The sequence below is a fragment of the Alexandromys fortis genome, unplaced genomic scaffold (assembly GCF_014885135.2).
Source record: "Alexandromys fortis isolate MF-2015 unplaced genomic scaffold, M_Fortis_MF-2015_v1.1 scaffold_9, whole genome shotgun sequence".
In the NCBI taxonomy this organism is placed as follows: domain Eukaryota; kingdom Metazoa; phylum Chordata; class Mammalia; order Rodentia; family Cricetidae; genus Alexandromys; species Alexandromys fortis.
In genome coordinates, this window is record NW_026067892.1 from 18,868,121 (window position 1) to 18,994,736 (window position 126,616).

General features: G+C 46.6%; 5 protein-coding genes and 1 long non-coding RNA gene across 10 annotated transcripts; 1 reads left to right on the forward strand and 5 right to left on the reverse strand.

Annotated features, from left to right (window-relative positions):
- Positions 1–13,770: 13,770 nt before the first annotated feature.
- Positions 13,771–18,361, reverse strand: LOC126501508 (uncharacterized). Its single transcript, XR_007591703.1, has 3 exons — positions 17,360–18,361; positions 14,837–14,986; positions 13,771–13,909 (listed from the first exon to the last, which is right to left on the reverse strand). It is a non-coding gene; the product is annotated as an uncharacterized lncRNA (long non-coding RNA).
- Positions 13,817–32,370, forward strand: Macroh2a2 (macroH2A.2 histone). The gene is made up of 8 exons (XM_050142187.1): positions 13,817–13,988; positions 16,936–17,042; positions 18,321–18,518; positions 19,685–19,795; positions 21,282–21,381; positions 24,924–25,013; positions 27,380–27,554; positions 29,998–32,370. The coding sequence occupies exons 1-8, from the start codon at positions 13,817–13,819 to the stop codon at positions 30,161–30,163; spliced, it is 1,119 nt and encodes a 372-aa protein (XP_049998144.1). The 3' UTR covers positions 30,164–32,370.
- Positions 32,371–32,511: 141 nt separating this feature from the next.
- Positions 32,512–49,352, reverse strand: Aifm2 (AIF family member 2). Of its 2 annotated transcripts, none has more exons than XM_050142170.1 (9): positions 49,197–49,352; positions 42,589–42,787; positions 42,133–42,248; positions 40,904–41,023; positions 40,436–40,528; positions 36,821–36,929; positions 34,985–35,137; positions 33,985–34,185; positions 32,512–33,154 (listed from the first exon to the last, which is right to left on the reverse strand). In XM_050142170.1, exons 1-9 carry the CDS (start codon positions 49,293–49,295, stop codon positions 33,003–33,005), a joined length of 1,242 nt encoding a protein of 413 aa, XP_049998127.1. In that variant the 5' UTR covers positions 49,296–49,352; the 3' UTR covers positions 32,512–33,002. The 2 variants fall into 2 exon arrangements, with proteins under 2 accessions (XP_049998127.1, XP_049998138.1); XM_050142181.1 differs by lacking the exon at positions 49,197–49,352 and adding an exon at positions 43,045–43,213.
- Positions 49,353–56,870: 7,518 nt separating this feature from the next.
- On the reverse strand, positions 56,871–65,611 carry Tysnd1 (trypsin like peroxisomal matrix peptidase 1). Of its 3 annotated transcripts, XM_050141800.1 has the most exons (4): positions 64,333–65,578; positions 62,694–62,824; positions 61,421–61,606; positions 56,871–57,634 (listed from the first exon to the last, which is right to left on the reverse strand). In XM_050141800.1, the coding sequence occupies exons 1-4, from the start codon at positions 65,499–65,501 to the stop codon at positions 57,417–57,419; spliced, it is 1,704 nt and encodes a 567-aa protein (XP_049997757.1). In that variant the 5' UTR covers positions 65,502–65,578; the 3' UTR covers positions 56,871–57,416. The 3 variants fall into 3 exon arrangements, with proteins under 3 accessions (XP_049997757.1, XP_049997763.1, XP_049997765.1); XM_050141806.1 differs by lacking the exon at positions 61,421–61,606 and having other exon boundaries at positions 64,333–65,589; XM_050141808.1 differs by lacking the exons at positions 56,871–57,634; positions 61,421–61,606 and having other exon boundaries at positions 62,735–62,873; positions 64,333–65,611.
- A 2,254-nt stretch (positions 65,612–67,865) lies between these two features.
- Positions 67,866–83,927, reverse strand: Sar1a (secretion associated Ras related GTPase 1A). 2 transcript variants are annotated; one of them, XM_050140821.1, is made up of 7 exons: positions 83,780–83,927; positions 79,773–79,846; positions 79,545–79,664; positions 79,064–79,129; positions 75,452–75,555; positions 72,402–72,533; positions 67,866–69,928 (listed from the first exon to the last, which is right to left on the reverse strand). In XM_050140821.1, the coding sequence occupies exons 2-7, from the start codon at positions 79,828–79,830 to the stop codon at positions 69,812–69,814; spliced, it is 597 nt and encodes a 198-aa protein (XP_049996778.1). In that variant the 5' UTR covers positions 79,831–79,846; positions 83,780–83,927; the 3' UTR covers positions 67,866–69,811. The 2 variants fall into 2 exon arrangements, with proteins under 2 accessions (XP_049996778.1, XP_049996783.1); XM_050140826.1 differs by lacking the exon at positions 79,064–79,129.
- Positions 83,928–89,758: 5,831 nt separating this feature from the next.
- Positions 89,759–119,302, reverse strand: Ppa1 (inorganic pyrophosphatase 1). Its single transcript, XM_050140808.1, has 11 exons — positions 119,116–119,302; positions 116,214–116,272; positions 108,963–109,016; positions 104,858–104,977; positions 101,948–102,034; positions 99,937–100,063; positions 95,915–96,042; positions 95,463–95,548; positions 92,497–92,566; positions 90,198–90,240; positions 89,759–90,090 (listed from the first exon to the last, which is right to left on the reverse strand). Exons 1-11 carry the CDS (start codon positions 119,177–119,179, stop codon positions 90,059–90,061), a joined length of 870 nt encoding a protein of 289 aa, XP_049996765.1. The 5' UTR covers positions 119,180–119,302; the 3' UTR covers positions 89,759–90,058.
- Positions 119,303–126,616: the final 7,314 nt, after the last annotated feature.

A 126,616-nucleotide genomic window follows, 5' to 3' on the forward strand; every position in this document is an offset into this window, starting at 1 on the left:
TCACTTAAGGAATACTTACTGTCGCCTATGTCTCTAGCACACCACAAGGAGTTGTCAGGGCTACAACCGAGTGAAACAGAAAGGAACCCACGAACTGGAGGGTATAGCTGTGGCAGGACTTCCTAACTCCCGAAAGCTGTCGTCTGACTGCCACACAAAGACTGATGCACACACACACCACCACCACCAACAACAACACACATACACACTCATGGATGAATAAATATAATTTAAATATTTCTGTAATTTTTGCTTCTTTTGGGGAAACAAATCAAAGAGTTCATGTTGAGGGCCAATGAGTAGACTCGGTGGCCAAGGAGCTTGCTGCCAAGTCTGATGGCCTGACTGATCCCGTGGTGGAAGGGGAGTTCCGGGTCTTGCAGATTATCCTTTGGACTCCACATGCACGTCATGGTACATGCATGAATACACACACGCATGCACACGTACATGCAAACATATAGTGTGATAATTAAAAAGCAGGAATTTAGAAGTTCGTGTTTGATGGCGTATGCACTGCCAGCCCGGCTCTATTCTGAGCACTTGATATGAATGAACTTACTTAGTTCTGACCACGACGCCACAGATCGTTGATGTTACGATCCCAGCCCTTCAGAAAAGAAAGCAAAGGCTGAGGATGCGCCAAGGGACTCCAGCTCAGGAAACCTGCCAGCACGCTCTATCTGTGTATTAAAAAAGAAAAAGGGAAAAAAAAAAGTGCTTGTAGTTCAGTGATTCCGCGCTGATTTATGCAGACTTTTTTTGAAGTATGAACATTTTTATTTATAAAACTTACTTGCATCCCTGCCGGGAAACCCCTCCCATGCTGTGACAAAATGAAAGATAAAGAGAATCCGAGGGAGCCACCGAGCGCTCGGCTCTCCACTGTCGTGTCACGGAGTATTGTCACGGAGTGAGATGAATCTGGTGGTGTCTCTGAAGCCCTCGCTGTTCGTTTATCCGTCTCGGCATCCGTCATACTTTGCCTGATTTATTTGACCGGCATTGCCAATTTGGGCCTTGGGTGGAGTAAGTAATTCAAGTCAAAACTCCCGTGCTGTGACACGAATGGGTGCTAGACGCGCACACAGACACCAGCCTGGGGGGACGCCACTTCTGTCACAGAGTCACTAAACTGGTCTTTAATGTTGGCGTTTATTTCTTGTGGGCGTTTATGTGTGTGGGTGTGCACATGCTACTGCATACATGTGTCACATGGTTGCAGAGGACATGGTTGCGGAGGACTGAAGAGGCTGAAGAGAACTGGTGTGCAGGAGACGTTCCCCTCCTCCCCCATGTATGCATCACACTCGGGTGGTCAGACTTGGCAACAAGTACCCTTACCTGCCTAGCCATCTTGCCAGCCTTAGCCATATTCTTTTAACCTAAAATTATAATACTTAGTCTGCCTCAAAATTTGAGGGTTGTTTCTGGATATAAGACGTGATTCTAGGGGCGTAGCTCAGATGCCTAAATATGGTTGTTTCCGTAAGAATTGGGCAAAAGCCTAGTAAGTTCAAATCCGAATCTTCTGTGCCCCAGGCCTATGCATGCAGGGCAGTACTATAAGTGGTGTATGTACAGAATATTGTAACTTATAATTTCCACAACCCTTGCTGCTCAATAAAGCATAAAATTAAATAGTGGTGTGGCCCACAGAAAGGTCAAGGCAAATAGCTTCTGCAATAGACGCCATAAATGTTTAGGTCAGAGGATAATTCAGCGCCTTCCCCGTCAGCACCGGAAAGTTACAAATTGACTATTCCCACGGAATTTCAATCAAGAGATAATCCATTCATATATTCCTCTGCGTACCATCAGCTGGATTCTGTGTATGTGTGTGTGTGTGTGTGCACATGTGGTGTCTGTATAACTACATGTTTGTAGGTGTGTATGTGTGAGTGTATATGTGAGGCCAAAGGGGTGTGTGTGTGTGTGTGTGTGTGTGTGTGTGTGTGTGTGTGGTGTAAATAGAGGCCAACTTGCAGGAGTTGATTCTCTCCTCCCACGCCATGTAGGCTCCAGAGATGGAACTCAGGTCATCAGGATTGGCACCAAGTGCCTCGACCAGCCCCAACCCCATGACTCTTGTTTTGTTTTTGTTTTCTGAGACAGGATCTCTCTACTTAGTCCTGCCTGACCTGTCGCTCACTTTGTGGACCAGGCTGTTCTTGAACTCAGAGAGCTCCGATTGTGTCTGCCTTCCCTGCTGTTGAGGTTAAAGATGTGTAACCATGCCCAGCACACCACCTGATTCTCTTAAGAAAATGCTAGGCTGGGTGGCCAGTGAGCCCCAGGGAGCATCCCATCTCTACCTCCCCGTGCCATATCGCCTCTGACTTTTTACATGGGCTCTGGGAATACAAACTCTGGTCCTCATGCTTGCAGACTGAGCCATCGCCTTAAACAGAATGTGTCCTTTAGCTGTTGTCTGATTGACAAGGTGTATCATTGTCCTGGTGGGTGGGGACCAAACCGTGCTGGTGCTCAGTGAAGTCGACTTTTCAAGCTGGTTTTTCTTTTCTGTGGCTATAAACGAGAAACAGTGACTTTGAAAAAAAGCTCCCCGGGTGCGGCCAGCCTTTTCTGGTGTCAGTGGTTGTATCAGGTGATGCTCACGTAGGCTCCTGGGTCCAGTTCTGTGGAACATCTTTTCTGGGGAAAGCCTCAGAGGTCAGCAGGTGCAACGTTCTCTGTTAGAACTCTGCAGAGTTCTCAAGCACCTCGCTCCCCTTCCAGCTAGGACAGCCCCCTCCCATCTTGTTCTCTTATGAGAGTTCCTGTAAGCTTTCGCTCAAGCCAAAGAAAAGTTTTAAAGAATCTATTGATTTGGTCCACAGCTCTCCCACCATTGGGTCTCTGTGGGCAGCAGAGGGAACGATGTGGCAAAACCCATGGGAGTTTCCCTGGTGCCAGCATTTGGGGACTGGGGGGGGGGCAGGGGCACACACTTTAATCTGTCACCTGCCAACAGCCCAGAATGCTGCAACAGAAAGAAAAGCCCCAGTGCTGGAGAGATGGCTCAGAGGTTAAGAGCACCAGCTGCTCTTCCAGAGGTCCTGAGTTCAATTCTCAGCAACCACATGGTGACTCACAACTGTCTGTAGTGAGATCTGGCGCCCTCTTCTGGCCTGCAAGCATGCATGCCAGCAAAGCACTGTATACATAGTAAATAAATAAATCCTGTATTAAAAAGGAAGGAAGGGAGGAGAAGAAGGGAGGAAGGGAGGGAGGAAGGAAGGAAAGGAGAGAGAGAATGAAGGAAGGAAGGACATCCCCAGCCACTTCTAAGGGAAGGGAAAGAGAGTAGGGAGGTGTGGGTGGAAAGGAGTGGGTGAGGGGTCTCCACAGCTGCTGCCTGTGTTCAGTCAAACTGTTGGCATGAGGGCAGATGTCAGGTGTCTGTGTCTGCCTTGGTGGATCAGGTAGTACCAGCAACCTGTGACCCTCATCCCAAGCACTGAGCGGCTAGCTGATCTTGAATCAGACGACGCCAGTCCCCTTCCTAGAGAAGCCCAAAGGAATGCTGCTTGTAAGAAACTCCGTTACTAGTTGGAATTGATCAGATTTTGAGGAAACGACAGTTAACTCAGACAAATCCCATTAGTGGCTAGGCTAAACACACTGAGGGTTTTTTGGTTGGTTGGTTGGTTGGTTGGTTGGTTGGTTGGTTGGTTGGTTGGTTAGTTGGTTTTTGTTTCCCATCAATAAGTAGATTCAAGGCTAGGGAGGTGTCTCCATGAATAAAGGTGCTTACCCTTTGGAAGCTTCATGACCTGAGCCTCAGGAACCCATGTGAAAGTGGAAGGAGAAAACAGGCTCTGTAGAGCTTCCCTCTTGGCTTCCTAGGGCATATACCCCCTGGAACACACACTAATAAATAGACAGACCTAAAAGGCAAACTCGCTCGTCTTCTGGGTGACTTTCATCTGAGGTGCATGTTTAGCTCAGATTCAAACAAAATAAAATTACTAGCCATCTTTCATCCAACTAATACCATTAAGGGCCAAATGTATTTATATTAAAACAGCATATGGACAGCTGGGAAGAAATAAACACAGCCACAACTTCTGCTTTTCTCTTTTTAAAAAAAATATTTATTTATTTTTTATATATACAATATCCTGTCTGTGTGTATGCCTGCAGGCCAGAAGATGGTTGTGAGCCACCATATGGGTGCTTGGAACTGAACTCGGGACCTTTGGAAGAGCAGGCAATGCTCTTAACTTCTGAGCCATCTCTCCATCCTTGCTTTTCTCTTGTTAAAAAAAAAAAACCATAGCTTGGGTTCAACAAAGACAAGATAAACGTGTTAAAAGTCACCATGTGCAACTAGGGAGATGGCTCAGAGAGTGAAGTATTTACCATGCAGGCACAAGGACCTGAGCTTAATCCCCAGAACCCCGCCCCCCCCCCCAAAAAAAAGCCAGAATCTGTACTGGAGAGATGGCTCAGAGGTTAAGAGCACTCGTTGCTCTTCCAGAGGACCTGGGCTTGATTCTCAGCCTCTGCAAGACAGCTCACAACTGCCTGTGATCTGGCCTCCATGGCCACTGCTGCAGACCAAATGCCCATACACATAAAATAAAAATAAATACCTCTGCTGGGCGGTGGTGGCTCGCGCCTTTAATCCCAGCACTTGGGAGGCAGAGGCAGGTGGATCGCGGTGAGTTTGAGGCCAGTCTGGTTTACAAAGCAAGTTCCAGGACAGCCAGGACTATTGCACAGAGAAACCCTGTCTCGAAATACATTCACACATACATATATCTTTAAAAAAAAGACAGTGGCTTGGTGGTGCATGGTTGTTATCCGTGTCCTGGGGAGGTAGAGACAGTGGATCCCTGGGGCTTGCTGGCCAACCAGCATCAACAAATAAATGAGTGCTGGGCAAGGGTCTCAAAAAACAAGATAGGCAGCTCCTGATAAGAGTCTCTGAAGTTAACTTCGGGCTTCCACATGCATTTGTGCACACACACCCACACACTTGCATGCATGCGTGCACACACACGTGCCCCCCCACACACACACACACAAATTCACCCACAGGAGGCCTCATCTCTCCCGATGTTCTCTGGCTCTGAGTGACAGAGCGCACACGAGCCTCCCCCTCCATAGCACGAATGGAAATGCATTTTTTAAGAAGGGAGCGATTTGTCTTCCGATAGTATAATTAAAATCAATTGGATTAATGCTGGCTTTTTATGTTTATGGTTGGTTAATTTGGTTAATTTGATCCTCCTGTCATTTTGATAAAGCCGCATTTAGTGTTGCTTTTTACATGATAAATTGGTGCTGTACTTTAATGTATGTGACAATGAAATTATTGACTGTTCTCAGTCACTCAAAGATGGCCCTGGAAGAGAATGGCGTGGAAAGTATTACTTGTGCAGTAATGGCTTGCCCTCAGAGCTCCTAAATGGACGTGTAATAGAGCTGGTGATGTAGCTAGTATCCCTGAAAATGGGTTTTACAGCTACACAGTAATGCTAACAAACTGTTATTGTCTTAATACAATACTCAGGATAAGACACCAAACTATGTTAGACTTCTACTAGGTGGGAGCTGTCAAGAGGCTCTGCTTCCTGTTTCATCCCCTCTGAAACGCAGTTCTGCATAGAGTTAGTATATTTATATTGAATTCCTTTATGTCCTATTTTATCTCATTTGATTCTCCCAGAGGACATTTTTGAACTGACAGAAAAAACCTACTGCATGGTGGCGTCTGCTTCATGTTTTTTTCATAAATATTTACAATCTACAATATTCTGGAGCACAATACCACAGAGGAGGAAAATGCCACAGGTACTAAAGGAATTGTAACACCGCCGGGGACAATGCTGGGAGTTTCGTGTTTGACAGTGTCTCAAAAAAACAGTATTTAAAAGGTTTTTAGGAATTTGTTTTTATCATTAAAAGGCAGTACGACGTGTTATTTCTTGCTTCCAGATAACAGAGGTGAATGTTTAACTTGTATAGTTTTGAAGCAAAGAATTTCAAAAGAGAATTTTAACAGTATCAGGATTCTGGGTCCTTTGGCAAGATGATGTAGTATATGTGCTGCCGAAGCGAGCACATGCAAGATGATGTAGACACATGAACAGACATCACCTGGGACATGATGGTTGCAGTGACTGTATCCAGCCCCCACCCTTCCCCTCTCCTGCCGCCAGTCTTCTCCAAAGCCCTCAGCTGAGGATACTGAGGACATAGTTCATTGGTGGAGCAGTTGCCTAGCATTGCCAGTTGTCTGAGTCTACACACACACACACACACACACACACACACACACACACCCTAAAACCCTATCTCAGGAAGAAGCAAAATAAAGGGTCTGGAGAGATGGCTCAGTGGTTAAGAGCACTGGCTGCTCTTCCAAGGGACCTGGGTTCAATTTCCAGCACCTACATGGCTGCTTACTAATGTTGTCTGTAACGCCAGTCCCAGGGGATCTGACACCCTCTTCTGGCCTTTCTGGGTACTGCATACACATGGTGCACAAACACACATGTAGACAAAACACCCATACACCTAGAAAAATTTCGTTTGAAAAAGTAACAGAGAAGAAATGATAAATGTCTTTTGGAAGAAGTGTAACTTTTCTTCTTCCTCCTCCTCCTCTTCTGTTTATCACATGCCTATTTGTGTGCTGGAAATGACAGAGGTTAAACCTAGGTTGTCAAGCTTTGTAGCACGCACTTCCAGTCGCTGAGCCATCTCTCAGGTGCCCAGTTTTTTTAGCGGCACACTGTTAGGTAGCCCAGGCTGGCCCAGAACTCACTATGGGGCCAACAACAATGATGAATTCCTGATCCTCCTGCCTCCACCTCCTAATGCTGGCATAACAGTATTTCTGGTTGGTGAACCCAGCTTGGAAGTGTCATTGTCGTTTAAGAATTTCGCAGATCTCATGAGCAAATCAGCTTTAGAAATGAATGTGTTGGTGAAGAAGCTGAGCTCAGCTGTCTTCCGAGTGGACGGTGACTTCATGTGAAAAGAGTGAGATTATTTTTATTTATTTGTTTGTTTGTTGGTTGGTTGGTTGTTTTTTCGAGACATGGCTTCACTGCATAGCCCTGGCTGTACTGAAACTTGGTCTGTAGATCAGACTAGCCACGAACTCACAGAGAGCCATTTCTCTGCCTTCCGAGTGCTGGGACTAAAGGTGTGTGCCAACTCTACCCTGCTTAATTTTTTTATTTTATACGATTATAATTAATTATGTCATTTCCGCCCTTCCCTTTCCTCCCTCCCAACCCTTCCAATTACTCCTCACCTTGTTCTCTTCCAAATTCATGGCCTCATTTTCTTTAACTATTGTGGATATATGTATGTGCTTGCGTGCATATTCCTAAATGCATAAAGGCTCAGTCTATATAATGTCTCTTATGTGTATGTTTTCAAGGCCGACCATTTAGTATTGGATAACCAATTGTTGGACTCTTCCCTGGGGAGCCCCATTTCTTCTGCTCTAACGATCCCTGAGTTGCCTGTGGTTTTTTTATGTAGGGTTGAGGCCTCATGAGCTTTCCCCTTCTGTTTTGGGATGTCTGTTGGTGTTGTCCTTGTTTAGGTCACGTTAGTTAGTCATGCTGATGAGACTTCATAGGCATAATGTTTATAGGAGACACACACCCTGATCCTCTGACTCCCACACTCCTTCCACCCCCTCCTCCACAATAATCCCTTAGCCTTAGATGCAGGAATCGTTTGGTTGGTTGGTTGGTTTTGGTTTTTGAGACAGGGTTTATCTGTGGGTAGCCTGGAATTCGATGTGTAGACCAGGCTGGTCTTGAACTCACAGAGATTCGCCTGCCTCTGACTGGGAGTGCTGGGATTAAAGGTGTGCACCACCACCTGCCAGGTGCAGGAACTGTAGTTCTGTAGTTAGAGATGTGTCCATTGGAACTCAGATCCACAGCTTTCACTTTCATTGGCTGGAATGATTCTTGTTTGTTGCTCCTTGGTGAAGTTTTTTTTTTTTTCTTTTTTCTTTTCTTTCCTTTTTTTTTTTTTTTTTTTTTTTTTTTTTTTTTTTTTTTTTTTTTTTTTTTTTTTTTTTTTTTTTGAGGATTTTCACACTGACTACACAAGGTTTACTGAGGTCCAAGTTACAGTACTGCAGACAGTGAGGGCAACGTTAACGCCATAGTTTGTGTATTAAATAAGGTGTCTTTAGAACAGAAACCCACATATAACAAAGCCGTGGAGCTGGGGTGCTGTTCAGTGGGCTGGTGCTCACTTAGCACATCTGGAACCCTGGCTTCTAGCCTTAGCACACTGAACAAGACATAACAACAGGTGTTCGTCATCTTACAGATGGGATATGCTCCAATGGCCCTACAGTAAGTTGAAGATAGCCCAAGTAGGTGTTTGTTATCTCACAGTTGGCTTATGTTCCAGTAGCTCTATAATAAGCTGAAGATACGGAAGTCCTTGAATTCACCTACACTCTCCAGAACGCCATTTCAGCAGCATGGAATCAGAACAGTGCTGCTTCCTCCTCCCCTGTGACCACGGGGCAAGCTGGGAACCGTAGTACGCTACAGTCCAGCAACACAAGCAAACATCCAACTGCGTCATCGCTTGCCTGTAAGATTAAAATGCCAAGTTGAAGGTACGATTCCTACCAAATGCATCTGTCTAGCTGTCATACCTCTGTCAAGTCAAAAATCAAACAAACAAACAAAAAAAAAAAAAACCAGACAAGGCATGTCTATACATGTTTAAGCTGGTAGGCAGTGAGACAGACACAGAAATCCAAGACTTCCATAACTTCCAGAGGTCCCAGTGAGGCCACTATTGCAGGAGAAATGCCTGATGGGTCTATTTATTGAGTGGTTGAATCAGCCTGTGTGCCCTAGCCACAGTGAGTGACTGAGAAGACACGTGCAGCTGTTGGGTGCTGCACAAGCGCTCGAGAGGTGGAATGGGACTGGACACGGTCAGCCTCGTTTGCTTTATGTGTTGACTTTCATCTGGCAGTTCTATTTACAGCAGTGGTTCCTAACCGTCCTAATGATGTGACCCTTTAATAAAAGTTCCTCACGTTGTGGTGATTCCCCAATCATAAAATTATTTTCATTGCTACTTCATAACTGTAATGTTGCTGCTATTATCAATCCTAATGTAAATGTCTGATATGCAGAAAATCTGATATGCAAGCCCTGTGGGGGTCGAGACCCACGGGTTGAGAAACTTTGGTTTACAGCAACCATCAAGAACCCCACTTGGCCACAATCAAGTGTCATCAGAAGGAAGACATTTGGGGCCCGCATGAGGACTATTAGTAGTATCCTTGCTGCCCAAGCATAAGGACCTGAGTTACGACTCTAGCACTTGAAAAGCCAGGCATAGTGGTATATGCTGATAATCCCAGCCCTGGGGCAGTGGAGACAGGTGGACCCCTGGGGCTCATCCACCAGCTAGTCTGACTTTATCAGTGAGCTCCAGGTTCAGTGAGAGACCCTGTCTCAAAAAATGCTGTGGGGAGTAATGAAGGAAGATGACCAGTGTACACAGTTACACACAGCTGCACACCCTTACACACAAAAGAGAAGGGAAGAGAGAGACAGAGAAAGAGCGAGAGGAGAGAGTCTGAAGACCCCAGCCATCATGAGCTGGTAGTGATTGGGCCCAACAGAGATCAAACGCTCCCCTGCTTTCCCAGAATGCTGCAGTGAAAGAGGGGGAAGCTCACTGAGGGCCCCAGAGCGAGTTCTTGGCGTAGTTACTACCTTTACTATGGTTCCTTTACAGACAGGGACATAGAAATGCCACAATATCTGTATGGTTTCCTGCTCAATAACAACCCGTAAGACCGTGTCTCACTGATGCCCTGACGACACAGATTGTACCACAAATGCCAATTCTAGACATCACAAAAAATGTCTTAAAACAAAGGTTCGCCGTAAAGTCCCTGAAATATGGCAGTTAGTGGACCACGCCAGCGAGAGTCTATCGCCTGTATTCGAGGGAGGGCTGCAATTTATTATCTGTCCTTAATTGTCTGCAAAATCTAATTGCCCTTCTGGGCCCCAGACCAGACCCTAGAACAGCAGACTCCCAGCTCCCCTTCCCAGCATGCCCCAGTGATGATCTTCAAGAGTCTGAGGAGGTATTTCCTGGTTCCTTATGGGTACACTTAGAGCTAGCCTGGTCAACGGGCCATTGTGATGAGATCATACGCCCCCGGGTCCTTCAGCTGCGGACCAACTAGATGAACTGCAGGTCAGGGCTTTCTTGAAGTTCGTTAAGGGATGCCATGTGCAGCCTGGAATATGGGACCCCCGGGGGGACCCTGGGAGGTCCATATCATCGCACAGTGAGCTCCAGCCAGCCAGGGTTTTCCTCTCAAACTTGTAAATAAACAGCATAGATTGTCATCCAGGAGCTCTGCCTGATGGGAGCCAAACTGCGAGCAGGCGGTAAGCAAGGGTAAACATTAACTAGTACTCAGATGGGCTTGGACCTTCCCACGGAGGGGGTCTTTCTTCCTAGACCAGAGATTCTCAACCCTCCTAAAGCTGCGATCCTTTAACGTAGTCTTTGTCTTGTGTTGATTCCCCAACCATAACATTATTTTCATCGCTTATGTCATAACTGTAACGTCGCTACTGCTAGGAGTCATAGTGTGAATATCTGTGTTTTCCCAGTGGTCTTTTGGGGGGCAGTCACATCCTACAGGGTGAGAACAGCTGCTGTATACAGTAGACCCACCCCAGACTCAAGTTCATAAGCTGTGGATACAAAACTCATTCAAACTTTGAACTCCTCCCTCTTCCAAGACAGAGTGGAGTGAAGAAACCTGAGGAAGGAGGAATCTAGGGTGATTTCTCTGTAGAGTACACAGAGCACAGATACACCTAGGTGGTCCCAGGGTTTAGGGGCTCTCCAGTGGTAGGGAGGTGAGAGGCTTCCTTTCCTGGTGGACTTGGGACCCTTTCAGCTCCCAGCAGCCCTCCTCACTTCACCCATGGGTTCTAGCAATGGGCAGGGTGTCTCAGCCCTAGAAAATTCCAGGGACCCTGCAGGTGAGCACCTGGCTGCTTGAAGGCCAGGCTGGCCTCAAACTCACAGAGATCCACCTCCCTCTATCTCCCTAAGTACTGGGATTAAAGGCGTGTGATGCCATCACCCCATGAAGTGGTCATTTCCCAGATAGACCTCACCTGGCCCTGCTTCCCCAGCTCTGGGCCAGGCTGTCAGCAACAGGAAGCCTGAAGCTGCAGAAGGAAGTCTTGCATTTAGAGCCTTTAGAAACCCACAGCCAGTGTCCCTGGGCCATCTCACCTTGATTTTCCTTACCCAGCTAATTTGTCTTCGTGAGTATTTTAAGCACCCCTAAAGTCACTCGCTGCTATTACCGTCCTAATTTCTAATTTTAGGTAATTTTCGGGCAGGGTCTGACTTGTCTTAATTCATCCTGGGGAGTCCCAGGGTAGCGTTATTTCGCAAGCCTAACTGTCCTGGTTTGTGTTAGAAATGGGTGTGTGTGTGTGTTTGTGTGTGTGTGTATGGTGTGTTTTATGTATGAGGGAGGGGGTGTTCCTGTCTGTTTGGCACACAACATATCCACAGGATGTATTTACCCTGTGGTGGGCCTTTCAGGTGGTTTCCTTGGCAACCACATTTACTAACTCTTGGGGGCGGGGCAGGGGGCTCCTGTAACAGTGACTAAAAAGCGTGTAATTGGCTTAGTGGGCTCACTGTGCATCTTTGTAAACCTGAACTGACCCTGAACTGATTGGAAGGGTTTAGTTCTGTTTAGTGGTTTGTGTGTTTGTTGTGTGGAGGGCTGGTTTTTTTATTTTATTTTATTTTACTTTATTTTATTGAGACAGGGTCCCATGGAGCCCAGACCAACTTTGAATTCCATAATATTTATATGTGTGTGTATGTATACATATATACATACACACAGGCACTCACGCACGCACACACAGGAATGAAGCTGGGCTTAAATTCCTAATCCTCCTGCTTTCTCTCCAGAGAGCTGGCGGTACATGTACGCACTTCCACCATCAACCTCTCCGAACCCTTTAGAGCTGACCTCATCTAGAGGTTAAGCTTCTTGAGCAAAAACAATTTGAAGGTGTATTTTAGAAAACTTAGAAGGTGTGAAAGAAAGACCCTGAGGCTCGTGAGACACCTTCCCTGCTGGACAAAGAAGCCCCAGCGGCTGGAGCTGATGGCCCAGGGTTACACAAAGCCTCCTGCTCCCCCTCCGGGCTCTTTCCTCTCCACTGCGAGGCGTGTGCAGTTGAGCACCACCCGCTGACTTAACACGTGCTCAGTGAGATGACAGGGACATTTGACATTGCTGGGAGCCCCTCAGCTCCTAGGACAGTGCTAGTGATAGCGCGTGCTCCCTGCATTTCCCGGCTCCTGACCCCTCCTTCTCAACTCGTTTGATGTTGGGATTTCCTGTCTGCAGTTCTGGCTTCCCTGGGGACAGAGGGCATTCACAAGACAGGTGTGAGGGCAGCAGCTTCAGACAGCACGAACACAGAAGTCATGGGCATTTTCAACACTCCACATGGACCTATCCCTGTGGCCTACCTTCAGAGATAATATCCTAGGGCCATTAATGCTTGCATTCCACTGAGGAAGGAATAGTGACATCTTTTGGTGGCAAAATGACACAGAAAACAGGAAATCAGTACCGACACATAAACATTTAAAGATAATGCAGGTGAATTACGTAATATATCACCCCCAACCCACTTCATTCACTTCAGGGATGACGTGTGCTAAGAACGATGCTTGAGTTGAGCGTTACGGCACGTGCCTATACCTCCATGGGGAGGCAGAAGCAGGAGGATCGTGAGTTTGAGGTTAGCTTGGACTCTATAGAAAACCCCAGGCCAGCCTGTGATATCTATGGAGTGTATTACTCGCATGTATGTCTGTGTATCATGGTATCATGTGCATACACAGTACCCACAGAGGCTAGAAGAGGATGTTGGATCCTCTGGAATTGGAATTACATACAGCTGTTTGCTACCCTAACAGCTGGAAATTGAACCTAGGTCCTAGGAGAGAGAGCAGCCAAGTGCTCTTAACCACTGATACATTGCGTAGGTGTGGTGGATCACACCTATAATCCTAGCATTTGGAAAGCTAAGGCAGGAGGATTACCTCAAGGCCAGCCTGAGCTACTTAGTGAGTTCTAGGTCAGCCTAGACTTCATGGTAAGACCTGTTCTACAAAATAAAGGCCTAACTCTATAAATCTTTAAAATGTTTTTGACAATCTTACACATGTATTGGATGGATTGTGATCATATTTGCTCCATTTCTTAAACCCGTTCTCCTTCCCCACTAACCTCCTGTCATCTCCACATTTAGGAGGTGGAGGCAATAAAATGAGGAATTCACAGCCAATCTTGAATATTTGAGCATCTGTATTTAATAAGAAGAACTTAATCGTGCCTGCAAAATCCCTTTTTTATTCTGAGCAACCTCCACAGGTTCTGGGGACAAGGAAATGACATCTTGCCCACAGCCCTGCACGACTGGACAAAGGAGCATGACTTCCGCCTCTAACGACAGCGTTTGGCCTCTGCAGCTCAGGGCTGCCCTGTGGGGAGGGATGCCTGTGTGGGGACTGCAGATGCCCTTCAGAGGCCCTGTCCAACTCATGCCTTCAGCTTGTTCTGCTGGAAGCCAGGGTGACTAGTCACAAAGTGTCCTAAGGTCCCACTGATATGCCCCCGATGTACCCAGCCACCCTCAATCCCTGCCTTCTTTCCTTTCTAGGATTGTGTAAGTGCCAGGAAGCCAGTGTGTCAGCAAGCTGAGAGGGAAACTGAGGCAAGATGTCAGGCCGGAGTGGGAAGAAGAAAATGTCCAAGCTGTCCCGGTCAGCCAGGGCCGGTGTCATCTTTCCAGTAGGTCGGTTGATGCGTTACCTGAAAAAGGGGACATTCAAGTACCGGATCAGCGTTGGTGCTCCTGTCTACATGGCCGCCGTCATTGAGTACCTGGCAGGTAATTCCAGCCTGTAGGGGGCCTCACACTCGGGTCCCCACCCTGTGGGGACCTTCACATTTGGGTAGGATGCTGTGGATCACCCAATGCCTGACTCAAAGATACTGAGGGTGATGGTGGGACTTTTTCTGGTCTCTGCTTGGCCGAGGTCAACTTCTGAAGGCTTTGGGGAAGGAGACAGGGCTTTGGAGTGTCGGTCCATATAGGACAGAGAGCCCACATTTAAACCGCTCTTCTATACCTGCCAAGCAAAGTGTGGCTTACATTAGCAAATGCTATAGGTGACTATCTAAACTACCAAAGAAAAGTGCAGAGAGGATTCTGGGAAAAGGAGGGAGAGGGGGCTCTTCACTTTGCAACTGTTTGCTCGTTAGATCCTGGAGGGCAAGGGTTGCTTGTTTGGTTAGTTGGTTTTTGGTTGATTGGTTTGGTATATTTAAAGTTGAAGAGTTGGAGAGACGGCTCTGTTGTAACTGCTTGCCATACATTCATGAGTGCCTGAGTTTGTTCCCAGAACTTACGTAAAAACTGGCACAGTGCCACACACTTGAAATCCTGGCACTGGAGAGGTGTAAACAGGTGTATCCTTGGGGCTTGCTGGCTAGCCAACCTTGCCAGTCAGTAAGCTCCAGGTCCCAGTGAGAGAACCTGTCCCAAAAATGAGGTGGCCAGCCCCTGAGGAATGACATTTGAGACTGACCTTTGACCCTGCACACACACACACACACACACACACACACACACACACACACACACAGGAACACAATCTCCCCAGCCCTAAGAAGAGAGGCTTCGGTTTTGAACCAGGGTCTCTCTTGCTCAGGCTGGCCTGTACTTCACTAACTCACCAAGCTGGCTTCACATTTCCATTCAATTCTCCTGCCCCAGATTCCTCAGTGCTGGTGTCACAGGTGTGCGCCGCTCCATCTGGCAGGTGACCTGATTGATGCACTTCTTACTTAATCCCACTCGACATTTACGTTGTCCTTGTATTAAACCTAAACAAAATTTAACAACGGCACAGTTGCTTTTTAAGAAATATATATGGGACTGGAGAGATGGCTCAGTGGTTAAGAGCTGTTCATCCAGAGGTCCTGAGTTCAATTCCCAGCAACTACATGGTGGCTCACAGCCATCTGTAATGAGATCTGGTGCCCTTTTCTGGCCTGCAGGTATATATGTATACTGTATACATAATAAATAAATTTAAAAAAATAAAATATAAAAATTTTTTTTAAAAAAAGAAAGCCGAGTGTCACCTGAAGCCTCATACCAGATAATCTAATATGGCATTAATTTCAAAATATCTCTCCCCTCTGCCCCATGGGTGTGTTCATATTTCTTACACTACACTGCCCCAATCTTTAATTCAGCAAATGACATAATGGGGCTGAAGAGATAAATGGCTCACACTTTGCAAGCGTAAGGATCTGAGTTAGTATCCCAATGCCTGTGCAAAACCCATGCATGGCTTGTCACTCCAGCACTGGGAGGAAGAGAGGCAGGGAGAACCCCAAGGCTCACTAGCCAGTCAGTCTAGCCAAAAGAGCAAGCTCTCTTTTTAGTGAGAGACTCTCAAAGCATATGGTGTAAAAAAAAAAAAAAAAAAAAAAAAAAAAAAAAAAAAAAAAAAAAAAGAGAGAGAGAGAGAGAGAGAGAGAGAGAGAGAGAGAGGATGACCCTGATGTCAGCCTCTGGCCTCCACACACGTGCATGCATGTGTGCACACATGCGCACGCACACATACACACTACGGTCACTGTGTCAGTGAACTGTGAGTAAACTTGCTAGCCATTGCTGAGTATTCCGGGAAAGGCATGAGAAGAATGTGCAGCTCGTTAGTGCTTCCCATTCTGGAAATGCCATATAAATATTTAACTCTGGCGTTTGCTTTATTCTAATGGTTTTGTTAATCACCTCTGCCTGGCAGATATGGCGTACTTGCGCCAAGTTTCCACTGTTGCCGTCGATTGTTTTGGATGCTGGCAACTTTGTGGGCTACTCTGTTTGGCATTAGGTTGATTGTGAAGGCACGTGAGGAATCCCCTGTTCGTGGCAGGCCTGAGTATTTACGCCGTTATACCAGCAGAATTCTTCAAACCACAGAGGCTCATCTGCACACCTCCACACAGAACATTTGTGCAAACGCATGCGCCCTTCCCTTGTCAGTGAGATGTGATGGCCCACTGGCCCCATATTTCTAGTAAATAACTTTCTCATTACAATTCACTCTTTCATTTTTCGTTTTCTCTGTTTGTTTGTTTGTTTGTTTGTTTGTTTGTTGAGTCTCACTGTGTAACCCAGGCTGACCAGGAATTTGGGCTCCTTCTGCATAGTCACCCAAGGGCTGGGATTTGTAAACAGGCACACAAAACTTATTCATACTTAAAAAAAAAAACGATTGGGTTTTCTGTTTTTATTCATGTATGCATCTGTGACTATACCGCATATATGAGTGTATCCCACAGGGAGGCCAGAAGAGGGTGCTAGATCCTGGAGTTATAGGAGATTGTGAGCCACCCTACCAGACAGGGATTCTAGGAACTGAACGCAGGTCCTCTGGAAAAGCAGCCAGGGCTCTTAACTTCTGAGCCATCTTGCCAGCCCCTCAGAAACACTTTTTAAAGCAAATGAATCATCTCTCCACAACTGAAGAGAAAGTCTAATAAAACTCTAATTAAAAATAAAATAAATCGTTACAGTAACAGTGATACTATAATGGTAAAGGTGACGAAGAAAGAAAAGTTGCAAAATGAGATGTAAAGTCAGGCATGATAGTGCACACCTTTAATCCCAGCACCCAGGAGGCAGAAGCAGGCAGATCTCTGTGAGTTCGAGGCCAGCATGGTCTACAAGAGCTAGTTCTAGAACAGCCAAGGCTACACAGAGAAACCCTCTCGGAAAAAAAAAATAATAATTTTTTTTAAAGTTTCCCTTGTAATTTCAGCGGAAATCCTAGAGTTGGCTGGCAATGCTGCAAGGGACAACAAGAAGGCCCGGATAGCCCCCAGACACATCCTGCTGGCCGTCGCCAACGACGAGGAGCTCAACCAGGTAGGACTGCGCCCTCGGCTCAGCTGGGTGGGGCATGAGTTGCCAGGTACGTTCCTGGGTGGACCTAGTCAGCCTTCAATCATTCCTGTGATAGTTCCTAGCCCCACCTGTGCACTCGTGCGTGCACATACACACACACACACACAAACACACACACACAAACACACACACACACCAGAACGAGGTAAAAAAAAGAATAAAATTTTGATGGCTGTGCATTCATAGTCAAGATGAAATCCACTCTCGAACACACTCTGCCGTGCTTTCAAGACCTTGTCTCATCATTAAATACAAGTTGTTACATACACGTACTATACCTGGCCATTTCTTGACTCCAACCCTGTGGATTTTCATTGGGATCTGAGCAGGAGACTCCTTATTTATGCAGTAGAACTGATTGCCTTCGCAGTCAAGTGAATGCCTTCCTCCTCAACAGCAGGCAAGCAGGTGGGTAAATAGCACGAGAATTTTTATCTATGTTCTGAGAAAAATGGGAAACAAAGTCATGCTCACGAAAACCCACAAGCCCTTGTTGGCCGAATCAATAGTGCTGTAGCAACTGCCTGTTTGCTGTAGACATTTCTAGACTCTCAAAGTGCCAGTGCTCTGGTCACATATGGGTGACTAGTGGTCCAGAGATGAGCTGTGGCTTCACACCACCCTCTCGTTTAAAATACGCAGATTATTCCAGATCTTATTCTGTGACTTGCTGTGTAGCTGGGTAGCTGGCCCCTGATAGCCTCCTCTCCTTCTCCTTTTCTTGATCCTCTCTCTTTTTCTCCTTCTATTTAGACTCTCTACCTGTCAGCCCTACCTATCCTTCTGCTGCCTGGCTATTGGCCATTCAGCTCTTTATTAGACCACTCTGGTGTTTTAGACAGACAAAGGAACACAGCTTCACAGAGCTAAACAAATTCAACATAAAGAACGCAGTACGTCTTTGTATCGTTAAACAAACATTCCCCGGCATAAACAGATGTAACCCATCTAAACTAATCTTCCACAAGGGTTGCCATCTGAGATTCCAGAGCCCTGGGCCTCGTCCCAGTTTCAGCTTCTCTGAACCTTTCATTTTGCCTTGTTTGCTTTCTGTGCAACAACGCAGACCACCTGAGACCTACTGAGAAACGCTTTGCACGTGCAGGACGAGAAAGCCGTAGCTGCGTGGTAATTGGCTTTATTGGTTAAGCAGAAGCCAGTCTCAAGTCTTGTCTGGCCAGTGCTGAGACCCCCGTTAGCCAGCACAGACCTGACCAGCCCTTTGCACCTCTCTCTCAGCTGTTGAAAGGAGTGACCATCGCCAGTGGGGGTGTCCTGCCGAGGATTCACCCTGAACTGCTGGCCAAAAAACGAGGCACCAAAGGAAAGTCAGAAACTATCCTCTCCCCACCCCCAGAGAAAAGAGGAAGGAAGGCCGCGTCGGGCAAGAAGGGGGGTAAGAAATCCAAGGCCGCCAAGCCACGGACGTCCAAAAAGGTGAGTCACGGAGTAATTCAGCTGCCAGGTATTACCACTACCGTAGGTATGCTGCTTCTCCATGGAAATCTAACCCCTAAGGGTCGAGATTAGGAGGTGGGGCCTTTGAGCAGTGGTGACATCTTGGAGACCCATCCTTCTCGTTCAAGATTAATGTCTGTCTTAGTTCCCTTTCCCACTGCTGAGATAAAATACCCCCACCAAAGCAACTTTAGGGAGAAGTTTATTCTGGCTGATAGTTCAAGATATAATCCATTAAGGGGTGGGATGAGTCAAGGTGGCAGGAGTTTGGAGCTTGGCACATACCTTTAATCCCAGCACTGGAGAGGCAGAGGCAGGTGGATCTCTGAGTTCGAAGACAGCCTGGAAAGAGGGAGTTCTAGGACAGCCGGGGCTATGCAGGAGTTTGAAGCCACTAGTCCACATCCACAGACAGGCAACAGAGACCATAAATGAATACTCAGCTCCCTTTTTCTATTTGATGCAGTCCAGGATCCCTGCTAGGGAATGGTGCTGCCCACAGTGGGCAGTATTAATGACAATTAAAATATCCCTCATAGACATGCAGAGTCCCGTAGGATTAAAGGTGTGCACCACCACCGCCCAGTTCCTCGGATCCCTCTTCCTGCCTGCACCAGTCAGTTGTTATTGCTATGACAAAATAGCTGAGCTACTCAACTTCTGGGGAAGAAAGGTTCGCTCTGACTCGTGGTGTCACAGGCATCAAGTTCATATTTACTTGGCCCCGATACTCTGGACCTAGATCCAGACAGAACATCTTGGCAATGGCGTATGGAGGAACAGAACTGCTCATTGCACGATAGCCAGGAAGTTGTAAGAGGAGAAACTGGGGCCCCAGCATCTGTTTCCAGGGCACCCAGTAGACGGCCTGACTTCCTTCCACCATGCCCTATCACCTCCCAGTGGTACCACAGGGAAGGTAAGAGATGGGAGATGGGGAGGGGGCAGAGAGGGACCAGGAGTATAGCTCAGTAGCAGAGAACACAGGATACCCACAGTCATTGCAAAACAAATCATCCAGAATTTACCTCCTGACCACTTCCCTCCACACCCAAGTGGATGGCCACCACGGAAATACCGTCCTGCAGTAGCCAAGAGGCCTCTCCAGACTGTTTCTCATCTTTCCCTCTGGTTTTTACCCACAGTCCAAACCAAAGGACAGCGATAAGGAAGGAACATCAAATTCCACTTCAGAAGATGGACCGGGGGACGGTTTCACCATCCTGTCTTCCAAGAGCCTCGTTCTGGGGCAGAAGGTAATAGCTGCAGTGAGCCTTTCTGTATACCCCACTGTTTACGGGCCGGCATGCCTCCTTTGTCCTTCCTCCCTTCCACCCTGCTCTTGAATTATCCATTTTTAAAGGGAAATCCAAGTGACGTAGGCTTTTCTAGAGCAAACTAGGCCTTTGGTGCCGAGAACTTGTGCTGGTCAACCCAAGGTCAACTAAAGTCATCCTAGAGAATCTGGATAGGATGGCATTCCTGGTTCTGCTGGGAAATCCCCAAGCCCTAATTATGTCTGCCCCCAATGAGAAAAATCCATTGCTAACTCCCAGCCAGGATCGAAGAGGCCCAGCTTCCATGATTAAATGTCATTTGACAGAGGGAGAGAATAGCAATACATGTTTCTTGAATATGCTGGGTGCTAGGAATGAGTTATTTGTCAATAATTCAGTCTGCCTGCCTTCCTGAGCTGCAGAAAAAAAAAATAAAATAAAATAAAAACCTAACAGGATGGGTTCCAGCAACATCTCAGCATCATAATTCATCTCTATGTGCGACAAATTCACTGAGCAGACAGTTTATCTCCCGAGTCAGCCGGGGCTGGAATAAGACACACAGGAAAGTAGCCAGTGAGTCGGCGAGCTGGCTCTCCGGTTGCTGCCTGTTCTCAGCCTGCCGAACAAGTGTATCTCCATCCAGACAGTCGGGGATCACAAGGTCTCTGGTGCAAAGAAAACTGAGATGCAAGGAGGTGGGATGTATGTCCCCTCCAGAGCCCTGAACTTTCCCCCAACCGTATTTAGAGAATCAGAAAGTTCCCACTCATGCGAGGAAAACAATGAGAAACACTCTTCCTCCTGCTCTGCCAGAACCACACAAGGATGTGGTACTCGGGCAGAGGATGTAGTTGGGATAGAGCGCTCACCTGGCATACACAAGGCCTTGAGTGCATCCATAGCACCAAAAGATTGGGGAGGAGGCATTGTCACAGATGAGGGCAGGGTGGGAACCCAGAGTCTACTCACCCCATTCCACATGACCTCCCCAAATGTTCTATACTCTCTCAGGGGTGAGAAGAAAACAGGCCTCAGGCTGCTTCCCACACACAGCCTCTGGGAGGATGTGTCCATGGAGACCAAGGCCACAGGATTAGGAACAAAAGACACATAAGTGATGAGGGAAAGAGAGAGGAAGGGGGAGCCCATTTCTGTTCCTGACAGTGGAGGCTGGCTATTTGCACTCTGCTAGTCTCAAGAGCTCCCAAACTCAAACGGATCTGCCCAAAAGCAAACACCCGGATGCCTGGCATGGCAGCTCAGGCCTTCAATCCCAGCAGTAGGAGGTGGGGGCAAGAATCGACTTGAACTCAAGACCAGCCTAAGATACCTAAGGCCCTGTCTCAAAAACAAACAAGTATCTGGGAATTTGAGCCCCTGTGCTGAGCGTCAGCCTGAATAGTTGAGGAAAATAAAATGATTTTCAGTGGGAGTTGATCTCTGTCTTCTCTTCCTGTTGCAGCTATCCCTGACCCAAAGTGACATCAGCCATATTGGCTCTATGAGGGTGGAGGGCATCGTCCACCCAACCACAGCCGAAATCGACCTCAAGGAAGAGATAGGTAAGGTCCGGGGTTTAGAGAGGGGTCATGGCATAGCCCACTGTCCAGTTCTCATGGACTGTGTCATCCTCTGTCTGAGATCCCATGTGGAAATGTCTCTCTCTCTGTGGGATAAAATGGTCTCACCAGAGAGGAGCAGGCTTTGCTTGGAATCTACACAAATTTTGTCAAGTTTTTCTTAGGGTGCTGTATGGAGACAGACAGTTTGTGTACAACTTGACGACATTTTCTCTAAGTTACCGAACTCAGCAGGTTCGAGTCCTTGCCTAGCGTGCACAGAGTTCTGGGCTCAGTCCTTAGCACACCATGAACCAGGTGTTCTGTATCACATGTGTAGTAGCGGCATTCAGAAGGCGGAGGCAGATGCAGCAGAAATTCAAGATTGTTCTTGACCCCATAGGGAGTTTGAGGCTAGCCTAAGCTATGTCGAGACCTTGTCTCAAAGCGCCAGGTGAAGACCCCTGTGCAACCAGCACATAGGTAAGTGGACCCTTCCGGCCCCACCCCGGATCCTGATTTCCTCTAGAAGAAAAAGGTCTTCTAACAGCGCAGAAGTGCTTGGTTTGGTTTGGGTTTTGTTTAAATGGCCCTACATGCTCTTTGTGCCTGGCTCCCTTAGCGCAACTTAGCGTCTGCAAAATCCACCCGAGCTACTGAGCGTGTTTGTTTATTGTCTTGGCTGTGTGGTATTTCACGGCATGAGTGTGCCACAGCGTGGGTTTCATTCTGCACTGATGAAAGCACCTGGGTCATTTTCACGCGGGGCCATCCTGAGCGCTGCTGCTCGAAACATGGTTGCACAAGCTTTGGATTGAACTTGACATGCGTTTTAAGTTCACATGTCGAGAATGCTATTGGTGAAGAGGAAAGAGACAGAGACATGGGAACTAGCGGGTACACCGCTGTAATTTCTGCCCTCAGAAAGCAGACAGAAGGGTTATGATCTCCCCCCGAAAAAGATAAAGGGCATGTAGAAAGGACTAAGCAAAGCAGAGGCAGGTGGATCTCTGTGAATTCAAGGCCAGCCTGGTTTACAAAGTGAGTTCCAGGACAGGCTCCAAAGCTACAGAGAAACCCTGTCTCAAAGAAGGGGGAGGGGGGAACTAAGCAATCATAAGGCTGCATTTATTGTGCCAACCCCAGGAGTTGAGGAGGAAGCTGTAAGCAGTGAGGTAAAGGGGCTGAGAAGGGGGGCTGACAAACTGTCCAAGGCATGAGAAACAACAGCACACATCGTGGCCACTCTCCGGTTCATTTGTTGCCACATTGCCCATTTTCAAATACAAAACTGTTTTAAACACTCCACTGAAAGGCTAAATGGGGTGGGAAAAAAAAGGCCTCGACCCTGGGATCCAGGGCTGGGCCTGGGGTGAGTGGTTCGAAGCCATTGCTAGCAGCTCAGCCCGAGGTGGTGGCCCCAGACTGCTGGGCTCACTGTGTCTCTGGCACCAGAGGCCACTTGCTATGCTTGAAAGTCAGTGGGGTGGCATTGGGCGATAACAGAACTACAAAAACAGTCCTGTTTCTTCCCCTGTGTACATGCCACAGACCCTCACGTTGCCTTCCCCCTTAAGAAGGCTCTCCCCAGTGTGGAAGAGCTCCCCCTAGTGGCCGAATCTCAGGCTCTGATTTTGGGAACGCTCTCCCCGCTGTGGAAGGGTTTTCCCTAGTGGCCGAATCTTCAGCTCTGTTTAGCTTGATGTCCTTTCTGTGCACACAAAGCAAGTTCCTGTTTCAGACAATCCTCATAATTCTGCATCTTTATGTCCAAAACATCAAAAGAGATGCTTCTCTGTTTTGAAGTAGGGTGGGGTGAAGTGCACTGTTGCGGAAGCAAAAAGTCAAGTTTGGACCCCACTGGTGGCCCCTATGGCTGACCTCTTGGCCGTCAGAGGAGGTGAGATGGACTGAGAGCAGACAGGCAAGAGAACAACCTCTGAGTCACCTTGGTCTCTCTCCAGGCACTTACAGATTGTTCTAGCTGTGTGACTTCGGGTGTGTTTCCTAACCTCCCTGAACCTCAGTTTCCTCATCCGTAAGTGAGGATACAGTCTGAAGACCAGATGGCACAGGGCTAGATAAAAGACCGGCTCACGCCCACTCTGGAACAGACAGATCTTTATCGTTGCTTCATCACTAGGAGGCACGCCGTCACATGCCCACCCTGTACCACCAGCAATGCAAGCCAGTTATCCTGTCCAGCCCAGGCCCTGATTTGTTTATTTTTCTTTTTAATCTTGTGCTAGGGGATTCAAGTGTAGCTTGGTGGTAGAACCTGTGCTTAATTTGCACGAAGCCCTAGAGTCAGCCTGCAGCACAAAAATTAAAATGTAAAGACATTCACTACCAAGCCTAATGACCCGAGTTGATCCCTGGGAGCCACCTGGTAGAAGAAGAGAACTAACTCACCCAAGTTGTCCTTTGACCTATACACACACGTGCACCCATGCGCGCGCGCACACACACACACACATACACACACACACACACTAAATGAAAGGAGAGAGCAAGTCTCTTAACCCATGGCCTCTCCTACTCCCGTACCTTTTTGCAGTTTATTTGCTGAGAAGCAAGACCAGTTTTCTCCTAGTCTGGATTCTGTTGTCTGCAGTATCGCTAAACACGTTTCTGCCTGTTTATCTGTTTAAATCAATGGTAGATCTGGAGACTTCAAGATATTCAGGCTCAAGAAATAGGGTCTTGGGCAGTTCTCAACCTGTGGGTAGAGACCCTTTTGGGGGTAGAATGACCCTTTCACAGGGGTCGCCTGAGACCATCGGAAAAACACGGATACTTACATTATGATTAATAACAGTAGCAAAATGACAGTTATGAAATAGCCATGAAAATAATGTTATGGTTGGGAGTCACCACGACATGAGGAACCATATTAAAGGGTCGCAATGTTAGGAAGATTGAGAATTGCTGTATAGGGGCATGACCCTATCGCAGTGTTTGCTGGGTTCAGTGCCCAGCACTAAAAGACAACTGGACGAGAGTCCATGGCCAGTGATACACCAGTGTTTCCTTAGATTTCCTTTCATGAGGACCCAGCTCTCATGATGCCCCTTCAACTTACACACTCGGCAGTGGTTGAGAATTGGTGTAATTCTTACACAGATGTGAGCCACCATGGCCTGTTTATTCTGTGAATCTAGCACGAGCCGTGTTGGGTTGGCATGTGAAAGGTTTGGATTTGGGATTTTCCGCATTGGGGTGTTCTGCCTTGCTGGGGCGTGGTTCAGTGGCAGATTATTTGCTCAGGTTGTTGGGGAGGGGGTTGGAGAGGGGGAGTGTCTTAGATTGCATGCTGGGCAACACAAGAAAAAAGAGACGTGTGTGTGAGTGTGTGTGTGTGTCCTTTAACAAGGATTGTCATCCTTTAGTCTGACCTCTGCGTGGTGCCTCCAGTGACCACTGGCAAACCAGGGTAACAAATGGGACATGGCACCTTTGGTTAAGACTTTCCTGACATACTAACAAGCCCAGCAATATGACTCTGTTGAAAAGTCGTTCACCACAGCCCCCATTGTTCTTTGTAGGTAAAGCCTTGGAAAAGGCAGGGGGTAAAGAGTTCTTGGAAACAGTAAAGGAGCTTCGCAAATCCCAAGGCCCTTTGGAAGTGGCGGAAGGTAAGTGTTAGACTGGCTACGTCTCAGCCTGACTCAACCCTTACAGTCTCCAGCCTCCCACACCCATACATGGTCACTGCATACAACAGAAAATGTCATCCCTAAAACCCACGTTAAAAAGCCAGGCACTGTATAGTGTTCTGCCTGCATGTATCCCTGCAGGCCAGAAGAGGGCACCAGATCTCATTACAGATGGTTGTGTGTGAACCTTTTCAAAGATACTAAAACGAGTGGAAAATGTTTACCTCTTAGAATTGGTAAAAGGACCAATTACAGTCCAGGCCCTTATACAGCTGCCCCTGCCAGACCCTGCTGGGGGCCCATGTGCCCCATGCATGTTCTCCAAGCCAGACCAGTCCATGCTGAGCCTCTCCACGTGCACTGTGATGTAGATATCAGTGTGGCCTTGAAAGAAGAGATTTATAGCCAAGCCAAGAGCCCAGGGTCACACTGTGCATCTCTTACCAGGCTGCCCAGATACATGGCAGAGGCTCAGAAAAGATGGTCAAAGGAACTGGGAGTGAAGGACACAACCAAGCATGGGGACAGAAAAGTCACTTCTGATGATTGATGGCCACAGGGACTTCCCTCAAATTCCTCAGTAGCCATGGTTTTCACCAGGCCTGTCAATAACAGGGGCCATGTTTAGGGGAATAAAAATTCTTTTAAAAGAGAGAGGGAAAGGATGTGGTAGTTTACAACACCCCCCCACACACATAAAATCACGGGGAGTAGCTATTAGGATACATGACTTGGTTGGAGAAGGTATGACCTTGCTGAAGGAAGTGTGTCACTGTGGACATGGGCTTTGATATCTCATATATGCTCAAGCCACACTCAGTGTCTCAGACCACCTCCTGTTGCCTGCTAGATCAAGATGTAGCTCCTTCTCCACTCTCAGCTCCAGCACCATTTCCGCCTGCACGCTGCCATGTCCCACCATGATAATGGACTGAATCTCTGAAACTGTAAGCCAGCTAATTAAATGTTTTCTTTATAAGAGTTGCTGTGGTCATGGTGTCTGTCTCTTCACAGCAATAGAAACTCTAAGGGTGGGAGGGAAGGAGGGAGCGAGGGAGGGAAGGAAGGAAAGGAAGGAAGGAGCTAGAGAGATGGCTTGGTGGTTAAGAGCACTGATTGCTCTTGCAGAGGAATTGTTCAATTCCCAGCACCCACATGGCAAATCACAACTGTCTATAACTTCAGATCCAGGGGATCTGATGCCATCTTCTGGTCTCTAAAGGCAGTGCAGACATAGATGTAGGCAAAACATCCTTACACATAAAATAAAATAATATTTTAAAGAGAAAGAAAGGCCTTTAATCCCAGCACTCGGGAGGCAGAGGCAGGCGGATCTCTGTGAGTTCGAGACCAGCCTGGTCTACAAAGCTAGTTCCAGGACAGGCTCCAAAGCCGCAGAGAAACCCTGTCTCGAAAAACAAAAAAAAAAAAAACAAAAACAAAAAAAAAAAAGAGAGAAAGAAAGATAGGAGGGCCTAGAGAGATGACTCTGCAGTTAAATGCACTGGCTGCTCTTCCAGAAGACCTGGGTTTAGTTCCCAGCACCCACATGGTGGCTCACAGCCATATTTAACTCCAGGCCCAGGGATTTGCCCTTTTCTGGTCTAATTGGGCACTGTATACATACAATACACAGACATGCAGACAGGCAAATACCCATCCCTATAAAAACATTTTTTAATTAAACCTTGTCAGGTGGTAGTGGTGCACGCTTTTAATCCCAGCACTTGGGTGGCAGAGGCAGGCAAATCTCTGAGTTGTAGGACAGCCTGGTCTACAGAGTGAGTTCCAAGACAGCCCGGGCTACACAGAGAAACACTGTCTTGAAAAACTTAAAAAAAAAAAAAAAAAAAAAAGCCAGGCACTATGGCACACACCTTTAACCCTGGTGTCATGGCAAGTCAACAAAACTAACCAGTATGGCAACCTTGGCAGTCCATCTCCAGTATCCTTAACTGCAGTCACAAAGTACCCTCGGCCATGTCAGGGAACCCTGGGATTCAGACATTTGGAATGGCCGTTACTCAACCTCCCACAGCCCCAGATGTGATTCTGATATGTTCCTGTCGCTAGGATCCACTGAGGTGGTTCCTGACCCGGGGCCTGGGGACGGGTCACCAGCTATGATAAACTTGTCTCATCAACACCCAGACTAGGGTTTCTGACCAGAGCTCACATCCTGCCACACTCTCCTCACGGTGGCAGGGAGGGGTCCAGCCACCCCCACTTTCACTTCCTCGTCCTCCAGGATCTCACAGGATTACCTGTGAGGCCCAGGATCGTCACCCAGCTTTAAGGTGGGACTCGGGAAATAACCTTCTGCCTTTCCCTTTCCTGTGTCCCAGCTGCCGTCAGCCAATCCAGTGGACTCGCAGCCAAATTTGTCATCCACTGTCACATCCCCCAGTGGGGCTCCGACAAATGTGAAGAGCAGCTGGAAGAGACCATCAAAAACTGCCTGTCCGCCGCCGAGGACAAGAAGCTCAAGTCCGTCGCCTTCCCGCCTTTCCCCAGTGGCAGGTAGGACACCATTTCTTAGTTGACGTCCTCAGCCTTTCTGGTCCAACAAACCAGCTACTCGCTAACATGGCCACATTCCATCAGCCCATTCTAGAAGACACAGCCAGGGCCTGTCTGCACAGCCAGCAGGTTCGGTAGACAACAGAGAAAGAAGCCCAATTTCCTACCTTTTGAACAGAGACAAGCCCCTGGCCTGGGATGGCAAATCTCCATAGCCTAGGGCCAGCCCTCCTGCCCAGAACAGAAAGATACTATGGGTGAAGCCAGGTAGCATTTTAGTTTTATGTGTGTGTGTGGGTACACATGTGTGTCATATGTGTACGTGTGTGTGGAGACCAATGTCATTCCTCAGGCGATTAACACTCTTGTTGCTGTGATAACACATTCTATCCTGAAGTAATTTAGGGGAGCAAAGCATTTGTTTGCATTACACTTCCCGGTCACAGTCCATCGTCAAAGTCAGGCAGGAACTAAAGGCAAGAGTTTGATAAAGAAACCTTGGGCAAATCAATTGGGAACTAATTACAAGTTCTTCCATAACAATTGATAAATAACTTCCTTAATTTTAGTAGACTTATCAATGTTATACATGTTAACCATAAAAAGTTCACCACCATCTTGTCATGAAAGATAGCCATAATGAAAATGTATATTATTTAGACAAACAAATTTCTGTTTAGTGATTACAGCAAAGATTACATAAAAATTGCCAGTAAGTGACATTTGTTGTTACTGTTCAGTTGCAAGTGGATTCAAGAAAAGTATGTTCCCATCCAAAAATAAAATAACATTCATCTAAAAAAAAAAAAAAAAAGAAAGAAAGAAACCTTGGGCAAATGCTGCTTGCTGGCTCACTCCCTGGCTTCTACTTAGATAGCTCTTTTCATACAACCCAAGATCATCTGTCTAAGAAACGGTGTTGCCCACAGTGGGCTGGGCCCTTCCATGTCAATCATCAATCAAGACAATCCCTCCCAGACATGGCCACAGGCCAATCTGATCTGGGAAATTCATCAACTGAGGTTTCTCCTCTTGAATGACTAAGATACCCATCTTGTTTTTGTTTTGAGAAAGGGCCTTACTATGTCTCTTGGCTAGCCTGGAACTCACAATGTAAATTAGGCTAGTCTTAAACTCAGAGAGATCTGCCTACAGTCTCCTGAGTGCTGACTGTATTACCACACCCCACCACCTTGAGTTTTTGTTGCTGTTGTTTTGGTTTGAGGATTTTTTTTTTTTTTTTGCTTCTTTGTTTGAGATAGCGTCTGGCCTGGAGGTCAGTGGCCCAGGCCTTTAATTCCAGCAGAGGCAGGCAGATCTCTGAGTTTGAAGTCAGCCTAGTCTACAGAGTAAGTTCTAGGACAGCCAGGACCACACAGAGAAACCCTGTCTTGAAAAACCAAAACCAAAAAGAAAAAAGGGGGGTGGAGGGAGTCTCATTATGTAACCTTGACTGCCCTGGAACTCACTATGTAGATCAGGCTAGCCTTGAACTCAGAGAGATCTGCCTGCCTCTGCCTCTCACAGTAAAAGTACATGCTGCCTTGGTGGGCTTACCACCTTTTTTTAAAAATACTCTCTCATTGGTTTTGAGTTAACCAATCAGGTTAGGCTGACTGGCCAGCCAGTCTCAGGGATCTACCTGTCTTTGGGGTTACAGACATTATCACCATGCCCAGCCTCATTGTATTTGCTCTGAGAAACTCAGGTCACAAGCTTGTGTGGCAAGCCCTTTCCCCACCAAGCCATTCCCGCATCATGCCCTATGTTTGTTTCAGACATCTGCCTGCTTCATGTGATACTGGGGGACCTAACCCAGAATGTTAGGCACAAACATTGACCAACTGAGCCCCAGCCCCAGCAATTATGAAAGGCCCTTGTCGGATAATCTGGTTTGAAGGAGAAAAAAAAAGTTTGCTTTTTGGAAGACATGGTCTTATAAATGTGAAATCAGTAGAGTTTATCCTTGAGCCGGCTGACACAGATTCAAATTTGGGACATCCTTTATGTACCAGCTCTGTGACCTTGACTGAAAGTATGTAGCATTCTTTCCTATGTGGTTAGTGTGTAGCAGGGACGTCTCCACCAACCTGTGTCCTCCCCTGGACTCGTGCCAGTGACTTGTGAACTGGCCCTGTGCTTGGTGAGCTCCACACCATACAAACAAGGGTCCAGGGCCGGAATGAGAAGAAACTGTTAGCAGGGTGTGGTGGTACATCCTTTTAATCCGTGCACTCTGGAAGTTAGAAGCAGGCAGGTCACCGAGTTCATGGGCAGCCTGGTCTGCACAGTGAGTTCCAGGCTAGCCAGGGCTACCTAGTGAGACCCTTTTTCAAAACAAAAACAAAAAGAAACCAATCTCCCTCTCCCCAAGCTAAGAAAGAATTACAGCAGTGGGTACAGGAACTGAAATGACGCGGGCTCTTCTTTCGTTTGGTCATAGAAACTGCTTTCCCAAACAGACGGCCGCCCAGGTGACCCTCAAGGCCATCTCAGCCCACTTCGACGACTCGAGCACGTCCTCGCTGAAGAATGTGTACTTTCTGCTGTTTGACAGCGAGAGCATCGGCATCTACGTACAGGAGATGGCCAAACTGGACACCAAGTAGCTCTCCAGTGGGGAGAGTCAGGGTCACGTCTCCAGAGTGGGGGTTTTATTTTTTAAAAGGATTGAGGACGGGTGACGTGGCAGGGGAGCGGAGGGCGGCTGAGAGGGGAGCAGAGGCAGCGGAACAGGGCCTGACTGCCTGGGGAAGGGGCCCAGCGCATTTTTTTATATTCTCTTTACAAAAAGGCCTCTTCCGAAATTAACCAGGTCTCCACCAAGGGTTTTTTTCCCATGTGTTTTCTTCCTGTTGTTTTAGAACTTTTTTTTTAAAAAAACAAACAAACATAAAAATAGACCTTGTTTAGATTTATAGCATTGACTTTTACTCTCTCTCTCTCTCTCTCTCTCTCTCTCTCTCTCTCTCTCTCTCACACACACACACACACACACACACACAAGTCTTTTCAAAGTTCTTAAGTGTTTGGTTCCTCCTTTTTCCAAGTCAGGAGGGCATGACAGCCACTTGGGTGTACTGGCTGTCTCCCTCAGTGGAGAGAAGATGGGAAAGACGTCCTAGGGTGCTTTTCTCTTCTGTAATAGGTCCCCTCCCTGACCCCCTAAAATATTTGTAACTACACCTAAAAGGGTTTTGCCTTGGGATTTTTGTTTGTTCGGTTTTGTTTTTTTTTTAAAGAAAAAGAAAAATGAAAGGAAAAAAAAATAAAAGATCCAGTGTCTTTCTTATAACATATCCCTTTATTGCCATATTTCCTCCTCTTGACTGTCTCCACGGGTAGATTCTTCCAGGGTGTTGTAAAGAAACTGCACAAGGCCTGTCACCCTAGCATCCCACTATGCTTTCTAAGGCTCCTGGTCAGCCCGCATCATGACGGGCTTTCTGCGGGTGTTCGGTCCTGCCTTCAGCGAGGGTGAGCCTGCTGGCTAGCATCCACAACAGCAGAGCTGGGGACAAAACTGCCCGTGGGTCATGATTCCCTGGGGAGAGACTTAAGTCTTAGCCCCAGCCTGTGCAACTGAACAGAACAGACCTTAGCAACAGCCCAAATGGACTGGAAGTGCCAGGGAGGCTGGGCAAGGACTCTGCCACCTGTAAGCAGAGGCCAAGGCCAAAAGCAAACAGGAAGAGGCAGAGCAGAGAGAGCCAAGCCTGAATCTACTGGAGTGGCTTCCCGGTCTCTTCTGGTATAGGCACTCAATTTAGGCCATGCACCAGCAGCTCTTCCCTCCTGGGCGAGCTCACTTGGATAGAGAAGTCATTCGTGTACCTTAGCCTTCTGTAGTAGACATGATGGCCAGTGAGGACCCAAGTGACAAGAGCTGGCGGGGAAATCAGCAGCATAGCTCCCCACCCCCGCTCCCTATCTCCCAGCCCCAGCAGCAGCCTGTGAGGGTAACCTGGAAATCACTAGGAATCGTCCACAGTTGTCCCTCCAGTCTCTGAAGATCAAGCATCCAGTACCCTCCCCGAGTCACGGATCACCGTCCTGGGATTCCTACAGCAGTGGCAAGCCAGGCTTCTGTCTTAGCACCTCCAGCCTTATAAACCTCACCCTGCTAGCATGGTGTTGGAGTGGCTGTTCTCAGAGCCAAGCAACCGCCATCAACGGGCTCAGCTGCTCCCCCCTTTAAAAGGACTGTCCCAGCTGGCCTTATTGATGGTTTTTATCCCCTCGTGGAACGGTGGGGAGGCAGGAGACCCTTGCCTGTGAATTCCCTACCACCTGTTGTATGCAACGCTGCCTTAATTGCATGTGGACCCAACGAGTGGATTGAGCATATAGGCCAGGAAAGGCTAGGAGAAAGGTGGTCCACTTATGCTGCCCCGTAGCTATGGAACCCTCATGCCTGCTGGTTAAAGTTTTCCAGGCTTGGCCTGTTGTGGGGAGAAGCACTCACACCCCTCAGATACTATATAAGGAACCCCAATAAACTCACTGGTTCCCCAGAGTAAAGTGTGACAGAATCGTGCCTCGGTTTGTCATTGGAACCTTCCTTAGGAGATGCGGATAGATGTTGTTTATATGCCCCCACCCCCACGCCGGGAAGAGATTTCAGCAACAGATGGACTAGCTAGAGGGGAACTTTGTCTCTCTGTAAATGTACCTGTGACTTACAGTCAGATAAATATGGAGATAAAGGTTCATGAAGGTTAAAGAGGGTTTCAGGAACATTACCTGAGCTCAGGAGTTCAAGGCCAACACTGGAGAGAGAGGGAGAGAGAGAGGGAAAGAGTGTTGGGGGGGGGGGGAAGAAAGGGAGAGAAGGGGGAGAAGAAAGAGAGAGCAGAGTGCAGATACTAGTTTGGGAGAATAAAATGAGGCCCCTATTAATGAGGCCCCTACTTAACCTACTTCCTGTGGGACCTATGAGCTTCCCCACCCCAAGTGAGGAGGGACTCAAGGTACAGGCCATCTCCCCACGCCAACACTCTTTCTTTAGTTGGTCTCACGCCGTGGGCTTTACTTACTATACTACAGACAGGACACTAGCTAGAGGAGCCCAGGTCTGCCCTACAGGAGCTCTGCACACTAAGCCTAAAGCCCTATGCATCCGTGTGCACACATGGACACACAGACAGAAGCCTATAGCACAGAAAGCCGCCTCTGCCTCCCCAAGACCCTTTAGCTAGCCCAGCTGCAAGCAGACCTTCCAAATTCAGAAAGAATCTTCTAGGGCTTTTTTTTTTTTCTTTTTTAATGTCTCCCCCTTTACTCTCCGTCTCTCATTTCGGGCTTTATACAAGTTGTATTTCCAGCCAGCACACGACTGACACCATGATCCAAAGAGCTTTTGCTCTTGGCAACTGTCAGGAGGATGTCCTTGGTCGGTCAGTCTGTCACCCCTCTGAGTAGTACCTCAGCTCCCACGCAGCCTCCCTGTCATGGTGGTGACTGACGCATGGTTTTCCAGCTCGTGGAGATGAAGAGGTCCCTGCTCTTGGCCAGTCGCACCATGAGGCGGCCTACATAGTAGCCACTGATCTGGCCCACGCCGTCATTTCTGCCCAAGGACAGGAGGAATGTCAGTGCACCTGGGGGGCAAACACACAAAGCAAGGGGACACCTGAGAGATGCAGCCACGAATGAAGCTTTCAGAGTCCACGAGCAACAGTGCGTGTTTAAGAAAGCAAATCAGATGTCTGGGTATGTGGGTGCGCCTATGTGCGCCTATGTTCATGTCTTGTGTGGCATATGATGTGTACATGTGTGTGGAAACATGTTGAGACCAGAGGATGACAATCCGGGCTGTCATTCCTCAGGAAACAGTCACTTTTTTTATTTTTATTTTTTAAGACTGGATCTTTTACTAACCATGATGCCCAGGTTTTTTTTTTTAGTTTGTTTCTTTGTTTGGTTTTTTTGGCTTTTTGTTTTTAAAACCTGTGTTCTAGAACCGAGTGGAGGTGGCACACGCCTATGATCCCAGCACTCAGAAGGCAGAAGCAGGCAGATCTCTGTGAGTTTGAGGGTAGCCTGGTCTACAAAGCAAGTGCCAGGACAGGCTCCAAAGCTACACAGAGAAACCCTGTCTTGAAAACAATCAAACAAACAAAAAAATGTGTTCTAGGCATCAAACTAGGGTCCTTGATAGCGCATCTGAGCCATCTCTTCACCTCTGTTAGCAATGCTGAAGATGAAACCCAGGGCCTCAGTTCATGCCAGGCAAGAATTCTACCACTGAGCTACAGCCCAATAACACATTTGCTTTTAAAGAGACTGTGAAGTGACCCGCAGTCTAGCGGCCATTCATCTTACAGCTCCCAAAGCCTTCCGTATATCTAATCCCAAGCTTAACAGTTGTAAAATGCCTAAGCTTTCCATCCCAAACTTAACAACTGCCAAATGCCCAAGCTTTCAGTACCTGGCTTGTAGGCTTTGAGGGGCCTCTGCTTCATGGAGTTGACGATGTTGGCCACGGCAATGTTGGCGTGCAGGCCAGCGTGATAGGCCATCTTGGGCTCCTTGATATCAGCACAGTCGCCGATGGCGTAGATGTTGCTGTACCCTTCCACCTGGAGGAACTCGTTCACCTTGAGAGCACCGTTGCTGGCCAGTCTATTCTCTGTTGGGCAAGAGGACACCCCCGAGCAGCCTTGTTAAGTTGCCTCCGGAACAGTGGGACGAGTCCCGGGTGTGGGTCCAGTCACTTCAGAGACGCGTGCTAGGAAGTGACATGCCCACCGGCTGCTCATCCTGCCTGAAGTTCCCATCCATAGTAAACTGGGTGCTCTCTCCATTACCCCTGTGGGCCACCTTCCTTCTAGACTGAAAACTAACTTCCTGCTGGATCGGGCAGAGACTGGTCGGGAAAAGGGTACTCAGCCATTGGTGACAGGTGCCTGGGGATGCAGCGCAACCATGGGGCTTGGCCACTGAGTCTCACTGTCATGTAGATGCTTAAACACACATCGGTCCACCGTCTGTCCCTCTGGCATCTGGATATTGAGCTTTAAGAGATGAGGCCATGTTACGGTCCCCACCCTCCCCGAACGGAGGTCTGAAACTGAAGTACCAGGTGCTGAGGTCTGGGGTTGGAGAGAGCAGCACACCTATCTACGGAGGGGGAGAGCCTGACCTGGGACTTCCTCAGCTTCCTTACGGGAAGCATCAGGAAGGGAAGCCATTCTCCCCACTCTGAAGCCTGCTTCCATCTCGGTCCACTAGGTGGAAGCCCTTAACCTCAGAAGATTGTGGCCTCCAAGCTGAGCAGGCAGGGCCTCTCGCCTAAACTTAAAGTTCAAGATCTATGGGATAAGAGGAGACAGGGTGCCGGTTCAGGTGGGAAGGGCTGTGGTGTGTCTCCGGATGCTAGAGAGAAAGGAGGCGGCTCGGGGGCAGCTACGCCTGGGCCACGCACTCACCAAAGGCACTGTGGTAAGCAGAGCTGTTGATCTTGATCCCGTTGCACAGGATCACCAGGTTGGTGGCCACCTCCGTGCCCTTGTCCGTCTGCACCTTGATGTAGTCCCGGAACTCACTGAGAGGCAGTTCCTCCAGGTTGCTCACCCGCTCGCCTGTGGAGGGGTCCGAGACAGGGAGCTGGCACACACCAAGGCAGACCACGGGGAAAGTGATCACTCCCCTCGTGACTCTCCCCCTTGGTCCGCTCTCCCGCCCCACCACCACACAGCAGGATGTGGACAGCTGACCCCACGGGATCCATCTGGAGGAAAGTTCCCGGAAGCTGCTGAAGGGAAGTGAAATCAAGCTTCCCAAGTTCTAGGAAACGCTACTCAACAGAGGGCCCCATCCTGTTCCGAAGGGCAGCTTGTTTGTCCCGTCTAAGCGGAAGGCCCCTAGTATAGCACAGACCAGAAAGCAGAGAAAGCGTCCAGTTGGTAGGGTACTTGCAAGATGTGCAGAAAGTCCTGTGTTCTATACCCAGCCCCGAAAAACTATGTATAGTGTGTATGCCAGTGTTCTGGAAAAGGAGGCGGGAGGATTACAAATTCAGTCCTCCTTGCTGACACAGTTTAAGGCCGACCTGGTCTACATGAGATACTCTCTCTCAAAAGTTAAAATAAATAAATAAAAATATATGAAGGGGCTGGAGAGAGGACTTTTTCCTCCAGGAGACCCAGATTTGATTCCAAGCATCTAAATAGAGGCTAAAAACCGTCTGTGACTCCAGTTCAAGGGGATCTAATAATATCCTCTTCTGGCCTCCAGAGGCACTGGGCACGTACATGGTACATAGACATGTACATTGGCAAAAATCCGCACACATAAAATTATTTTAAGGGATGGATGAGTGGATAGATGTATGTATGTATGTGTGGGTGGATGGATGGATGGATGGATGGGTGAATTGGTGATGGATGGATGGGTGGGCGGACAGGTGGGTGGATGGATAGATGGGTAGGTTAGATGGATGGGTGGGTGGATGGGTGATGAATGGATGTATGGATGGATGGATGGATGGATGGATGGACAGGCAGGTGGATGGATGGATGAATGGATGGATGGGTACGTGGCAAAAGGCAGAGAAAGTGAGAGGATCTATTTGAAAGGAAAGTGTTTCTAGTCCTCGGGGACCAGTCACCAAAGGAGGCTGTGACAGCTGAGTGGGGCTTCCACAGCAACTGCCTCATACCCTTCTGCACAGAACACAGAGGGGACACGCAGGTGCCATCCCACTCCAAATAGTAGGAGCTTCTCTCTCTTCCTGCTCTAGACAAAAAAAAAAAAAAAAAAAAAAAAAAAAGTCACACCCAAAATCAGGGAGGTGGGGATGGATGCCTTTAGTCTTTAGTCCCAGCACTCAGGCTGCAGAAGCAGGTGGAATGTTAGGAGGCAGAGGCAGAGTGAGTTCCAGGACAGCCAGGGCCACACAGAGACTGGAAAAAAAAAAAAAGTCACCCTCGATGCCTCAAATTGCATGCCAGTTCCATCTTCCACAGAGACAGGAAAAATGAAAACATGGGGCGGATCCTTTAGTCAGCCAGTGAATAGCACCCCCTATCTGTCGTTGTGCCTAACTACAGCCGGGTCCCGCTAGCCCTGTGACTTTGACTTCCCGCTGCATACAGCTCAAGCAGGCTCCCACGTCTGAGACTTCTGATGCTCTCTGGATACAATGGGAAGGAGGGGAGCCTGAGCGGATGAACCACGGCTACAGCCCCAACCGGCGGCACGGCTGGGCCACGGGCAGTGTATCAGCAGGTGGGGGCTGGACAGGAGGGGCTTGTCACACGTACTCAACAGCAGCTGCACGCCCTTCCGGAGGAGGATCTCCTTTACTTCCTGCCGCACACTGGGCAGGAGCTCCTGGTCGGCCAACTGTACTTTGGAGTGGATGAGAGTGACCTGGGACAAACACAAACAAACAACACAGGTGTTGAGAGGGGAGCCCTGAGTCGCCCCTCCTTCTTCCCATGTAATACTGAGGAAATGAGCATGGGAGACAAACTCTACACAGCAGCCAGGGCTCCAGCCCACCTCTCAGGACTCAGTGCCCCTGAACCAGAGGACCACCCATGTGCGACTGCCCAAACCCACACCTCACCTAAGGCAAACGGACAATGTTTTCAGGGTGTGCAATTGTATAATCAGTATATAAGCTGCTGGCATTCCGACCCCATACCAGGCTGATAGCAACACTGCTCTAGTTGTAAAATGAGCCTCACTGGCATATCCGCTTGCTGTCTCAGCAAGAAGACATGTAGTCAGATTGTGACCACCGTCCAGGTCAGACTCGGAAATCGGGCTGCCTCTCGGGCCTGATGGCACAGGCCTGTAATCTCAGCCACTGTGGAGGTTGAGGTAGGAGGATCTCAGGTTTCAGGCCAGGCTGAATTCCAGACCAACTGGCTACTGAGTCAGATCCTGTCTCCAAAAGTAAAAAGAGACTGCGCAGTGGTGGTCTAAACCTTTAATCCCAGCACTCAGGAGGCAAAAGCGTGCAGATCTTTGAGTTTGAGGCCAGCCTGGTCTGCAGAGTAAGTTCTAGGACAGCTAGGGCTACAGAGAGAAACCCTGTCTCCAAAATAAAATAAGATAAAACATAAAAAAGAGGGCTGGAGCCATAGCGTACGGGTAGAATGTTTGCTTAGCACATACGAAGTCTTAGAAGGAAAAGGCAGAAGGAAGGGAAAAGCGGAGAAGAGGGGAAGTGGGGGCTTGACTAGGTTGAAATCCCATCTCTGACACCTGGACCAGACATCTCCTGAGACTCACCAGAATTCAATTGTCCCACTCAGGAACTGTGTAATGATGGACGAGAAAACACGTTCACGGAGGGAGAGCTGGCAAAATGGCTCACCAGGTAAGGTGATTGCCACCAAGCCTGACAACCTGAGTGTGAACCCAGGACCCACAGGGTAGAAGGAGAGAAACAGCTCCTATAGTTGTTCTATGATCTCCGCATAGAGAGCAGAATGTGGCATGTACACACACACACACACACACACACACACACTAAAGTAAGTAAAAATTTTAATTTTTTTTTTTTGAGACAGGGTCTCTCTACTTCAATAATTCTCAACCTGTGGCCACAACCCCTTTGAGGGGGGTTAAACAACCCTTTCACAGGGGTCACCGAAGACCATCAGAGATATCAGATACCTACATTACAGTTCAGAAGAGTATCAAAATCACAGGTATGACGTAGCAATGAAAATCATTTTATGGTTGGGGGTGACCACAACATGAGGATCTGTATTAAAGTGTCACAGAATCAGGAAGGTTGAGAACCACTGTTCTTCATGGTCCTGGCTGTCCTGGGACTCGCTATATAGACCAGGCTGGCCTAGAACTCACAGAGATCTTGCCTGTGCCTCCCACGTGCTGGGATTAAAGTGTACTACTATGCTCGGCCCTAATAAAAATGTGGTAAAGGAGGGAACTCAGCACACGCCAATCACACACGTGTTCCTACATGCCTACTAACACAACATAGATCCTACCCTGAGTTAGTTGAAACGTATTACTTTAGACTGTCTTTATCCCCGTGACATGACAAGAATTCTGGTCTGTTCCTGGTTGCTGACACAGAGCTCTGAAGCCTTGTAGTGCTGGAAGAATCATTTGTTCTGATATTTGGCCCTAATTCCTAACCCAGAGCTTCTGTGACCTTTGTAATTCTCTGAGTGACAAACTACTGAATGCCTTGGAATTTCTTGGGTGACAGGGACATCATTCAATCTGATGGGACAATGCCACCAGAATCAAACCACAGTAGGAGCTTCCAGCCCCTGCCCCAATCTCCCAGGAAGCTCAGGGAGCTGGAGGTGGAGTTCCACAGTTCATCATGCCAATGAGGAAGCCTTCAAATCCCCCTGCAAGACTTGGAGAGGAGAGCCTCCTCATGAATGAAGGTGGCATACCCCAACTCCAGGGAGAAAGAGGCCCCTGTGTTTGGGATCTCTTTATCTGGCTGTTCATATATGTCCTTTAAAGGCTTATTTTATTAGTTTTAGTTACATGTCTGTATGTGGATATACACACATGAGTGCAGTGCCTATCGAGTCCAGGAGAGGGCACTAGATCCCCTGGAGCTGGAAATACAGGTGGGGTGAGCCCCACATGTGGGTGCTAAGAACCAAACCTGGGCCCCCTGCAAGAGCAGTATGAACTCTTAACCATCGAGCCATCTCTCCAGCCCCATCAGTGTCCTTTAAAACCTCTTTTGTGGTAAGCTAGCTGTATCTCTGGGGTCTATATGACACTCTAGCTGCTATAAAACCCAATGGAAAGAACTTTCCGCTTATAGCTGGGTCAGAAGTGTTATTTAAAAAGGGACCTACGACTCCACTGTCATCGGAGGTGGGAGCAGCCGTATGGGGCTGAGCCCTTGGCCTGTGGTGTATGTGCCAATTCCAGGCAGCTCTGGAGTTGAACTGCATCATGGGAGACCCCACTGGTGCTAGTAAGATCAGTCGGTGTTGGAAGAGACCCACTCTGCTCATCTCGGAAGCACTGAGAACAAGCGGGGGAGGGTGGGCTTTCTATGCAACACACATGAATCAAAATGAATGCTTTAACTACATCCATCAGTCACCATAATTTCCAGCCATTTGTCAGAGAGTAAGCATATAATTAAATTATGCCAGATTGATTCTCCTTGTGGAAGCCGACCATCTCTCCCCAGGGAGAGGAGTGCTGTTCCCGGGCTCTTTGTGGCTCGAAGAAGCTCACTCACATGAGCTAAGGCTGACCTACCATGACCACCATGTGGCTGTCCAGGGCAAGGGCTGCCAATCAAACATACCAAGAAACTTCCACAGCAAAAAGAGAACATCCAGGCTTCATCCCAAAGGCTCTCACTTGGAAGGAGAGACATGGGCGGTTGGGTTTATGAGACAACTCGCTGGCCCTCCTCTCCCCACGTTCAGAGCTCTGTACAGCCAGGAGCCGAAGCAGGAGGCTCTTCTCGCTATGTGGAGTGACTGCATGTGGAATTGCTTTAGGACAAGATGGAAAACACTCTGCTCATGCATGTGGGGCTCCAGCCTCCCAGGACCCGAGCAAAGTCCTGGTGTTGCTGGAGTGGGAGATGGGTAAAGGTAAAGGGGCTTGTCCCCAGGCATGATGATATGGGTTCAAATCCCAGGGGAGACAGGGTGGAAGGACAGAACTGACTCCCACAGAATATCCTCCGACTCACACCGTGGCACTTGTGCATGTACACACACAAAGATATTATATATGTGTATATATATATACATATATACATACATTTTATATAAATTTATGTATATTTATATATAAATACAAATTTATATATAAATACATTATATATGTACATATAAATAAATATTTATTTAATGTTATGATAATTTTTTAAAAAAAGATAGCTAAGAAGGCCACCTCACCTCCTTCTTGGGGTATTCCGTTTTTATCTCTGCTGCCATCTCCACTCCTGCAGAGCCACCTCCCACCACCACGATGAACTCTGAGAGCTGGATCTGAAGAAGAAGAAGAAGGGACCATGAAGCATGCCCACATGCCTGCACGGTGGCTCAGCCTATGGAGGGGGAGGGAGGCCCTGGCTAAAGAAGGGCAGAGCTCCGTCCATATTTGGGCTCCAGATCCCTGGGGGAGTGGGAGCACGGAGCACTGTGCCGCACAGCAGGTGGAAGGGGCGGCGTGTGTGTATATAAAGAGGCGACAAGAGGGAGGAGCAGGTCTGAGGCCTCCTCCGGGAAAATGTCTCTCTAACAGCTCTCCACTGCTCGCAGGCTGTTTTGGCAGCCATGGGGTCCTCCCAGATAGTCCCCCTGCTCCAGAGCCACAGCGCTCCGGCCTGCCCACACTGCCCCACATCCGTCAGTGTGGCGCACCTGCTTCACCATGTCCTCGTAGGCCTGGATGGCTGCCTCCTGGCAGGACACCTCATTAAACTTGCCAGGGAAGGGCCCGGTGCTGCCTGTGGCCAGGATGAGATGGGAGAAGGGCAAGGCCTAGAGAGGATAAGAAAAAGATGCGTGAGTTAAGTAAGTCGGGCCGGAAGGGCTGGGCCTCTGCCTCCAACAGCTGGACACCAGGGACCATGGAGCGTTGCAGAAAAGAGGCTTCTTGGGTTGGGATTATGAGGCAACGCCCTGGTCCACCTCTCCTCACGTTCAGAGCTCTGTACAGCCAAGGGCCCAAGGAGGAGGAGGAGGAGAAAACACCACACTAATGGGAGGCATATAAGGTACAGGAGCAAAAATCACCTAAGAACGCAGGAGAGCAAGGGGTGTAGAGCTAACCGGCATAGGGGCCAGGAGCAGGAGACTGCCTGGGGAAGGGGGGTGGCAGTAAGCAAGACTCACACCTCCATTGTGGAGTTAGTTTGGAATCTTGTGGACTTTTGTTTTTGAGACTGGGTCTCGTGTAGCCCAGTTACGTAGCCATGGATGGCCTTGAACTTCTAACCTCCTGCTTCCAGCTCCAATGTAACTGGGATTACGTGGCACGTACCACCATGCTCTGGAGTGGGAATTCATTCAGCCTTTGGGGGTACCGGACTTAGGGGTGTGGTCTTTTGTCTGAGTACATGATGGCTTTTAAGAGCTAGGAGTGGGCTCTCTCACTCTCTTGGCTTGTGGTCGGAGTTCCGTTTGCAGCTCTCGGAGCCCACAGAGCAGAGGACCGGGAAGACTCTCTACCTTTATTGTGTGAGTGTTCCCCAAGTAAACATGTGTTATTCTTTCCCCCAGGTTCTCATGGACTTCCTTATTTACACCTACAGCGCTCAGTGCTGAGGAGCAAACCCGGGGCTTCATGCACACGCTAGGCAGGAATTCTACCAACTGAGCCACATCCCCGATTCCTCTCTTGGATATTTTAGACTCCTCCATCTATCATGCCAAAAGGGGGAGAATGACACTTATGTAAAGGCTCAGGACAGTGCCCGGCATGTAGAAAAGGCTCGGGCAACCCCAGCCACCCTCTGCTTGTGTCTGCTGTGACGGAGCCTTGGTCACCAAGAATGTCCTGTGAAGCAGAAAGTGGGACCTGGAGCCCACAGATGGCTCCTCTTGGCCTTGAGGGGGGCCTACTCCCACCCAGGCACCCACACACTTACCTCACCGCCCTGTAGCAACACGGTATGGTTCTTCAGGTCTATGCCAATCACTTTGCCCTGTCGGAAGTTGTCCCTGAAGGTCACTGAGTAAGAAATGAATGTCTTTTTGGCAAAGCCTGGGAACGGACACAGAAGACGTCACAGGGTCAAACAGGGTTGAAACATTCCCAAGTCACATACCCACAGGGGTGCTCTTGGCCACAGCCAGGCCAGTGGGTATACCCAGATGTCCACTCTGCCCTCAAGTTCCCGTCTGGTCCTCAGAAGACCCTAAGCTCTGAAAAAGAAGTTCTGTAAAGAACTGGCACTTCTTTATGAAAGATGCTTAAGACCAGAGGCTTGAGTTTAAGAATGAATCTAAGGCCTGGAGCAACTTGCCCCAAATGGAGAAAATGCCCCCAGCTCCGACATACCCCATAACAGTGACAAGACTGCGCTCTCAAAAGAGCAACTCACCGCTCTCCACAGAGGCCCGGAGGGCTGCCACATTGTGGTGGAAGGAGTCCTTCATGTCCACCAGCATGAAGGGGATGTTCTGTGCCTGCAGCTGGCTGGCGGCCGCTATCCCTCCAAAGCCCCCTCCCACGATGACCACGTGCACAGCTCCCGTATCCACCGAGACCTGGGACCCCATCTCGAACTGGGTGCTGTTGGGCTGGGAAAAGAGACTACATCAGATTCAGGGGAATGAGAGAACAGGGTGTCCATGGCAAGAGACAGGCTGACATCAGGAGTCTTCCTCGATCACTCTGCTCTCCTTATTCTCTGAGACAGGGTCTCTCAGTTGAACCCAGAGCTAACCAATCTGGCTAGTCAAGCAAAGACACATACGCGCGCGCACCCCCCCCCCCACACACACACAAGTACATAAAAATTTAACTTTAAGAAGTGGGGCCCTGATGTTTCAAGTACTTGCTCTTTCTTGTCTTCCCCATGGGAGGGTGCAGCAGAGGTTGGCTCCTTGACTTTGAACTTTCCAGCCTTCAGAGCCATGAGCCAACAAATTTCTGCTCCTTATAAGCTCTCCAGTCTGCAGCAGTCTGTAGCAACACCAGGAACAGACTGAGATCACAGGGGAGGAGTCAGCCTACTATGGGATAGGTCACTCCAAAGCAGCAACACCCCTCACCCTGGGGACATCTAAGAGGTATGACCCAAGACACAGTGGTGGTGACAGGAAGAGACCTGCCTGGGGGGGAAAATCTCAATGACTGTCCCTAGTGAGGAAGGGGGGAGGGATAGACCCTGTGCTGGGAAGGGAGAGCAAGGCCCTGACGGAGGCTGAGAGGAGAAGCAAGAGAACTATCATCTGAGGAGCGTGCCTGCAGTGGGCATAGCCTAAGCTTGAGGCCCACTGCTTAGACTGGGGCAGGCTACCCAGTTCCCAGCACACTGAGAGCAAACCTTGGTTGAGCCTCAGGAGCTAACATTCTACAACCTTTGGCCCAGAGCTGGTTGTTGAGGTATCTAAGAAAGAGCCCATCTAGGTCACTAGACTCAGAACTGCTGAGTCCAGAGATCGAAGCAGCTGGAAGGTACCAGGACTCACCTGGCACCTGCAGGAGGCTATCAGGCTCACTGGCAGGATCCTGGAGTCTGACCCTATGCCTCCAGCCCAAATGAACCCCAGAGACAAACACGTGATCTTGAGGCTTGCCAGTGTGAAGAGAACCACCCATCCATGTGAGGGCCAAGTCTCTCCAGCCGAGATCTAGACAGCAGGAGAAGGGTTGCTGGGTGGTACTGTCTCAGATCAAAGGACATCCTACTCCTTCTGCCCGGGCCAGGTCAGAAGAAGGGACATCTAGGGAGACACTAAAGACAGAAAAGCTACATAAAGCAGCCAGAGAGGCCCAGGAGGCAATACTCCCTCTCCTCCTCTAGCTCCTCAGAGGGTTGCCCCCAGCTAATTCTGAGTATTCAGCAGGCTAACTATGCCAACTGAATAGAAGATGGATATCCCAGGGAACCAAGCCCCAGGAAGACACAGGTACCCAGCCGGAGGCAGGAATGGACACCAGTGGATTAGCAGGGGCTAGAAACAGGGAAGGTCATAAGGTGGAAGGCAGCGCGGGCTATGTTCCACTTGCCCCCTTCTGTGTGGGCTGAGTCAGTGAGTAAGAGTTCAAGGCACATGTAGCAGAAATGTGGGGAGAGCAGGTGACAGGCCAGCACAGATGTCACTAAGATCCCATCATGCCAGATGGGCCAACAAAGCTGCCCTTGCCTCTCCTGAGAATGCCATCCCCCAGAGGAGTGAGTGCCAGGGCCTTACTGAGCTGGCCAAAAGTCCAAGATGCCTCAGCTCCTCCCTGATCACCTAGCTGCTTCCCCAAAGGGCAGTCTTTGGCTACGCTCAACCAAGTCAGCCCCTAGTAAAGCCAAATTGCTGCTCTGGCCTTGAGGATCAAGAATGGCAAGAAAAAAAGAGGCCGTTTCTCACTTCCTGCTGCTCTTTCTGGAATCTTCCTTCTCTCTCCTCCACTGACCTCTGCCACCCTCACTTGGGGGATTGAAGGCCAGCAACTCTCTTGAACATTCCAGCTCCTTTCCCAATACTTGGACACACTAATTGTCCTTGGCTCTTCTCTGTCCATTCTTGCCTGCCCCTCCGCGGAGCGGGTAGGGGATGGGGGTAGAGCAAGGTTCCTCTTCACTGGGCCATAACCTACTTGGCCAGCCACCTAAAACCAAAGGCCCAGGCTGCAGTCCTCCACTTCCAGCTACAGACCCTGCGATTGCTCCAAATACATACCTGGAATGAATGATCGTTACTTATGTATATGAATGTGCTTAATATGGCAGCCAGACCGGGCCAGCAGTAACCACTGAAGATTCCATTGGCCCACAGAAACCTCCATTGGTGGGAGACTCTAGAAGAGACTCCCACACACCCATATAGCCTATTGATTTTTAAAGAGTGAAGCTGGGGGGCTGGAGAGATGGCTCAGTGGTTAAGGGCATTGCCTGCTCTTCCAGAGGTCCTGGGTTCAGTTCCCAGCAACCACATGGTGGCTCACAACCATCTGTGGTGAGGTCTGGTGCCCTCTTCTGGCCTTCAGGAATACACACAGACAGAACATTGTATACATAATAAATAAATAAATATTTTTTAAAAAAAAAAGAGTGAAGCTGGGTGGTGGCAGCGAACACCTTTAATTCGGGTACTTGGGAGGCAGAAGCAGGCAGATCTCCGTGAGTTCTACAAGAGGTAGTTTCAGGATAGGCTCCAAAGCTACAGAGAAACGCTAACTTGAAAAACAAAACAACAAAAACAAATTAACAACAACAAGAGTGAATAGCATTTTTCCATGAAAGGCTTGTCCATGGGCAAGTCAGGCAACAGGATCATCACCTATAGATCTTCACCCCCTTTGCGAGCAATAAGACACAGCACTTTGGTGTATACATGCAGTTTTGTGATTGCTGCAAGCTTGGCGTTCCCTGTCACTTTGCCTTTCATACGTGTGGGGTTTTCATCCTATTTTGGAAAAAGAAAGCTTAGCCACTGGAGGATGCTCCACCTTTATCAGATCTGACCCTGTTCCCTGAACCATGACATAGTTCCCTGAGCCATAACACTAGGCTAAGAAGAGGTTTCTACTTTCTTAGCTTTCGGTTGCTTAAATTGCTAAACATTCTAAACATGCTACACATTGCTAAAGTGTGTGTTGTTTTGGCAAAAATAATTAAGCTTCAACAGCGAGACAGGGCTGTGGAGATTGGAGATGTCTCAAGAAAGTGTAAAGTGTCTGCCGGGCAAGCGTGGGTTCTGAGTGTGTATGCCAAAGACTCACTTAAGAGCTGGTGGTTCAGACCTGCAATTCCGGCACCCCATAAGCAGAGACAAACAGATCCCTGAAGGTGATTGGCCAGCAGGCCTAGGCAAATCAATGAGTTTTTGATTTGGAGAGACCTTGTCTCAAAGAAGAAAAAAAAAAAAAAAAGAGGGACCAGAAATGGCTCAGGTCTTAAATCCCAGCACTCTGGAGGCATAGGTAGAGGTAGGCAGATCTCTGTAAGTTCAAGGCTAGCCCGGTCTACATAGAGAATTCTAGGCTAGGTAGGGCTACAAAGTGAGACCCTGCCACAAAAAAATAAAATAGATGGGTGCTTATCAAGGAAGGGTGCCCATGTCAACTTCGTACACACGCATACGCACGCACAAGCTGCACAAGGAAGCTAGCTGTGATGGTATATCACACCTGTGATCCCAGATCAACATAAGTTCAAGGCCAGCCTTAACCAAATAGTGAATTTTAGGGCTATAGAGTAAGACTCTATCTCAAAAAGGAAATAGTGAGATAGGTCTATGATTATATGATTTTTAATCAAATATAATTTGTATATAAGAGTTACCATCTAAAGTGGAAATCGGCAGGTTTTTTTTTTAATTTTATTTATTTATTTATTATGTATACAATGTTCTGTCTGTATACCTGCAGGCCAGAAGAGGGCGCCAGACCTCATTACAGATGGTTGTGAGCCACCATGTGGTTGCTGGGAATTGAACTCAGGACCTTTGGAAGAGCAGGCAATGCTCTTAACCACTGAGCCATCTCTCCAGCCTGGCAGGTTTTATTATACTTTCCAGATTGAACAACCACAACTATCAATCCAGAAAACTTTCATTACGGTGTGATACCATCAGATGTAAATCCAGCACTCAGGGGGCACAGAGGTGGACGGATAGAGTTCGAGGTCAGTCTAGAATGTGTACCGGAGACCCTGTCTTAGAGAATCCTTTGGCGGCTAACATACGTGTCTCCACGGACTGCCTGCCCTAGACGTTTAGTACAAACAGAACCGTACAACACATAACCTCTTGTATCTGGTTCCTTTCCCTGGCTTGTATGGTGTCTGTTTCTCCTTCACATGGCCAAATAACATTATTATATGACTGCACCACATTCTCATGGATGATTCAACATCTTAGCCTTCACTTCCTGGCTGTTGTGAATGGCGCAGCCATGGATGGACATCTGTGCTCCAGGTTTTACACGGCCATGTTTGGAAGTTTAGCCTATGGCTATGGGAGAACTGCTGAGTCATGGGGAACTCTAGGTTTAACTTTCTCAGACATTCCCAGCAAGGAAGCACAGAGAATCTCAACTAAAAATACTGGGTTCAGAAATACTAGCTTAAAGCAGTGGTTCTCAACCTTCCTAATGCTGCGACCTTTTAACACAGTTCCTCAGGCTGTGGTGACTCCCAACCATAAAATTATTTTCGTTTTTACTTCGTAACTGTAATGTTGCTACTGTTATGAATCATAATATAAGTATCTGTGTTTTCCAATGATCTTAGGTGACCCCTGTGAAAGGGTTGTTTGAAATTCCTCCCCTCCTTAAAAGGGTTGCAACCCACAGGTTGGGAACCCCTGGCTTAAAATAAGTCTCAAGTGCTGGGGCATAATTCTTTTGGTGGATCATTTGCCTAGCGTGCACGAAGTCCTGGGTTTGATTCCTAGCATCACAGAAACCAGGTGAAGCTCACTTTTACAAGTGAGAAGCAGAAGGTTCAGAAGTTCAAGGCTGGCCTTGGATACATAGTAAGTTTGAGGCTGCCAAGAGCTACATAAGACCCTGTCCCCCTACTCATCCCCCACCCCTTAAAAAAAAATGGTACAGCATTTCCCAAGTAATTGGACCATTGCCTCATCTCCCAAAACATACACACACTTGCACTGATGTGGTTCACACTTGAACCTGCCTATCAGCCCTGTTTTCTCTGCCATGCAGCCTGATCCCAGGGTCAGAGTCGTTCAGAAGTCTACTACTGGAACACATTTCTGCCATGGCTGTCGAGAGGTCAAACCTCAGACAACACAGAACAGGAGCTGTGTACACCCAGGCCAACGAGAGGCCAGGCCATCCCTGTCTTAAAAAAAAAAAAAAAAAAAAGAATCACAAATACACCACACAGTCATTTGAATCATCCTGGCTTATACAGGGACCATTTCAACACTGGCACACAGGATAACCTTGTCTCCACAGTGGCCAAGAGAGGCGGAAGGCTGCTGAAGTGTGACTCAATGGGCTATGATGTCTCTCTTCCACTGGGGAAGAGAGGTGATGGCTCCCCTCTTTGGACACCAGGGACCAGGCTGAGGGTGGGCACTCTGGGGAATGCCCTCCCAAATGTACTCTTGAGAAACACCCAGTGCTAAAGGACCACAAGTCGCTTCGGTATCAGGGACACTCCTGTACTCAAACCCCGCCCCACGTGACTTGCACATCCCGTCTGCTGTGCACCTTCATCTACCACCACGCAAAGTTCACTGACGGTACAGTACTTGATAGGCCCGGTACTATCTCTTATGGGTGGATGGTCCTGGAACGGCCTAACATTGACTGGGGGTCAGTGTCCTGGTGACTAGGAGGCAACCTGGGTCCATCCTGACGTGCAGCCCCCTTGAGGTACTCCTTTAGGTGTGGCTGAGCACTTGGGATGTGTGAGCAGCAGACAATGGCTCATGCTAGAAGCTGATGGCAGCCTTGGAGGATAGGTGCTGAGTGGGGAGACCTGGAAGTCCCTTCCCAGTCTGCGCCTGTTCTCTCGCAGGAGACTCCTAAGACAGCTGAGCCCTCCCGCCCCTCCCCTTAAATTCGTGGGTCAAAGAGATCTCGGAGAGAGAGTGGATCCAGCCATGGCTGATCTTGTTTTGGCAGAACCCCGACTTCGCGGGGGCAGGGGAGGGGGCAGGGTGAAGCAGGCCTCCAATGCACCCGAACTGATGATCACTTGGGCAACCCCACTCACTTTCCCTGAGATCCCTAAGGGTCTCCTCGCTGCGATCAGACACAGCAGTCCTTCAGTCTGAGAACCCTCCCGGGATCGGGACAAAGCCTGCCCGCCTGCCCCGCCGCCCCTGAGCGTCCTGCTCCCCACGGGGCCCTAAGTTCCCGGAAAGACTTAGCGGGGGATTTAAGGGCGGGGAATCCGGTCCTACGGGTCGGTGCTGGGTATCCTAGGCAACGGCACCTCCTCAGAAAGTCGTGGTCCCTGTCGTTCCTCCACCGTTACCCCGCTGCACCCGGGAATAAGGGCCCAGGCGACCTCACCTGCCGCTGTCCGCGTGTCTTCCGGCGGCCGCGGAGGCCCTGGCCAGGGCGTGCCCATCGCTGTCCTAGGCCTGCGGCGCCGCCCCGAGTCCCGCCCATCCCTACTGCCCTAACACTGACCTTGACCGCCTCCAACTTGGAGACTTTGTTCTCTGCAGCCGTCTTAGCCTTTCTGCCTGCCAGCGCTCGCGCCCCAGTTATGCCTAGGTTTCTGGGAGACACCTGTAGGTCTTATACCCTCCCCCACCCCCACGTGTGTGTGCTCTAGCTGTGCAGGGGGGCTGAGCGCCTCTCGTGTGCCCAGCCCTGGTTACTGCACTGGGGGCTTTAACAAGAAGAGTGGAATGACTGTATCTTTTGGTCAGGTGATGGCCTGGGGAAATACGGGACAAAGCACAAAACTAGGGACGCCGCTCAGTAGGGTAGACCGCCTATCCTGAATGCCCTAGGTTCCGTACCAGCATTACAAAAGCAGAGCGTGGTGGTGACTGTAATCCTAGAACGTGGGTGATGGAGACAGGAGAATTAGAAATTCAGGGTGGTCCTTGGCTACTACAGACAGTTTGAGACCAGTTTGGGCTTCCTAAGATCCCGTCTGAAAATGAAACCATTAAACCACTGCCACCACCAAAAACATCTCTTGTCACCTATTGTGTTGAGAATAACTTTTTTTGTTTGTTTGTTTTTCGAGACAGGGTTTCTCTGTAGCTTTGGTGCCTGTCCCGGAACTAGCTCTTGTAGACCAGGCTGGCCTCGAACTCACGGAGATCTGCCTGCCTCTGTCTCCCAAGTGCTGGGATTAAAGGTGTGCGCCACCACCGAGAAAACTTGAAGACTGAAAAAGGTGTTAGGCCTCTGCCCCATACTAAAGTCAGCACTGGGAGAGGAGGGGAGTGAGCATGCGTGCAAAGTGGCAGAAGGGTGACAGAGATAGGAAAGTCAGTGTGTTCTAAGCGACAGTCTCCAGGGGAAAAATAAAAGATAGGCCATCTGTCCCAATGTAGATATGGTCCCCTGCCCTGGGAACAGTAGGCAACTGTCTGTGAGGTCACTTACACGTCTGAGCTGGCTGTCCTAGCTCATGCCTGTACTCACAGTAGTAGTACATGCCTGTGCCCGCAGCCACTGAGGAGGCTGAGACAGGAGGATCACAAGTTCACCATACCCTGGGCTACAGAGTGAGACCTGTCTCTAGACGTGTGTGTGTGTGTGTGTGAGAGAGAGAGAGAGAGAGAGAGAGAGAGAGAGAGAGAGAGAGAGGAGATACTTTTCCTTTTTCCCTTTGAACACTTATTTTGATGAGAAGTTCACACACGAGCACTGTATTTACATCATTCCCCTCCCTCTCCTCTTACGTCCCCCAAGTCCCTCTCAAATTCCTCATCTCTTCTATAATTACTCGCATTGCAAGCGCAGAGGAAACCGAACATTAAATCCATTTAATGTTGCGCTTATGAACATGTAACCATCTGGGAAAATATAACATTAGCAGGGGGCCTTTCTCTAAAGGAGCCTGATTCATATTCTCTCTGTCTCTCTCTGCAGCCATCGATCAGCTCTCTCTCTACAGGTTCCCAAAATAAAAGTTGTTGGCTGCAAGAGGGTTGTGCAAAGATGGGGACAGACCACCAAAGTCTATTAAACCAGAAGAAAACTTTATTCCAGGAAAAAAAATAAAAATAAATAAATCTCCACGGGGTACAAAAAGCTTATACACTAGCTGAGACCACAGCCAGAGATAGATTTGTAAGGTTGTGGCAATGGGCTGTTTCCAAACTCCTCTTTTTAACGCATCAACAGGGTTTTTCAGTTAAACTAGTGTTTGTCTTTAGTGCATTGTCTCTGGTACTTGCTGATGGTGTTTACCAAAGCTCTGCCTTCCCCTGATACTGCCACTTCTGTATAGCAGGGAAGGGTAAAGTTAACTCAGTTCACATCAGTTGCTGGTCAGGAATAGCGGCAGTGGGGGGGCAGGGGGGGACATGAGTATCTAAAACCTGACCCTCAATTTGCAGAACAACCCTCAGTTTGCAGAGGGCTGCTTCAGCCTTGTAGTCAGAGCTATGGGTTGTAAAACAAAGTAACCCACAGTTAATAGTTAATCCTTAAGCTGCTGAGAAGGCCGCTGACAACCTGCTCTCCTCCTAGGCTTACAACTTTGTATTTCTTTATTTCTACAATCTTATTTCTGGAATCTATATTTCTATATTCTTATTCTTGGACTCTTCAAGAGCCTGTCACTCTTACTGTAGAGATGGGGCCTTGTGAGATTCCCCGCATCCACACTGCCATGTTGACCACTGTGGGCATTACACGGCCTTTGTTTCACGGTGGCATCGTGTCTCGAAGACACGCTCTCACAGCAAGCACCTCGGTCCTCTGGCTCTCACAGTCATCCCCTTCCTTCTTCTTCATGTTCCCTGAGCCTTAGGTGTGGAGGATGTGCGGTAGATGTGTCAGCTGGTGCCAGAACTCCATGGTGAGTTTTTCTTTGCCTTTTGACGGTTGTGGCTTCCTGTAATAGCCTAATAGCCTCCAGATTGCTTCCAGATTGCTGCGGGGGAAAGGTTTCTTTGATGGGAAACTATATTTTGATGGTGAAAGCTATATTTCTCTGTGGATATAAGGATAAGTATTTAGAAGAAGACAGAAATTGTGGTGAGCCCACAAGTATTACACAGTAAGTGGACAGTTGACAGATTTACTGGACTCTCCATGGAAAGTGTATACGGACATTCCATCTGGGGAACCCGTTTTTGCAGAGCTATGGGTACACCTGTTCTTTGGATAAGTCACTGTCAATTCTATAGAAATCTTGGGAAATCACGGCATTTCCCCCTTCCATGGTATCCCAGCAGTGTATAAACCTGACTTTTCCTGTAGGGCGACGGGATACTTCTCCCCCGATACCATGAAGGTATGGCGTGAGTCCTTGTTCTCATAGCCAAAATCTATATAAAAATAGTCCCCGACAAGAGATAGAAGGGGAGGGGAGAGGAAGAGGTGAACGGAGAAAAATGTATAGCTCTATAAAAACAACTTTAAAAACTAGTCCCCCACACATTTTCTTTATTGACAGTCCTCTCTGATAAGAAAGGAGCCTCCTACGGGAGGTAACATGTCTGCTCTAACAGCAGACCCAGGAAGGTGTGATCTACTGGTCTGCTCTGACTTAACAGGCTACTAATTTCTATATTACCCTTTACCTTGATTTCAACTACCATAGGATCATAGCCCAGGAAATAAACTGTTTATACAGGAGAAAGGTCTGGATCGCTAAAACCAGCTTTAGAGAGAAAAACCCTCACCTGGGCACCCTGCTGGAGTCAAAAGCAAAATCCCCTGGAAAAGATTCCTTTTAACTCAGCCCACTAGATGCTAATGAAATCAAGCCCACAGGTTAGTATAGTTACCAACACTGTGTTCCCAGCCTCAGGGGAAATTCGCAGCCACACCCGCTGTGAGAAGTAAGGTGTCTCCTTGCCAGGTGCACCGGTTTCCTGTGACTCTGTAAAAATGCTTGCTTGAGGCTGGGCGGTGGTGGCGCACGCCTTTAAACCCAGCACTCGGGAGGCAGAGGCAGGCAGATCTCTGTGAGTTAGAGACCAGCCTTGTCTACAGAGCTAGTCCCAGGACAGGCTCCAAAGCCACAAACAAAACAAAAATGCATGCTTGATACTATTGTCACCGCCTACGGGGATTGTTAACTTATCTGCATGCCTTTATAAACTGGAAAGTTTGTGGAGATCACCCCCCTTTTACCCTTATATGCCTTATGCCCTTATGTTTCTTTTTCTCCCTTCTTTCGTCTTCCCCCAAGGAATAAACATGCAGGAAAAATGTGTCTGAGGCAGTCAGTTCTACCCCTCAGATCCCATTCATGAGCCAGCTTTCACTTGTAGTAGAAGTCTTTTTCTGGGCCCCGAAGGAGTGCTGCAGCTGGTACACGGCAGCTCTCGATAAGAAATGATACTGGTTTAGGAAAATGGTGGTAGTGGGTTCTCCTCCAGAGTCCATGCCACAGTTGTTTGACTGCTGTACCAGAGGAGAGTTCCCGCCCATTGAGTAGTCCTTTAGTGTAATCAGAAAGCTGGTGTTTAGCCGGGCGATTAATCCCAGCGCTAGGGAGGCAGAGGCAGGCGGATCTCTGTGAGTTCGAGACCAGCCTGGTCTACAGAGCTAGTCCCAGGACAGGCTCCAAAAAAAAAAAAAAAAAAAAAGCTGGTGTTTAGCCTGCTGCTAACAGTGCCACTGTCACACCACTGGGGGCGTTTTGCTCTGCCGGTTGCTGCTGGGGTCTGTAGGCTTTACTGACGGGCAGGACGACTGGTTACTTTCCTCCTCTGACATCTTGCCTGGCACCTTCCAGGACTACGAGAGGACTCTATGGTCCTCATAGAGGCTTCGAGGTCAGTTCCTGCTGATTCCTCCAAGTCCGATGCCCAAAGTGTGTACTATCTTCAGCAACAGGATCACACCTTCAAGTTCTGGGAGGCCACCAAGGGCAACTTCAATGACTGGCCTATATTGCCTTGGGAGTCAAGAGAGATCTTTCTTGGCTCACATCTTTCACCCCAGCACCCAGGAGGCAGAGGGAGGTGGATCTCTGTCAGTTCAAGGCCGGCCTGGTCTATATAAGTGAGTTCCAAGACACTCAGAGCTACATAGTAGTGAGACTCTGTATCAAGAGAGAGAGTGGGGGCAGGGGGACGAGAAAAAAATCATTCCTATGAAGCATTTCAACACTGTGCCTGGCACCCAGATGTTTGTGATATAACAGATTAAAGATATTTTATACTAGCTTGCCCAAGACTACCCTGTGAAGACTACCGCGCGCGTGTGTGTGTGTGTGTGTGTGTGTGTGTGTGTAAACAGGATTTCAGGAGAGATAGTTCAGTGGTGTTGAAATGAAGGCATTTTTAGGAGGACACTAAGTTCCCTTTCAGCTGGAGGTGATTCCACGCACCATTGTCTCCTAGATAAGATTGGTCACATGTCCCCACATCAAGAGCAGTGGACATGAAAGTTCTTTTTTTAATTAAAAAAAAAACTCTTATATTCCAGGGTAGGAGCGTGAGGATTAGAATTATTAGGCAAAAGGAACAGAGATATAGGAGAAATAAGAGACAGAAATAGAACAGCATCGGGAGGGACATTCAGTAAATACTGAATTTGCTTCATTTATTCTTCCACAGGCTTTCACTCCAAAAGGGGAGTGGGAAACAGACTTTGTTAGCATGACACAAGGAATAGACTTGAGTTCTCTGACCTTTGGGCCCGGTGGAGCAGATCTACTTCAACACTCAAAATACTAATTAACCACACCCTAGGCCAGAAGCTCCTGTGTAGCCACACGTGTTGTTAACAACTTGGAGAGAGCAAAAATAAGCTCAAACTCTCTGACTTTCAGGCAAGGTGGAATAGGCTCACATTTTTGGGTCTCCATAAGTGGTTAGGAGCAATGGCCGCTACTCTTCCTGAGAATCCAAGTTCAAATTTCAGCACCAACTTGACAGCTCACAACACTCTGTAATTCCAGTTTCACGGGGATCTGATACCCTCTTCTGGCCTCTGGGAGCACTGGGCACATGATGTGGTGTACAGACATGCACACTGGCAAAACACACATTTACATAATTTTTAATTAAAAAAAGAACTTTCATGTCCACTGCTCTTGATGTGGGGACATGTGACCAATCTTATCTAGGAGACAATGGTGCATGGAATCACCTCCAGCTGAAAGGGAACTTAGTGTCCTCCTAAAAATGCCTTCATCTTATCTGTCCACGAGCTCAGGTTGCACCTTCCAGTTCTCTATACGTGGGGCACAGATCAGTCAGAGATGTAGGAGTCTTTATCTTCTTCTTCAAGCCTCCAGGGCCTCCAAAGAGAAACCATTGCCTAGGTATGGTGCAAAGAGCCTTTGGGCCATGGCTGCCTTAACCCTACCTCACAGGGAAGTCTAGGGACACTGCTGAGTGAATATGGGATCAGTCAGGCATAAGAGATGGTGCAGGCTTGTAAAGCCAGCACTCAGGAGGTGGGAACAGCATGATCAGAAGTGTAAGGTTATTATTGGCTACATAGTGAGTTCAAGGCCAGCCTGGGATACATGAAACATTTTTTTTTTTTTGAGATGGGGTCTTTCTACATAGCTCTGGCTATTCTGGAACTCACTAGGTACACCAAGCTAGCCTTGAACTCATAAGATCCACCTGCCTCTGCCTTCCAAGTGCTGGGATTAAAGATATTCACCACCACATCCTACTAGAGACAATTTTTTGTTGTTGTTCTAATTAAGATATGGCCAGGTGATGGTGACCCATGACTTTAATCCCAGTACTTGAGAGGCAGAGGCAGGAGGATTTCTGAGTTTGAGCCCAGTCTGATCTACAGAGCAAGTTTCCAGGACAGCCAGGGTTACACAGAGAAACCCTGTCTCAAAAAATATATATAGGGGCTGGAGAATTGGCTCAGCAGTTAGGAGCACTGACTATTCTTCCAGAGGACCTAGGTTCAATTCCCATCACCTACAAGGTGACTCACAATCATCTGTCAGAGTTCACCAGTTGACAAAGGACTCTCTCTGTGAACTTGTGGGTGACCGAAGCAGCAGGAAGGATTGGTGAACAGAATGCGGAAAATATCCTATTTTACAGATCATTTTGTGTATGTGTATGTGCACACGCTTGTGTCTGTTTTCAACACAGACAGGGTCTCACTGTGTAGCCCTAACTGGTCTGGTCTGGAACTAGCTATGTAAACTAGACTGGCCTCAAATGGAGATCTTCTGCCTCTGCCTCCCAAGTTCTGAATTTTAGGCAAGTGTTCTGCCAACTGCGCCACGTTTGCAGCCCCCAGTCACTTTTTGTTTATTGATGTGGGAGTGATTTCTTATTAATAAAGAAACTGCCTAGGCCCCTTGATAGGCCCACCCTTAGGTGGGTGGAGAAAGCAGAAGAGAATTCTGGGAGAAAGAAGCTTAGTGAAGGAGTCGCCATGATTCTCCCACTCCAGACAGACGCAGGTTAAGATCCTCCCTGGTAAGCCAGCTCGTGGGCTACACAGAATATTAGAAATGGGTTAGAACAATATATAAGAGCTAGCCAATAAGAAGCTGGAACTAGCCGGGCCAGGCAGTGTTTGAAAGAATACAGTTTCCGTGTAATTGTTTCGGGGCATAACCTAGCCATGCGGGCGGCCGGGTGCCGGAAGAATACAGTTTCCGTGTAATTGTTTCGGGGCATAACCTAGCCATGCGGGCGGCCGGGTGCCGGGGACGCAGCCCCTCCGCTTCTATTTCAACAGTTTATTTGTGTGTGTGTGTGTGTGTTGTAGGGGATGGGATCCAAACTCCAGGTCTGACACACCAGGGAAGTGATCCACCGCCAGGCCACACCCTCAGCCCTCCCACTCCATCCACACCCGGAGCCCATCGTGAACCTCTGCACACTGAGGGCGTTCTGCATACACCTGCTGCCAGACCAGCACTTTCCAGGACCCTTTCCACACCCCGGGTGACATGGATGAATGTGGTTTGGGGCCAGGCTGGCAGACTAAGCACAGAGCAGTGGAACCTGCTGGGAAGCACAGCACAGGAGCGTGTTTCTTTGTCAGGTGCTGGCCTGTTCCCCACTATGCTTTTAAGGAAAAGCAGCCGGTATACAGAAGTAAGACCATTCAAAGTGTTTATTCCTCAGCCCCCTTCACACACACCACCTACAAGACCCCGAGTCCCAGGCTCTGGACTAGAAAATGAAGGCACTGTGTCAGAGTAAAGGCCTAGGTGGCTTTCGGGGATTTGCCTATGTACTGGTGTGGCAATGGGAAGGCACTCCTGTTATTGGCCACTGGGACTCTGGACTTCCAAGCAGAGGCCTCTACCTGCTGGGTACAGGGGTTGTCAGATGCCAAACAGGGATAGGGGGTGGAATGGGGTTGGATTGCCCTTTCTGCCCTATGGACTACAATCCCCAGAAGGCACAATGACAATGCCAAGCCTAGCTCCGGGAAACAGAAGAGACGGGCTCAAGAAAGCACCCCAATGTCGATCAGAAAGCCACCGAGCTGCACAGCACTTTGCTCCCGGGCAGTCAGTGGGTACAGATGAGGGGTGGCTTGGGGTGTGCCCTGGCAGGTGACTGAGATGTCACAGTGGCCACATCCATCCACTTCTCACAGCCATAAAGTGGTCTACCTTGTCCCAGAAGAGGGACAGTCTCAGAGCTTGCTCCGCGGGGCTTCAGGCAGGGGCCGCTGCAGCCGCCACACCACCCTGACTGGTTCAGTGGCGTGGTCCAGCTCTTGGAGAGCACCCAGGTCGCCAGTTTGGCTGTACTGCTTCAGGGCTGGCTGGAGCACTGTTACGGGAATGCTGAAGTTCAGGTGTGGGTAGGTGGCGCCCGTGTTGTTGTCCCGAGTGTTGCTGGCAACGATGCCTGTGGGGGTGAGAGCAATGGGGACATGAAGCAGCAGATGGGGTGTCCGTGGCACAGGGAGGATCTTCTCCCTGAAGAAATCTTGGGGACCCTCTGGGCGTTTGTACCCCCCCCCCCCGTGACAGGTGCTGAGCTTCCTGCCATGGCTTCTGCTCCTCACTCATACCTCACCACCACTGGTCACGCTCTCTCTCTTCCACACCATCCATATAAAACAGCCTAACTCATGCCTTTGGTCATCTTTCTCTTCCCGCCCCAAAGGGCAGGATTCAGTGTGTGTTCCTACAGCCTGTGCAGAGGCCCTGAAAACAATGACCAAATGAACCAAAGACAACAAGTGAGCCAGACTCACACTGCTCTGGCCTGCTCTGCTGGCTAGCTTTATGTCAACTTGACACAGACTAGGTCATTTTGGAAAAGCGAACCTCAGTTGAGAAAATGCCTCTAACACATTGGCCTACGGTGGCTTTTCTTGATTGATGTGGGAAGGCCAGCTCACTGTGGTGGGGCACCCCTGTCCCGTGATACCAGGGGCTCTAAGAGAACAAGCTGAGCAAGCCCTGGAGAGGGAGCCTGGAAGCAGCACTTCTCCATGGTCTCTGCGTCAGCTCCAGCCTCCAGGATCCTGCCCCGTTGGAGCTCTTGTCCTGACTGCCCTCTGTGATGGAAGCAATGTGATCTGTACTGAGTGTAAGCAAGGCACGTTGTTTTTTTTTTTTTTTAAAGATTTATTTATTATGTATACAGTATTCTCAGTATTCTGTCTGCATGTATGCCTGCAGGCCAGAAGAGGGCACTAGACCCCATTACAGATGGTTGTGAGCCACCATGTGGTTGCTGGGAATTGAACTCAGGACCTTTAGGAAGAACAGACAGTGCTCTTAACCACTGAGCCATCTCTCCAGCCCCCGGCACATTGTTTTTGATCGTGGTGTTTACCACAGCCCCACAAACTCCGAGCAAGAAGCCTCAGGAGCTTTTTGGTTTTTTTAAAGTGCATTTTAAGGGTTAAAGAGACTGCTCAGTGGGTAAAAGCATTTGTTCCTCTTGCAGAGGACCCAGGTTTGAGTTCCAGCACCCACAATGGCAGTTCACAACCAATGTAGCTCCAGTACCAAGGGGCCTGAAAGCCTCTTCCGACCTTCCTGAGCACCAGACATGTTCATGGTGCACAGATACACATGCAGGAAAAAATATTCATACACATATAAAATAGACAAATCTAAAAAAAAAAACATTTAAAAGAAATCACTTTATCATTACAGAAGGCTCAACTCAATACTGGTGCTCCTGTGTATTACTATCTAAATACAGATGCACTGTGTACCTTCACGCCGCTGCCCTCCTCTACATTAATATCGTCTGTCATCAAAAGAAAAAAGTGACAACTAAGCTGGCCTTGAACTCACGAAGGTCCTTCTACCTCTGCCTTCTGAATGCTGAGATTAAGACTATGCACCACCACATCTAGGCTTCACTGGACACTGGTTTCCAGTCCTCATGCCTCTGGTGCTGGGAGTATACCACCGTGACCATTATCAGCCAGGCACTATAACGCAAAAATCAGGAAGCTGAGCTGGCTCAGCGGGTCAAGGTGCCAACCCTGCAAGCTTGGTGACCTGAGTCTGACACCTGGAGCCGTTGATGGAAGGAGAAATTCTACTCCGGAGAACTACCTGGACCTCCACGCTTGTGCCACAGCACACCTGCATCTGGTACACATACACATACACACACACACACACACCAGTAATAAATAACTTTAAAATCACTGTAAAAGGGATGGAGAGATGTTAAGAGCACTTGTTCTTGCAGAGGACCTGGGTTTGATGCCCAGCACCCACATGGGGACACTAACTCTAGTTCAAGGATCTTATACTCTCTTCTGACCTCCTCCAGCATGCACATGGTGCACACACATACATGCAAGCAAGGCATTCACACACATAAAATAATCCTCACTTTTTACTTTCTTCTTTCTTTCTTTCGACAGGATTTCTCTGTGTAGCCCTGGTTGTCATAGAACTCACTCTGTAGACCAGGCTGGCCTCAAACTCAGAGATCCATCTACTCTGCCTCCCAAGTGCTGAGATTAAAGGCATGTACCACCACAACCCAGCTTAAATTAAAAAAAAAAAAAGAAAAAAATTCAGCTAAAAAATAATAAATAAATAAGGTTAGCTGTGATGGCTCATGGCTGCAACTCCAGCATTCAAAGGGCTAGATCAGAAGGACGGCTCTGAGTTCGAGATCTACCTAGGCTACACAGCGAGTGAGGGCCAGCTTGAGCTAAGAGTGAGACTGGTCTTGAAGAAGAACTTGCGCACAAGTGGTGAGACACCTGCGAGAGTCGTGGCTCACGAGGGGGTAGATTTAAATTCTAATCGCACGCTAGAACTTCAAATGAGAGCGTGCACACAGACCGCCAAGAGTAAGGTCGCTGGAGGAGACGGGAGCTAGAACAAGCTAAAAGCAGCAGTGACTGGCACGTGCAGGTCAAAGGGCGCTACACACACAGCCAGGGAGGCGCCACGCGGGGGCTGTTTGCTGTGCTACCAAAACAGACTCCAGTTTGGTGCTTTTGTGTCGTCCTCGTTTTTTAAACTGTGGCTGCCTTTTAACCCACGGCTGTCTGAATTGGCCAACTGAGACTCTGCTGCAATTGGCAGGGGTTAGACCATGAGAGCCGCAGCCTATGGGAATTCTGCTCTTTCAGGCACCGACTCTTGCAAAGCTAGGAAGGGAACTTAACAAAAATCTCTGTCCCTCTAAAGAACTCAGGACTCAAAGGCTGAGGTGGAACCCTGCTCCTTGGAGAAGCTGAACAGCAAGGAGCACACCTCAAGTCCCTCCGCAAGCCCTGTGCTTCTCTTTGGCCTTCCTTAAAAACCCTTTTCCACCCAGCTCTTCCCTACCACTTCCAGTAAGCTAATTGCTGGTGCAACCTCCTGACCACAGGTGAATCTTATCTAATCAAACACATCTTTGCATCCTGAAACAAATGTTCCAGAGTATAAACAAAGTAACACGCTTTAGAATAACAGTCTACAACAGTTTTGCCCCTTCATTGGTGTGTTTGGTGCTACACATCAAATGCTCAACCAACTCTGACTTAAAAAAAATCCCAACTTCATCACCAAAGCTTAAAAACTGGTGGAAAAAAAAAAAAAACTGGTGTACACCTGCAATCCCAGTATTTAGGAGGTAGAAGAAAGAGAATTAGGAGTTCAAGGCCATCCTTGGCTGTACATTACTTTTGAGGCCATCTCAGGCAACAAGAGACCCTGTCTCAAAGCAAAACAAGGTCTGGACAACCACACACACGGTAAAAGGGTTCCTCTCTCCTTGAGACATCCTGGGTCATCAATTGGCTTTGAAGTCAATCTGTTAAGTAGTGCCTGTCCATTTACCCCTGCCTGGCCCTCTATCCTGTGGTCGTCATGATCTCATTCACTATTTCACAAGCCCAGCTCTGCAGACTTTTGAGTTTCTGACACCCATCCCCCCATGACTAACCCAGCTCCTAAATTTCATAGACTAAATGGAATTTAGTGACTTACCTAAGGTCACAGCAGTGGCCAGGACCAGGAGAGGACCACAGCTCTGCCTCCCTAGCTAGCTCTGCCCTGCTCCCAGCTCAGCAGCAGATTAGCTGAAAACATGGGCTAACTCTGGAAACAAGGCCCACCGTCATCCCAGAAGGGGCTCCCAAGATGGATGCAGGGTATCACTGGCAGGATCAAGGCTCTGGCAACAAGGATATTGGGAGTGAAAGGAACTAGTTACCCAAGAGGTCCCCTGAGCGCGTGGAGAAGAGGGGTCCTCCACTGGAGCCACCATGCACGGCACATGTGGTCTGTAGCATCACTGGGGTGTCATCCACATGCACCACGGCCGACAGGATGCCCGAGGTCACCGAGGGCCCACAGGCCTGGCCAAAGACACCAAAGCCCACCACACTGACAGGCTCACCTGACAGACAGGGAAGGAGAGAAGCTGGGGACCTCCATTCTATGACACTTCCCCACCCTTTCCAAAGGTCTAGTCCTCTCCCCTTTGAGCGCCTGTTCACCCCCTCCCACATTCCTGGGCACCTTCCTCATGAACCCTGCAGGGAGATGAGGAATTCTTTGTGTTCCCAGTTGCATGGGTCCACCCACTACTCTGGGGCATCAGGCAGACCTCCAGTCCTAACTCCCTCACCAAACGGGGTAGTCACTTTGGAGGCTGTTGTCACCTAGCTCATATGTGTACTTAACATTTATTTCTCTCTGGGACCAAATCTCTTAGTGAAGACATGGTAACAGCAGCCATAAGGTAACTCCATCTTCTTCCCCCACAGGCTTGTGCCTCACAGGCATGTCACGCCCAGTCCTCACCACGCCAGGAGCGGCGGCCCCATTTGACTAAGGTGCAAACTGAGACAGGGTGCAGTTGAGGATCTAAGGACACCAGCGACAGAGCTGCTAGCCCAGAGGACCTACCTCTTCTGTCATCATGTGAAATGGAATAATTGGGACTGGAGATGCAAGTCAGCTGGTGGAACGCTTGCCTAGCATGCGCAAACCCTGGGTTGGCTCCCAGGACCCCATAAACAAGGTGTGACATCATACACTTGTAATAGAACTTAGAAGGAAAAGGCAGGAGGATCAGAAGTTCATGGTTATCCTTGACCATATCATATGTGTATGGACAGTTGGGTTACCTAAGACCCTGTCTCAAAATATATAAAATAAAGGAAGGACGACAAACATCTATACTTATGTAGTAGGGTCAGACTTCCACCTAAATCATGCCACTGGGGCTCCCAAGGCCCAGAACCCCATCCCACACTACTGCAGACCCTCAATAGGGTATCCATTCAGTTCAGCACTTGGGGTGTCTTGATACACTGGAAGTCTACAGTAAGATCCGCAAAACTCCACTGAAGCTCCCAACTCCTTTGCTTAGCAGGAACGGGAAAAGGAGCTAGCTGGCTGCCGGGTCTGGCATGGTTAGTGTCAACGCTGACCCCCTGGAGTCTGGCCGGGTCCCCCACCACATTGGACTCTGCCTTTACCTTCATGGAAGTGCTCGGTGGGAACAGGCAAGGGGACACCGTCCAGGTCCTCTTCCAGGCTCACCACTGCTATGTCGTATGGAGAGGTCTCCTGAGTGGCAAACACCACTCGTCCCCAGATTGCCACATTCCTGGGGACACAGGAAACAAGTGACAAGCTAGCCTTCTGATGCCTTAGCACTGGGGAGAGAGCAATATGAGAGACAATAAAAGTCAAGGGATGGGCTAGTTTCAGTGGCACACACCTTTAACCCTAGCACTTGGGAGGCAGAGGCAGGTGGATCTCTGTGAGTTCCAGGCTAGCCAGAGCTACATAAAGGGATTCTTATTTCTTTTTTTTTAAAAATTGAATTGAAATCAGAGCATAATGAACATTGATGCCAACCCTGAAACCCTAAGCAGATGTGCTTTACAAACTGTAGTGCGCTTCTATACACTGCTTATGCCTTGCCATAACAAGCACCGGATACCTAGGGAGTGCTGTGACCAGGCCTTGTTGACGCTTGTGGCTATTGTCTTCTTAAACCTACAAACAAGGCACTGGCATTATTCCCTTTAAATGGTACAACTGAGGCTCAGAGAGGATGAGCAACCTTCCAAAAGGTCACAGAGCAAATAAGAAGCCAGGGCAAACCTACCAGGATTCTGTACTCATAGATGGGCAGGAATGGGGGCGGGACTGTCTTTTGTTTGTTTGTTTGTTGAGACAAGGTCTCTCTGCGTAGCCCTAGCTGTCCCGGAACTCAGCAACTCGGCGTGTAGACCAGACACCAGGGTACCTTAGTTCAACCTACCCTGCTGCTTTCAGAAAAGCCTAGCAAGTTCCTTAAGATCAGCAGTCAAGGGGGACACAGTACTAGCCATCCTCCGTTTTCGCTATGAAATCATGGCTGTTCGGTTTGCCGCCTGTGGGGACTCGGGCAAAGCACGCAGGGCTAACCTCAGAAGTTCAGAAAGGCTTGGGCTGTTAGGCGAGGGCCAGGCTTAAAGCCAAGGTGCTACTCAGTCCTCAGTTCTGCACCTGGGGCTACAGAGGAACTAGGATCATAGAAAAGCATGCCAGGAGGCCAAGGGCACTGGCTCATTGCCAGAGCGAGAAATGGGGGTAAAGGTGCTTCTCTCTACAGAGGGAGTAAGGCGACAGTGAGAAGTCCCCGCATAGCTGCGCTCTGGGGTCACTCAGACTGTTCAGAACACAGCCATCTGCACTGGCCCGTTTTCATTAGGATAACCCTCATCTTCAGGTGACAGGGCAGCCCTGGTGACTCTAAGGGAGACCTCACCGCATAGGGCCATCTCATCACCTCGGGACCTTCATTTACCACTTACAATGTAGTCTTATGGGGTTTAAGTCCTTATGGTATGTGTTCCCTGGTCAAAGGGCTTTAATGGGGCCTGGACTGCAAAGCTAAGAGACAGAGGAGCTGCTCTGTTTCAGGCTAGTTGAGGGGCTCAAAGACACCCAGCTTGTGCCTAGTAGATTGCTAAAGTTCCACGGGGGCCCACTAGGAGACCCGGATCTGGAGATCCTCACAGTGTCAAAATGAACCGAGGTCTCTAACAGTCTCTACAGGACTAAGATTGTCTCACATGGCCTCCACACTGGTACCTGGTGAGGGGAGGCAGCCCTGGGTCTTACTTGGGGATGGCCGAGCGCACCAGGACCCTGGTTGCTTCCCGGGGAGCCACGTGCCGGCAAGTCACCACCAGGCGAGGCGCCACGGCCACTCCGGAACCCCACACAGTACCACACTCCACCAGCACGGCCGCAGCTGCCCACGGGGGTCCGAAGTCTCTCAGGGGCGGGCCCCACGGGGAGCCCACCTCGGGTGGCAGCAGCGGCGCCAGGGAGGCGGAGCCTGGATGCAGGCGAGCCAGCACGGAGCGAGCGACCTGAAGCAGCGGGGCGGCGGCGCAAAGCAACGTGAGGCCCACCCACTCGCGGGCCTTCCAGCAGAGCGGCGCGGCCACTAGCGCCACCAGCGCGCCCGCGGGCCGAGCCGCGAACACTCCGCCGCCTTCCGTGCCCGGCAGGCAGCGCGCATCGGTGAGCAGTAGCGGTCCCGCAGCGTTGCTGAGCACGCCGCGGCTCAGCGTGTTCAGAAAGATGTCCGGGCAGAAGGCGCCGAACGGAGAGCCGCAAGCCAGCAGCGGGGCGCCCTTGGCCACAGTCCCCAGCGGCGCCACGGCCACGGCCGGCCCCCGCCTCTCCTCCTCCGCCGCACCCGATCGCACCCGCAGCAGCGCGAACCAGCCGAGCGCGCGCAGCTGGTCCTCCTCCTCCTCCTCCGACACCGCATCGTCAGGCGCCGAGCTCACGAAGTGCCATTGCTCGGCTGCTTCGGCCCCGAAGAGTCGTGCGAAGTGGGAGCGGAAAGCAGGGCAGCTGATCAGCAGTAGTAGCTGTGCGGGCCGCGGGGGCTGGAGAGGCTGTGCCCGGGCCCGGCCGGTGGCGCCGGGTTCGAGGCCCACGCTTGCACACTGAGGTGTACACAGCCCCGGGAGCTCCTGCTTTGCGCGACCGGCGGGGCTGGCAGCCGTGGATCTCCACTGCACGTGCAGGCGCAGGTCATCGCTGCAACTGTCACCGGGTAGGAAAGTGGCACCCGTCTGGGTCAGGGCCGCGCTGCCCGTCCTCAGGAAGGGGGTGAAGATGCCCCCGTGACACAGCACAAGGCCTGGATTGCGGCTCAGGATCACCCCGCTGCAACTCCACGAGCCTATGTCGGACTGCCCGGCCCGCGAGGCGCTCACCACGCAGCCCGCCTGCTCCGCCACCTTCATAGAGGGTCCCCACTGCCGCCCCATGGCTTCCCCAAGACGTCGCACAACGGCTGTCACCTCAGAGCGACCGGCGCAAGCAACTGACTCAGGTCTCCTGGTCGACCCGATTGGCTAAGCCCCAAACGACCGCTCCTATTGGCTGGGCATGACGCCGAGTACCGATTGGCTACTGATGCTTATCCTTTCCCCGCCCTCTGGTTTATCCAACCTACCTGGGGCCCTTGGGAAAGGGGTTCTTAGGAGGAACGTCCTGGGTGAAGACGTGCAGCATCACAGGGAGACCGACGAGGGCGTCACTCCCTGGTCGAATTTCATACTTGAACGGCATATTAGTGATCCCCACAGCCTCTGCACAGCTGTAAGCAACCTCTGTCCCTGAAGGTGGAACAATAGAGACCAAGGGAACCCTTGGTGGATTGACTACTTTGAATTTTAAAGTAAACCCTATAACAATCCACCAGGGGGCACACGACTCACAAAATTGCTCCTAGGACAGCTATCAAAATTCCCACACCACCAATCTAGTTTTGTTTTTGAGACAGGGTCCAACTATTTAGCCCATACTGGCATCGAACCTTGACGATCCTTCTGCCTCAGCCTTTTATAGTCCTGGGATTAAAGCTGTACGCTACCACAAATAGGTTAAATTATCTAACCATACATTATACTAACTAGCGAGCACATTTCACGTGACGTTTCTAACCACCACTCAGGATTTAACATTGGACCAGGGGGATACTTTGTCTTGTAAAGTTCAGAATGAAAATGGTTCAGGTTTTGTGGGCTATGCAGTATTCACCTCCAAATACTCAGCACATAACCCTAACAGCCTCATAAATTATAATTTCATACATGGCACCACAAAATTGTGCTCCTCCACTATTCACAAGTGTGAAAAATCAAGACTGGAGAGAGGGCTCAGCAGTTAAGAGCCATCCATTACTGTGCTTACTGTGGACCCTAGTTCGGTTCCCAGTACCCACATGGCAGCTTACAATTGCTTCTCATTACAGCTCTGGGGTATCCGATGTGCAATTCTGGTGCCTGCTCTGTCTCCTGCTGCGCTCATGCAGGCTAACACATACATGTAAATAAAATAAAAAAGGTCACCACTTTCCAGATCATGTCCGAGGACAGGTGAGAACAGGAATGTCTGGAGAGACTTCACAAGCTCTTAGCGTAGTACCACAGCTCGAGAAGGATGCTTGGGTCAGTCAAGTATGTGTTCGTGTCTAGTAAGACTTCTAGCATTTAACTGTGAGCATTAATGAAAGTACAGCCACTTGTTGCTTTGTTGTGTAAACTTCTCTGAATAAAGTTGACAGTGCTGCTGCTGCTGCCCCGGTGAGCATACCTGATGCTTCCAATGCTGCTGGGGACACAACCTAGCTAATATAGCTGAGCAGGGCAGAACTGCAATTAAAACAGTCACCCCAGGGTAAGCAGTCTTGGTTTGCTGACACGGGTGACCACAGATCTACTTTCCCCAACTTCCTGGCAGTTAAGACCTTCTCTCTAGAACCCAACAATTTCCCCTGGATGCCCCCCCCAACCCTCCGACACCCTGTTCCTTATGAAGCTTTTCTGTTTAAGGCAGACCATAGTACAGCAATCAGTCAGCCAGCAGCTGTGGCTGACCTCAGTACTAGGCTCTCTGCCCCAGCAAACATACCCTTCGCCCGCAGAACCATAGTCTCTTTCCACTGCAATGGTGACCACAGGACACATCCAGCTCCATCCTTTGCCTTAAAGAACCTGCTGTGGCCAGGTGGTGGTGGCACACACCTTTTAATCCCAGCACTCTGGAGGCAGAGACAGGTGGAGCTGAGTTTGAGGTCAGCCTGGTCTACAGAATGAGTTCTAGGACAGCCAGGACTATTATACAGAGATACTCTGTCTTGAAAAACAAAGCAAAACAAACAAAAAATCCTGTTGTGGTTTTATTATTAATTTTTTTGTATTTTGTTTTTTGTCCTATGGTGCTTTCTTTTTTCTTTTTTGAGATAGGGTTTCTCTGTAGCTTTGGAGCCTGTCTTGGAACTTGCTCTGTATACCAGGCCATCTCTGCCTCCTGAGTGCTGGGATTAAAGGTGTCTGCCACCACTGCCTGGCTCCTCTGGTGCTTTCTATAAGCAACTGTAAAGGCAGAATCACAAGTGATGATTCACTCCAGTGCTGTGGAATAAGAGCTGTCAGTATGTTCAAGCAGAGATGGCCAACCCCAGGTCCAAAGCATATGCAAGGTGGTCAAACAGTACTACATTTGCTACTATCAGTGCCCAACCTTTTTCTTTCTCCCTATATGTAAGAAAGAACTTTTGTTTTTCCTCCCAACACAGGGAAAACTGCATGTTCACTCTGAACAAATCAATGAAAAAAAGAGGCAAGTTCATTTTAGCTTTTTATTAAAATGCTTAGGATACAGACTGACCTTCCTTTGTAAATGACAGTTTTACTTTTGCTGAAATAGGACACATGTACACTCTGATATACAGAATGGAGTCTCACTCAGTTCATCGGAGGCCCTGGACAAGGGGCCCTGACCCTCGGGTGGAGTTGTGCTCACTGCAGCAGCTTCTTCTGGCCACTTAAGATGGTGTCTGTGGGGCAGGAAACAGACTGGTGCCACTTTTCAGTAATCTCTTTCTCCGGTGGCCAGAATAAACCACTTTCACAAAGAGCCACCCTGGGCAGAGTCCAGTCTTCTAGCTTGCTATAGGGCGATTAGGGACAAATGAGGAAGACAAATAAGAAAACCAACACTGAGGCAATCACTGCCATGTGCCTGGACAGAGACCCTATGGGCAGCCAGCCTTTAGCCGAAGGTAGTGAAAAGCACACCCGGTACCTACCCTAGTTCACTCGCCGTCAGCTAGATTCCTTCATTAAGGTTTAACAACCCTTTCCACACCGACAGTTCTCATTCCACCTATTCGTGGGTGAACAATGCATGTACTTTACAGACAAGATACCTCACCAAGCCTCTACACTGGGAACCTGGCAGCATGAGAGAACACTGTCCCACATGCTCAGTGCTCAAAACTAACACGCGAGAACTCACTCTCCAGGAGTGTGCTACCCATCTTCCCTATCCTCTTGAGGACACAAGCCTGTCACAATGCAGCAGAATCATAATTTTCACCTAAGAACCTACCTCTCACCTTGCAGTAAGGGAAGCAAGAAGTAAGACACCCTCCCTTCTGCAGACCATCTACTCGCCTTTCATCTACTACAAGGGGAGAATATAAAGTTAACATCATGAAAACCCAAGACAACAAAATGCTGTAAAAATCACGTTCATAATCCTCAGAGGGCTGCTGCTTTCCCGCCAGTGCTCACTGCTGCCAGGGGGTGCCCCAGAGCCAAACAGGAAGACCATTTCATGTTTTCTCTGCTTCCTACTGGAGTGGAAAACAGGAGCCCACTGAATATATATCCTTGGTGCACTTGTTGCTACCAGAGCAGACGGAGAGGTCCTCTACCAACAGAATTCAGAGCCTTAAGCTGTTGACCTGTATCCCCTCCTGTTCAGAACATGTCCATCCCCTAGAATTACTCAAACGCTTCTGAGACACTCTTAGCATGGGGTCTACATGAGAGACGTTAACTCTTCCATGAGGCAAAAGTCACTTTTTATATCTACAGTGAAAAAGGCAAGGTGTTACACAGAGATGAAATTCCACAACAGTATAAAAGCAAAGCCTGCTGACCGCAAACTGCAAGTAAAGCTGACAATGTAACAATGACACTTTCCCACTCGACCACAGTGGAGACCGCCCGCCCCCAGTAAGGCCAAGGCACCGTCCTCTCAGGTGCCACCTCCAACAAGGCAGTTACACAGGGGAGCTCTGGCCTCCAGCGCGCTATCTGTTCATAATTTTATGAAGTACCTAAATTTCATTTACTAGGTTAAAAAAAAAAAAGAATAGAAAATCTGGACCAAGTAAATTGTGAACTCAAAAAGTTAGAGAAGGGATACCAATTACATTAACAACACTTTCTTTAAAAAATAGAATCACTTTCTTTTGAAATCAACCAGTGGTGAGACGTGTTTTTCTTTCCAGGTGTCCCATGATGGCACCCAGCTTTCCCTGGCAAATCCTGCCAGCCCAAGTCCCTGCACACTGACCTGCATCAGCAGGCAGGCAGTGTTACTTCCCACGAGTGGAGAAGAGCACATGTCACCACTGGGCGATGAGCGTAGACAGAGATGCATGGCTTCTCAACGCCAGACATGGTTGGAGAGCTTTCCTTGTTGTATTAGGAAAGTCCATGAGGAAGCTGTGAATAGGATCAGTCCAGAAGAAAAACTCTTTATTTTCACTGTCCAAACATCAGTCAATATACTGGGAGAGCCAGCGGAAGCCCTCGCCGTAGCCTTGCCTCTTGAGCACACTGCACATGAATACTTCCATGGGGCGGGCGTTCAGCTCTTTCAGAGACACATTTCCCTAAGGGAGGAAAAGCCCAGAAAGCCCTGTTAGGACCTCCACATGCAAAAGCACAAATAAACATAGACAGTAACTACAAAATATATCTGGCCATACAGATTACTTCTGCAGCCTCCAGTTTCAGAATAAAAATTAACAGCTTCTACATACTGCCTCATCCTGAAAACATGCTCTGAATACCCAACATTCATCTGGGCAGTTATGACAAGGAACTGTAAAGAGAACTTCCGGAACCCATGGACCCAGTATGTCCTCTGACAGACAACGAGCTTGAACATTTTAGCACATTCGTTAACATAAGCAATCAGGAATAGACACTGTCGGGCTGCATGGGAGACACTGCTGTGTATGTAGCACTCCTACAGAAAGGAGGAGGAAGCACTCACACCCACACTAATAAACACATGCAACATAGGCAGGTTTTCAGTGTAGCCCAGGGCTACCCTCAGTGTGCATCACCACACCTGGCCTGGAAGCATTTCTAGAAATAAACAGATAATGAGTCAAAACAAAGGATATGGAGCTAAGCCAGGCATGGTGGCGCACATCTTTACTCCCAGCCATCTGGAGGCAGTGGCAGGTGGATCTCTGTGAGTCAGAATCCAGTCTACAGTCCCAGGTTATCCAAGGCTACACAGAAAGACTCTGTCTCAAAAAAATAAATAAATGGGAATAATGTAAAAAAAAAAAAGTTCATAGACAACAGTTAAAATTTAAAAGCAGAAGACAGAACAGGGGAAAATAGCTTAGTGGACAATGTGCCTGATGCGCAAGGGTGAGATCCCCAGCACCCACATAGCTAGGCACGGTGGGACACATCTGTGATCCCTGTGCTGAGAGAGTACAGAACCAGGTTGATTCCTGAAGCTTGTTGGCTAGGCAACCTAACCTAATAGATAAAAATTCTTTCATTGAAAATGACAGCCGGGGACCATAGGAGAGGGGGCAAGGGGAGAAAAGGGGGAGTTGAGAAAAATTTATAGCTCATAAAAATAATAAAATAAATGGCAGTTTAAAAAAAAAGGAAAAGAAAATGGCAGCCAAAGTTGACTCAGGTCTTTCCATACATGAACAAGTAATGACACATACAGAAAGAGCCGGGTTTATATTTCTGTATTTTCTCTCATCACAGTCTGCTTTTCTAGACCAGAGCCTCTCTTCGCATTACAGGGCACACTAATGTAGGACATTCCAGTTCTATTTCTGGTTTTATTATCCATTTGCTATACAAACCTGAACAAACCACTATTTCCTCACTGGCAAAATGGGAAAATAGTTTCACATCTATCAGCAAGAAGCACCGAGGATAATGAGTGCTTTGATCTTTAATACCTGGAAAACATAAATAACTAATACTTTTTAAATATTTTTATTTTTTAATTATGCATATATATGTGTGTCTGTGGCAATGTGCAGATGAATACAGTGCCCATGGAGGCCATTAACTGATGTCAGATTCCCTGGAGCTAGAGTTATAAGTGGTTGCCCAACATGGGTACCGAGAAATAAACTTGGGTTCTCTGTATAAGTAGGACGTACTCTTAATTGCTGAGCCCTCTCCTCAGCCCCCAAAAATTCTTCAAAAGACTGAAGTCAAGTGTCCTGGCACACACCTTTATTCCCAGCACTGGGGAGGCAGAGACAGGCAGATCTCTAAGAGTTCAAGGCTAGCTTGGTCTACATAGACTTTGTTTCAAAATAGTAATAATAATTAATATTTTTAGTCTGGAAAGATGGCTCAGAGGTTAAGAACACTGACTGCTCTTCCAGAGGTTCTGAGTTCAATTCCCAGCAATCACATGGTGGCTCACAACCATCTGTAATGAGACCTGGTGCCCTCTTCTGGCCTGCAGGCATACACGCCAGAACACTGTATACTTAATAAATAAATTAAGTCTTTAAAAAAAAGTTTTGAAAAAAAAATTAATATTTTTAAACCCCAAAATAAACAAACATTAGTTAGCTGTTGGAGCTTGCTCCTCATGCCCCTATCCAGCTGGATTTGTTAGAGCAGGCCCTGATAATTAGCACCTAATAGTGGCTAACAACCATCTCTAACATCAGTCCCAGGATATCCAACACCTTCTTCTGACATCCGTGAGGACTGCATATTTATGGTGCACAGGCATATATGCAGGCAAAATGCCCATACGCATAAAATATTAAAAGAAAACTGCCATTTCTACAATTTCTTCAATTATTAGGCACTAGAAAACAGGTAAAGGAGGTAGGAGTATAGCTCAGTGGTATAGTACTTAGCATGTACAAGGCCCTGGGTTCAAGGCCCTTTTTCTATCACTGGGAAGGAGGAAAGGAAAAAGGAGAGGGAAGAGGGAGGATGATGGCTAAAGGATATGTCCTGATAAAACATTCACACTGAAGAGACCCTGAATCAAAAAACAAAAAAGGAAAAGCACTCATGTTTAAGTGCCGTGAGTATCCTCTTCACACCTCCTTTAAGACTTTTTCTTACCTTTCCTGTGGTCTGTCCATAGAGCCCAAATATTTCACGGAGTTTTTCTTCACTGATAGCATCTGTCCTGTCAATTTTGTTTCCCAAGATAAGAATTGGCACATTGGATATTGTTTCATCAGTCATTAAAGCCTAAAAACAGAATTAAAACAGCAAACAAACCCAAGTGAGCAGCTTAGAAAATGAAGGCTCATCACGTAACAAAAGCCAACCTCTATTGTTTGATGAGGCATCATGTGGTCCTCTTTTTTTTTAATATTTATTTATTTATTATTTATACAGTTAGCCAGAAGAGGGTACCAGACCTCATTACAGATGGTTGTGTGCCACCATGTGGTTGCTGGGAATTGAACTCAGGACCTTTGGAAGAACAGGCAATGCTCTTAACCGCTGAGCCATCTCTCCAGCCCCCATGTGGTCCTCTTTGCATCTGACGAACGGCTCATGTTGGCATTAGGTGCCAAGAGGATCACAAGTGAGATGCCCTGGGTTCATGTCTGTTAACAAACCCAAGGTAAAACCAGAACATACTGAGTGTCACAATGAACGAGGACAGAAAGTCAACACTAGCGTAACAAGTCATGCTTGAACAAAATCTTATCCAAGATTTGGAATTGAAACCAGGCTCCACAGAAGGGCAGAACTTGGTAGGTGGAAAGAAGAAAGGGTACAAACAATAGCTATGCAACAGTGTGAGAATTCAGGAAGCCACACTGAGCACCGCTTAACTGAATTAAGACATTTACACAGATGTGCAACAACAGATGGCAACTGACAACCCGAATGTTAAATCGCACTAGATCCTAAAGAATGTGCACCTGAAATCAGCAGATCTACACCTTCAGGACAGTAAACTGATAAACACTGTCTGTTCGCAGTGCTCACCTAAGAGAGGATCTGTAAGACAGCAGCAATTATTGGATTGAACAAGAAGGATTCTGGAAAGAATTGAGGAAAGGGTCTGAAACAATATATCAGACAAAAAAGGAGACAATGTGGGCATGGATTTCAAGACCTGATTCTCACTACAGGAAAGCAGAGTTGGAAGAACGTGTGTGCTTTTACCCTGAAAGTGATTAAAACCATTAAAGGAAACAAGCAAGGGGATGAGTGACAAGTTCCCTCTGGCATGCCACTGCATGCAGGGTAGTGGGAGAATCTACAACAATTTACAGGTTCCCAGAGCATGTCCAGGATGCTGGAGAAGAACAATCACTAGCTTCACTTCAGGAAGGGCCATCTAGTAGGCAGCACTGTGAGGCTGGAGCTCAGCAGGTGTGGGTGAGGGCACCACCATGCAGATGATATGGAAGAAGCATTAGACTAGCCTATTGAGGACCAAGCAGAAGAACAAGTGCAAGAGCTAACACTAGCTGGACATATGGAGCACTCTAACAATCTCAGCATTTGGGACGCTGCAGAAGAGGCCAGGCTGGTCTATACAGCAAGACTGTCTCCAAAAAAGACAACCAAATTAATAAAGCAAAAATTAAATCAAGAGTATAAAGTAAAAGAGAGAGAGAGACAATAAAGTAGGGGCTGGAGAGATGGTTCAGTGGGTAAGAACACTCTCTGCTCTTCCAGAGGATCCAGGTTCAATTCAAATGGCAGTGCACACCTGTCTGTAACTCCAGTTTCAGAGTTTCTGACACCTTTACACAGACATAACACCAGCGAGCATGGGATTGATTGATAGATGATAGAGAGATAGCGAGCGAGCGAGAGAGACAGACAGACAGACAGACAAAAGGCCAGGCGGGGTGGTGCCCGCCTTTAATCACAGCACTTGGGAGGCAGAGGCAGGTGGGTCTCTGTGAGTTCGAGGCCAGGTTGAGCGACAGAGTGAGTTCCAGGACAGCCTGGACTGTTACACAGAGAAACCCTGTCTCAAAAAAACCAAAGAAGAAAAACAAAGGAAAGAGATGGAGAGACGGCACTGTAGAGACGGCTATGTGATTAAGAGCACTGCTTTTGTAGGACTTGGATTTGGTTCTCAGTACCCAGCTCACAATCTTCTTTAACTCCAGTTCCATGAGATATGACATTTTCTTCTGGCCTCTATAAGCACCAAGCATGCATGTGGTACACATACATACATGTATGCAAATACGCATATAAAATAATTTTAGAAATAAAAACGACAAGATACAGGTAAAGAAATAGGCATTACAAAGAACATTACAGAAAGTCTGACAAAGGAGAAAACCCAAAGTGAGTAAAAAACTTGAGCGTGCTAGCGGACCACCAAAGTCCATCACATGACTCTGAAGAAGTAGATTTAAAAATATAAAAACTCAGGGCTGGAGAGATGGCATACTGGTTAAGAGCACTGGCTGTTCTTCCAGATCTGAAGTTCAACTCTCAGCACTCACATGGAGGCTCACAACCATCTATAACTGAAGTCCTATGAGATCTGATACCCTCTTCTGGAGCACAGATGTACAAGCAGACAAGACACCCAAAGACATAATACATAAATAAATCTTTTTTTTAAAAGTATAAAAACTCTCTCAGAGTTTCACTATACCAAGACTACATAAAGAGCTACCACAACAAGGGAACACTACTAACTAGGCTGGGACAACAGGCAGAAATGAGGAGTGTTGTGAGCAGCCTGAGCCATATGACCTAAAAACACTATTTATTCAAGTTCAAGCTGAGGTTCCTCAGGACATTGAAAAACTAAATCTCACTGGGTTAGAGAGATGGACCAGCAGTTTGTTGAGAGCACTGGCTGCTCTTCCAGAACCATCCCAGCACCCACACGATGGCTCATAATTGTTTATTATCGGTTAGCTCCATTTCTAGGAAATCTAGTGCCCTTCTCTGGCCTCTGCAGGCACCAGGCAAACACATAGAACTCATATACAGATTCAGACAAACTCTCACAGACATAAAATAAATACATCTTAAAAAAGGCAAATCCCATGTCTCAGATTTTAAAATCCGTTCTTCTAGCACTCTGACCACATTAAGTACTGGCACTACAGAATTGCAGTTCTTAACACAAAGGGCAAGAAAGGAAAAGATATATATAAAATAAAACCTACATTAAGCTCAATTTTGGATTCCACGAGGCGAGAATGATCCGCACAGTCCACCAGAAAAACTATCCCATTAATCGCTGGCAGATAATTTTTCCAAACCCGACGTGCTAAAAGACAAAATTTGTAGATCAACAAAACAGTTGACAAGTGAATAACGTAATGGTCTATAGAGTGAGATTTGCCAAGCTTACCACGTCCTGGCCGCCAATGGTAGTTAAAACAGAGGATACATATTGATGGCCTATGAGAAAATCCTGAGCTTTGAAATCTAGGAGGTTCTGCCTTCCTTGACAAAGGGTAAACCTAGCAACTCCATACCCATCTGTAACTTAGTGGCTGTCCCCTTCGTTAAAGTTTGCCAAAATCTCCACCAGTTCCAATGCTGTAAATGAGGAAATAATAAACTCACCAGTTTGGACCCTGGAGCTACCTTTGTTTGCAACCTCCAAGTTAAAACATGATAATATGATTTAATTGTTCATATAATTTTGGTTCCATGGTAATTCCTAATAGCTAATTTGTATGTGTGCTGACAGACTTGAAAGGTGGACCTGGTAGGTACTTGAAACTTTCAGGCCAGGTACTCAGTTTCCAATAATTAAGCAACGCTTTCTGTTTATCATTGTCCTGAGATATGCTCCCACAACATTGTGCAGCCTGGGCTGGCCTTGAACTCTCCATCAGATCCCCATTACTGAAATTACAGATCTGTGCCAACATGCCAGCAATAAATAATTTATTTATGTGATTACTTTTTTGTGACAAGACATGGTGAATGTTTCAAAGTAGTGCTTTAACGTACTATAATTTCAAGGCATTGGGGGTGAGGATTGGTGAGCTACATTCTCACAACTTAAGGGATTTGCTTTTTGAGACAGGACCTTCCCACATGGTCCAAGCTGACACTCACGTCCCTAGTGCTGGGGTGCTGGAATTGCAGACATGTGCCACCACACCCAGACTGTATTATATTTCCGGTGCTCACATGGATCACAAAGGAGGCAGATCCGCATGGTCGCCTGGCTGCCTCTAAAGTGGGGTGGGACAGAGACTGCAGTTTTCACTCTCACTCCTTGTCATACATGACAGTTTATCACAAGCCTGTGTGACTTTCATAAATTAAAATTTAAGAAGTCACACAAATAAAAATCATCAAGAAGCACAATACTGTAGTAACTCCTCTCAAATGGCAGTCACACATACACCTGTGTGTGATAGCAGCTGGGAGCCTGAGGTAGGAAGATCAAGAAGAGTTGAGGGCCAGAAGCCAGTGAGACGGCTCAGCAGGTAAGAGCACCCACCACTAAGCCTGACACCTGAGTCTAATTCTAGAGCCCACACAGTGGAAGGAAAGACTTGTTCCACAAGTCGCTCTCTACACGCCACAGGTGTGCTGAAGCGTGAAAACACATACACACAAAATAAATATTAAAAAAAAAAGTTAAAAACAAAATCAGTTCGGGGCTTGGAGGCAAGGTTCGGTACTTAAGATGGGGAGCAGGTGGGGATGGGGTGGGAACGGGATAGCTATGTAAAATAAGAAAAGATTATATTAAGAAATTCTTAATTTAAGCCGGGAGGTGGTGGCACACACCTTAACAGGACATAAAACTATAGCAAAACCCTGTCTGGGAAAAAAAAAAAAAAAAAAANCCCCCCGTTAATACGGTTTCTCTGTGTAGCCCTGGTTGCAGGGGGACTCTCACTCTGTAGACCAGGCTGGCCTCAAGCATTGAGACCAGTGAGTCTCTGCCTCTCAAATGCTCCCTCACAGGATTGCAATTAGTTTCTTTTCCCAGCCTTCTCAGAATATTCTCAAGTCTTAAACAGCTCACCCCTGCTCCCAGAGTTTTGCCAAATACAAACTGAGAGTCCATCAGACAAAAATACCCATTCTGGAGATCTCTAAAATACACAGAAGGGAGACTGGAGGTGTGGCTCAATGGTAAACCACTTACTTAACATGTACCAGGCCCCGAGTCTGATCCCCAGCACAGCAGAAAACAAGTCAGCAGGGGCTAGACATGACTCAGTGGTTAAGGGTGTGTACTGTTGGACCCAAGTTCAGTTCCCAGTACCACGGTCTGTAACTCCAGCTTCAGGAGGATTCAATGCCTCTGCCAGTACCTACATTCACATGCACACACCCCCCTCCCCCACAAAAACTTTTATAAATAAAAGCAAACTTTATTTATTTATTTATTTATTTATTTATTTATTTATTTATTTATTATGTATGCAATATTCTGTCTGTGTGTATGCCTGCAGGCCAGAAGAGGGCACCAGACCTCATTACAGATGGTTGGTTGAGAGCCACCATGTGGTTGCTGGGAATTGAACTCAGGACCTCTGGAAGAGCAGGCAATGCTCTTAACCTCTGAGTCATCTCTCCAGCCCTAAAAGTAAACTTTTAAAAAAATTGACAAGGCTGGAGAAATGGTTCAGCAAATAAGAACACTGGCTCCTCTTCCAAAGGACTTGGGTTCTATTCTCAGCACCCACCTAATAGATTACGAATGTCTCTAACTCTAGTTCTGGGGGATCCGATACCCTCTACTAGGTTCTGTGGGCACCAGGCATACATAGCACATACGGACAGCACATAAACATATACGCAGGCAAAGCACCCATAAAAATAAAACAATTTTGAAAATTTTATAGGTGTAAATTAAAAGCAAATAAACAAATATCCATAGAACACACTTTATGGGAATCTAAGAGACAGAGACATAGGCCAAATAAGGCAAAAAGGACTTAGAGCTGAGCAAAAAGGTATTAGAAAATGTCTCAACTGTCCCAAATGAGCAGAGCACACAAAATACCAGTTGAAAGGGGTCATAAATACCCAGTATTCTTCTGGAAATTTTTGAGAAATTTAAAATTAATTGTTAAGTAATAAAATCTCATATATTCACATCCTACTGAATAAAGTATACAAAACAGACTTGGTAACTAAACATAAATATGATATTTTATGGCCAGCCTGGTCTATGCAAAGTTCCAGGCCAGACAAAACTATATATTGAGATCCTATACATGTCATTGAGTAGACAAAACTTTCTCAAATGATTCATAAAATGAATAGCACTATGTACTAAAAGAGACTAGCAAATCTGGACAAAATCTATAAACAAACAAAATTCCCTGTATATTTACACTTTTTTAAACACAATTAAAATTAGAAAAACTCAGGCATGGTGGTGCATGCCTGCAATCCTAGCACCTGGGAGGTGAGAGCAGAGCACGAGGGAACTCATGGAAAGCCTGGGCTACATACATGAAACCTGTCTCTAAAAGAAAAGCAGACGAAACAACCTCACTGGAGTAGTAAAACTCTAATCCTAAATACAAATAATATACAAGGTAAAATGAGGGCTGGTGAGACAGTTCAAAGGATAGAAGTCCTCGCCTCATTGGGATGGGGACCCGAGCTTGAGTCCCAACAAGGTGGATGAAAGAACCAAGTCCACAAAGTTGTCTCCCAACCTCCACACCAGCACCATGGCATGCACACCCCATACATTATGCATGTGCACACACAATTTTTAATTTTAAAAAGGTTAAGTGGTACACTTCTGTGCCACTGTGTCTCAGAAAATACCCTCAGTCTCTTACCTTGTTCATGTCCACCAAGATCAAAAGTGGTAAAAGTCATTCCAGCAATTGTCAGCTCTTCTGAGGCTAAAAGTGCCAAAAACAAAACAAGAAGGCAAAAGAAATAAACTTCCAACCAAAAGTCCAAGTGCTAGTACTAAAAACCAGTACTAATGCAAATGTAATTACATTTTCATGTTGTTAAAAGGGCACAGGAATAGAAATAGTCTTAAGCTAAAAGCTTCTGTTTTTCTTTTCTCCAAAAGTTTTCTGCTTAAGATCAGATATGGAAGCTGTATCTCATTACGGAACTGGTCAGCAAAGTCAGTGACAAAGTTCCAGAGACGCAGAGTAACTGACCTGAGTGTATCAAGAGTAACTTCAAAAAATTCTGGTTTCAGGGGCCTCACCTCAGTTGTAACAGAATTACATGAATTGGAGACTCAGCCTCCACACATGACACTGCCCATCAAAAGGTCTCACCTGGTATTCTGAAACTTACTGGGATGCAGTGTTGGTACGTGCTGGCCTAGTCTGTCATCTTTCAGCATGTGAAGAAGAGTGGTTTTGCCTGCATTGTCCAAACCCAAGAATACAAGTTTTCCAGATTTCTTGTAGAGTCCTACAAGAGAAAAGAACGCCTTAATGTTCTTCCCACCAAAGGTCCCTTAGGTATAAATTGAGGCAACGTAATTGCAACCTGTAATTTAGTTCATGAAAATGGCTTTACCTAAGAACTGGAGCACACTGCTGAAGCCATTGTAGATCCACTCAAAGATGAAAGACATTATTGATGTTTATAACCTGTGTAAAACATAAAAATAAAATAACTTTCTATGTGCCTTATTCTCTGGCCATGGTACATGTTCACAGACCCAAGTTTTCTAGACTAGGAAAGCTGGAGACATGGCTCAACAGTTAAGAATGCCTGCTGCTCTTCTAAAGGACCCAGATTTGACTTGCAGCACCCACATGACTGTTCATGTTCCAGGGGATCTAATACTCTCTCCTAGCCTCCATGGTAAGCATGCATGCAAGCAAGCAAAACCCTTAAATATATAAAATAAAAATCAATCTTGTGCCAGGTAGTGGTGGAGCATGCCTTTAATCCCAGAACTTGGGAGACAGAGACAGGCAGATTTCTGAGTTTGAGGCCAGCCTGGTCTACAAAGTGAGTTTATAAGACAGCTAGGGTTACACAGAGAAACCCTGTCTTGAAAAACAAACAAAAATATCAATCTTGCAAAGACCAACTAATCTCCTTCCCCCTTGAAACAGGTTTTACAAATGAAGGGAAGCCTCTAGAATTTTCTTATCTGCAAATTCAGATACTCAGAGAACGGCCTCCTTTACTGTGAGACGTATTCGCTCCAGTCAGCTGCCCATTCACTTAGATAACCACTGGTGCCTACTAGTTGGCAACATTCTTTGGAATTCTATGTCTTTAATAATCAAACCAAACTGGGCTTTAATCCCAGCACTTGGGAAACAGAGGCAGGAAAATCTTTGACCAGCCCTGCCCATACTCATTTGTAATACAGCAAGAGGCTCCAAAGCAAGTAAATATCTTATTTGTTCTTTTGAAACAGTGTCTCAACTACATAGCACTGGACTGCTGGCACAAGCCAATTAATACAGGCACCAACACTACTTTTTCTATTTTCTATAGACTTAGAAAAATATACAACTCAAGGCTACTGACAGGCATATAAATATAAGCTCTAAGTGTAGTTAAGAGGAAAGGATTTAGAAATACTGAGAAACGGTAAAGATTCTCAGAGATCCATTTCCTGAACGTTTACATCAGTGCCTTAGTTTAGCACGGAAAAGAAAAACCACACTTTTTCAGGACAAACTTTATACAAGATGCCGCCAACTGCAATCAGACAAAACTGTCATGAACAGTAATTGGAGGATTGGTTACCCACAAAATATGTGTGTCTATACAGTGGTATACATGTATATGTTCTTTTATCTTTTTAGTGATAAGATCTTGCTGAGTTGTCCCAGGCTGGCTTCAAACACCAGGGCTTCAGCATCCTGAATAGCTACCATGTGAAGCCTTACCTATATTCTTCCAATATGCAGATGAAAAGCAAACTAGCTAGTTATTGGGGTTAAGCCTATGGCCTGACCTTAGAATCTACTTCATGCTTAGTCCATTCAGCTTTCAGAAAACAAGAACAATGTTTAGTCAGAGGTACAGACAGAAAACTGTGAAACACAGACCACATTTAATAGGTTAAGAAATAGCCAGGAAGGGTACACACACCTGTGATCTCACCATTCAAGAGGCTCAAGAAGATCACAAGCTCAAGGCCAGCCAGCTTAAGCTATACATCAAAACCCTGCCTTCTCCTGCCCCCACCCCCCCCCAAAAAAAAGGAAAGGGAAAGGAAAGAAAACACCCTGGAGCCAGGGCATTGTGGCCTGTACCTATAATCCCAGCACTTAGAAGGCAGAAGCAGAGTATTAGGAGTTCAAAGACAGCCTCAGCTATATAGTGACTCTAAGACAGCTTGAATCCTGAGAGATCTCATCTCCAAAAATAAATGAAAATTTTAAGGGAGGGGAGGCTGAGATGTAGCCCAGTGCTAGGAAAGCATACTTAGTTAACATACATAGCCCTGTGTTTGATTCTTGGCATTGACAACCAACCAACCAACCGAACACACACGGGGGGGGGGGGGGGGGGGGGAGAACGACAGAGATTGCTTTATCTTTAAACTTAGCACTTTAAGAAGTCCAGTAACAAGTATATACTTAAGTTTAAACAGTTTCCCAAATGAAACATCCTCCCTTGTTTTTCTCACGTTATTTTTGGAGAAACACAGTTCATCTTTAACAGGCTATCACTCCCACTGTGGTCAGGCCTCACAACCCAGCACTTCTAAATTCACGTGTACTGGTTTGCCGCCAATAGTATAGGTACTTCTAAATTTTTTACTACTTTTTTAGAAGTATTCCCAAGATGGGTAGGGCGGTGTAAACTTTAGTCACAGCACTTAGGAGGCTGAGGCAGGAAAATGAGCTTGAGTTTGTAGCAGTTTTGCCTATATATAGTAAGTTCCAGGCCAGCCTGGGCTACACAGTCAAACTACTTCAAAAAAAAAAGGGGGGGGGGGCTGGAGAGATGGCTCAGTGGTTAAGAGCATTGCCTGCTCTTCCAAAGGTCCTGAGTTCAATTCCCAGCAACCACATGGTGGCTCACAGCCATCTGTAATAAGGTCTGGTGCCCTCTTCTGGCCTTAGGCATACACACAGATAGACTATTGTATACATAATAAATATTTAAAAAAAAAAAACAAAGAAAAGGAAAGCAAGTATTCTACATCTGCTTAATTTTATGCATCACTTAAGGAATTTTTTTTAAAGTGGCAACTGAATTATTTTGATTTTCTAACTTATTTTCCTTTGCAGTTTTTGTTTTAAAATCCCCATAAATTCTTTCCACTAAAATGATATAGAAAAAGTATCAAAATGAACTCGTCAGTGATGCTAAAAAGTAGCGACTCCTACCAGATCCCAGGAGTTGGGTTGCCCTGCTGTCCGAGGTTGAGTAAATGGCCTTGCTGACTGCTCTGTCCTTGAGATCTCAGGATCTGAACCAACTCACGTTTTAGCAACCTTAGAATTTACACAGTCCCTGCACTATCTCTCACTTCATCCTTTCCCCAACTCTCTCAAGAAGGGATCTCTGGCCTCATTTAACTAGACGAGGATGTGGACACTCTTAGGCTACTTGCCTTTTCGAGGCTGTGTGGCTGAAAGTGTCAACTCCAAGGACTTAAAACTCTCACCTAAAACCGAAGCCTTTCCTGCTAACGTAAAATTCCAGTCACAAACCTTCCGAAAAAGGAAACTTACTTCCCTAACTTACCACCTACACGATGGTATTTTTCCTAAAGAACATTCTCTTTTTCTATTCTTCATCTACTCTATCATCTATGGAATGCTAAGAAAACATTAAAACCAACAACACTATTCCTGAACCTAAAGTAAAAACTTGCAATTATCAAGACTGGTGGAAACAAACAAAAGCGAAGTCCCCAAATGACCACTAGCCAATAAAGACGTACTCTTTACTTGTACGTATTCCCTCCAGATGAACCTGGGGTAGAAGGCAGCTGGTTATAACCTAAGGAACTATACGTTGTGGCGAGGTAAATGTCAAAGATCAGCTTTCTGCCAATTCCTCCTAAACCTCCGTCTCAACCTGAGCAGATGGAGCCAAATACTGGGAAAACACCAGAACAGGAGAATACCGAGAAAGGGTCTTTGTTACCATCTTCGCCTGGGCAAAAATGATGGTATCGTTCGTTCATCTATGATACACGCCCGAGAGGGAATTTTCCCATGCATAGGAAAAAAGGCGAGGGTGTTGGTGGAAGGAGTGAACACTGGATTCCAGACAGGGCGTCGGATGCCCAGAGGCTGAACGTGGGGCTCATGGCCCTCGGGTCTGCAGAACCCAAGGCTGAGCTCCCAGGGCTCCAGCTAGCCTCACCGAGGACCGAGGCTCCTCCGCCACAGAGGCCACGAAGCCGTTCCAAAAACCCGAACGCCGCCACGACACCCCGCAGCTGCGGCCCGTCCCCGCCCAGAGCCGGCCCGCGGAACCGCCTGCGTGTCACTTCCCCCCCACCCAGCCCCTCCACCGCGGCCCCCGCCCTTCGCTGCCGCCCGCCCCGAGCCCCGTGCCCCACTGCCGCCTCTTCTGCTGGGACCCCGACTCACGGCCCGAGGAGCTCCTCCCGCGGTGGCTGGCGGCGCGACCCTCCCTCAGAGCACACAGACCAGCAGTACCCGGGACCGCCAGCTACGCGCCGGATGTGCGTCACGCCCCTCCCACGGGACTTCCGTGGCACGCACTGGCCTCGCCCCCTCTCGCGTCACGGCGTTCGGCCGGTGGGTACCGCCCTACCAGCCACTCAGGCCGCGGAGGGGCGGGCCCAAGAAGTGACGTACGCGCCGGCTGTGGCCACGCCCTCTCCCTGAAGTAGCACAAGACGTGGCAATGCCTGTCAGGCGGCCAGGGCTTCTGTGCCCAAGTGCAGCAGCTCCTCCAGCCCGGGAGCTTCCAATCCCAGCGCGTTTCCAGATGCACCCAGACGTCAGAAGTGGTGGCTGCTGCTTTTTATAGGTAGACTGTAGGACAGTAGAATTGACCTTGGTGACCTCAGCCTTGGTGGGTGCCACCAAGACGTTGTTTAAGTTGTTTTCCCTGCCTTAGGAAAGCTTTTATTATTTTTTTTTTAACTTAAAAAAAAGCAGGAAGAGTTTATTGAGCAGTTCCAGGCAGTACACTGAGTACCTGGGTTGCTTCATCTAATTTAACACTCGTTACTGTTCTATGAACTACGAACTATGAACAAAATATTTAAGTAGGGCTCGCAAAATGGTTCATCAGGTAAAGGCGCTGGTTTGCTGTCTGGATTAGCCAGGGCTCTTAAAGAGCTGTCCGGGCATTGTGCTGTACACCTTTAATCCCAGCCCTTGTGAGGCTGAGACTTAAAGATTTCTGAGTTCCAGGCCAGCTAGAGGTACATGGTGAGACCCTGTCTCAATAGTAATAATAAAGGAACAGAACTGAAAGAATGAATATACAAATATAACTTTTAAAAATTATTTATATGTATGGGTTTTGTTTGCAAGAAGGTATCACTTGTATGCCTGGTGCCTGCAGAGACCAGAGGAGGGTGTTAGATCCCCTGGAACAGGAGTGGCCATATGGATGCTGGGAATTGAACCCAGGTACGCATCCAGTCTCTCAACTGCTCAGCCATCTCTCCAGCCCCCAAATACATGAATAATCAAAAGAGGATGGATTAAAGTGGCTTACAGACAGTGATCTGAGCAGCCCAACAATGGCTGTCTCTCAAGGGAAAGGCCAGGAATCGAGGAATTGTTCAGTCCACCCAACTGAATGCCTCAACAGTTCCAATCTGACGCTGGGGATCTAGGAACTGCTAGAGAGCCAAAAGCCTTCAGGTTCTAATATCAATGAAGGAATGCCTCAGCACCAACAGATGAATTTGCCAGTGAGAGTGGGGGTAAACAGGAAAAAAATCAAAAGCTTCTTTCTTCCAAGTCCTTTTATGTGGGCAGCCTCTAGAAAGCGTAGCCCAGATTTAGAGTGGGACTTCCCATTTCATGTGATCCAAACAAGAAAAATTCCTCACAAGTGTATCCAGCTGCTTGGATCTTAGTTAATTCCAGATGTAGTCAAGTCAACAGCCAAGATGAGCAATCACACTACCCAAAGCTGCAAGACTGACAACCTGAGTTCAATCCCAGAACCCACCAGGACTGGCAAAGTAACCCCTGTGATGTACGAAGGAAAAAGGCTCAACACGACTTAGGTAGCCAGTGTTGATTCAAACTTCTAGAGTCTGACAGCAGGCAGTTCCTTTTTTAGGCATATTTAAGTACAGTACAATGTTGGGAAAGTTTCCTAGTAACAATTACCTCAATCCCATGTGCACAATAAAGTGTAAATTGTGACTACATCAAGCCTCTTTTGCAAAGTATATGTTGACTTCTTCCATAAAGATGGGTTCTTTAGCTTAAGGTTCTAAAGGAGGATCTGGTGTGGTCTCAGTCATACAGATGGCATAAAGGTCACCAAGCAATAAAGTACATGTTAAATCTCCCCTAAGGATGGGTTCAATCCCCAACACCTACGTGGCAACTCACAACTGTAACTCCAATCCCAAGGGATTCAGCATTCTTTTCTGACCTCCAAGGTCACTTCAAACACACAATTCACATATATGTAAGCAAAACGCCATAGACACGAAATAATAAAAGAAATTTTAAAGATTAAAAACAATACAGCAGGGCTGGAGAGATGGCTCAGTGGTTAAGAGCACTGTCTGCTCTTCCAGAGGTCCTGAGTTCAATTCCCAGCAACCACACGGTGGTTCACAACCATCTGTAATGAGATCTGGCGCCCTCCTCTGGTGTGTGGGCATACATGGAGGCAGAATAATAATAATAAATAAATCTTAAAAAAAAAAAACAATACAGCAAGGTGTAGTGAAAGGCACCTACATTCCGGCACTCAGAAGGCACAGGCAAGAAAACCGCTGGAACTGAGGTCAGCCTGGCTTGTTAGTGATGGTGAAGAGACACAGACAGGCTGCTCCAGTAGCCTGACGGGTTCCTTTCCCCACGCCACTCAAAACCAGATACTTTGTTACCATGCAGAAAGGAATTTCAGAAGAATCAGAAGGAAACAAAGTTAGTCAGTTAACGAAACAGACCAAAGAGAGGGAGGCTACAAGCTTTAGAACAGTGGTTCTCAACCTTCCTCATGCTGCAACCCTTGACTACAGTTCTTCTTGTGATGGCCCCAACCAGAAAATTATTTTCCTTGCGATGTCATAACTGGAATTTGCTACTGTTATGAATTGTAATGTAAATATCGGTGTTTTAGGATGGCCTTTGGTAACTTCTATGAAAGGGTTGTTTGACCCCAAAGGGTTGCAACCCATAGGTGAAAAACTACTCCTTTACCGAAGTTTGGGACGACAGGTGGAGGGTATTGATTTAGAAAAAGAGAGCACAGAACCCAAGACATGGGCATGGGCTGCTCAAGAGGCTGGCGCTCAGGTGTGTGCTCCTGTAATTTTGTGGCTTGCTAAGTTACATTGTTCAAAGTTTCACTGTTTAAGCCTTTATAACAAGGTTTAAAGATTAAGCAACACTGGGACTGGAGGGATGGCTAAGTGATTAAGAAGGCTTACTGCTCTCACTAAGGACTGAGTTCGATTTCAAACACCCACATCAGGTAGCCCACAACATCCTGTAACTTCCCAGGACTGCATTCATGCCATATACTTGCACACAGATACACACAATTAAAAGTTTTTTAAAAAAAAAAAACAACAAAAAGTCAGTTTTGGGGGGTTGGAGAGATGGTTTTGCTCTTTTGGAGAACCTCAGTTTGGTTTCAGATCGAGTGGCTCACAACTGCCCTAGGGGATCTAATGCCCTCTTCTGCCCTGCCCTGCACACACACACACACACACACACACACACACACACACACAAAATACATACACAGTCAAAAATAAATCTTTTGGGGGCTGGAGAGATGGCTCATACTGGCTGCTCTTCCAGAGGACCTAGGTTCCATTCCCAGGACGCATGTGGCAGCTCACAACTCTCAGTAACTCCAATTTCAGCAGATCTGACCTCCTCTCCTGGCCTCTAAAGACACCAGGCACACACACATACACACATTTTATATATATATATACTATGAAGCCCTGGTTAGCCTGGAACCTGATATATAGAAATATAGACCAGGCTGACCTTGAACTCAAATATCTATCTACCTCTGTCTCCCAAGGATTGATGATGTGGGAGTGTCATATATCAATCTGTTGATTTCATTGGTTAAGTTATAATAAACCAACTGCTTGGCCTCAGCTTGGAACATAGATGGGAGGAGTAAACAGAATAGAATTCTGGGCGGAAGAGGAAGTGAGGTCAGACTCTGCTCTGCTTCCGGGGAGAGAGCCGACAGCTCGGGAGCACAGACGCCATGCTCAGCTCTCCCGGGTAGACGCGATAGCTCTGCTCTCTGAGGCACACGCGATGAAGATGGATGTAGGCTAGAATCTTCCCGGTAAGCGCACCTTGGGGTGCTTACACACATCATTAGAAATGGGCTAGTCCAGGTGCGAGAATTAGCCTGTAAGGGCTAGAGTTCAAGGGCCGAGCAGTTCTTAAATGAATACAGTTTGTGTGTTGTTATTTCGGGCATGAGCTAGCCAAGCGGCCGGGGTGTTGGGGACGCAGCCCCGCCGCTCATATTTCAACAGATTGAGATTAATTAAAGTTGTATGGCACCATGCCCATCTAGAATCTTTTCTTTTTTCTCAAGATTTACTTATTATGTATACATGTTCTGCTGGCATGTATATGCCAGAAAAGATCATTATGGATGCTTGTGAGCTACCATGTGGTTGCTGGGGAACTGAACTCAGGACCTCTGAGAGAGCAGCTGGTGTCATCTCTCCAGCCCTAGCTTTTTTTTTTTTTTTTCTAGCTGTGTTTGTGCACTTGAATGCAGTCCCTACCGAGCCCTACCGGCCAGAAGAGAGTCATTATCTTCAAGAGCTGGAGTTACAGGTGGTTGTAATCCATCTGATGTGGATGCTGGGAACAGGACTCAGGTCCTTTGGAAGATCAGCAAGCATCCATATATATTGAGCCATCTCTCCAGCCCCCCTAGAATCATTTTTGAAACAGGGTCCCACTTGTTTACTCGAGTTGTCCTTGAACTCACTCTTAATCCATGCAGGCCTTGGTCGCGTAGTCTCTTGAATTGCTAGAACCACAGCACTAAGCCTTGAGAGAGATCTTGAGGATTCTGGTTCAGTAATTCCTGGATGGATTCCCACAAAGACATTATTGGGAGATGGTGGAGTAAGAAGTGGGGATCAATCACTAGGTACGTTAACTTAGAAGTTATACCTTCTACTCCGCCCCTTTTTGCCTCTGCTTCCTGACTGCCACAGGGTTTCACTCAATCAGTATTAGGTCTTATTATTCTTCACCTCAGGCCCCCCGGCAACAGATCCAGCCAAGCTTGGCCTGAAACCTGTGAGGCCAAAATAAACCTTTCTTCCTTTAGATTTTCTCTCAGGTATTTGGCCACAGTAACATAAAACTAACAGAGGAGACACAGGTGAGAAATAAGCACACGAGATGCTTAACATCGTAAGCCATGACAAAAAGACAAACTAAAGTAATAGGGAGACATCCTTGTGCGTCATCTAATGGAGACAGGAGCACCCCTAGGGCTTGCTGGCCAGCCAATCTAGCCAAATCAGCAAGCTCCAGGCCCAATGAGATCGTCTCAAAGAAAAGGTAGAATGGGAACAGCTTGGCTCGGCAGTCAGGAGTATGCACTGACTGCTCTTGCAAAGGATTGGAGCTCAGTTTCCAGCATCCACATCAGGCCGCTCACAACCACCTGGAAGTCCAGCTCCAGGAGTTACTAAGCCTCTAGCCGCCAATAACACCTGCACATACATACAAAGGATAATAAAGTTTGGATTGAATAAATATGAACGCTTACTATAAGTCATAACCCGACCATTTTTATAGATGAGGAAAACAGGTTTAGTGGTTTGTACCTTGCCTGTGTACAGAACTGATAAGATCGGCCTAGATTCAAGCTCAGATCTTCCTAGCTCCAAAGGCCATGAACTCATCAAAAATTGTTCTAGCTGGTAACCTCAGTGCAAGGCAAATGACTGAAGGGCTCAGTTTGTTGATTAAAGAGGTAAATGCCACGTTTACTTTAACTTCTGTTAAAGGTTTGGCTTTCTGCTCACACAACAGTAATTTATAGGGTTTTCTTTGGAACGCGATCCCAGGAACTAGGCATAGAACAGAACGTCTATATGCACAAGAGATTCCATTCTCGCATGCCCCAAAACAAACAGCTTATTTTTCTAAATAAGCACTTACAATGTTGCTCGAGTTGGCCCAGAACTTGCAAAGTAGACCAGGCTGGCCTAGAACCCATGATATGCCTACTTCTGCCTCTTGGGTTTGAGGGTTAAAAGTGTGCCCCACTGTGCAGTTTTTATCTAGTAATGTAAAAGGGAATTCCAGAACTACTGCTAGGAAATTAACACTTTGCAGTACCCGCACCAGCTTGGTAATGTTGACACTGGAATAAGAAATATCCTAAGCCAAGTTTCAGCAAAATAACTTTATTTCCTAACACAGTAAACATATACATCCAATATGTGGTACTTCCATGCCAACGGCTTTGAGAGTTAACATGTGTAAAAGCTGTCTTGGTTGAGATGTGAAGTGTCTGGATGGCTAACCTTCTGAACATATTGGACTGGCCACAGTAGAATCTGAATCTGCTTCACTAGGCAAGTTACAGAAATTTAAAGCCTTCAAACGTTACTACACTTTTGCATCTAATGCTTCCAGGCGAAGAGGATGCAGCAGGATCAGCTTGGATTCCAGGGCATCTCATCATCAGTTTTTCTGGTGATGGAACCATTTATCCACTGTAGCCAGAAAAAAAAAATGCAAATTAGTCTCTGCTAAGTAAAAAAATACATATGTAACATATAACTTCATACAAACACATAACTGTAGTGGACTCAGGTCTTACCATCTGTTGGTAGTGAGCAGGCAGATTCACATGGTGGTGGCAACTAAAATAAAACATTAAGATATTAAAACGTAGTCTAACCCCTAGAGGGAAAGTTAAAAGTATACTGGTAAAATTGAAAAATAGACAGACAGGAGACTACCAATTTTTAGTCTCTAAAACTAATCTACGGGAACAACACAGTGTGATCTGCTAAGACAGGGTTCTTAACCTGTGGGCTGACATGTGGGGTCACATGTCAGGTATTTATATTATGATTCATAACCACAGAAAAATTGGTTATGAAGTAGCAATAGAATAATCTTATGGTTGGGGCGTCACCAAAGCATGAGGGTCACAGTATTAGGAAGGCTGAGAACCACTGGGCTAAGAGATCATATATTATACATTATATACAAGACTCTTTCAATTTTTAAAAAAGAGCTACTTAATTTTATGTAAGGGCATTCTGCCCTAATAGGTATGTGCACCACGTGCGCTCCTGGTGGCCGTGGAACATGAGAGCATGAGTCAGATCCCTGGAGCCAGAATTATGGATGGTTGTAAACCACCACAAGGATGCTGGGAATTGAACCCTGCAAGACCAAGCAGTGCTCTTAACTAATTAGCCATTTCTCCAGATCCCACATCCAAGTCTCCTAATAACACACACAAAACAATGCTTCTGAGCCACCTCACCCAGTTTTGTTTTTTCTGTTCATCTCACTGTCAGGATTCCTGTGTAAACGAAGATGAATCTAAATGCCCTGCGTTCATCAAGTCATTTTCCTTTGTAATGACCCATTGATGAGGCCATGGGAAGTCAGTCAGATTTCATTTGCTTTTGCTTGCTGCCTGATAGCATAATTTTTTTCTTTAAAAAAAAAAAAAGATTTATTTTTCCTTTGCATCTATAAATGTTTCGCCTACGTGTATATCTATGCATCATGTGTACTCAAGGGCCCTGGTTGGATCCTGTGGAGCTGGAGTTACAGGTGCTTGTAAGGCACCATGGGGTGCTGGGAACAGAACCTGGGGACTCTGCAAAAGCAGCAACTGGTCTGAACTACTGAGCCATCTTGTCCAGCCCAATAAATGAAAATAATTTTCAAATGATCTAGTTCAATCGTTTGCTGAATCCAAATCAAATTATTTTATTGTTGGTTTTGTTGTTGTTGTATTTTTGATACAGGATTTTTCTGTGAAACAAGCCTGACTGTGCTGAAACTCACTCTGTAAACCAGGCTGGCTTCGAACTCACTGAGATCTGCCTGCCTCTGCCTTTTGAGTGCTGGGATTAAAGCATGTGCCAGTACTGCCAATCCCAGCACTCAGTAAGCAGAGGTAGGCAGAGCTCTATGTAACTAGGACTACACAGGGAGACTATCTCAAACAACAAAACAAATAAATTTAAGACAGTGTTGCTGTCCTGGACTGTACTTCTTGTGAGAAGGTTTTGTACTATGTATTGCTCTTGCAATGACTCCTGAAGTGTGCTTACTCTCATGGTCTTGGCTACAAGCAAGTTAACTAACTTCCCATTTGGTCTCTTGTGGAAGACGGTTTGACAGATGTTGGGCTTGTACAGTACCCAGTACATTCAGCAATTGAAAGACCTGGATAAATCCAGACCCCTCTAGCAGGAAGAGAAGAGCCAAAAATCTAGGATTAGCTGGTTCAGTGACTCTGTTTCAGGAATTAGCTGAAGATAAAGTTAGATTGTAATCTTGAGAAACAGGGAGTTACCCCCTTGTGATTATCACTGGTATTTTCAGAATTTTCAATGATCACTGGTATTTTCGGAATTTTCCAGTGATGCCCTCCCTACACCCTTTGGATTACTGGGTTGTGGTTACTTCCCTTAAATACCCCTTCTCCCAGCTACTCGGGATCAAACTCCTCCCCTGCGTCGGTTATGAGTCTCGGCCCCAGTGCACACAATCACAATAAACCTTGTGTGATTGCAGCAAGGACGGTCTCTCATGAGTTACGAGGAGGGGGGGCGGGAGAGTCACGTAATCCCGAGACTTGAATGACTTGAATGAGAGTCTCCCCACACCGGGGGTCTTTCACAATCACTCTGGTTTTTACACGTCACCTACTTTGTATCTGCACCACTTAGGGTTGACCATGACCATTCTTCAGCTTTCCCCTCTCAAATGTCTATTCTTTGTCTGTGTTCCCAGTTCTGACCTCAAGACGTCACACAGTCATATGCACACAAATGACACTCAAATACTAGTTGCAACAAGTACTTCTTCCCTTGGAGGGCCTATCGCTCAGCTGCTGAGTCATCTTTCAAAAGCAAGGAATTACGTACAGCATCCACAATGGCTTTGGCAGCATCAGGATCACACTTGAAGGGGCTCTCCGACACGGTGGTGTTCATGCTATAGTAGGAAGATAAAAGAACAACACAGTCTCCTCATCCATTCAAAAAAACTAAGTTGATAATAATACACCAGATGGCTTTGGGGTGAGGGGGAAGCACAAAGTCTCATAATGTAGCCAGGCTAGACTGGAACTCAGAGAATACTGGGATTAAAGGCAGTATCATCCTGCCTAGACCAGATAGCATTTAAATTCGGTTTCATTGAAAGCTTGCTTATCCTAAACATCCTAATTATTTATCTGGTCAAGGTCCACATGCTCTTGTGGCTGATGTAGTTCAAATCTCTTAAGAATTGGAGATCAAATCTGCTGTAGCACTCACTAAATAGCCGAGAAATGCAAATTAAAATCTGAAATATTTCTTCCCCAGTTCTGTTTTTAAAAAAAAAATGAAGCTAACAAAAAACCCTGCTCCCATCAGTGTTGGTAAAATACAGATACTCCTGACAGAAAAAGTACATGCCTTAATTCCCAGCACTCAGGAAGCAGAAGCAGGCAGAGCTTGGAAAACTAAACCATTCTTTGGGATTATACAGCTGAAAAATACGCAAAAAAAAAAAAAAAAAAAAAAAAAAAGGCTTATTCACTAAATAGATTAGACAATCAAGGAATCTTATACACTGTAATGGGCAAATGCTTAAGATGTAGTTTTAAAATTAAAAAGCGTGAAACAAATTATACACGCTAGAGTCCTAATCACTTAGAATATTCTGCACACACAGAGATGACAAAGCCTACAAACAGGTGCTTTCAGGGAAAATTACAATTTTATTTTTTACTCATTTTTATGTAGCTGGGATCTTTTTTTTAAAAAAATATTTATTTATTATGTATACAATATTCTGTCTGTGTGTATGCCTGCAGGCCAGAAGAGGGCACCAGACATCATTACAGATGGTTGTGAGCCACCATGTGGTTGCTGGGATTTGAACTCAGGACCTTTGGAAGAGCAGACAATGCTCTTAACCTCTGAGCCATCTCTCCAGCCCCTGTAGCTGGGATCTTGCATGTATTAGGAAAGCATTCAACTAGTGCTAACTCCCAACCCTTCAAAACTTGTATTTTATTATTTACTTTGAGACAGGGGACTCTGGTAGCACAAGTAGGCCTCAAATTGGCTAAGGATGACCTTGGACTTGAGATACTTCTGATTATTGGAAGTACAAGCGTGAGCTAGCATACCTGGTTTATGCAACACTGGGGTGGCATCCAGGACTTTGTGCCCATGCCAGGCAAGCACCAACTGAGCTACATCTCAGCCTTAGGGCTAATTTTTAAATTAGGATTTATATTATGTAACAGTAGGGCAGCAGTAGTGCACGCCTTTAATCCCATTGCTCAGGAGGAAGAGGCAGAATCTCAGGCAAGATCTCTGAGTTTGAGGCCAGCCTGGTCTACAGAGCCAGTTCCAGAACATCCAGGGCTACACAGAGAAACTGTCTTGACTAACAAAAACAAAGAAATCCAAACATTTATATATTTTGTGTATGTGTATAAGTAACGCACCACGTTAGGGGACTAATTATGAGAGTCAGACTTGGCAGAAAGTGCCTTTAAGTAGGAGCCCACAGAAGTGGGTCCTCTTGACTGGGGGGGGTCAGAGAGCTCAGGCCTGTTCTAGCTCCTTCAAGGCTACTAACAAAGATAGTGTGACCTAGGGTGTGGTCACTTGGTGTTTTTGGTATTAAAAAGGCCCACAGAGATGGGTCTGCTCTACCTTGAACAAAGGTCAGAGAGTTGAGGTCTATTCCTGCTCCTTCAAGGAAAGACAAGAGGTTTGACCCAGGGAGTGGCTGCCTACAGGATGCTTGGCCTAAGGAGTTGTCATTGCATATCCCCGCCTAAACAACAGAATACTTAGGAATTAGTTGCTTGATGTTTCAGGTGTTGAAGAGGTGTAATTGCCCTGCTTGTTCTTTGTGTAGTGTTAAAGCAGTCTTTTGCCCCACCCCCTTCTTGGATTGAGGTATATAAGCATATGAAAAATCACTGCCAGTGAATTCATATCCACTGGGTTGCCCTCACGGTTTTATTCTGAGTCTCTGTCTTTTTCTTTCTCATCTCTATTCTGTCTGCTTGGCATTTCTAATCCACACACCCCTACCCGGGAACATGTGAACCCCACTGAGGCTAGACCCCAACACCTTTACCTGATGAGCTACCTTAAGGGCTATATTTTGTTTTGTTTGTTTATTTTGGTTTTTTTCCCCCTTTGGTATTGGGATTTAAGGTATTTAAGACAAGGCACCGACACTTATTCTGGAGTGACTTCAGTTAAGTTCAACTTCCTCTATCTGTTTTATGCTTGGCGAGTATTAATTGCTCAATTAACATTAACTATTATTACTATGGGGGTAAACTCAAGGAGCATGGTGGATACTGGCATAGTAAGGACTGCTTTCTTGGTGGCAGTTAGTACAAGTCAATAACTATCGATCCCCAAAGAGCTCAGGGAGCCCTCCGATTACAGGTCCTCAGAGAGCTGACTGGAATGAAGCCAATCCTGCTTCCTAGAAAATGAAGCCACAGCCACTGACAAACTGCTTTTGAGTACATGGGTAGGAAGGTATAATAACCTTTTAGAGAGAATCCCCTATTTAGCATCTTAAGACCATGCACAATTAAGCATGCATATGATTATGAGAAGGGACATGTCCAATAGGGAAAGTAAACGTACGACCTAATCTAGCAAACAGTGTATCCCTTTCTAATCGGTATCATAGCTCCACTTTGACCAGACTTACTCTGTCATTATTTTAGTTCTTTGAATAAGAGGCAAAGATTCTGTAAACACCTATCTAGATCCTGACCACTGGAAACATTACAATCTCTAAAACATTTAATATAAACTGGACTACTGTGTGTTAAAGACATAGAAAAAGAGTTAACACTTACCAACTGATTCCTTTCCCGTCTATTTTCTTAGTCACTAATGCTTTCCAATAATCATGAGTACTTTTAATAATGTCAACTGCAAAATTCTGTAATTGAAAACAGGCATTAATTGGGATGGTAAAATGGAGGTCTTCCCCATCACTTACATTTTCTCAAAATTTGCTATTATCTCTTCAGTCAGGAAGTGACTTGACAAAAGTTTTGTTAAAGAAGTAAGAGAGCACTTATATAAAAGGCCAAGACTATCTTGCATCTTTATTGTCTTATATGATTGATTTTTGGGGGCATGGTACTAGGGATCGAGTCCAGGGTCTTATGTATACTAGGCAAGCATCTACTACAAAAGAATATTCCTGGTCCCCCTCTTTCATAAGTCTTTAGATGGGAACATACTTTTAATTATAAGTCTCAATATAAATGGTCTAAAACTATAGTTTTGAAAGATACATTACCTTGTCTTTAAATTCTGCATTGAACGCAAATTCATTTTCTGGTTTTCCATCAGGAACTTTATACCTTCTAAACCAGTCAACGGTGGCTTCTAAGTAGCCAGGTTTCAGCCGTTCGACATCAGAAATATCTAAGGAGAGAAAATAAACATACTGCATGATGCATAAGAAATTATTTAGGCATCCAACAAAAAAAAAATATATATCAAGTGCTTACGCTGAGAGAGACAAGTGAAAAAGGCCAAGATAATATCAGAGCTGATAAAGGGAAATCATCCAGTGCCTGTGAATAGCTCTGACACCGAGAGCTGAAGACAGAGGATCAAGCATGACTGCTAGTAGAGCCAAGAGAAATGAATAGGGCAATATAATCAAACCAGTTTGGCAGGCAGCCTAATGCCTATAAGGAGGTATGAGACACTAAAAAAGGCAAGTTGAGGCTGTATGTCAGAGGCTCACATGCTAATTACACACCAAAAGACTGATAAGTATGGATTACTACATTCTAATTAATTACCCCATCTTGAAAAATCAAAATAGATAAAGAAGCCAGGAGTGATGGCACATGACTTTAATCCCAGCACTCAGGAGTCAGAGGCAGGTGGATTTCTAGTTCAAAGCCAGCTTCGTCTACAGAGAAAATTCCAGGATAGCCAGGGATACACAGAGATTCTGCCATGAAAAACAACAATAAACAACTAATCGATTTATTTTGTGGCACTGGGCTCAAACCTAGGCCTTTGTATAAGCTAGGCGAGCATTCCACCATTGAGTTAATTGCCTAACCAATGAGTGACATTTTGAATTCAAGTGGACTGCTTGATAGTATAGGCATTTTAAGTCACAAAATTTCTGCTCCACGCAAGCAAGAGAAGCACTAAAAAGTCAAGATGGGCATGGTGGCATGCAGCTGTAATTCCAACATTCAAGGATGCTGAAACAGTCAGATGTAGAATTCAAAGCTAGCCCAGACTACACAGTGAGACTATCTCCCAACACAAAGAAAACGAAGCAATACAAAACAATATGTCTTTAAAGCTGGACATAATGGTGTTCACCTGTAATCATATCCGGAGGCTGGAGGCAGGAGAATCTAAAGTTCAAAGCCTTCCTGGGTTACAAGAAAAAAAGACAGCAACCGGGCAGCAGTGGTGCACACAGGTGGATCTTTGTGAGTTTGAGGCCAGCCTGATCTACAGAGTGAGTTCCAGTACAAGCCCCAGAGCTACAGAGAAACTCTGTCTTGGGAAGAAAAGAAGGAAAGGAAAGAAAACAAATAGTAAGAAGGAAAGCTTTAGTCCAGTTTTTTTTTTTTTTTTTTTTTTTGGTTTTTCGAGACACGGTTTCTCTGTGGCTTTGGAGCCTGTCCTGGAACTAGCTCTGTAGCCCAGGCTGGTCTGGTCTCGAACTCACAGAGATCCGCCTGCCTCTGCCTCCCGAGTGCTGGGATTAAAGGCGTGTGCCACCAGCGCCCGGCTCCAATTTTTGATTTACCTAAAAAACACCCAGTCAAGCACAGTGGACCGTGCTTTTAATCCCGGCAAGGAGGAGGCAGAGAGAGGTGGATCTCTGTGAGTTCAAGATCACACTGGTCTACATATCAAGTTCCAGATCAGCCAGAGCTCCATAGTCAGACCCTGTCTCAAAAAACAAACAAACAAAAGTATGGAAAGCTTGTGAAGTGGGAAATTACCCTCAGAGGAGCAGGATGTGGCCTTGCCTACTTACATGAAGCCCTGGGTTCCACCCTTAGACGGCATGGACTGGGCGGAGAGGAGCACACCTGTTATCTCAGCATTCAGAAGTAGGGCTCAAAGAGCCATGCTCTGTAGAACAGCCCTCAAAACTCAGGAAAACATATTACTTAAATTTTAATTAGATTTATTCATTTTATTTTATGTGACTATTGTGCTAGCATGTATGAGCACCACACATGCATGCTTGGTGCCCGTGACAACAGATTCCCTAGAACAGATTGTGAGCCACGGTGTTTGTGCTGGGAACCAACCTACGTCCTCTGCAAGAGCAACAACTGCTCTCAACTACTGAGCCATCTCTCCGGCCCCACATTACTTTATAGAGTTGTTACCAACGACAGCACTCAGGAGCAGCAAAAGGAGGGGATGCATGGGGACAAGCAGAGAGACAGACACGGCCTTAGGGTGACATACAGTGAAAACAGCACACAGCTTACAATGGCACTGACGTCCCAGGGAATTTTCAGGAGTCTATAGCTCTATTGCTGGGAACCAAAGTCCGAGCAAATCAAAGCTGAAACAGTGAGCGGCTCAGCTCTACAAACTGTGGCAAGAGCATGTGAACATAGACCTTGCCCATCACAATCAGAGCAGCACACAGAAGGCTAACAAATGGCCTGAATATACTACTGTACCAGGTTCAAACACGGCCCCTCTAGCAGACAGCTAACCCGTCTATCACTGCATTTCAAGGACCACTGTTCTCCCAGCGTCCATGAGATTATAGGCACACTAAAATACAAAGCACATCATTTCCAGGGCCCATGCTCACGAAGCCCTCCCCTGCTGATGGCCTTAATCACTGGCTGAGGAGGTAATTTCTCTGATGGAAAGCGATTCCCTCACACTGTACTCTTAGCTCTCACAACCTACAATGAGAGAGGAATTAGGCTCCGCCCCTCAAGAGGAGCATAGCTATATAAACTACTTGGAATTTTGCATTAGAGATTTATCTTCCTCAGTTGCTTATTTGTTCACTAATTTATGTGGTCTCATGGGTTAGTTATCTGTTCTGGGTTACAATCCAAAATTTCAGCGTGCCTCTTTGATGGCTGCGTCATTTACCGCGTTTTAAAAGCGTGTCATGACTGGTTCTACTGGTCTGTCCAGGCTTACACTTTCAGTCCCTGCCCCAGATTGGAATCAACCATTTCTCCAGGAAGCCTTGATTTCTTTCTCTCTGTAAATGTTGCAAGAACCCCAGATTTGGATGCCAGGGGGTGATATCACTACTGAGAGGGCCTTCCAAACCCCTTGATTGACCAGATGTGTGGGTCCCAATACACACCTACAATCCCAGCACCTGGGTGAACTTGAGACAATCTTTTGCTGGCCTGGCTAGGAATACAGATAACAACCCTTTGCAGGAGGCGTGTGTGTGTGTGTGTGTGTGTGTGTGTGTGTGTGTGTGTGTGTAAAACGACATCTGGTTCCACTTGTGTAGCTCACTGTGACCTCAACTTGATCATTCTCTATAGTTACAAAGGACCCTGAACTCCTACTGATCCTCCTGGCTCTGCCCCCCAAATTCTAACTACAGGAGTAGCAGCACACCTAAGGTTATCTACATTTGAATAACAGACACAGGCAGACAAAAGACTCTCAAAGGCAGGTAGAGTTTAAAGCCAACCTGGTTTAGACTCTCCAAAAACAAAACAAGAGAGGCGGAGAGGCTCTGAAGATAGTTTCACAAACAGACATGAAGATTGAGTTCTATTCCCAGCTCTTAGAGAAGATGGCCCAGCAAAGAGAGAGCTGGGCAGACCACTGGAACTTGTCAGCTGGCCTAGCCTAACTGGAGAGCTCTGTATCTGAGACAAGAGAGAGCCTATCTCAAAAGACAAGGAGAGCCCCTAAAGAATCACGCCCGAGGTTGATCTATGGCTTCCACATGCACAAGCGCCTCCTACACCCCCAAAACTACATGCTTCAAAATAGCAAGTTTTATAGTATCTCAAACACTGAAAAAAAAAATAAAAAATAAAAACCACTATGATGGAGTGCTAAACTCCAACCGTTCTGTAGTCGGAAAACGTCGATGGTTGAACGAACGTGTCCCTCCTCCTGCCTAACAGCTTGAAGGCGTGACCTTACAATTCCATTATCACAGGTCAAATGTGCCAGTAATGGTAATTTAATTCCAGAACACCTTCATCCAGCAGGTGGGAGGTCTGTGTAGCAAGTTCAAGGATAACAAAGTCTACACAGAATGACATTAACAACAAAGGATTAGAAGGTTTTCCCCGCACACTCTTCAGATTTCCCTACCGTTATAATTAGCCGCATCCGGATCGTCCACGTTAATGGCGATGACTTTCCAGTCGGTTTCGCCTTCATCAATCATAGCCAGTATGCCCAGAACTTTCACCTTGATGATCTCCCCTCTTGTACACACCTGCGAGATAACCAGAGTCAGAACAGAACCACACTACAGGGGGAAACTGGAGCTTTTATTTTGGTGATAATAATAAGTAGGAAAGAGGTCAATTTTTTCTGCACTTACTTGACTTGTTTTCTTTTTTGTCTTTTTTTTTTTTTTAAGTACTTTTATTGCCAACCATGATGACACACACCTTTAATCCTAGCATTTATGATGGAGGAAGGTCATTGGTTAATTATAATAAACCAACTGCTTGGCCTCATAGCTTAGAACATAGGTGGGTGGAATAAACAGAATAGGATGCTGGGTGGAAGAGGAAGTGAGGTCAGACTCTGCTCTGCTCCTGGACAGACCCAACAGCTCTGCGCTCTGAGGCAGACACATGAAGCTCAGACCCACGATGGATGGAGGCTAGAATCTTCCCGGTAAGCGCACCTTGGGGTGCTTACACACATTAGAAATGGGCTAGTCCAGGTGCGAGAATTAGCCTGTAAGGGCCAGAGTTCATGGGCCAAGCAGTGTTTAACTGAATACAGTTTGTGTGTTATTTCGGGCATAAGCTAGCCAAGCGGCCGGGGTGCTGGGGACGGGACGCAGCCCTGCCGCTCTTATTTCAACACATTTAGTAGGCAGAAGTAGATGGATTTTTTTTTTTCATTCAAGACCAGCTAGCCAGGACTACACAGTGAGATCCTGTCTCCAAAAACTATTATTTCTGTGTGATGGAGGCAGGGGGTTATCCATGAGCCACTGCATTGCACACGTGGAGGTCAGAGGACAACTGTGTTAGAATCGATTCTTTCCTTCCATTTTCACATGGGCTGTGGGGCTCAAACTCAGGGCAGCAGGTTTCCATAGCAAGTGCCTTTACCCACCGAGCCATCTCACCAGCACTGTCTGTGAGACACAGCTTCCCTGTGTATTCAGGATAACTTAGAATTTGCTATCCCAGGCTGGCTTCAAACTTGCAATCAGCCTGCTTCAGCCTTCTGGGTGCTAGGTCACCATCTGTGTCATTATGCCCAGCTCTTGGGAGTTTAAAGCCAGCCACATAAATAGTCCTACTTAGGTTGGAAACAGTATATACAGGACCGGTGTTCTTTTTGTTTGTTTGAGACACCTTCTCTCTACATAGTCCTGGCTGTCTGGGAACTCACTCTATATAGCCCAGGCTGGCCTCAAACTCAAGAGATCTACCTGCTTCTGCCTCCCGAGTGCTGAGATTAAAGGCGTGCACCACTACACTCTGCTCTGTATACTTTAAAAAGAAAAATAAATTAAGATATATTTATTTTTATGGTGTGTTTTGACTACATGTATGTATATGTACTACATGTGTGCCTTGTGCCTGCAAAGGCCAGAAGAGGTTGTCAGCTCCACTAGAACTGAAGTTACATTACATACAGGTGTGAGCTGCCACGTAGGTTATGGAAACTCAACTCAGGGGTGCTTCTTACAGCCTCTTTGTGCTAAATAAGGCCTCTATGATTTGCTTTAGACACACCCTTTAATACGTTTTGTCTTTCATAGAAGCCACTAAATTAAGTCAGCCGTATGTCTCACTTGCTGAGGCCCTGAACTTAATCCCCAGGACAACAATTAAACACAGAAATCAAAAACGTAACATATTGGTTTGGGTTGTTAACTACTTTGCTGAGCTTGCGATCTTGAATTTTAGAATAGCAGCCCATCAGACAGAAGCCTTCCACCAGTACCTCTAGCATCAAGGGCTATTTGGCTGGACTCAGTCACTGATCATCCCAAATCCTCCAGGAAGCCTGACTATTTCACTAATGCTCATATTTCATATTTTACTCACAATAATTTTCAAAGTATAAACTTTGGTATGATTTATTAATTTCGCTTTAATATCACAGAAAAAAAATTTGATTTCATTACCTTGCTTCCAATTTCACAAACATCAATTGGGTCATTGTCACCACAACAGCCAGTGTGTTTGTCACTGTGTCCTGGGTCTTCCCATGTCTGAAACAAAGTGAGGATTAAAGCATACCATTCAGATACCCGCGCTGACCAAGGAGGCTTGACACTAACCAGCAACAGGAGTCTTGATGCAAAATATAAACTTCAGCTGTTTTTAAAACTTTTACAATTTCCATTCAAGAACTTTAACTATACAGAAGAATTTTAATTAAATACTGGAGCTATTATGCATGCAATGCTAAACCAGATCTAAGCTTCAAAACAGAGAATGAGACTGGGTGTGTCAAGAGATGCCTTTGATCCCAGGAGACAGAGGCAGGCAGGTGGATCCCCGAGTTCCAGGCTGGGCAAGGCTACATAGTGAGATACCATCTCAAAAACCCCAAAGCCCAAAAACCAAACCCAGAAGATGATCCTACGTAAGTGCAAACATGTCAAGGTATAATGGTGCATGCCTGCAATCTCAGCACCTGGAGTTGAGGCAGGAGGATTCCACTTTCCAGGCCACAGAGGTCTTCCCCAGCAATACCCTGTGTCAAAACCATTAAGGGCTGGGACATGTAATTCCGTGGGAAAGCACTTGCCTAGCATGCGCAGGGCCTTGGATTTGAGCCCGAGCACTGAAAATAAAAAAACATGTTGATTAACTGTTCTAGGCATTTACTCTATCTGCTATCAGCTGGATTCTCTTCATAATAAATTTCTCCAACACAGATGAGGAGGCAGCAAACCTCAGATGGAAATGATACCCTCTGATGTTGAAAGCTACTGGCTGGGAGCCAAGGCTAAAAAGCTTAAATTACTGGCTCTCTTTCTTTGCTAAATTGCGGGCCAGAGGCACGGGCAGAGCATCTCACAAAGAGCGGATGCGCGCTGCCAGGTGTGAGGTGGAAAATGCAGCTGTTTAGTTAGTGTCTTTTATTCCTAAGCAGAACACATTCATGACTTGGATTGGCTTCCCCATTCAGCTGCAGGAAAAAGAACAAAGGGAACGGAAATAAGGGAAGACTGCTTCCAGTGCGGGAAGGCAAAAGCCAGCCCCCGGAAGAAGCTCTTCTGCACTGCTTCCCCACAGGGGCCACACTTCAAAGCTAAACACCAAAGCAATTGACCTGGAGAATAAAGTGCTATAATTGGGGCAGACAAATGACTTTGTGATTACCCAACAAACTAGATGAGTTTGACCTATATCTGAATATCTTATGGAGTTTCACAAGGTTTCCACTTAATAATTCTACCTCATGATGAATTACTCACAGAAAAACTAATTGAACCTGTGCTAACTGTCACAGGATCAAACGTATGCCCTTACTCTAATAACAGATACAAGCCTTTTTTGTATCTGTTAACAAAAATGAGACAGTGTTTCTCTGTGCAGCCCTGGCTGTTCTTGAACTCGGAGACCTGTCTGCCTGTCTCCAAGTGCTGGGATTGACAGAGCACAGCCACCACCACCTGGCCACAGACAGAAGTCTAATGACTCTTCATCCAAACACTAAGAAAGAACCTACTATGTGCTGGGGATAGAGTGACAAACAAGGCTGCCTGTTTAAGAACACAGGAGCTCATCGTTATTTTGCCACCAAGAAGCTGATCTCAAGAGAAGTCAGAAGCTTACACGGCAGTAAGAATGCGCATGGGCAGATACTAAGGCTCTGTCCTCTGAAATAGCTGTACAGGTTATATCTGATTTATGACTCTGAGGGACCACGGGAGACTAGTGTGTCTGACACCAAAATCTGGTGTAGTTTTGTGTTGAAGAAATAGGAATGTAGAAATAAAGAAATAGAAAGTTGTAAGCCTAGGAGAATGAGAGCTGTCAGCAGCTTTCTCGGCAGCTTAAAGATTAACTGTTAACAGTGGGTTACTCCGCTTTAGAGCCCATAGCTCTGTTTGCAAGGCCAAAGCACCTCTCACAAACTGAGAATTAGCCTAAGATGACACCCCAGCCATCCGTGATTAAGGACGGATACGAGCTGAGTTAAGTTTTAGGAGGTGGCGATATATACGTGACCTCTGGGTTATGCATTTTTTCCCTGCTAAGTGAATCTGGCAGCATCAAAGGGGAGAGCACAGGGCTTCAGTAAACGCTACCAGGAAGTACCAGGGAAGACAACAGATTAAGTACAAACACTAGTTTACCTGAAAAGCTCTGTTAATGAAGATTATAAAGTAAGGCAATCTGTATCTGAGTTTTACCGCGAGATTTTAAAAATTCCTTTGTTCAGACCTAATGCTTGGTGCCCCTTACTATAAGAAGGTGGGTTCAGAAACCGGCCTTTGCCACAGCCTTATAAACTCATCTCTGACTGCGGTCTCAGCTAGCTGTAAGCTTTTTGTGTCCTGTGGTGGGTTTTTTTTTTTCCTTCCTGGAATAAAGTTTGCTTATGGTTTATTAGACTTGGTGGTCTGTCCCCATCTTTGTGTGACCCCTGTGGACCCAACAGTGTGTGTGTGACAAGAAAGTTGCTAAAGTTAAGGCTGGGTTTAAAAAAAAAAAAAAAAAAAAAAAAAAAGACTTATTTGAGCGCTCTATCTTCCTGTTCATCTGCACAACAGAAGAGGGCACCAGATCTCATCACAGATGATTCTAAGCCAACATGTAGTTGCTGGAAATTGAACTCAGGACCTCTGTAAGAGCAACCAGTGCTCTTAACCACTGAGCCACCTCTCCAGCCCTCAGGAATGCTGAGATTGCATGGATATGTGGTATCTGACTAGAAATCCAGGCTGTTGTGTAATTCCAGTTTAAACTATGTATTTTGTGTGATTCTGTGTGGGGATATGTGCCGTGGCTTAACACGTGAAGGTCGGAGGACAAGTGTAGCTAAACAAGTACATCTTCAGCGAACCTTGGAGACATACCTGAGGGATGGCCCCGTAGTTCCAGATGTAGCCTTTGTAAGGGAACAGGTTTGCAACGTAGCGGAGCTTTCCTTTCTTCACGTCTTGCTTAATTGGATTTAAGGGATCCTTTGTAGCAATCTGAAACAAAGGTCAGATGGTTGTGAGACACTACTTGAATAGGATCTGAGGAAACAATTACATATGTATGTCCCTGAATTCCACCTTAATTACCTGTTTCAGCCCTAACACACTGATAACTGAACTAATGGCTCCACGGTAACTATTGTAGAAAATATACTTGTGTATCGCAACACTCAAGAAGAGAAAAAGAAAATTTACTAATTGCAGAAAGGAAGAAGTAACATGGGCTGGGATAAATTCCAGGATTAAAGAGAAAAAGCACTGTGCTGGAGGATGGCTCAGCAGGGAAAGACAAGCGCCACCAAGCCTGACTACCTGGATTCAATCCCCAGGACCACACCTACACGTTGTTCTCTGTCCTCCAGAGGTGTGCCAGCATAGAAGCCTCTACACACATATACAAGTGTTTAAATTATTAAAAACAAATAAAAGTGACTTAAAAAAAACCCAAGAATTTTAGGAGAAGGACAAAATACATATTATTCAACTTCAGTATTCCTTTCTATTATTCTAACATCTGAGAGCATGCAGGTGTCGTAACTGTTTAAAAACAATCTAAGGGAGCTGGGCAGAGTGGGAAAGGCCTTTAATTAATTAATCCCAGCACTTGGGAGACAGGTAGGCAGATCCTCTAAGTAGGAGACCAGCCTGGTCTACATAGTGAGTCTAAAGCAACTGGGACAACAGAGACCTAGTATCAAACAACAACAACAACATCCAAATGACATAAGGTGAGTGTCAATAAGGAAAGGCATCTGCCATCAGAAAGAAACAAAATTCAGCCAGGCAGTGGTGGTGCATGCCTTTAAATCCCAGCACCTGGGAGACAGAGGCTGGAGGATTTCGGCGAGTTCGAGGCCAGCCTGGTCGCCAAAGCGAGTTTCAGGACAGCCAGGGCTACACAGAGAAAACCTGTCTTGGAAAACAAAACAAAACAAAACAAAACAAAACAAAACAAAGAAAGAAAGAAAGAAAGAAAGAAAGAAAGAAAGAAAGAAAGAAAGAAACTTCAGCAAAGCCCAGAAAGCTCTTCCTAGCTGAGAAGGAAATTCTGTACAATGTTTGACTAGGACTCATCAAAACTCTCAATGTCATCAATGTCAAGATCACTACATAGATACAGTCAAAATACTCCATGCTTACCTTCCATTTAAACAACATAGTGACTTCAATTTTATTTCATAATAGCCTTTGCATGATATTTATGATATTTATACAGTACTGATTTTTCATCAATCCATTTCAAACAGTTTTTAAAGCAGAATAACTACTGGTACTATTTACCTCATTCATTATACATCATTTGTTAGGATTATTATAGCCACATTAGGATCACATTTCTAGTTCCTGGAGACAGGTTTCATCTAAATCTATTATATATAACAACATCTGTAACACTACAATGTCTCTTTGTCATGTTGAAAAAATGTTGACTGAATAACATTGGAATTACTTTAATTTGAATTTTTTATTTTAAATGTAGCATTAGCTGGAGAATACATCCCAATTTACGTGCATAGAATGTTTATATGATAAGCAATAAATGCGTGACAATAGGTTATTATATACAATATTAATGTATCATTCAGGCAATCATGCTCTATATGGAAAGGGTTTGTACTTCTTGAATTTTAGAGATATGAGTCACTGTCTGCTCAAGTCAAATTAAGCCACTTGTTATTATAAAATAAGAAAAGGCATATGCAAGATACAGTCTTCAGGTCAGTGATTTGGCTTTCATTATTCACCAACCACAGTGGTACAAAATAAATACATGATGTCACAAGCTGTAAATTTCTGTGTGGCTGCCCAAAATTGAAGTACTATCAATCATTTTATTGTAAGGAAGCCTTTCATTCACACAACAAACATCAAGTCACAATACCTTCAGCTGCAAATGGAAAAAGAAAACAATTTTTAATCAGTTACAGGTTTGCCTGCAATAAGGCAAATGGTGTTAAGAGAACTGCATTGTCAAAGGTTTTCAATGTCACAGCAGTATTTACTGAAATACAAGGCAAGAAGTTGGCATTTATCAATATATATTTTTGCAATAGAGACACATACACACATGTATGCATGTAGAATGATGGAGGAGGGTTATCTTTCTATCTCTTGTTTCATTGGTTAAGTAATAAAGAAACTGCTTGGCCTCTGATAGGGTAAAATTTAGATAGGTGGAGTAAACAGAACAGAATGCTGGGAGAAAGAAGCCAAGTCAGAGTCGCCATGATTCTCCCGCTCCAGACAGACGCAGGTTAAGATCTTTCCTGGTAAGCTACCTCGTGTGCTACACAGAATATTAAAAATGGGTTAGATCGATATGTAAGAGCTAGCCAATAAAAGGCTGGAACTAATGGGCCAAGCAAAGAAGTCAGGACCACGAGGGGTGCACCCACCCACGGAGACAGTGGGGCTGATCTATTGTGAGCTCACCAAGGCCAGCTGGACTACGACTGAAAAACCATGGGATAAAACCGGACTCTCTGAATATGGCGGACAATGAGGGCTGCTGAGAAGCCAAGGACAATGGCACTGGGTTTTGATCCTACTTCATGTTCTGGCTTTGTGGGAGCGTAGCCAGTTTGGATGTTCACCTTCCTTGACCAGGATGGAGCGGGGAGGACTTTGGACTTTCCACAGGGCAGGGAACCCTGACTGCCCTTCAGACTGGAGAGGGAGGGGGAGAGGAGTGGGGGGAGGGGGAGAGGAAAGGGAGGAGGGGGAGGGAAAAGGGGGACGGGGAGGGAAATGGGAGGCGGGGAGGAGGCGGAATTTTTTTTTCTTTCAATAAAAAATTATATTAAAAAAAAGAAGTTTTCTTTTAAGGGATATGGTCTCATTAGCCCAGGTTGCCCAGCACTCACTATGTAGCCACCATGCCTGGGCTATGCCTTGCTGATGATCAGACCCAGGACTTATGAGTACTAAGCAGGTACTCTTTCCACTGAGCCACATTCCTAGCTCAAGATATCAGTGTATTGTCACTAGCCCTGTCTGTTGTTTATCCACCCATGGAGCCCCTAGAGCCCTCTCTCCTCACCTCTCACTGTCCTTTGTCTGTCTGTCTGTCTGTCTGTCTGTCTGTCTGTCTGCCTGTCTGTCTGCCTCACATTCTCCTTTAGCAGGCTCTGAGCCAGACTGATCAGGTGTGACACCCGACTTTACTTCTGGATTTCAGTGTCCAAGAGGAGTCCAGACAGGGATGGAGAGATGGCTCAGAGCCAGAGTACCAGCTGCTCTTCCAGAGGTCCTGAGTTCAATTCCCAGCAACCACATGGTGGCTCACAATCATCTGTGATAAGATCTGGTGCCCTCTTCTGGTATCCATGTATAAATACAGGAAGATAATAAATTAGTAAATCTTAAAAAAAAAAAAAAAAAAAAAAAGGGGAAGTCCAGGTAGGTTTAGGGGTGAGGAGATGGGTATGGCCACACATGCCTGGAAGACCAGCATTTGGGGGGCTGAGGCAGGAGGATGGAAAGGAGTCAACGCCAGCTTGGGCTACACAGGGACAGCTTATTGCAAGACAAAATAAGAAAAAGAGAAGCAAACACTAACATTGGCTTGGGGTCATCAGAGGCAGTGGCCTGGGGAGGCAGTCAGGGCATATCTGTCGCCAGCACATGAGGAAGTTTAGCTAGGATGAGTGGGAGACATACCTGGGAAACAGACAGAGACGAGACACTGGGAACCACAAGTATGGATGGTTCTCGTGTTCATGCAAATCAGTTGGCTGTATAAAAACTAATAGATGGGGGCTGGGTAGACAGCTCAGCACTAAGACAGCTTGCTGTTCTTGAAGAATCCAGTTCAGTTCCAACACCTATACTGGGCAGCTCACAACTGCCTGTACCTTGGGTTACATACAGCAGATGCTACACCCTTGTTTGGCCTCCGCAGGGACCTCAACATACAACATGGCACACTCACAGACACATCCATACATAGCTAATAACACCACGTCTGATGATCTCTTACCTCCATTTTAGCATTTGACCAGCGTGGGACTTCAACCACCATGTGGAAAACATCCTGGAAAGACAGAGGCAGTGAGAAAAGCAGACCTTGCCGTTCTTATTTCAGTGTCTCCACTCTTTCTTCCAAAGGGAAATTAATTCCATCTGACAATTGAAGTTAACGACATCAACAAAAGGCAGGAGAGAGCCGTAGATGAAGACAGCAAACACAGGAGCCCAGAGAGGAGAATCAGGTGGCAGGTGCTGCGTCGCTCTAAGTAATTCTCTGAACTTTCCTGTGCTTGAAATTTTTCATAAGAAAGTATTTGGGAGTTTCTCCAAAGAACCTTTCTGAAAAGAGGGGATAATTCTAAAACAAATATAAGAAAATTTCTCTCTGGAGAAGGCTGTCTTCAGGAAAGTCACCTCCTAAGGCTGTTGCCATTCCCTTCAGTGTTCTATAATTCCTCAGAGGAGGTGTGGGAGTTCCTGAGAGGAGCTCTGGGAGACAAACCTGGGCTGGGCGGTGTGGTGCACGCCTTTAACCCCAGCACTCGGGAGGCAGAGGCAGGAGGATCTCTGTGAGTTTGAGGCCAGCCTGGTCTATAAGAACTAATTCCAGGACAGGCCCCAAAGCTACCCTGTCTCAAAAAAACCAAAAACCAAACCAAAACAAAAAGACAAACCCCGAACCGGCCCAGAACCTGGGCCTGCTTCAGCATCAATGTCGACATCAATCGGCTGGGTTACTGATGTGATTCTCCAAACTGGGCTGTTTTCTGAAGGCCTTCCAAACAGAACTAGCCACTTGACGACATTAACGATTGGAGCGCACTCTGAAATTTTAACTGGTAGGGGGTCTAGTATAATTATAGCTCAGATGGTATAATACATTTCAGTTAATGATACATTCACAAGCGAAAATCCCTAGATGCCAGCAGCTTAGAAATGGATACATCAAGTCAGATACGGATCTGACAAAGGCTCTTTAACTGGAACTGAGCACTGAGTTGTCTGATCTGTGAGTTCGCTGTGAACTGAAGTATTTCTGTCTACAGCCTTCACGAGGGCACCCGTGATCCATCTGCAATTGTTTTTAAGTAAAACCTTTCGGACAGGTGTGGCACCCATTCGTGACCCCAGAACAAGGGCAGCAGGAACTGGAGAATAATGAGTTTGAAGCTATCCTATCCTGGACCACAAAAAAAGACAAGAGTTTCATGGGGCGGTGGTAGCACATGTCTTTAATCCCAGCACTCGGGAGGCAGAGGCAAGCAGATCTCTGAGTTCGAGGCCAGCTTGGTCTACAAGAGCTAGTTCCAGGACAGTCTCCATAGCTACAAAGAAACCCTGTCTCGAGCTCCCCCCCCCCAAAAAGACAAGAGTTTCAAAATAGAAAAGAAGGAAATAAAAACAAAACCCCAGGGTTTAGGTTCCAGCAGCAATATCCCAAAGGATCACAAGGTGGCGCTGTTGCAGCATGAACGATGAAATGAGAGCCTAAAAAACTTGGCTGTAAATTTTTCTTCTTTGTCCTCTCCCCTAAGGAATGGCATATAATTCCTGGAAATGACAAATGCCTGGAAGTTCGGCACAGAGGACGTGGAAGTAGGTGCAGAAGACCAGTCTCTGCTACATGCCAAATTCAAGGTTAGTCTGGGCTGCATGAGACCCTATTTAAAAAAACAAAAATAGCACAGAAAGAATTCACTCCTGAAAAAAGAAAAAAAGGCAGTGCCTGGCAGAGCGATGTGAGCCTGTGAGACCAGAGATGGGGGCTCAAGGGCAACAAAGCAGAATCACTGACCTGAGGCTGGGAACGACACTGAAAACGTTAATGAAATTAAATGTCAAATACACACAAATGCTAAAATTGCCTACTATTACAGACTATAAAAACACAAAGGGAAAAAAATCAGAAAGAAAAAATCCTCAAAAAATAGTAAGAAAAGAATTCTACTCAAAAGCTAAACAAATTTTTAAAAGCTGGGGTATGGCTCAGTTGCTAAAGAACTTACTGAACATCCATGAAAACTCAGGTTCTGTCCCCAGCACCAGATAAGCCAAACCTGACGGCACGTGCCTATCATCCCTGAACTTTGGAGATGGGAAGGGGAATCAGGAGTTGAAGGTTGTCCTTGGTCGTAGGTTGGAAGGAGCCTGGGCTACATGAGACCCTGTCTCAAAAACAAAATGAGGGCAACTTATGTGTTCAAGTTGGTAGTGTGCTTGCCTAGCGCGAATAAAGGGTCTGAGTTTGAGTTGGACTCTTAGTTCATCACCCAGGGGTGGTGTTGCACACCTGTAACCAACAGTTGGGAAGCAGAGGCAGCTGAGAGAGTCCTCTGCTACACACAAATACAGGGGCAGCAGGGACTGCATGAGACCCTGCCTCTAAAATTAATACTGCCCGCTCACACGATATCTATAAGGAAATGCTCCTGCCCAGTAGCCGTACTTGGTCTTGATTTCAGACCGGGGTTTTGCTATATAGTCCCAGCTGGCTTTAAACTCAACCTCAGCCTCCCAACGGCTGGGATTATAGGAGTGCACCACCACACTCAGCCTGATGGTGGCGCTCTCACAAAGGTACCAGGCTTCACCATCTTTGGAAAGTTTCCCTGCTCACTGCTCATTGAGTGACAAGGGAGTTAACCCTTAATCTTCAGTCTCTTAAGATTACGTTACAGAAGGATGTGTTCTAAGTAGTTAAAGGTAAGTAAAAGACTGGCGAGATGGGCTGCTCTTTCAAAGGACTTAGGTTAGATTCCTAGTACCACAAGATAGCTCACAACCATCGGTAACTCCAGTCCTGGGGGATCTTCTGGCCTCTAGATGGGCACATATGGTACACAGTACACAGACATACATGCAAGCAAACACTCATATACACTTAAAAAATAAATTAAAAAGTAGAAAATTTCTGAATTATCTTGTTGAAAGGTGAGAGACCACTTGAGAAAAATAATGACCGAAGTTGACACTGTTGTGCCTCTTACTCATTCAGAGTTGTAACCTTGAGCAGGTGACTCTTCTGTGACTACCATGCCAAATTAAAAGAAAAAGAAAATCAACCAAAGAAAATGTGATCTATACCGACCAGAAGACTACTGCTCAACAAACTGTTAGGAGTCAAGAGAGTAAACCTATTAAAGTAAAAACAACAACACACACAACAAAAAACGCATACCAAATTTCTGGTAGCAAAACGTTTGGTGCAGGGTTGGTGAGCTGGCTCATGGGACAAAGGTGCTTTCCAGCAAGCACGGCAACTTGAGTTCAATTCCTGGAACCCATGTGGTAGAAGAGAACGTTACAAAGTGTCCTCTGACCTGCACCACGGCAGGGACAAGCCTACATATACATGCTCTCATAAATGATTGTAAAGACGGTGGGGACCATAAATGTTTCAGATTTCTGAGGTTCTCAGGCTTTGATAGACTTGCACAGGCTTTACTGGGTGAGCACATCTGATCTAGTAACTCAAACTGCCCGGAAATCCAAGACTCCCGAGTGTTCAGCTGAGGGGGCTGGAACGAGCTCCTTTGTCTTGTGGTTATAGGCTGGTCAAACTCACTCCTGTAGTCAGAAACACAAACGGCCTTAGGCCCCTGTGTAAAGAAACAACTTCATCTGCCACGTGAACTAAGACCAAGGCCCTGTTTGCTCTTCACAACTACTACAGAATGATCGAAATTTGCTTAGATACTCTAACCATACCTTTTATTTTCTCTTCCTTACAAATCAAGGAAGAGTTTGTGTTCTAAGCTGTCAAATTTGCCTGATTTGTAATGACTAAGTATTTAAGCATTCAGTCTATCTAATTAAAAGCTTGGCTTTATTTATTTATTTTTGCAGTGGAAGAAAAGAGACAGCTTCATATTTATACAGGCCCACCAGGAGCCTGGGAAACAGAAGTCCACCGTCAGTACTAGTATTTAACATGAGCACTTAAAGACAATCCAAAGAAACACCAAACTTCCAAAATTATGGTCGCAAGTCGTGAGAGTTGAGCATTAAGGTGTGGATCTTGGTTGGGTGTGGTAATGTAAGCCTGTAATCCTGGTGGGAGTAAATGGAAAATCAGGAACCTGAGCCAGGGCTATCAGTAGTTGGAGGTCAACTTTCATTATACAGAATGGGCCTGATCAAATTGCCTCTAATCCCAGCTCCTGAGGAGGCTGAGACAGAAAGATGGTGAGATCAAACCCTGCCTGGGACACAGAATGAGCTACACTACATAATAAGATCCTGTCTCCAAAATGAAGAGGGCTAAGACCACAGCTCAGTGTGCAGTGTGTGCCCATCACAGTGTAACACCCTAGTGAGCAGCTCTCACCAGAACCAAACTGATCTTTGTCTACCCAGTGTCCCATACTGTTCACAGCAGGCTGACTTTTACATTGTTCTGGGTTTGCTTTCTGTTAATCTCTGATGCTGTCTGAGAAGACATTCTCAGTGACAACTGCTTTTAAATTTGAAACTGAAACAGACTCCCACACAAAGGACATTTCTACAGTTAAGACGAAACAAAAGTCAAGTAAAGTCCCTGCCTTCCCCTTTACTGCCCACTGAGTTTGGACAGAACCCAGCAGGACACCTGATTTACAAGAATTTCCTGATCTCGCTGGCTTTGCTGCCTAAGGCCAAAGCAAACCCCATATCGTCAGTCCTGACGTGGGATAAAAGCTCTAAGTCTTTGGGCATTTTCTGTCAAGGAGCTGAGTCGTTAAAAGTATACCATCATTTGTTAAGAGGCATATACCCTCACAACCTACAACTACATACAAAAACTACTCGTGGACACTTACATTAGACTCTGTGGGTCAGGAAGAGGCAGGGAGATGCCTCATGAGGTAAGGAAACTTGCTGTACAACCTAGCAACCTGAGTAGGATGCCTGGAACCCATACAAGATGGAGAGAACTGATTCCACCAAGTTGTTTCCCGACTGTCACATGCGCACTGTGGCATCTGTGCCTTCACACACACACACACACACACACACACACACACACACACACACGGCATTTGTGCCTTCCTACACACACACATACACACACACTGACTGTACATTTTTTAAGTTAAAAAAAAATAAGATAAAATTACACTGTCACTCTTCTGTAATAGGTCAGGTGGCTTTTTTGTTGTAATCTAAAATAACATCTGTCACCCACACCCTTATTTATATTTCAATTCAATAACTTCCTTAAAAAAACAAAAGAACCTTTTCCGGCTTCTTGGGTAGTGAAAAGAAACTGGAAGGCCCTTATGGTGTGACCACTGTCATAGGAGTCTTGTACTCTTATGAAAAAGATTAAATAATGACATCACAGGCAAGAGGTATACAAGACCTCACCGCCTCTGAGAAGTGATGTTCCGCAGGACACCAAAATGCCATCTCCATTTCCTATTTTGGAGTATCTTAAAACTGCTATGGAGCCACACTACGGGGATCGTTGGCTAGAACACTGTCCAGCCACTTGTGAACGTGGAAAACCAGCTCTTTAACAAGATACTTCCCTTCTCAGCACACCCATGTGCCATGAACGGCACCAGCAGTCAACCCAGACTCCCTGTTTCCTAGTCTTTGTAACTCAGGAGGGCCCGAGGGATTATTGCGATACAGTATGGCACGCATACTACGAGACCATACACAGATACTCCACGCTAACCAGACAAGACAGTTGGATGAGGAGGATCCAGCAACTCATATCAACTTTCAGGAAATCATAAGGAACAAGTCAGAGAACCTGAGTGGACACAACTGTGAGGCTCCCCCAGGGGAAGGCATCCAATTAGAGGTCCCTCGGTAACTGCACCACATAATCGGCCTGTTTGCTCCACTGCCTCCAGAGGGGAGGGGGGGCCTAGGTCAGACAGGATCCTCTGAAGCTACCTACAAATTGGATTTCTTGCCAGTGTCCCAATGTCAGCACTCTTCCTAGTAGAAGTATAACTCGATGTATACATCCAGTTCTCTCTTTATAACTTTAAAAAAAGTTATTGCGTGTATATGTTTATCTGTGTGTACGTGTATGCACACAAGACATATATATGTACAGGTCAGAAGTTGGTTATCTTCCTCCAGGGCAAGTGTTCTTTACCCCAACCCATCTCACCAGCCTATAGGTCTATTCCTATCTAAGAGAACAGCAGTGCTCTGAGCACGAGGTGACGATTTTACCCTGACAAGATCATCCTACACGTGCTATGGAGTCTACACAGATCATGTACTAACACTGAGCTAAAGGCTAACGAGGGCCCATGAGAAGACCCTGCAGGTAAACACCTATGTCGCCAAGTCTGACAACCTGGGTTTGATTTCCAGAACCTATGGTAGGAGAATCAACTCCTGCATGTCCCTCTTCACACACACACACACACACACACTCTGCTGCCCCCCAATAAATAAATAAAATTAATTAAGTTCAACAGTGAGAGAAACTTTTACAACTCAAAAAGCTTTGTCTTTGATGCAAACCATACGTCCTAAAGGAAAGGCTAAATAGTGGAAAAGCAAAACAGAGCTCCCATGTGTCCAAGTTCCTGAACAGTAAAACCTTCTCCGGCTGTAATATAAACATAAAAACCTGGGCTGGAGAGAAGGATGTTAAAGATTCTTACTAACTTGTGGTAAACCTACCAATCTGTGCTAAAGTCAGATTCCTGCAGCTGATTGGTGTACAAGAATAGACGCTTCTTTTCGGATCTGTGTTCGTACCTTTCTTAAGGCGATTTGCAAATTAATACCTACTAAACAAGTACTAAGTTTTCTTGTCCTCACTGAGTTTATTTCTACTGTTTAATAAACATTCCACAATCAAAATTCTGTTCTACCTGGTTTATTTGAAACCCTTAATATAGTAGGAAAGCTTCAGTTCCAAACACACATACTGTGACCACACACATGTACAGGCAGTTAACAACTTCTATTTCTATCCTTTCATCAGCTTCTAGCTGCTTCTTTAAATCAATGACATTATTTAATACTGCCTTCTCATTTACTCCACATACCTTTGGAAGACAGCAGAAGTATTTCAAGTGTTTATTGAGATGTAAGCAAACTCATTATGTACAACTCGGGATCTAATTCAAGAGCCCATGTTTGCCAGACTTGGTGGTACAGGAGTTCAATCCCATGATGGAGGTGGACCTCTGAGTTCAAGGACAGCCTAGTCTACAAAGTGAGTTCTAGGATATCCAAGAATATTCAGAGTTGGAAGGAAAGAAGGAAGGAAAAAGGACCATATTCAAATAACATGGATTCTTACCTTTTCTGCATAAATCGGAACATCATGAAATGGAGAAATATACTGTCCTTTTTCATTTTCTGAAAAATAAATAAGAAAAACTGTTAGGGCCGGGGCGATGGTGGTACACGCCTTTAATCCCAGCACTCAGTTCAAGACCAGCCTGGTGTACAAGAGCTAGTTCCAGGACAGGCTCCAAAGCTACAGAGAAACCCTGTCTCGAAAGACAAACAAAAAGCGCCAAGATTTTATTCCTGAACTTATCAGTAAAACAATAGCCCAGCATGCGCAAGTCCTGCAGCTCAGTCCTCACATTGGAGGGGAAAAACAAAAACTAGGAAACCACGTTCCAGCCCAGAAATTGGGAAGAAGAGGAGTTCAAGGTCATGCTTGTCCACAGAGAAAGGCTGTAGTCAACCTAGGCCAAGCTACCTGAGAGACCCTGTCTCAAAAATACCAAAACACAAAACAAAACAAAAAGACAGCAGTCAGGAGACAAGAGGAGCTCTGTGGAGTTTGAAGCCAGCTTGGTCTACATATCAGTTCTATACCAGCCAGGGCTAGAGAGAAAAAGAGATCCTGTTTAAAAACAAACATCTAATGCATATTTTATATTCTCCAATTCCTCCCCAGGACCGGGTTTTCACCCTACGTGTTCTTTCTGCTTATAGCACCTAACTGTATTCCTCCCACCCCCAGCCTTGAAGGGCTTACTATATGAAAGGTGATCAAATTGCTTGACTGATCCTATTACAGCTAGCAGCTTACAGAACTTCGGTAAACTCCCTATGGGAAGGAGACCAACCCACTTAATAACTTAGAAATCCATGCTCTTTTAGGCGACACTTCAGACCTGCTTCAACATAACGGCTTTCCGTAAGAATGATCTAGCCACAATGACATCTTCACGTGCAATTTCTATAGAAACAACTATCATTAGCTGAAAAGGAATTCTAGCCCAAATAGGTGGCACATGCCTGTGACCTGAGCTTTGGAGAGACTGAGGCAGGAGGATCAGGAATTCAAGGTTTTCCTTTGGCTGCATAGTAAGTTTGAGGCAGGCTTGGGCTACATAAGACCCTGCCCCGAGAAATAAACAAGAAAGCAAGCATAGTTTTAAAACTTCCTGTTTTCAAGAAACTGGAAAATGCCGGGCGGTGGTGGTGACACCTTTAATCCTAGCATTCAGGAGGCAGAGGCAGGTGGATCTCTCTGAGTTCGAGGCCAGCCTGGTCTACAAGAGCTAGTTCTAGGACAGGAACCAAAAGCTACGGAGAAACCCTGTCTCGAAAATCAAAAAAAAAAAAAAAAAAAAAAAAAAAAAAAAAAAAAAAGGACACTGGAAAATGTAACACTATGAAGAAAATTAAAATTATTTCTATTAGGAATGGAAGCTACCTGTTAGGTGTGTTGCCTGGGCCTATTAGTCTAGTAGTTGAGAGGCTGAAGCAGGATGTTAAGATTAAAACTAGGCTGACCCGATCAGGAAACCTTGTGGCCCCACCTCACCACCACCCTCAAAAAAAAAAAAAGAAAAAAACTTTTTGTTTTGTTTTCCAAAACAGAGTTTCTCTGTGGGACAGCCAGAACTGTCCTGGAACCAGGCTGGCCTCAGAACTCAAAGATTCGACTCCCTCTGCCCACCCCCTAGTGCTGGGATTAAAGGTGTGTGCCATCACCACCCTCAAAATTTAACATTTTTAAAAAGCTCAGAGAACCAGACTGGTTAAACTACACAGTGGTTCTAAATTATTAGTATTTCCACGTTCCAGACAGTTCCTTTGATAAACTTTAGCCTAGTCCAAAGTCAAGGAGTGGCTTTTCCCCCAACTAACAACCAAATGCTCACCGCCAGTACATTATCTAGGTTTAAAAAAGTATTTCTTCTGTGTGTATAGCTTGAAGACAAATGATCTGCCCAAAGGGTCACTCTAAGTTACACCGATTAATTCTGGAGCCAACACTATTTCCAGACCAAAGTTCCTACATTCTGTCCTTATTGTTTAATTCTGTAATTAATTAAAGTGAGGCCCACCCTTCCCGGATTTCCCCCGGTGGTTTAATCTTTATGAGATGTATAAGCTTAGGAGTTCACTGTCCCTTTCCGCCAGATTTCGATTTGCTAGGCACTTTGGTCATCTTTTCAGGACCGTCCACTGCCCTGTCCTTCATCCACCCAGACCTCGATACCCTTGTCCATCACTTCCGAACGAACCGTAAAGAGGTTACATAATGAAAGGCTTTAGTTAGCACCATAAATGTATACCTAGAAGCTGGGGGATGGGAGAAGGAGAAGCCCCAGATAGGTAGCTTCCTGTACCAACAAGGCAGAAGGTGGCACGACCTGGTAGGCAGAGCGACTCCACCTTTCTGAGTAGAGGGCAGGGGATAACTAGAGACTCGGGACTCGGGTCCCTGTACCGGGGTTAAGGACCTGGCTGTTCTCCCTCCTGCTCCTCAGCTATACGTCACCAGTCTGCCTGGGGAGGCACAGCTTTCAATTTCCTAGGGAGCACACCCAGCCATCATTGCTTCGAGAAGGCTCGAGCGCACGAGACAGGAGCTCTCTTCATCGAGGACCGAGTCGGCAAGACCTGGGCCTCAGTTTCCCATCTCAAGAACACCGGGGAGGGCTCGATCCCTCTCGAGATCGAATTAAGGTCTTGAGAAAATCGCTGCCCTCCCGCCCGCGATGCTCTGAGAGCAATCCTCTTACGGCGACTGTTGTCACCTCCGGGCACCTTCTTAGAGTGACTCAGTGGTTTTCTTTCCCACGTGGCCCACGTTCGGATACATGGAGAGAGCGATCGCGATGGGCACTGGGATGGCGGCCCTCGCCGGCCCCACCGCCCGCCCGCCCGCTTGCTTGCTCCGAGAGATCTGGAATGAATGGGCGGCCGGGCCACGCGCCGCCACCACTCACTTAGGAAGACGCGGTACTCGAGAGTGAAGGGTGCGGCGCGCTCCTCGCAGCTGAAGCCACTCATGGTGTCCGAGACGCACCGCCACCGCTGCACAGCCTCACGCAACCACGCAGCCCCGACACTCAGCAGCCGGACGAGAGGAGAAAGCCCGCGCCTGCGCACCGAGAGTTCACCAGCGGGTCCTCCGCCCCCTGCCTTTTATTATGCTAGGCTCCGTTTGCGCCCTGCCCCCGCCCCGCCCGCCTGCGCAGGCGCACTCTGCCCGACGCGCCTCCGCAAGCTCCGCCCCCAGGACCGCCCCTGGCTCTCAGCCTGGGCCACGTGGCCGGCGCCGGCTGTGCTCTAGAAGCTGTCAGCCTGTTGGCGGCTCCGCAGAGGTACAGCACAAATCACTCTCCAAACGCACACGGGGCGCTCACCTTTGACTCCATTCGTACCTGCAGAGGAGTTCCTTATCTTTGGAGGCCTTGATAAGCCACCTGCTTCCCACGCAGTCTTTATTAAAGTTCAGGGTTTGGCTGCCCCGGCTCTGAAAATTATAGGCTGTGACTTGGCATGCCTTCGAGCTACCAGCGAAGTGCCTGCTCTTCAATTTTGACATCGGTTGACATGGGGTAAATTTGCTCTTACTAATGTCCCTGACTCAGTTTCTCTTCTGTGTTGCTGGGGAGGGTTCTGCTTGAACCAGTTCGAAGTCGATGATTCCTGCCCTCCCCAATTGCGGAGATTTTCTCTCCCCAGAACTACTGGGATTTGAGACTGAAGCACTGGGAAGGCCCAGGAGTACACCCAGAGTCCCCTTGAAGACATTTCTCCCAGGAGTAACTTCTTGGATCTTCTTTTCCTACTTTTGCTGCAACAACTTAGGCCAGACACCATTCCAAAAAGAGTGAGGCTGTGGACATCGCTAACTCTCCCAGTCCTATAAGGTTAAATATATGAAAAGAGAGACACAGATTCTAATTATAAGTCAGGTATGGTGGCTCATACCTGTAACCCCAGTTTCAGGATGCTGAGGCAGGAAGATTGCCACAACTTTTTTTTTTTTTTTTTTTTTTTTTTTTTTTTTTTTTTTTTNGACAGGGTTTCTCTGTGGCTTTGGAGCCTGTCCTGGCACTAGCTCTGTAGACCAGGCTGGTCTCGAACTCACAGAGATCGGCCTGCCTCTGCTTCCCTAGTGCTGGGATTAAAGGCGTGTGCCACCATAGCCCGGCGCTTGCCACAACTTCAAAACCAGTCTAAGATACATAGTGAGTTCCAGGCCACCCCATACTGTATGTAGTATGAGGCTGTCTCAAAATAAGACAAATCTAATTATAACCCAAGAAATTATCCACATTTTTAAAAATAGCTAGTTTTGCTTTAAAAATGATAGGCAGAATTCCTTTTCAAAATATTGTTTAACTATGTATTTTTTGTTTGTTTGTTTTTCGAGACAAGATTTTTTTCTGTGTAGTCCTGAATGTTTCTGAGCTCATTCTGTAAACCAAGATGACCTTGAACTCACAGAAATCTACCTGCTTCTGCTTCTGCCTCTGAAGTGCTGGGATTAGAGGTATGTGCCACCATCGCCCAGTTTAGCTACGTATTTTAAAGACAGTTTCCTTTAAACTAATTTCAAAACAGTATTATATAAAATGGCATGTATAAACCAAGTATTAAGTGAAAACCTAATAAAATTAATTTCTAGATTCGCGTGTTTGTATATACATGTTGCCCCAGTGCTTGGGAAGTAGAGGCAGGGGGATCATGAGTTCAAGGTTATCCTTGGTCAGTATGGACTACATGAGACCCTGTCTCAAGAAAAAAAAAAGATAAATTTCTCATTAATTTGTGTTCCTCCCTGTCTCTCCTCCCAACTGCTCTACCGGCTGACACCTATTAATTTTCAGAAGGCTGTGACTCACTTATTTTTGAACACAACACCACACTGTTTCAGAACATGAAGGCAGAAAAAAAGATATATTGTAGAGTAGTAGCCTAGTCGGTAATACAGTGTAGGCATGAAGACAGGAATCGCTGCACATAATAGTACACAGGAGCCAGTGGGAATGGGAATATATTAAGGGCTACACCTCTGATTGAGTCCCTAGGTCTTTTTTTTTTTCCTTTGAGCAGATGGAACCAGTTTTCTTGGACAAACCCCGAGTTTTCTCTCTGACAGAATGGACAGAAATGACACAATAATTCTAGCCTACATGCACTGTTCCTCAGAGTCAGGAGAGGTGATTACATCTCCCTGACCTCTGGACTTGAACTATCTCTGATCCACTGAATATATTCAGAGAGCCAATCAGTAGTCACTCTAGCAAAACGCCCAGCCCTGTGCATTGTCACTTTCCCTAGCTAGCAAGGGTAATGAGCCCACAGGCCTTGAGGACCTTGTTCAGACAGGCTTGGTGGCAGGCTCAGATAATCCCAGCCCTTGGGAGGCTGAGACAGGAGGATAACAAGTTCAGTGCCAGCTTAGGCTCCCCAGTAAGACCCTGTCTGAAAACACTGGGCTGGAGGGGCCTTGGGCTCAGCAGTTAAAACATTTTGTGCTCTCGCAGAGGACGCAGGGTTCAGTTCCCAGCACTCACAGGAAGTTTACAAGCTTCTGTAACTCCAGTTCCAGGGAATCTAGTGCCCTGTTAATGGCCTTGGGTCTCCAGGACTCATGCAGTGTATACATACATACATACATACTGCAGGCCAATCACTCATACATTTTTTTTTCCAGACATGGTTTCCCTGTGTATCCTTGGCTATCCTAAAACTTGCTTTGTAGGTCAGGCTAGCCTGGAACGCAAAGATCTGCCTACCTCTGCATTCCGGGTGAAAACAAATATGCTTTCTTATGAAGCTTGGCTAGGGGCTGGAGAGATGGAACAAGGATGGGGGCTCTGGGTTCTCAAGACTGCTTCCTGCTGATTTGTGGGTGTTGAAATCTTGGACCTGAGAAAGCTGGGCTGCTGACCATGTCCTGGGGTACTGGTTGTTTCACTGCTGTCCAGGCTCCGTGGAACTGTCCGGTGCCTCTTGGACCTGATGAAGTGCTGGCGGAGAAGAGGACAAAGTCAAGGGGGAAAAAATGTTTTACTTAGGTTCTGGTAATTGAGGGGAGGAGAGGGGAGTGTCAAGACCAGGGAAAGGTGGGGAGTCATAAGCTGTTTAGGTCCTGGGAGTTAGGGGTGCATCTGACCTGTTCGAGGTGAATCCAAGTCGATTTCCTGGAACTTGTAAGACTTCTTTGAGTTTGTGAAAACCTAAGTTTTAGACGCATTAGAAATGGCAGTATACTCACGCCGCAAATGATTCTGGTTGAAAGCATGAACACTCTTTCTTCTACCCAGAAAACTGTGGCAAATGATTTTAGCACAATGAAAAGCACCTTTGAAGTCTATAGCTGGGAAACAACCAAAGGGAATTTAAAATCTTGATCTTTTATCTGTGGTGATAGAGGTAGTGCGAGGACCTGACTTTGCAGACTCCATTTCAAAACAAGGGGCTTCCTCTTAACCAAATAGTGACCGGGGCCGACCTCGAGTCTAGGAATGTGCTGCAATAGCATAATTTGAATGGATAGCCTAAAAGTAGTCAATTGAGGAGCTAAGGAGCAAGGCCATCAAATGTAACAAGGTCCAGATGTTTTCTGCAGACATCCTAGTCCTCACAGATATCCTAACAGCAATGGATGGTCCTTTGTTAACAGTTCACACCCAAAGTTTGAAAAATGGTTTCAGAGATAATCTCACCTCGTACCCCCTTCACCCAGTCCCAAGGCCCCAAAACATGTATCCACCCTACTTGCTGTCATTGTCCTTTAAAAGCTCTCCTTTCCCTGGGAACCAGGGCCTCATTCTCTTTGCACTCACTGCGTTGGTGTGTTGGAGGAGTGTGGTCCAGACTCGAGTTTGTTAAACAAAGACCCTCATGTGTTTTGCATCGGAAATCAGCTCCGTGAAATCATGTGAGGTTCCCTGACCGGGAATCCCACGATCCCATAGACCACCAGAGACTGGAGGACCTTTGCCCAGCCAGTAAGTGTGTCTGTTTGCTTAGTTTGTCTTCATCTTCTTCTCCTGCTTCTGAATCTGAAGCCATGATCGGTAACGGTTAGGCGTATCCATGATCACTGGGACCAGAAAGATGTTACGAATCCCGCGGGAGTGGGGAGAGAAAGGTCCCCCACTCTGTGGGAAAGTTTCACCATCTGTGTAAGTAGGGACAGAGAGCCCTACCCTGTCTGAACAGTATTTGGATTTGTCTCGTTGTCTTCAGCTTCAATGGGGTGAACTCTTTCTCTGTGCCCTCTGTCTCGTCTCTTGTGGTGTCTATGTTTATCCGTATTCGTGTTTCTGACTGTGATGGATGCTAGGGAACAGAGGATTTCCTCCACTTACTCCTAACCTACTACCTGGATATGAATGCACATGTTCAAATCTGTCACTTCTGATTAAACTTGTCATCTTTTGCAGGTCGGAATTGTTATGGTAGGAGCTGGCACCGCGGGTGGGAGAATAGCTATGCTGACAGAGCTTGAATGGTTTAAGTTTTATTAGGAAAATGGAAGGGAGTGGGGAAAAGGGAGAGAGAGGCAGAAAACTGCCTCTTCAGAAGAAAGGAAGGAGAAGAGAGAAAACACACGATGGGGGGGTGGAGCGCCGGGGGGGGGGAGCGGGTGTGTGTGGGGGAATGCGGCAAAGCCACAGCCTTGGTGTAGAGATCCTGGTATAATAAGAAGGGGTGCAGCACTGTTCCCTGGAGCCTGAACCCTTCTTGACAGCACGAAAGACTGGCCCCTTGCTGCCAGAGCCTCGGTTACGCCACTCTCCACGACGTGTCTAGCATGCGGAATGTGGGCTCTCACTATACTAAGTCTGTGTACTGGTTCAGCTTGCCCAGCGGCTCCATGGTGGCACTTAAAGCAGTGGACTTTAGCCGCCACAATCTAGGAAGCTCCTTACACGAGTTGGGGACGCAGGCAAGCTGGGAGGGGGCGGGACCTGCAGCTACATTCATGCCACACCACACACACACACACACACACACACACACACACACACACACACACACACATTACCCTGTCTCTGTATCTTGAGGGTCTTGCATTTGAAGGAATGAGGGAGCTGCACTCTGCAGCTAAGGGCAGGAGAGCCTCTGGGTGCTAAACTGAAGAGAACTAAAGAAAGCTTTCGATAAAAGTTTTTATGTTCACTGGAAGGCGAGAAAGAAGGCAGGAGACTGAATAACGATGAGAGGGAAATGGAAAGAGAAGTTTGTCTAATAAAAATGTTTGAGAAATTGGATAAATGGACTGAAGGTGTATAGAAAGTTATAGAAGGCCAGGGGATGTAAATTATGTTTGCTGTGGTTTCTCATACCAGCAAACACTAAATTTGAAAAGAAAAAAATAAAATTAGTTAAATATTTGACCATATTAGGTTAATTCTGATTAAAAAGTTTTGTTTGTCTTGTTAAAGAGTTTTGTCTATTTCTTGAGAAAATTGGGTAGGCTTGTTGAAAAGTTTGTGTTTTCTTGTAAGTTTTGTTGCAAGCATGGAGCAGAGACAAAAAAGGTTTGGATACTTTGTTACCTCTGCACCAACAGCAGTCAGTCAAGACCGGCTGCTGTGGCGGAATGTGTGCGCATGGCTCAAAGAAATTATCTCAGAGCTCTTATCCCTGGATTCAGATGAGCAGGAATTCAGATGGCTTTTTGATGTAGATAGCATTAAAATGGTTTACGCTGTTCTTTATTAAAAAGCTGGCTCTAGAGTTGGATTATTGGTCTTCCTTCGCTAGACCCAGGAATGCTTATTTAAAAGTTTAAAAGTTTCTGCTCTGTCTGAGCCCCTGACACAGTGACAAGAAGAAGAAAACAAATCAGAGCAACTAAAAAATCTGGACTTAGTTTACATGAACATTCTCTACCTTAAATTTATAAACTTAAGCCAGCCGGGCGGTGGCGGCGCACGCCTTTAATCCCAGCACTCGGGAGGCAAAGGCAGGCGAATCTCTGTGAGTTCCAGGCCAGCCTGGTCTACAAGAGCTAGTTCCAGAACAGGCTCCAAAGCTACAAAGAGACCCTGTCTCGAAAAACCAAAGACATAAAATGCAAAAAATATATAAATTTATTTTATTAAATATGCTTAAAATTAAAATAAAACTAGTTAAAAAGTTAACTAATAATACTGAAAATTAATAGCTTAAAATCTGATGCATGGGTATTTTGAAAGAAACCATAAGGCATAATTCTATTTTGGATTCTGGATTGCCATTTTGCTAGAGTTTTAAAAAAAAAAAATTGAGGCCACATAATTTCACTGCCGTCTTGATTAAAGTTAACTGCATGGAGTGGACCTAACTAGGAGGCAACAACAGATCTCCAGGATAGTTTGGATTGGGGTAGGCTTTCGTATGATGATTAATCTTCTGTTCTGAAAACAAGGCAAATATATACATATATATGATTTAAAATATTAAAACTGCACCTCAATGCTTTTTTCTTTTTTCCCTTTTCTTTTCTTTTTCTTTTTCTTTCTCAAAGCGGTTTCTCTGTAGCTTTGGTACACATCCTGGAACTAGCTCTTGTAGATCAGGCTGGCCTCGAACTCACAGAGATCCACCTGTCTCTGCCTCCCGAGTGCTAGGATTAAAGGCATGTGCCACCACTGCCCGGCACCTCAACACTTTCATACACAAGAATGTACCTTACTCTGGCTGTTAAATTTTGTAATTTGAGAGGCACCCAGGTAATAATGGATGTAAAGACTTAAAGGCATCATAGGGAGCAGTGGAGACTAGAGCCCCAAAGGAAGTCCAATTGTAAGGATAGACTGTAACAGTTTTAGAGATGTCAATGCCAGGTGATAGTCACCAGAAGCACTAGCTTCAGTGGAATGGAGCAGGTTATGAAACATTTGTACTTATAAAATGTTTTATATCATTAATGTTTGGACTTAAAATAAAAAGCTAAAAATTAGGGTCACAGCCATAAGCACCAAATACTAACCAAAAACTCGAATGTTCATTTCTTGTGATGCAGCAAGACAAGACCTAAGCTGTCAGACCTAAGCTGTCTGACAGGGGGCCTTGGAACAACTTCTAAGCCCCGTGGGTCTCAATCCTTTGGGGGTCATACAGTGGTAGCCTAGGACCACCTGCATGCATGTCAGATGTTTGGATTGAGATTCATAACAACTGGTATAACTACGGTTGTAAAATAACTGTGGGAAAAATTTTGTAATGGGGTCACCACGACATGGGAAACTATACTGAAAGGTCAAAGAATGTATCTCCTGGGCTGTAGGGATAAGCCCTCCCCTTGGGGGCGGGCTGCCCTCAGGCGTATGTTTACTGATATATTGTGCGGGCAGAGGCTGCGCGCCCCTTCCCTTCCCTTCCTCTCCTGTCTCCGCTGGCTACTCCGCTGGAACCTTGGTTTCGTGAGTCTGGTTTTGTTATTAAACTTGTTCAAATATCTATTACTGGTGATTTATTAATCCGACCGCTGCA

What these genes read in the sequence shown, in the direction of transcription:
- Macroh2a2 (XM_050142187.1), top strand. Translation starts at nt 13,817, where the DNA reads ATGTCAGGCCGGAGTGGGAAGAAGAAAATGTCCAAGCTGTCCCGGTCA. An exon ending in AGCCACGGACGTCCAAAAAG is followed by an intron (nt 18,519 to 19,684) that starts GTGAGTCACGGA and finishes TTTTACCCACAG; the next exon opens with TCCAAACCAAAGGACAGCGA. An exon ending in CCGCCTTTCCCCAGTGGCAG is followed by an intron (nt 27,555 to 29,997) that starts GTAGGACACCAT and finishes GTTTGGTCATAG; the next exon opens with AAACTGCTTTCCCAAACAGA.
- Aifm2 (XM_050142170.1), bottom strand. Translation starts at nt 49,295, where the DNA reads ATGGGCGGGACTCGGGGCGGCGCCGCAGGCCTAGGACAGCGATGGGCA. An exon ending in CCGGGCCTCTGTGGAGAGCG is followed by an intron (nt 42,249 to 42,588) that starts GTGAGTTGCTCT and finishes GTCCGTTCCCAG; the next exon opens with GCTTTGCCAAAAAGACATTC. An exon ending in CCTCAAAGCCTACAAGCCAG is followed by an intron (nt 33,155 to 33,984) that starts GTACTGAAAGCT and finishes TTTGCCCCCCAG; the next exon opens with GTGCACTGACATTCCTCCTG.
- Tysnd1 (XM_050141800.1), bottom strand. Translation starts at nt 65,501, where the DNA reads ATGGGGCGGCAGTGGGGACCCTCTATGAAGGTGGCGGAGCAGGCGGGC. An exon ending in GTGCGCTCGGCCATCCCCAA is followed by an intron (nt 62,825 to 64,332) that starts GTAAGACCCAGG and finishes CTGTGTCCCCAG; the next exon opens with GAATGTGGCAATCTGGGGAC. An exon ending in GCGCTCAGGGGACCTCTTGG is followed by an intron (nt 57,635 to 61,420) that starts GTAACTAGTTCC and finishes TCACCCCCACAG; the next exon opens with GCATCGTTGCCAGCAACACT.
- Sar1a (XM_050140821.1), bottom strand. Translation starts at nt 79,830, where the DNA reads ATGTCTTTCATCTTTGAGTGGATCTACAATGGCTTCAGCAGTGTGCTC. An exon ending in AATCCAAAATTGAGCTTAAT is followed by an intron (nt 72,534 to 75,451) that starts GTAGGTTTTATT and finishes TTCTGTTTTTAG; the next exon opens with GCTTTAATGACTGATGAAAC. An exon ending in ATGGACAGACCACAGGAAAG is followed by an intron (nt 69,929 to 72,401) that starts GTAAGAAAAAGT and finishes TTCCTCCCTTAG; the next exon opens with GGAAATGTGTCTCTGAAAGA.
- Ppa1 (XM_050140808.1), bottom strand. Translation starts at nt 119,179, where the DNA reads ATGAGTGGCTTCAGCTGCGAGGAGCGCGCCGCACCCTTCACTCTCGAG. An exon ending in TTTGTGAAATTGGAAGCAAG is followed by an intron (nt 100,064 to 101,947) that starts GTAATGAAATCA and finishes GTTATCTCGCAG; the next exon opens with GTGTGTACAAGAGGGGAGAT. An exon ending in CCAAAGCCATTGTGGATGCT is followed by an intron (nt 90,241 to 92,496) that starts GTACGTAATTCC and finishes GTTTTATTTTAG; the next exon opens with TTGCCACCACCATGTGAATC.